This window comes from Ctenocephalides felis, unplaced genomic scaffold, assembly GCF_003426905.1.
Source record: "Ctenocephalides felis isolate EL2017-DRISC unplaced genomic scaffold, ASM342690v1 CF-g0.4_SCAFFOLD_01886, whole genome shotgun sequence".
In the NCBI taxonomy this organism is placed as follows: domain Eukaryota; kingdom Metazoa; phylum Arthropoda; class Insecta; order Siphonaptera; family Pulicidae; genus Ctenocephalides; species Ctenocephalides felis.
Genome location: NW_020538040.1, coordinates 42150898 through 42284171, shown reverse-complemented (window position 1 = coordinate 42284171; position 133274 = coordinate 42150898). Strand labels below are relative to the sequence as shown.

The 133274-nt window shown below is 28.9% G+C and overlaps 1 protein-coding gene and 1 long non-coding RNA gene across 2 annotated transcripts; one reads left to right on the top strand and one right to left on the bottom strand.

Moving 5' to 3' along the window:
* Positions 1-9341: 9341 nt before the first annotated feature.
* LOC113374987 lies at positions 9342-14157 on the top strand. The gene is made up of 4 exons (XM_026614941.1): positions 9342-9413; positions 11019-11131; positions 11207-12733; positions 14091-14157. Exons 1-4 carry the CDS (start codon positions 9342-9344, stop codon positions 14155-14157), a joined length of 1779 nt encoding a protein of 592 aa, XP_026470726.1.
* Positions 14158-67828: 53671 nt separating this feature from the next.
* On the bottom strand, positions 67829-125855 carry LOC113378095. Its single transcript, XR_003367139.1, has 3 exons — positions 125789-125855; positions 110806-110855; positions 67829-67877 (listed from the first exon to the last, which is right to left on the bottom strand). It is a non-coding gene; the product is annotated as an uncharacterized LOC113378095 (long non-coding RNA).
* Between the last annotated feature and the right edge of the window lie 7419 nt (positions 125856-133274).

Genomic DNA, 133274 nt, shown 5'->3' with positions numbered 1-133274 from the left:
ATTTTACCCCGCTCATAGATCCAGGTGACAAATTTTGAAAAAAGAAAAAACGAAACGCATTTCTACAATGATGAGCTGGGAGTTTTACTGAACATAGTCAGAGAGTTGTTTGTTTGATATGTGTTATTGTTATGATATAATTAGTTTGGTTCTCACAATATAATTGGTCAAAGTCAAATTGGACCTTTGTGTCCCGCCCTACCCGAAATGTATGCATCCATATACATTTGTGTATGGGTGCATGTATACATGTATTCGCATATGTGCATATTGAATATATAAACAAAATACCGAAAGAGAAATGGAAGAAAAATTTCGAACTAACAAAATCAGAAGATGAATTTATATGTGCATATATTAAACGTTTACAACAGTTTTGAAAACACAAAAAGATATACGTATATATATACACACACACATTATATATATATATATATATATATATATATATATATATATATATAAGCATTATGCCCAACTTATGTTTTGTTTAGCAAATAACACAAAAAGTTCTTCTTGAAGTCTGGAATTCTTCACAAAGGTTGTTGTGCTAAAGTGTCCTTTAGACCTTCAACTTTTTTAATATGCAAATGCATTTCTACGCACTCTTTATATATATATATATATATATATATATATATATATATATATAATATGCTGCTTAATATTCTTATTTCTAATTACGATATACAGTAACAACTTGACAACTTCAATTTATTATAATTAAACAATCACAGGTGAAATAGCAAAATGCAATCTTTTGTTCAAGGACTGTAAGGACACTCACTTCTGTCTAGAGACATTCGCAAAATTTAAGAAACTTTAACCGTACTTTTCTAAACTACGGACCTCAAATATATTACAAAATTATTTTATTCTAATTTTATTACACAAAAATTAATCAAAGCAATTGAATCGAATTGTAGTTAGTATACATCCAGTAAATTTAATATTTAAATTAATTTATCATTTCATGTGGTGGCATTGTTTTATTATATGCCTCCCTTATAAATTAACAATACAAACGCTATGCAAATACAACAGCGGAACAAAGAATTTAATTAAATAATACATTCCTAGAATTATCATAAATTTATCAATAATACCGAATACCAGTAATGACAGTCGATGTAGAAAAAAATAATTCCATATCAATCATTTACAAATCGAAGCGTTGATATATTTTTTCTGCTTTTATGATTTATGTAAAATTGAAAATAAATACTATAATCATCAATATTATTAATTTTATTAATATTTATTTCAATTATTTATTTATTGTGAATCGACTAGTACGAACCTGCCTGAGCATAATAAACTTTCGCGCGACATTTGAAAGCATTTTGCGCAATCTTATTATGTAAAATTCAGTATGTCGTTGAGTGTATATATATTAACAAGTTAGTCGGTATTTGTGTGTAAATTTTAATGTCAAACGTGCAGAAAAACCGGTATATCATATTACACATCTTGAATTGTCTTCAAAACCTATTGTGAATAAATTTTTAGAGTAGTTTTATCGTAAAAAAATTACTACGATACGCTATACAGGTTATATATATTAGGGTGGTCCTTAATATGGACATTTTCAAATTTCCTTGCTCCCAAGGGCTCAAATGGTTCAAAATTGATAAAAAACAATTCTCTGAAAGTTTTAGCTCTTAATATTGTCTTTTAGATAGATCGCAATTCAATCAAAGTTTGTATGGAAATAGCATGAAAACAGTTTCAAAAAATTTTGCAGGGGCGTCGGATTTTCAATAAAAAATGACAAAAACTTTCACTTTTAATCCATTTGTCGCTAAGTTATACCTAAAAAAAAATTTTTTTAACTTTCAAATTTTTTCTATGCCCTTTTCATTAGAAGTTTGATAGAATTGCGCACTATCTAAAAATTAATATTAAGAGCTAAAAATTTCAGAGAATTGTTTTTTATTAATTTGGAATTATTTGAGCCCTTGGGAGCAAGAAAATTCAAAAATGTCCATATTAAGGACCACCTTAATATATATACATATATATAATACATACATACATACATACTTAAATATAGGCTTGCAACCTTTGGATAAAAGAAGAGCAAATGGCACTAATTGAAAGGAAAGTATATTTAAAAGAAATAATCATAGCATTCTAGATCCTTCCCCCACAAAGTAATGACTAACAACGGTTTCCTTGAAGATAAGAGGCAAAAGATAAGCGGAAGTTTTAGTCGATATTACCATTTACCAATTTATACCCAAGCGGTATTAACTCCGTCATACCCAGACAAAAGACCTAGTCTGGCATGCGTAAACGCATTTACTTCGCTTACAGAATATAATATATATATATATATATATAATAATATAAATATATATTTTTTAATATTTCATTAGTTTTTAAACTTTTTCTGTCTAATATTATAATACCAAAACCTTTTTTGTCGTCCCCGCTTCATATTTTTATAGTCATTACTTACTTACATACTTTTTAATACAAGGACTAATTTTGATCACAAGTTAGGTTATTATCCAAATGCTATTAGAAATATTTGTATATATACATAATTATTAAATAACGTATCATCATTAATTTTTGACCACATAATCTTTTTCAGTAAAGCATCTTCAGGTTTAGCTAATATATTATATTCTATGTCGACAAAAAAATGAAAACCAAATCGAAAAGTTTATCACATGATTAAAAAAGTTAAATTATAATAATTTAGGTATAATTTATTTATATTATATTATAAATCAGAAAAAAAGTTTATATCTAATTTGGAATGCACAAATATTTTTTTGATAATTAAAATTAATTTTTGAAAAATGTTTTCACTGATTGATTTAATTGAAGTAATCAAGGCTCTCATCAAAGAGTTACCTAAACAAGCCATATTTATGAACATTTTGAGTACAAATCCATCCCAGTAGCTTATAAGATGCTATTATTTTGATTGCTATTTAATTAGTAATGAAAAAATTAAAAAAAAAGTTTTCAAAAAAATTACCGGTCCCAAAATTAACAAATCCCCACGTATAGTAAGAAAATCCCCAAGTATAGTAAGAAAGTAACTATTAATTTATTCACTTAATGCATGGGTTGAATATGTTGGTATTCGTGTGATTGTTCAATTACAATTATTGATATTACATAACATATTAGGTAACACATTAGTACTAGGAAGTTAAAAATTTTCATTCTTTCCTGCATGCGATGCATAATGCAATATGTGCAATGCATAATAGTAATGCACATGCCGAGCCTATCAATTCTCACATAGTGGGTATATGAATTATTTAAATCTAAAATATTTTTATAATAATATACTACAACCTTAATTATTTATAAAATTATTTAAGAAAAATAATTGTAAAACAGGAAAATTTATACCACAAGCACTAAGAAATTAGCCTATGTTCCAGTCACAAACAGATATACATATTATAATCACCAACAAATATATATATATATATATATATATATATATATATATATATTCACTTCATATAAATGTAGTTAGTACAAAAATCTAAATCCAAGTTCTCACTTACCAACTAAACCGACCAGCAAACAAAATCCTAGAGCAAACCTCCTCATTGTAAAATATTTTTTTCTAAATTTGTTAACACTACCAAAAATTTCTTATTAAGAGGACAATATTTTTTCTTCGAATTTGTTACTTTTGTATGTGCTAAGCGTATAAAGCTTGCACAGAGAATGAGCAAAAACTGAATTTCTCTTGATTTGTCAGTTTGTGAAAGGTTATACAGCCTCAAGTCCCCCACTAATAAGAGTGATATATATGAATACAGGTATTGATAGAGCCAAACATTCTTATAAATATGCATACCCACGTACAATACTGAATATATATATATATATATATATATATATATATATACAAATATATTTGTATGTATGAATGTATAAACCATGAGCAAAGTTTTTCCAGATATAATACCCTATTTTTCCTTTTGTTTTTCTAATTCTAATGCAAATAAAACGAATTATTTTTCAAGTATTTTTATAATTTATTTCTCAAAAAATTCCAAAGCATATTTCTTTTATTGTTTTGTGGCTCGGCTTTAAGTTCACTTGTGAAATAAACCACCAGACTTGTATAATATTACAAGTAATGTAATACTGATATTCCAATTTTTAATAAACAATAAAAAGTTATTTATTATACAAAGTTATCTGAAACATTTAAAACAATAAGAGATCAAGTTGGGCTTTGCCCGCAGAGCTTGAGACGACTATAGTTTTTCAATATATCTTATAATATTTTTATCTTGAAATAATATTTTTACTCTTGAAAATAAAATGTAATAATTTATATTCTAAAATATCAAAAATAAAGTTTAATAATATATTTTACAAATATTTAACACGTTAATTGCCACGATTAGTAAAATATTCACAACGACCATGATAACTTTATTAGGTAATTTAGTTAAAAATGTATCAAAGAAAAAAAATGTCACGCGTATATGATTGACAAAAACCAATTCAACAATTTCATGTTTGATAAAGTCGATCTTTAACCATACTTTCAAAAGCATTGAAACTGATGATGAATGTAATAAAACATATCTTAATTTCTTCGAACTTCGAATATTCTTAAAGGCACTATAAATATAGGTATTACAAACATTTATACAAATAAATTTAATGTGAGTATTTCTAAGCCAATTATAATTTCTCATTCTTATATATATTTTACTAAATAGAACTGAAACCAATACAAATGGTATAGATTAAATTTTTTTAGTTATGATAATATATATGAGAAAAGTATATAATAATAGTGATAGAAGCTGCTCTTTAACTATACTGTCATAGAAAAATTAATAAAATTTAACCAACTAGTATTAATTGGAATAAAGACGTCTTAGAAAGTGGCTGTCATCATGAGAAGACTAAATTTTTCTTCCAGATTAAATTTTTGCGAATCGATGACGAGTAAATTCCAAATAAAATTTTATTGCTTTTTTGAGACTGAGTACAAAAGACATCTACCTTACATTTCTACGTCTTTGCAAAGACAATAATTAGATACCTCGGTTTGAATTTTTGAGTCGAACAGCAGAAATCATTTTGGTTATTTGAAATTTCAAAATAAGATGATTACAAGCCAATTGCAGATGTTTATTTGTTATATATTTAATAGTTTTTTAAGATGCCTCAATTTACACAAAATTAATGTCTGAAAGTATACATGAACACTAGGTACTGGATTCATCATTAAGACATCAGCTAAGCCAATACCTTCAAACTCGCACTATAAGGAAACATTTATTCAGCAATAATATACATTTCAATAATCATAATAAAATATTTTATAAATTATGTATATATGAACACATATCACTTTTTAATATTACTAAATAATTTTATACGCTATAAACGTTTCGAAACCTTGTGTCTCATCATCAGGACATCAGGGTAAAAAATAACAAATAATATTGAAACATTTTAAAACCAATTAATTCAAAAGTATGTTCAACTATATTATATGTACGCGTAAAATTTTGTGGTAAAAATCTGTTGTAATTGCTTTGTTGCCATATATAATTAAACTTTGGCTTTTATAATGTGAAAATTAATATTCACAAAGATATTTATATAATTAAAATAAAAAATATATTTTATGTTTTTTATAAATATAAAAGATATGGAATTTAATCGAAGGAAAATATGAGAATAATCCATATGTGATTCGAAATATAATATTAAACTTTTGTCAGTATGGGGTTCTGGTATAGAATCGAAACATCTTTAAAAGAAACATTATGCATTACAGAGTCAATTAATAAATAAATAAATAAATATATATATATATATATATATATATATATATATAGATATACAAATATATCTATTATCTAAAACCACAAAAAATAACTCAAAAATATAAGACAAAATTTCAGGATAAAAGGACTATAAATAATTTTGAATACTAACATCGACATAGTTGTACTTGTCAATCACATATTAATTGTATTTCTGACAATATAATTATTATATTCAATAAAAGCCATTTGACAACTTTTTTGTTCTGTTTTATGAGCGCAAATATTCAATATGTTTAAATTTAAAAAATATATATAAAATGTTTTAGCTTCATTAGTGACCCAACGTTTAATAAAATTATAAATGAAAGCTCCTCTATACACAAAATTTAATTTTTGTCTATCACTAATTCTACAAATTAGTGAGAGAAAAATGAGTTATATATAGCATGAAATATGAATGGGTCATGTAAAAAGCAAATAAAAAAGTTGACAAAGCTAATAGACCTCATTAAATTTGGTAAAATTATACATGAATATTAATAGATACATTGCTAAACGTTTATCAAAATGTCAATCAATTTCTCCTGTTTTTACTAGATACAAGGTCGTCATATATATTTGGAAATTTTAAAAATGATTTCTATATATAGTCTATATAGTAAAATATACATCCATAAGTATCAGTGCATATATATATATATATATATATATATAGATATATATATATAATCACATACTTATGGATACAAATGAGTATATATGCATGAATACAAGATTGTATATGAATGTCTCAGCCGGTGTCTCATTGGCAAACGTTGAAAGGTGAAAGTTTTAAATTAAAAACTAGTATCGGATTGGGTGTGTTGTATATATATACATACATTTATTAATTATGTAAACACGACCACACTACACTCTTTATTTTTGCACAAAATTTATTGAAGACCTTGATTTGACTCATTATCCGTGTAAAATTATCAAAAATATGAACACATTAAGTTGCGGGTTTTATATATTTTTTTCAATTACTTTAATTTATTTATTAATTATTATTTTTTTTACTGAAAACTATGATATTAACGAAAGTTATTTATTGTATACTTAAAATGCAAAATGAATAATTGTTATCAAAGCTACAAATTGTTATAAAATTTGGAGCTAAAAAGCAGCTGAACACGTTTATAGCATGATAAATTGATAGTTTAATTTTTTCCACCATCAATTTCATATCCTAGGAACGTACTGATGCATTTTTATACTTAGATTTTCTTCCTGGCTTATTTCATATTAGAACATCCTTATTTCGGCACCGTTTGAATTGTATGTTTGGACACCAAGCTCAGTCTCAGAACATTCATGATTAGTAAAATATTGCCCAGATCAATCTTGTTAATTGATCAATTTTTTTAAGTTTTTAAAACAATGTGTTAATTTTGTTTGTTTTTCATGGTTTGGAAAATTATTCGTTGTTTTTTTGTTTAGACTGCAAATAAATATTTCAAGAATACGGTTCAACGTCAAACAAAAATAAAAAAAAGTTCAAGTTTCAAGGTAGTCCTTCTTGTCATTGTTGTTATTACAAAAGGTTGTTACAACAAAAGTACTAGTTGGCGTAAATAGAGCTTAAACTAGCTGTAAGTGGAAATGTGTCTTAAGGAAATTAAGGCATCGTGCCTTAAGGCAAATTGCTTGCAAAATGTTTACGTAAGCATGGGGGTAGGGGGTAAGAGCTTTGCTTACTTTTGCTGACAAGGGGGATGGGGGGGTAAATAATTGTAATAAATCTGCTTACGTAATACTTGAACGATCCCTTTCTCAAAAATCTAATCTTTTCGAAGTAAATTTTTTTCAAAAATGTTAATCGTTTTTAAAAAACTAATAATTTTTGGTACGGGAAGTTTCAACAATTTGCCTTAAGGCAGGATGCCTTAATTGCCTTAAGACAGAATTCCACTTACAGCTAGTTAAATTATTTAAATCGGTTGATCGGTGTTCTCGAAATCGTCGAGAATTTGTATCCGAACACACACGCACACACACACACACACACACACATACATACATCCATTTTTCTAAGGTCTGCCAAAATATTCAGAAACCTTTGAAACGTCGAGAAATGCAAAAATTTTCATTTTCGATTTTTTTGCGATTACTTAACTTACCCTACGGGAAGTTAATAAAAATGAATATACTTTAATGATTTGATGCAATATCGAGTTTTTAGTTTAATTGTGCATATTTTAATAAAAGCAAACCTAACCTAAAAGGTAAGAATGCCTTAAATTGCATGTGATGCCTTATTTATAAATGCAGAATTGATAGACGATATCCTTTATCACATTAGATAAAACTTACATCAATTGTAAATTATTATAGTGATTGAATCAATTTCTAAAATTGCACAAAAAGAAATTAGTTATACGGGATTTTAATATAAAGCAAGACGTAGGGGTACTATAGACAAATGGCACAGACAAATGGCACTATAGATAAGGATCTAGAAAATGCAAAATTGCAGAATACTAACTATCAACTCCAAATAGGATTACAAAAAATCTATTGGATTTGGTTTATTAAACAGCAATATTCTGATACTTTCTATAAACGATTTAACGTGAAATATCTTTTTACGACACATAATACGAGATCATAATTACCTGAATATAGGATAGGATAGCATAGGAACAAATTCAACGGTTTTTTCCTTAAGTTGCCAGTAAACAATCTGTTCACTACATATACATATATATATATATATATATATATATATAATGATAAATATTTGTATAAATACACAGTTACGAGTTATATTCATAGTACTACGTACTTGTGCCATAAATAATTAATATAAACTACCAATACTTCAGCAATTTAATTGCCGAGCAATTACTTGCAGTTGTAATTTCAACAGTGTAGAAAACGTATTCGTATTTATGTGCTCTATATATATTAAACATATACTGAATTGAAGTTTATCTTCTTTTAAAGCGAGTGCACCTATTACTGACCATCAATTTAATTAAGGCTTTATTAATGTATAGATCAATTTGTGTTTTTTCCCAAATCAGAATGGTGAATGGTGAATTCGTGTAGTGATATGAAAAATTAAACAATATACTATGTGATATATGTAAAATATTTATTTTTGACGATTAGGAATTCAAGAAGATTGAAAAAAAAAAAAAGATTTGGAAAATTAAATGAGGTTAATTACCCTACGATTGACATTGTGTTACTACGTTTTACTATTTGCATTATCTGCAAGTCTGCTGCATAAAATTATAAATTAATTCAGATAAATGGAATGGTGTATAAAATTGAATGATCATAAGAATATGCGATGAGCTTATAAAATGTGAAGAAGCAAGCTAAACATCGCTATTTATTTAATAGCAGTACCAATGTACATGTTTTCATAGTAATTAAAAAGCATTAATAAAAAAGATTATGCATATAAATCAAAGGCAAACTTGTTCGGATTAAAAAGAACAGCATTACCGAGCTGCAAGTGAAATGATCAAATTAATTATTTTCTTATCATTGATCTGTCCTTCATACGAAATGGACCAATCGGCTCATGTGTGTTTAGCATTGAGTCGTTTGTTCTGGAAGATCACCTTACCTTATTTCAAGGTAAGGCATTTAGTCGAATCCAGTTTTATATTTTAAAACATATGTTTTATTTCATATGGATCCGTGCAACGGATATGCACCGGAAGTAATATTAAATGTAACTGATTGTGACTTTAGGCAACAAGTTTCTACTAGATGGTAGGAGAAATGCGGACAAAATGGTATATATGGACTAAATGACTCAGTGACTTTATTAAAAAATTGGCTAGTTTTATTAACGTTCCCGCGACTGCATAGCATGAAGAAGCCCATAAAAACAATCCTGTCAGGTGTTGAGCGTCATTGCCACAGTCTTGACGCAGTAATTAGTTCAAACCTGTAACGTACCCGCAAAAGTTTGATTTGAGGGTAGTTTTTTCAGGTTTTCTGGAAACTTATTTTTGGTTATTTATTACTATTTCTATTAAATGAATTACGATGTATGATTCAATTCCTTCATGTGCCATGTCCCAAAGAGGACCAAACAATTTATTTGTGTTCTACTTAATTTGTGTAATTATTTGTGTCTTCTTAGAAACTTGTATCTACGATTGTCCTTACCTTACTGTCCGTACTATATGGACAAATGGTTTTATTCGCAATTATAAATGTGTTATTTAAAATAATCACTTGTTTTTGTCTTGTTTTTTAGTTTGACATGAAGATGTTGATACATTGACAGCTTGACAAACAACATTTTCAACATAATTCAACTTTGGCTGCGTGCCTGGCAAAGACAACTCGTTAGCAAACCTATAAGAATTGATACAAATACCCATGAACATGGGATAGTCAACCTCTATTTACTTGGTTTGCTATCGTGACAAATTTCTTCCTTAAAAACAGTGGATTTTATCTGACATCACATTAAATAATAAATAGTTAAAACTGTTTCGCAATTCGTAATGTTGAATCCAGAAAGAGTTGGCATCTTGTTTATTAACATTTGTTTCCTAATCCCAAGTTATTTCAATGCACACAATGTTGTGCAATTTTTAAAATCATCCTTGCAGCCATTCGAAATATTAAAATCAGTGATCTGTAGGTCTTTTTTCACACATATGCGCCTTTTTACATATTATGGCACCACTTATATATACCTATTTTAAAGCTCGTGTTTTATGAACCCATTCCACTAAAAACTTTTTCAATTTATTAAATTTTTTTACCTTTTGCTTTTTTCTGCACACCTCGCAAATTATATATTTCTTTAATTTTTTCTCTATTGTTCAAATTGTGAAGTAAGGTAGAAACATGCAAGTAATAAAGTCGGCAACTAATTGAGTTTGATTTTCTATTTGTGATTTTTTTTTATCGAAATCTTTCACTATCTCAATTTTTACCAATGAACAAAAATACAAATCGTGTTACGACGTTATAAACGATATTACAAATCCGAGACGTATTACGCGAGAAATCGTATCAAGCAAAATCGTTTTAAACGGGTTTTATTTCATACATTAGAAAATAAATCAAATAAAGAAAAATTTAAAATGCGATTTTTATAAATGTACAAGCAAAACCATTCAACGATTAAAAGCAAAACTATTATCAATTAGTTAAAATCAATATACATTTTTATTATCAAAATTAATTGTATAATTAAAAATTGTATGTATATTTTAGAATAAGAAGGCAATTATCGTATCAGCAAAAACAAATGATAGGAAATATGAAGATTACTTCGAATGCTTGTTGGAACAACAGTCCATGGCAATTGTGTACAATGACTATAACGAGTAAATAAATAAAATTATGTACATATTATATATAATATTCTATAATTCAAATTTAATTTTAATCTAAAATTTCAGAAATAATATTCAGCGTAAGGTGAATAGAAATGAAATGGAAATGGCCAATTATGGATATGTTTACGCGTCTGACAGCAAACATATGTTGATGAGAGGATTAGAAATACTTCAAAGGAATCATTCAAATGCTAAAATAGTCATTATATTAAGTCAAAGTTCAGCCACCGACTTAACTGATTTGATGAAAATAATATGGGAGAAGTATAACATGCTTAATGTTGTGGCATTATTATTGAATATATTTTTGTCTACTAGCAAATCTATCAGTGCTCTAGAACAACGCATAAACAAACATTATTCTACTCATAGGTTAGATGCTATATTATATAATCCATTCATAGAAAACGATGATGAAAAAGGTCGCTTTTATATATTTTCGGGAAGCAAAGATAATGATTTAGAATCAGTGTCCAAAAAGATATTGAGGATGCACAGAGAGAGAACTTTTAATGCCTATCAACATCCTCTGCGCGTTGGCATGTTCAATTTATTTGGTTTAGCACAGTCTGTAGAAGACAAAAACGGTAGTATCTACCGATACAATTTGCCTGATGGAGAAATGATTAATGCTGTAACAAAAGCTATAAACTTCAAACCGATTTTTATCAATCCTCCAAATAATAGCATGTACGGAGGTGTCACACAAAATGGTACATTTACAGGCGTTTTAGGTCTTCTAGAATATGGCAAAGTTGATGTCACATTCAACGTGAGGGTTTTGAAACAATATGGCCAAGAACATGCAACATTCTTACCAGCTATTGGCGACACGAAACTCTCATTTGTTGTACCAGTTGTAGAAAATACAAGTAAACCTACTTTTTTCGGAATTTTAGATAATACTGTAATGATTAGTACCTGTATAATATATGGCATAATATTATGGATGGACTATTATCTTAACAAAATCTTATCAAAAGTTAAATCTCGGACAATCTCTAGTGATATAGGATATAAAGGCATTACCTTATTTGGAATCATGCTTTTAGTGTCGCAGAAGAAACCAAAGATTGCCTACAGAAGATTTCTGGTTGGATCGCTTGCCATCTTTTCAACAATTATTGCTTTTGTATATCAAGGAAACATGGTAAAAATTTTGACGGTGAGTCATGAATCTAATAAATTTGATACATTGCAAAGGTTGGTCGACAGTGGATTGAAAATTTTGGTGCCGATTGGTTTGCGTAATTTTTTGCCAAACGAAAATAGTACTGACGTGGATCCTATTTACTATCGTCTCTCTCAAAGGCGCACATTGATAGACAATTATGAAGTTAGTTATAAACAAGTAGCATACAAACGTGATTCAGCCCTATTTTCTCTAGGAATATTTAATGAAAATTATCGATATGCTTTATACTCTAATAAAACAGGTAACAGTTTAATACACGTAGTAGACGAAGCACCTACTAGAACCATCTTGGCCTACATGGTTTTGAAAGAAAGTCCTTTCAGAGATAGAATTAACAAAGTAGTATTAAGATTATTTGAAGGTGGTTTTAGCCAGAAATTTTTACATGATAATTGGTATAAGTTGAGTCTAAAAATTGGCAGAATACACCAAGTGGAAAATACATTTTTTTCGATGGATGAACTAGCACCGATATTTATGCTATTCATATTCAGTTGTTCGATATGTACGGCTGTGTTTTTAGCAGAAATATTTATAGCTAATTTTTACGCAACTAGGAAGAAACGGTTAAAGCACAAAAATTCAATTAGGAACGTAATTAAAAAAATATGTCCTAATAAAGTTATAGTATATATTAAACATTTATTACAAATCGTAAAGTGTGAAAAAAACTAGTTTTCCAAAATTTAGCATAAACATTTAAAGCAATTGAAGGTTGTGCTTATGATACAATAGTGCATAATACGAAAATGACCCAGTTATATGGGATACATTTTCACATAATTTGCTTAAAAATAATAATAATAAAATAAAAATTATTATAATTTAAAATAGACTAAAAAATAAAGAAGCTTTTGTATGCTTTTGTGCGCTTATAAAATCTATGTGTATATAGTTTATAAAATAATTATCAGTAATATCAGTATATAAAATAACATTCAAATCTCAAAGTTGTGATGCAAACAATGAGTTGATCTCTTTAAGTAGATATACTATTTTCAATTTAAAGTCAATTTGGATCAATATATTTCAAACAAACAAAGGGATTTAAACAAACAACAAAACATTATTATTTCAGTAATTTCTGAAAAAGTTCGAAGTTTATTCTGTCAGCTACAAGTGAAAATACTGGTATATTAGCTTAGGAAAAAAGGCTGTGATAGATAGATGATAAAATAAATCAGAAATGAAAAAAAGCCTTAGAAGTTACAAGATTAATGAAACGAATTAGTAGTTGAAGTCCAACAATTTGTGATTGATTTTTGGAAGATACAATTTTCATGCAGCACAATATATTTTATTGAGTATGTGTTTCAGTTATTGATTTTACGATCAATTTATAAACTCAATGTTAAAGATTCTTAACAAACGGAGGTATCGAATATGGTAAAAATTTGTAAGCATGAAGTTGCAAAATTGCTTAAATATATGAATTCACCAGAACATTTACAAATCTCCCACAAAAATTCTTCCTGAAATATGAAAATCAATCAATGAAACTGAAAAAAAAAAATATTATAGCGAGCTCGGGTGGGAGATTTATAAAGCTTAATTTTGCTATAGAAAAAATTATATGTAAAGAATTTACTACATTTCAATCTCTATTTTTGAAATCTATGCTTAGTAATAATGAAGTTTATAAATTAATATTTAATAAATATTAAATAATAATATAGTCTATTTTTTAATTTAATGTGTTTATTTTTTCATTAAAAATTTTACGTCATCCATTACCAAAACTTTAATTTCCAGTCCATCTGAAGTAACCAAGAAGGAGGAGAGTTCAAGTTTGTCTTCCATAACAAAATATTCTAATTGAATATATATTCAGTCAGGCATCTTTCTTTATAATACAACTTGGATCTATTTTAGACTCATTTTGTGAAAATATAATGATATAAATAAAATATCTTTGAGAACACTGAACAAATTAGGCTAGTTCAGTGATTAATTTAGCATTACAAATTAGAAGCTTTGCACTTTATTTATTTTGTTAAGTATTACAAAATATTTTGTTCAAAGTTACTATATCTTGTGTAAGAAATTACTGAATTTTGCAAGACAATGAAAAAAATAAGAAGCTAGTATTTCATTTCAAATGTTGGTACCCTTTTACTGGGAGACTTAATTTTCAAAAATAAATTTCAAGATGTGAACATTTTAGCAACACACAAACTTTTGGTTAATATCGTTAATAATTATTAACAGCTCTTAGAAAAGCATATATTTTTTATGTTGGACCCTGTATGACTATAAAATGTTTTGTAATTGTTCACCTGAAAATATCAATTAGTATTAATTCAACCGTGAATATTGATTTGTAACGGTAATTGAATTTCACTGTAATTCGACACTTTTCACTTTTTCTGGTAGGAGATGAACCACGAAACGCACGGCGCATACAAAGTGTTGTTTTCCTTATAATAAGCGGTAGAAGAGGTCTGTAATCAGATCAAGTAATTTCGCGGTGTTGAAACTCTATGGGAAGTTCTTGCATTCAATTAATTTTTAACAATAGAAAACACCGATATTGTATATACAATTAAATATTCATGTAGGTAATACATGAATATATACATTCTTGTTTGTGTAAAAAATAACATTTTATATTTTTTATGTTATTAAAATACTATAGGTTGGCCAAAAAACCAATATATATCAAAACTGTAAAAGGCAAATAGTCGTTTAGCCTGAACTTATTCTCTAAAAAATTTTGTATACATTTTTTCAATTGAGCATTATAGTTTCAGGTAAAGGAATACAGTAAAAAAATTTAAATCTTCAATTTGGTTGTTAGATTGATAACAAATGTTTTTAGAACATAAAAAAATGAATCAAACTATGTCTTTCACCAATTGTTTATCCTGGTGGATGCTGAAGATAGAAGTCAATTTGTTTCTCAAGTTAGCAAACTTGAGGTCAATCATGATGAAAAAAAAATTAGAGAATTTTGAACAAGTAATGGACAACTGTAGTCATCACGACACAGAACAAAAATTGGATGGTAAGCACTTGTCGAAATCGCATCAGACGATAGTTCTGAAGAATTAAAGTCACTAGCTATATTAGCTAATTTGTTGAAGTACAAAACCTAATTTTCTTGAGTGAATTTGAACGATGACCTTAAAACTCAAATTGGATCCGCAGGTAGTGCGCATGTGCACATATTAACATCAGATCACCACGAAAAAGGCAGAAGTCAAAAAAATCCACGAAAAATCTTCCAAAAAATGTTATTCATTGGAAACTTCAGCTAAACTGTGACAGAAATCTGAAGAAAAAATAATGGAAAAATTAGGCCAGATTAAAATAATGTTCAGGGGAAAAACAGTTGATTTCTGGAAGAAAAAATCTTATACATGCACAATTATCTGAATTAAATAATTTATTTGAAATTAAAAAAAATAGACGAAAATGAGGGTAGGTGAAGCAGATAAAGTGGACCACATTTTCAGAAAGTATGTTCTACAAACCACCATTGAAATGGAATAAAATGTGTTTTCAAAAACTTATGGGAATAAAAGTGCCTTTTGCACAACGCCATTGGAGCTTAAGTAAAAAGCCTAAAACATTTAGAACAACAAGAATGAATTAAGGGTCAACATGCATGAGTATAGAGAACATAGAAAGAATATTATATTAATTATATTTTTACAAAATTTCATTTAACACAAATAAAATTCATCACTAATAATTATAATAGGTATTCGGTTTATGATATAGCGAGTGACAACTTCTACGTGAAAAACACCTGACTAACACATACGCTTCAGGCGAAATATATCTCAATAGATACTACTTTGTAAGACATACATTTTAAAATTGGTTTCCAATACATCATTGGATTGCATTTACATAAAGTGTAAGTGCCATATAATATGTTTCTGAGGAATAAGAATCATTCAGGTAAAATTTCTCGCAAAGAGAAAACTATTATCATTCAAGAAGATAACATTCATTCAATTAAAAATAAATAAATTAGACAATAAATAACAACTAGAATTTGAATTAAAGCTTTTTCCACAAAATCTATACAAATATTATTTTTGAAATGACTAGGTATATTGAAATTAGTTCTCGTAGTTAAAAAAAACATGCTGATTTTTTATATACATTTTTTATCTAATATTTTATTCTATTTATTCATTATTTTCGATATTGTCATCAAAATCAATATGAAAAGCATATTATACCTTTGTAAGTATTTGTAGCAAAAAAATAGTTAAATATAAAATATTTTAATTAGAATGTCAATTAAAAAAATAAGACAGAACATTTTTAGTAATATTGTTATTCAATATATATATATATATATATATATATATATATATATATATAATTGACTATATTAATTAACATAAAAATATTAACATAAAAAAATAAATGAATATAATTAACATACACATAAGAAAAAATATAATTTTATGTACAATTACATATTTATATACTACATTTAAATTTTCGGGTAGTATTGTCCACTTACAAAATATGCGTTTGTTCAGAGCATCGAACAATAATATGTATAAACTATATAGTACAAATCTATATAAAAAAATTATTTGATAGAAGGAGGAATCGTTAAAAAATTGTTATTATTCAACAATCCCCACAGGACGCACATTGTTATATCTCTATATGCTTACTAAAGCAAAAACTTAGATTCATCATATAAACTATGCTCGCTTTTTTTGGTTATATAGTTGATTTTAGAAGACAAAATCAATATATTAGTCCCTCAGATATTCAATAATATGCTTTTCGAACGCAGATAAATTAAATAGTAATTAATGAAAATCCGTTGATATTGCCATCATCATTACGTTCCAATGATGAGATGACGTTAAACATCAAACGTGATATAGTTGTGTGTTGTGTGCTGATTTGCTGATGCCCAAGGTGTATTTACAATTTACTCGCAAGATTTGCATATAATGGAATAGAAGTTGCGATTCTGAATCTGAACTCAGCGGCATTTCCTTGGATTAAGTGAAACTTTGTGCATGCATGATACAATGGATTTGTCTTCGTTTACTAGGAAGAAGCTAACATTGTTACAGATGCCGCGATTTATCTCGCCATTTCAGACAGAATATATTGTACTTGTACCAATGAAATTATTTGCTTTAAATACCTTTTTGATGTCTTAATCTCTATTAGCTACTTTGAGTTGAGGTTTGTATCTTTCACATTATCCTAATTAGATATTGATTAGGATAATGAAACCAAGACAGTTAAATAACTTGGATGTGAGTAGCATCCATAGCCTTTTACCTTGCATTTAATAATCAATTTTGTAAATAAAAAATGATAATATCATAAATTTAAACTAAATATCATACTAACTAAACTTAAATATCATATAATAAACTTGCAGTATTACAATAGAGCGAATGTATGCACCTATTTAGACAAAATTTTTACAAATACTGGTCAATAGTATTAATTGAGATAAGTTTTTGAAAACGAAAAAAATGAAATTATATTTATATTTTCATGTTATAAGACACTATGGCATACACTTCTAAATCATTTTTTAAGTAGACAGTCTACCATTATTTTAGCATTTATTGTAAAAAATGTACTCTTTGATTTGTAGTACGAATATGAAAAATTAGGTATATTTTTAATATTTAAACACGTGTTGCCAATATACAAAACTTTTCAGATTTTGGAATAGCCATATCCAGGCGGTTCGAAAATACAGCAACAAGCGTGAGAAAAAATAAAAAAATATTGAATAATAAAATATTAATAACGCGTTTAATAAATCTAGTTGTTCAAACATGAATATGTTGAAAAAATTACAATTAAACCAATTTTATAGACCCAAATGCATATGTAAAATAAGCACATAGAATTATTGAAATTTTTATATCAGATTTATTTTATAGCATATATAAAATCTAGGTTACATTGCATTATATAGGTAATGGTTTTTTGAATGGCCAATTATTGCTCTGCAAAATTGTGCAATAATTTTCATTGCTGCAGCAAAACTATTTAAAATTAAATTCAAAAGTATTATGATAATTGAAAATATTAAAAAAAATATTAACACTTAAATTTATAAAATATGATATTATAGTTTTTATTGAATTTCTCAAAAAATAATTAATAAATATCTAATAAATTTGAAAATATTATCTTTACATTATTATTAAAACTTTAAATTTAAAAAAGTTTTCTTATTATTTTAATTAATTAAGGGACCGAAAATGAACGTTATGGCAAGGATATGTTATGTAGCAGTTTTCATACAAAATCGCACTAAATACTGGTGTTTTAGATAAAAAACCTAACCTAATGTCCAAAAACGATGTTATGATAACTGGATCTTTGTGATAGGGTTTGATAACATTTGAGTAAAGTTGCATTTTATGTGTAAAACTCCTGATCGTACAGGAAATACTTGGCATTTTGACAGTATTTAGTACGATTTTGTATGAAAACTGCCACGTAACAGAAAATAGTCTTGCCATAACATTGCTCCACAAATTTCACAAATAAGTACCTCCAATAATTTAAAATAAATATAAAAAAAATAAAAAAATAAAAAATAGAAAACTAAAAAAACATCTTCAAAAAATTCAATTTATAAATGATATGGGCCAGTGGTGGCGATATCGGTTAGTTAGAACGTGGGCTAGCACCAACTAGTCCCGGGTTCGCTGGTTCGATTCCCGCTACCGCCAAGTCTGACTTCAGGCAACTTCGATGTCAAATTTCCACTTGAGGTTATAGATCTCAAATATAGCCTCCAGTGAAAATCGCCTTTCGTGGGTATAGTTGCATATATAATAAAAATGTCAGCAAGTACTTCGAGTATAGATAATTAGTCATAATTGGACTGACAACTACTGGGTTGCCATCCATTCAAGATTCATATAATAAAAAAGTCAAAACAATTACTGAATGTCCTCTGTGTGACAGATTGTAATTGAAATAAAAACAATAAAAAAATGATATAACAATTTTTAGAAAAAATAGTTAATACTATTGATGTAGTCAAATTGCTCTTAGTTAGTATAAAGTGATCATTACGTTTTCGCCTAGCCCATCTCTAATCCGACAACATTTCTCATTGTGTTCGTCGTCTAACAAAGCACATGGTGTTACAAGAATTTATGCATTAAATAAATATCTTGGGATTCCTCGCGCGCACGTAAGACAAAACAGCGACGTCCTAGACATAGATATAATGTTCTTGTGTACGAACAAGCGCCCACGAGCCACGAGCCACGACATGTGTACTACCTCAACACGAAAAACCATATGGATGCGACCGAGACAAACATTGTTTACTTTCGTTCTTATGATCACACACAAACAATTTACAACTGGCAAATAGTTGTAAATCTAATTCACAAAAATCACCATTCATGCTATTAATATTAAACGTGCTCTGGTATGCTTCAACCATAATGCAACCATACATCGAAAATTTAGTTGAGCACGACTAGGGTTTAACTCAGTAAATGCAACGGAAATGCGTTACGCCACAAATACTGATCCGTCATTGGCCATCAATGTGGTGTTTCGAAAGCAGTTGTTATGATTGGTCGAGATTCTCTTGTTATTTGATATCTATGATTCTGTAACTGCGACTATTAGAATTACGAAACGTCAAATGTCAAACAACAAATAGTTGTAAATCTTATTCACAAAAATCACCATTCATGATATTATTATTAAACGTGCTCTTGTATGACTCTAATAGTACTATACATCGAAAACTTATAATTAGTTAAGCACGGCTAGGGGGTAGCTCAGTGAAAATGCAACGGTAATGCGTTACGCCACAAATACTGATCCGTCATTGGCCATCAATGTGGTCATTCGAATCGAGTTGTTATTATTGGCGAGATTCTCTTGTTATGTGATATCAATGATTCTATACCTGCGATTATGTGAATTACGAAACGTCAAATATCAAACAACAAATGTTTGAGGTTATGACGTCAAAATTTAGATTTTTTTTTAAATTTTATTTTCAATAGCAATCAAAATACAGGACAATTCTAGGAACTATTTGGCTTATGTCATACACTCGGACACATATACACACACTTTCAAATACACATACATATAAATTAATCTGATAAATATTATTATTGATAGTTAGAAATTGAAAATCACAACTATAACACATCTCACTCGTAAGTAATTTTAACAAATAAACAAAAAACATCTAATAATGTCGTGCTGTTACAGAAACGTAAGTTTGTATTTTATTATTCATAATCAAACATATTTTTATTAGATATCAGATAAAATATCTGATAATTTGATGTGCATATTACTGCATATGTCTAATGATTATTTTTAGCCGCCAAATGACCTTTTTAACTTCCCGTAGGGCAAGTTATAGTAATCGCAAAAAAATCGAAAATGAAAATTTTTATATATCTTTACGTTTCAAAACCTTCTGAACATTTTGGCATATCTTAGAAAAAATGGATGTATGTGTGTGTGTGTGTGTGTGTGTGTGTATGTGTGTGTGTGTGTGCGTGTAACTATGTATGTTCGGATACAAATTTTCGTCGACGATTTTGGGAACACGGATCAACCGATTTGAATAATTCAAAAAACATTCGATTCGTATTGATAAGGAGACGTGCTGATTAGTTTTTGGTGAAGGCAGGTCTAGCCGTTCCGAAGATACGTGGCAAAAAGTGCCGAAAACGGTACCTCAGTTTTTAAAAGAACGGAGCGTCCGATTTGCATAATTCAAAAAACATTTTACTTATATTGACAAGATGAAGAATTGATCAAATTTTCATGAAGGCAGGTCTAGCGGTTTCGGAGATCTAATGAAAAAAGTAAAAAAAATGCCATCTGGCGTTTAAAAATGATCATTAGACATATGCATATCAAATTATCGAGATTTTAACAATAAGTATAAAATTTTTTTACATTTGTATGGGTTTCTATGCTTTGAAAAAAAGTTCAGAATTTTCAAAATATGTCAAAATGAAGAAAACATTTTTCTTTTCAAAAAAATTTTGTTTTCAAAAAAAAAAAAATTTTTTTTTAAAAATAATTTTTGGTCAAATTTATAGTTTCTTAAAAATCTAATTTTTTCGAAGTGAAATTTTTTCAAAAATGTTAATTGTTTTTAAAAAAATAATAATTTTTGGTACGGGAAGTTCCCGCAATTTGCCTTAAGGCACGATGCCTTAATTGCATTAAGACAGAATTCCACTTACAGCTATTTTTACTTTATATTCTTCACCTCGTCAATACAAATAAAATGATTTTTGAATTATTCAAATCGAACGCTCAGTTATCTCATTAACTGAATTACCATTTTTGGCACTTTTTGCCCCGTATATTTGAAACGACAGGACCTGCCATTGCCAAAAGCAAGCCTCCCTGTCAATACGAATCGAATGCTTTCTGAATTATTCATATCGGTTGACCCATGTTTACGAAATCGTCGACATCAATTTGTATCCAAACACACATACATAGATCAATTTTTCTAATGCATGCCGACATGCTTAGAAACCTTTAAAACGTAAAAATAAATAAAAAAAAATATTTTCGATTTTTAGCAATTGCTATATGTTACCCTACGAGTGGTTAAAAATACATCTCTTGAATTTGACAAAAAATATTACTTCTTGCTGTTTTATTAAATGCACTAGATATAAGGTTGTCAAATATCTTCCGCCTTTTTGTATGATAAACCAAGAGCAAAAAAGCGGAAGGGAGATATTTGACAACCTAATATTTGACGGAAAACCTATAATGTATTAGGAAAAACATGCTTGTTCTAATTTATGTTTGCTATTAGAAACACAACACAAATAATAAATTCATAGCATTATATATACCTATAAATTAAGGTGACCATACGTCCTGGTTTGTCTGGGACAGTCTCAGATTTCCACCTTGTGTCCCGGGTTTTTCTAAAAGCAATATTTGTCCCGAATTTAGATCTTTTGTTCCGGATTGTCCTGGGTTTTCGAAAAGTACAGAACAGAAATTTCTAAGAAAATTGAACAGAATTTCATACAAAGTTGAGGAGCGAAAAAACATACAGATCCAAAAATAAAAGATATAAAATAATAAAAGAATAATGAAGTTCTTACTAATATTCAGTATTTCTGATTTAAAAAATAATTTAATTGGATTTTTATTATATTTGTTATTTCATAATCATATTTAACCTAGTCCCGATTTGACGTTAAAAACTATGGTCACCTTACTGTAAATTATATATGTGTATATTTGTTGAGCACTAAAAGCATGTGAATCGTTCAATAACAATAGAATTATTTGTTACTAAATGTATCAGCTCAAAACTGAATGAAATTCGTTCCATTGTATTTTAAATTCCGGCGATGGTACGGAACCCTATCATGTATACCCATAAAATCGTTAACGAGGTTGTAAAACGCTCAAAAATTTAGAAATAGAGCTGCAAGCCGAAGAGGAGCAATTACCAGTAAGTGGGGCATGAGAATCGGATGTCACAAATAATTGCGTCGGAGTTGATGTCTTCGAACCATATGTTCAATTGTGTTAGGAGCTTGTTAATGTGGATAGTGGATGTCCTCAGTTTGACAAAAGTGCCATATGCGACGACTAGGAAAACATGTGTTTGAATATCCTATAGAAGGATTCACAAAGAATGGGAAGATCGAGAATAAATTTTTTTGCATATCTTTACGTTTCAAATATTTCTGAACATTTTGCATACCTTAGAAAATACGGATATATATGCATATGAATATGTATGTAAGTGTGTGTGTGTATGTTTTTCTTGTATAGCAAAGGAAATGCTTTTATGCATCCCAGACTGGTCTCTTGTCTGGGTATGTCGGACTCAATACCGCCCTGGTATAATACCTACTAAAACCTCCGCTTTGCCTTTGCCTCTGGTCCCCACGGAAACCCCCATTAGGCATTACTTTGCGGGGGGAGGATCTAGAATGTTATAATTCTTAATTTGATTTCATACTCATCATTTAAATGGGCGAAGTCCCATCGACCCTTTCTCTTTCCCTATGTGTGTGTTAGTGTGTGTTCGGATACAAATTTTGATCGACGATTTTATGAATACGGATCAACCGATTTGAATAATTCAAGAAACATTCAATTTTTACTGACGAGGAAATGTGCTGATTTTTTTTCAGCAAAGGCAGGTAGAGCCGTTTCAAAGATATGGGGCAAAAAGTGCCCAAAATGGCAATCCAGTTTTTGAGATAACGGAGCGTCGAGTTTGAATGATTCAAAACATTTTATTTGTATTGACGAGGTGAAAAACGGATAAAAATTTTTAGAAGGCAGGTCTAGCAGCTTCCGAAATTCAATAAAAAAGTAAAAAAATACCAACTGTCGGTCAAAAATGATTATTAATATATGCACATCAAATTCAGATATTTTATAAAAATTTTAATAATAAAATCAAATTTTGTTTACATTAAAGTTTTTTCGTTAGACTCGGACGCGTCGCATACGCGCTTCGATATTTCGTCCGTACCAAACATTTTCGTAGCAAAAATTATTTTTTTAAATAAGGTTCAATTTTTTTATAAAACTTTGAAAAAAAATGTTTTTTTAAGAATTTTGAACACATCAATTTTTCTGAGGTATGTCAACATGTTCAGAAATCGTGAAATCGGTAAGTTAAAATCCCTTTGATTAGAAAATTAAAGAATAAGCAATTATATTAACTAATGAATGGTTAAAAAACTTTGTCTTTACTGTGTCTGTAAGTATATAGATTACGATTTCCCACATATTTCCATACTAATTATAGGTCTTCTTCTTAAGAAAATTTGATCTGTTAAATAAATATAAATCATGTTAAACAATAGAAGATAATTGACGTGTTGATCATAAATATACATATGTAAAACATATATATTTTTGAGTATATGTTCACACCGCAAAGAATCTGATTTTTAAATTTGCAGATAATTTTGATTTTTAAGTCGGCGACTAAACCTATTCGCTTTTTACCAATTTAAAATACAGTAGAACTCCAATTATCCGAATTAATGGGGACCGGGACCCATTCGGATAATCAAATATTCGGATAATCGGAGTTTTTTTTAAAAATTGCCATTGGAGAGAAAAAAAGTTACGTTTTGACATTGCACTATTTTTTTATTGAATTAAATGAAAGAAACATGACATTTTCACATGTTTTAAATATAAATAAAATGTTCTTAAACGAGTTAAAAAAAAAAAATGTACAAGTTTAGAAATAAAAATCATTGTTTTGTAAACATCTCCGTCAAATCAAAACAAACAATGTGCCTACACTGGCTTTGCTGGTGAAAGAATAATAGCGCACTTAGACTTTTTTTGGACAATTTTTTTTCTGAAAGTGATTCGGATAATCGGCGGTTCGGATGGTCGGAGTTCGGATAGTCGGAGTTCGGATAATTGGAGTTCTACTGTATATATATATATATATATATATATATATATATATACTTTGTTCAATACAAATTATTTAAATAAACCAGAACTTAAACAATATAAAATAACGCATAATTTTGACCGCAAATGATTAAGTTTTATTATGCAAACAGTTGCTGCTTTTAATTTATATTGATACCTCTATGTTCGTTAAACCTGTAAAATTAGTTTTTCTATGAATGAATTTATATTTAAATTACCAATTTGTCATCAAAACACCGCAGTAATTCGTTGAATAAATAATATTTTGTACCGCAATATAATGAATTTTTGGTATTACTGCTTACAGAGTAATTTATTTAAAATATGTGCATCAGTCTATATAATATTAGTATAAAGTATTGTTATTTTTAGTATTATTCAAAATAGAAATATAATCAAATTTCAATTAAAATTATGATCAACTGAATTGTTTGAAAATTTCAATGAATTTATAATTAAGTGATATGTAAAACTTCAATTAATGTGAAAATCCTGTCAATATTATTTGTTTACTGATTAAAATTAGACTTTAGCTGCTATATATTCAATCAATAAAATATTATAAAGTATAAATAAATTTTAATTTATAAGATTAATTTGATATAGTACTTGATAATATAAATGATTTTAAATAAATTAAATTTCTAAAGTTTATTTTTTTTTTCGTAACGACAAGAAACGGCAACCTTAAGAAGCAACTTATTTCTCATAAAGTTGAAAATAATATTTTTTTAAAAAATTTAATATCGATCTGCAAATTCGTGATTTAAAAACATTCACTATTTAAATATTACAAAATAAATTAAAATTGATAAGTTATTCATAAAAATACGAACCATTCCCACGATGATTGAGTAATGAACTAGTATCTCTATACAAGGAGCTTATTCATTCACAAATGGCCTTTCCAGAAATGTGCGTCCAAAAATTCGTTATCTACAGAAGTTTCGAAATTATTTATGAATGCATAGGGACTTATAAGGAATTCCGTAGTTAGTAATCGTTTCGTATTTATTATCAAGTTACAAAATTTCCAATGTCATCGTTTCTGATACGCAGAATTCATTCATTAGTACGTGGGTAGTGACTTTCTACACCTGAATCGCATAACTTCCGCAACGAAAGAACTTCGGGACAAAATACTAAATAAGACCATAAGCGGATTTACGGCGCACGATTGATATAGAAATGTGGAATTGAAACTTTAAATTGCAACTATATTATAAAGAAAAACCAATACAAGATATTAAATTACACATACACACAGTTATATCGAATCAATGGCTTTTTTGCAGAGTTTACCAAAGTTGAAACGGAAAACTTGAGAACCAAAATCAATTTTATAAATATTTTTGAAGAGAAAAGATAGATGAAATATGACCCATTACTATTGAATAAATTATGCATTTGTGCTGTTCAACACTTGAACACAATTTCGTTGCTCTGTATTTTTGCAGTTATATTTTTTTACTTTATAGAATATACAAAATGGTATTATTTCGGGTCATTTTATACCTAGATGGCCACTAAATTGCGTGTGAGATGTGAAATGGACCGTCCCTTTCGATGCAAATCTTTGTATTTGTAAAAAAGCAAGCAAATTTTTGCATGTGTTAATAAATCTAACAATAAGAGCAGTTTAGGAATGTCGGGTATGGCAAGTTCTCCCATACACCTCCGCTCGAATGTAAGTCACTCCACAGTTACCAAACTCTAATATATATTATAGTGGTCCTTAATATGGATGTTTTTGAATTTTTTTGCTCCCAGGAGCTCAAATGCTTTCAAATTAATAAAAAACAATTCTCTGAAAGTTTTAGCTCTTAACATTAGCTTTAAGATAGTCCGCACTCCAACCAAAGTTTGTATGGAAGTAATATGGGTAAAATTTTCATTCGTTTTATATTTAGCGACAAGTGAATTAAAATTTTGAGAATAACATTGTATTTCCTTATTTTAATCACAAATCAAGAAATTATAACAAAAAATTGATATATTTTATATAATAAGTATTTACTTAGGAAGAACAACCAAGGCACATCTCAGCTACTTTTCGGCTAGATACTACATTTTTCTTGTGTATTATATTCTAATATTATCTAGGCCCATAATTTGAGCTAAATTCAAATTTCAAGTGAATTGACATTTTTACCAGATGACAGTTCAAATGCTTTCGATGTCAAACAATGATAAGTGTTTTTTTTTGTAATATTTGTCATTTATTTCTACAATATTACTATAGTTTTATTGTTCATTAAATCTTAAAAATTTTCTTTGACAAACTGTAAAAAGAATTATCAAAATCCGAATAACCGATTAGGAGAAGTATCAAATCATACACCCGCACAAAAGAATTTATATATATATATATATATATATATATATATATATTATATGTTGGCTAAGTATGAATTGCCCAATGATTGCATTCGGTTGAACTTGAGATGGTGTATGGTGTATCATTCATAATTCATTATAAGAAAAACGATTATCGAGAATCGTACGCAGATCTCTAAGAAATTTTATCTGAAGCGAGTGCACTTTTAATTCCTCCATGAACGAATACTCATGTATTATTTATTTTTGCTCTCGCATTCAATGATAATATGAACGTAACATGATTTACGAAGTTTTTATCCATGCTCAGTATCAACGAAAACGTTAAGGATAAAAACAAAACAATTTCCTTTAATCGCTGAAGCTAATTCTAAATTGATTGACTGGCTTCTGATCTTTCTATATAGTATTTTCATAGATAAGTAATTTTCAAGTGCAATTGTAATATCATTTACTACTGGTAATTTATGGACCGGTAAGAAAAATATTTGTATCTAAATTAAAATAAAAAAAGAGTGCGCGAAAGGTTCACACGGGATTGAAGTAAAACTTTTTTGCTATTGTACGAGATTGCATTTAAGTTAAAAATAAATACATCATATAACAATTTTGAATAATGTTCATCAGTAATATGGTAACACTCGTGGTGCACACATTTTTTAATGTCAATCATTATACATATTCATATAATAATAAATTATAAATTTATAATAGCATTAATGCAATTAAAGTCGTACTTCAAATAGGTCATAATTGATTTGTCATTAAAATTAGCATCTAGGATTTTTATTAGACCTTTGTAGTCTAGGACTAGGACCTTTATTAAAGAAATAAAGTAGTTGCTGATTAATAAATTCTATAATATTCGTTCACACAGTGGACAGCTGTAATATAATAGTCTTGAATAATTTCATTAAGACTAGCAATGAATAAACTGCATAGATGTCCATTATAAAGTATATACTTTACTCGTATATAAATGATACACAGCTACACAAACAATTGTTTTGTATTGCTTGATCTCTTGTTCTGTTTAGAGTAATAAATCTAAATATCAATTTATTCTTCATTATTTATAAAAATATGCAACTTTGTAATACTTAATAGCCATCATAAACGAAAAACATGTAGACTTCCTCCAAACTTCCAAAAGTGTCTGAGATATAATTCTGGAAAAGATATATCTTCGGCATGTTAGAATAAAGCTGTACTGTTTTAATATTTTTAATATCTATGAAAATGCAGAGAATTATGTTAAACAATGCCTAAATAAATATTGTTTTCACAATTTTACATGTCATGTAATTGTGTTTGAAGTACTTCATGTAATTAAAATTAACATACAATCATTGATTTCTTGTTTTTTTTTAGTTTTTCGTTGGCGATACAGTTTCATTCTTTGAGCAGTTGTAGTGTCTGTCTTGCATATAAAAATAATTTCCATTTTAATAACCTCAAAAATATATAGTAACCACAAATAATACAAATTACTTCAATAAACTTAAGTTTCTTACATGACACAGATTTTTCATTTGCTTTATTATTTGCACTATAACTATTTATAGAGAACGGGATAAAATATTCTTCCGATCCAGACATTTTTTACTAACTCAAGATTTGTACTAATATTTAAAATGTTATGACATAAAACACCGAAAAATGAACAATATGCTTCACGCTTGCGGTGACGTACGCACGTATAAAGTCACGCACACAAAGAAGCCTCTCAGAAATACAACGACCAATCAGAATCGATCCGTAAAGAAATGATATCATCGAGAGCAAATGACGAATCATTGGCACTCAACCTTGCCGTAACGCACTTCCGTTGCATTTGTACGGATTTATACCCTAGTCGCGCCTAAAGAAGTTTTACTTTAATAACTATTCTTATTAACTAATAAATATGATCCTCAGCTATGACAAATTAGATGGTAATATATTTGTAATTATTATTGTAAAAGCACATATAAAATAAAATTTTAATTATTAATTTAATTAAAAAGTTAAGAGTCATTTTCAACAATCCTATTAGATAAATTCTAATGATAAATTCATCAAATATGGATGGATTAATCATTGGGTTACCATCTAAAAAAACGAAGTAAAGGGAAGTTTCAGCCCAATAGCTCCTAGGATTTAAAGTTCTGATTACTCTTAAGATATGAGAAAAAAACTTACCAGAAAGTAAAAAACTTGAAATTATGTTAAAGAAATACTGGCGTCATGTGCACCGGGCCTAATTCAATGAAAAACAATCCATAAATAATAATAAATTTTGTTGTTTTTTCTATAATTTCAATGAAACCATTATTATTCTCTTGAACATATCAAGAAATCCGTCTCATTCGCAAAATATTCTCAGCTATGGAAAGAATGCGCGACCGCCATCTACGACAACGAGAAAATGCTTTAATAATAATCCTATGTCAATTGATTGTCTTGCGGTCAATATTTTATCTCGAGTCGTACTTTTATTATTTTATTGGCCGGAATGCAATAATAAGATTGCGATATATATATACTTTTTCTGGGCAGATAAAATATTATGGACTCTTTATTTATAATTATTAAACTTCATAACAAGACTGAAATGTGTGATTGACATGTGAAATGCAAAGAGTAAATTCCATTTCTTAATGTTTTGAGAAGATTTATAATATAATGAATAATAAAGCACTTCGATATTGTTTTCTATGATCGTGGGTTGTATAAAATTTTTCCCGAAGGTTATTTGAGAAACATTGACTTCGGACGCAAGTAGATAAATTCGCAATAAAAGCTATCAATTATTTTGCTCAGATTAAATTATTTAAACAAATGATAATTTTAATGGTATTATTTATAAGCAAATTCGGTTCATAAGCATGAAAAGCTACTCATTTGTTAGAACGCAGTAAAAGATGTTTTGAATCAATTTTATATGAATTGTTTAAAATTTCGTATAGTTTTTATAGATTAGATTTCAATAGAAACAGTTTAATGAAAAATATTTATACATATGAGGCAGAGCGAGGCTTGAAGTTCCGCGGGCAAAAAAGTCTACTACTGATATTTAATAAAATAAATAAAGTAACAATTTTTTAACAACAATATTTAAAAGTTGAGGGTAAATATGTATAACCAGCCACCACCTTAATTAGTACGACGTCGCTTTCATGACCATGTTTGAAAATCTATAACAAAAGTATTATATTGCATTTTGGTTGTGAGCACTGTTGTTTAGTTTAAGAGACCTTAATATAATTGAAAAGTATACGTTATTTAATTGTATTGTAAGATGTATTGTTAATTCTAAGTTAAAATGAACAGTTTTCTTTATATAATTTATAGAAGAGCTTACACGTAAGTAGGGTAATAATGACCAACTGAACATTTATAGTGGCAAAGGTGTAAAGAATGCAAAATAGTAAATAAAAAAGTAAATTAACTTGAAAAAAGCAATTTTACAATAGATTTATTGACAATAGTTGTTTCCAAATGTAAATAACCAATTCTGCTCAAAAATACTTCTGAACAGCAAAAAAATATTTCTATAATGATGAATTAGCTGGACATAAGTAAGATAGTTCTTTGTTTGATATATATTATTTGTTGACTAATTGTTGTAATATGGGTTTGGTTCTCACAATATAATTGCTCCAAGTCAAATTGGAGCTTTGTGCCTCGCCCGATCCTACATTGAAAATTTTAAACTAAAATTTTAATAATTTTAAATTTATAATAATTTAAATTATTTATTAGGTTTTCTTAAAACTGTTAAAAAATTAATTTCCCTCTTGGATGTAATCGATATAGTGTTCTGGTAGGTAGGTAATTTTTTTATTAGTGTAATTCGTTAATGTTATTCAATTCAATTGTATGTTTTAAAAACAAATACAAAATTTTCTAAATGACAGAATACAAATATCGGAATTCCTACAGAATATATTTTCTTAAATTTTGAATATACAAAAAAATTCGAATTATTCATGGCTTGATACGATTACATTATTTGCGATTATTTCGAAAGCAAATGTCAAACTCTAAAACTTTACAGGTCGCAGTAAAAATGCATAGTAAAAATTTTTACTACTCACCAGCATTTTTATGACCCGCAATTTTCATGTCTATTACGTTCGACCAAATTGAATGAAAAATCTATTTTATAGCAAGTGAAAAATAATATTGTTTTTATTATTAAATAAAAAAATTTCTTAATGTCGTTAGCTGCAGTTTCTAATAAATAAATATTAAATCATACGGATTGCGAATGATTATAAAATAAAGATATTTGAGAGCAATATCATGAAAACGTTTGCAAAATAATTTTGAAATCTCATCAAAAACTAAATTGAATTCAATATTAATATTACTTATACATATTTGAACTTTGTTAAATGCTTTATGTGCCCAAGCAGATAGCCAAGCACTTTTATTAATCAGCATTGTTTATAATAATAAAAACTATTTGTAATATTTTTTAAAATAGTTCACTAACAATGGTAATGCATTTAAATGCATTTGATAACAAAAACTAAAAAGTTTTAAAATAATTATAACATGAAATACCAACACATAAAAAGTATTCATAATTAGTTATAACAAATTTAATCTCATTAGCTAAATCAATAACTGATAGTCATTTCATAAATAGGATTGTGATAAAATTTTGATTTACATTTAACAAATGGCTGAAATATTTCATTGATATATTTTATAGGTAGATTTGTTTTAAAATCCATCACCATTTCGTTCACAAATGTTTTGATGAAAATATCCAAACATTGCTAAAAAAACAATCAGTGTTTAAAGTGAGTGAAAATGTAAATCAGTGAGTAATGTATTTCAGCAAACAAACTCAATTAACTTGTGTCAAAATATTATATTAAAATTAAATATACACATAGATTAACTGCCATTGATGTTGTTTTCCTGAAAAGTAGATATGTTGCAATAACAAAATAATTGTAATTGAGATGTGTTTTCTACTCACACATGCCTCGTTAAATTATTTTCTATTGTTTATGTTTTTCAACTTCACAAAATACCCAAATGTATAAAATATTATGCCAAATTAATTTAATTAACTATAAATTTAAAATTGAAATCCACAAGCTTACTTTTATACTACAACTGTAAATATATTTTAAATAATAATCCAATATGTTATAATTTTTTTTTAATAATTCTGATTTTAAAAAATTTATTAAATAATTATAATATACAGTTTTGTAATAAATTAGTACAAAAAGATTGCAAACTTTGATATATTTGAAACGATTAGAAATCAAACTTACATACCCTAAATGTTCATTAACGAAATTATAGTAGATATCTAAATTTTCAACAATATTATTATAAATTTCTGATCAAGTTTAAAATAAAACTAGTGGGGTGTATGGAATCGTGCCTTAAAGTAAATTGCTGGAACTTCCCGTACCGTAACGAAATGTTCGAGGAATACTGAATGTTTTCAAATAGATTATTATAAATATTGTAACATTATCTAATATTTATAAGAATTATATAAACTAAATTGCAAAGTTAAAATTATTTGTTTAAAGTATATTAGAACTTTAGTCAGAATTAAAAATAAAATCTGAATTATTTTCGATATACAAAAAAAAAATGTAAAAAAAAATGATACAATTTTTTTCCCAAAATCAATTATTTTGTTAAAACAAACTGAAAGTTTTTTGAATCATTTAAATTGGACGCTTAGTTCTCTCAAAAACTGCAATTTTTTGCACATTTAGCTCTGTATCTTCGAAATGGCTGGGCCTGCCATTGCCAAAAACTAATAATCACTTCTCCCAATCATTACTAATTGAATGTTTTTTAGATCATTCAAATCGGATGCTCCGTTCTTTCAAAAACTCGATTTCCATTTTCTACACTCTTTGCTTCGTATCTCCGTAACGGCTGAACCTGCCTTTGCCAAAAACTTATCAGCACATCTCCCTATCAATAGGAATCGAATGTTTTTTTTAACCATTCAAATCGGTTGATCCGTGCGCCCGAAAACGTTGACGAAAAATTTTATCCATACATACATACACACACATATATCCATTTTTTCTGAGGTGTGCTAAAATGTTCAGAAACCTTCAAAACGTCGTAAAATGTAAAAATTTTCAATTTCGATTTTCGGCCCATTACAATAACTTACCCTACGGGAAGTTAACAGCATTTATTTTAGTGATGATGGGTTATTATTATTAATTTAATATTATTATTTAATGTAATATAAGAGACGTCTAAAACTAATTAATTGCAATTATCTAAGTAGGTAATGTTGTTACATATAATTAATACATTGAGAGTACCATAATTAATCGCTTTAAAGAGCCTCTTAAATTTTTATTTCTACTTCTGGATCTAGAATGGTACAAAATAGCATATTCGATGAAGTCGATAAAATATATTTATTTCGATTAGATCTATTATAATTGAATTTTCTTTCTAAGTGTATTAATGCAATCAATTGACTTTGACGTTTTCAATTGAAAAGGCGTTTAATAGTTGGCTTTTCACATAAGTATGCACTTGAAATATATATATACCAGATGACCCGGCAAACGTTGTTTTCCGCACAAAAAATTCTAGAGAAGTTATAGTATAAAAATAACTAACTAATTGTTAATGTGGAAGTATCTGGTATATAAGTAAAAGGGGCAGCTAACACAAATTATATGGATGATTGGTTTACCCACTGCAATAACATTACACATATAAATTTTCTTGAGGCATATTGATAGCCATAGCAAGTAATGGGCCTAGTCTGACACTAATTTCATTTAAATTGAATTGGCATATTTGAAATTTTTTTTTAATTCATTAATATTCGAAATTTTATTAATACTCAACAACAAAGAATACAAAGTTCCGAAAACGTCGACAGTAAATAAAGAAATGTTTTTTTTAATCTTTTTTGTTTTTTATCACTTTTTGGATTATTTGTTCGATGCTCTACAAAATACTTACAAATCCAAGTTTATACTATCTAATATATATTTATATATATTAGATACACAATTTAAGAACTTTCCATCTCTATTGTAATTTTTCGATATAATTGCATTTTTGCACATAGATTAATAAATAATTATATATGAACATTTTATACCTGCCAAATTTCTTTCAAATTAAATACGAAATATACAATTATTTAATTGTCAAAATAATCAAGCCAATATTCAAGTGTTGTGTAATTGTCATTGAAATGGACCGTAACATCTGAGGAAAGAAATCATGCTTTCTAATAATCATTAGCTTTCGTTTTGCTTTATCAAATTTGATTTAATATTACATAGCAATTTTATTATCACTATTCATGGTCGTTAAATTCTTTGTCGGCACTTTCATTCAGCTGTTTGTTTGCTAAACGTTTAACCGTTCTATAGATTTGTTAATTTCACTGTCATAATATCAATCTTATTAAGATTACAATATTTTAAAATGTAAATTAACTAATAATTAACACGATTTCAATATGTGATATCAAATCAAAACGTATTTTCATAACTAATACTTTATTAAAAAGAGAAATTATAGGCATTTGAATAGATTTTGTTAATAAAATCTTTAGTTTCATCTTTATTACTTATAATATGGATCTATAGAATCAAAGGCCAAGAAAAATGATATTTAAAATTGGACAATTTCTAATTCAGTTAAAGTTGAATTATATTGAAAACTAGTTGGTATTTGTATTTTGCCTTGAGGCAAGTTACATGAACTTCCCGATACGTGTAAATAATCGATTTAATCAATAAAAAATAAATTCATTTATGAGTGATTAAAAGTATTCCGAGTGCATTTATTACACATATTTGAAAACCAACGAACACGTTAACTCGGAGTATACTCTAAAAACAAATTTTCACAATAATTTTCATAATTGAACCAGTTTTCGTAGGACTTTAATGGTTTAGTATGTTTATTAAGACCAAGTAATGTATCGTTATACCAAGTAATGTATCGTTATACCAAGTAAATCGTCTAGTTTTAATTTTAACCAATGTCAAAAAAATTACTCATTTTCTCAAACTTTGATAAATTTTTAATATTAAACTACTTGTCGTAAGGCTGAAATATTTCAGTAAGTTCTATAAGACCATGATATATATCGCCAAAAAAAGTTCCATAAAAATCTGCTTAAATTTTTTTTTAACCGTTAATTACAAGAAATCGGCTCGGTAGATTTTCACCTAAAACTAATCAGTATCATTCCTAACTAATATCTTTCAAACAGTTTTTGATTTTTTAAAATCGATTCAGTAGTATGAGCTTAAATGTGGGCGAAAAGTTTACACTTTTTTCAAATTACAAAGAAACGGTTTGGCAGATTGTCTCACAAAACTGACAAACTATAGTCCACATTGAGATACATGAAATGGAGTTTACATTTCTGAAATCGGTTCAGGCGTTTTTGAGAAAACGTCGATCAAAAGTCGAATTTGGACAAATGCCCAAAAAATGATACTATTTTTTGCAAACTTTGAAGAGTTTTTAAAATTAAACGACTTGTTGTAAGGCCGTAATATTTCAGTATGATCTATCTGTTAACACACATACAAACTTTTTCCAAATCTGGTCTCATTCGATTCAGAATGGCTTGAAACGTCGAGAAAATATAAAATTAGCGAGTAGGATTTTTTTGATGAAAACAGAAACTTCGGGAAGTAAATCAGATCTAAGAACAAACATTTGATTTGATTTGATGTTTAAGAACAGGTCCAATTATTGGAGAAATCGAAATAGGCAATAAAATGGTGACAAACTTCTCTCAATCCGCCAACACAAAAGTGCGTGTGTGCTTTACAACAAACTGCAGATGCACATTATGTAAAATACTCGTTTTTATGCGATAATTCCATATAAGTAAGTGTCAAATGTATCCATATCGCGACATAAACTTACACAGATTTGCATTTGAAATCGTTATTTATTAAGAAACTGACATAATTGGCATGAATCGTGATAGAAAAGATGGTACAAAATTACACCAAAGTATGATAGCTCTACACAAATATGTATAAGGTCATACTTACATCATATTTATAATTTCTTAAAAGAGAAGTATAGTTTTCGCGAGAATTTTATATTTTCTCGATGTTTCAAGTCACGGATAATTTGATGTGTATATGTTTAATGATCATTTTTCATCGCCAAATGGCATTTAAAAAAAAAAAACTAGATCTCCGAAACCGTTTGATATTTAATCAATTTTTCATCTTGTCATTACAAGTAAAATGTTATTTAAATTATTAAAATCGGAAACTGAGTTACCGTTTTTGGCACTTTTTGCCCCGTCTTCTTATTTATAGGAATCGAATGTTTTTTGAATTATTAAAATCGGTGGAACCGTGTTCACGAAATCGTCGACGAAAATGTATACCCGAACACACACTCATATCCATTTTTTCTAAGGTATGCCAAAATGTTCAGAAACCTCTGAAACGTAAAGATATATAAAAATTTGCATTTTCAATTTTTTGCGATTACTATAACTTACCCTAAGAGAAGTTAATAAATAATAATAAATAATGTTTTGCATTAAAACCAATGCGAATATGTAGTATATTAAAATCGTTTTACCCACTAAAATGAGCCCAGACAGATTTTATTAAATTTTTCTCGAACTAGTGCGGCGCATGGCATCGTGCCTTAAGGCAAGTTGTTGGAACTTCCCGTACCAAAAATTATTTTTTTTAAAAAGATTAACATTTTTGAAAAAAATTTACTCTGAAAAAAATAGATTTTTGAGAAACTATAAATTTTTGACAAAAACTTACTTTTAATGAAAAAAAAGACTTTTTGAAGAAAAATTTATTTTCAAATATTTTGGAAATTCTGAACTTTTTTTCAAAGCAATCGTACTGCTTTAACTGATAGAGACGAATCGAAGACTAAAGCGCGTAAGCGCCGCGTCACCGTCTAACGGATAAACATTGGTACGGAACCCATAGGAATGTAAACAAAATTTATATTTATTGTTAAAATTCCTATAAAACATCTGATAATTTGATGTGCATATGTCTGATGATCATTTTTGACCGCCAAATGGCAGTTTTTTTTATTTTTTTACTAGATCTCCGAAACCGCTAGACCTACCTTTATGAAAATTTGATCAGTTCTTCATCTTGTTAATACAAGTAGAATGATCATTGAATTATTCAAATCAGACGCTCCATTCTCTTAAAAACTGAGTTACCGTTTTTGGCACTTTTTGCCCCATATCTTCCGAACGGCTAGACCTGATTTTGCCAAAAACTAATCATCACGTCTTCTTATCAATACGAATCGAATGTTTTTTTAAATTATTCAAATCGCTTCATCCGTGTTCCCGAAATCGTCGACGAAAATTTGTATCCGAACACACACATACACGCACACATACACACACACATACACACACACATACATCAATTTTGTCTAAGGTATGCCAAAATGTTCAGAAGGTTTTGAAACGTAAAGATATATAAAAAATTTCATTTTCGATTTTTTTGCGATTATTATAACTTTCCCTACGGGAAGTGGTTACAATTTTGTGTATATATTGAAAATTAATTAAACCCTACACGTGATTACTAACAAATCACAAGAACATTAATTAGGTACGATAAAAATTATTAACAAACATCACCTATCACGATTTTCTATAGCCCATGTATAAATTTATTTACATGGCACAGTGTAATGTATCTGCCGCGTCACGCTGGAGGCTGAAGTCTGGCTAAACATGGCTAGACATATAGTTATTATAGACATTCTATTTATTTGATTCAACGTATCATGTAGTACATAGTAGGCTATATACCTTCAACCCTATACATCACCGAATACGATACATCATAAAAGGGTTGGTATGAGATCCACAGTGGGTTAAACGACAAAGCCATTTTTCAGCGCAAAAAATAAAATATATATTCTACATGTATTGTCGGTAATATAGATCAATAAAATGGTCGAAACTAGGTGGTATTGGTATTTTGCCTTGAGGCAAATTACATGAACTTTCCGATATGTTTAAAAAATCGACTTAATCAATAAAAAATAAATTAATTTATGAGTGATTAAAAGTATTTCGAGTGGATTTATTACACATATTTGAAAACCAACGAACACGTTAAATCGGAGTATTTTCTTAAAGCAAATTTTTGAAAATCTATAATTTTTATAATTGAACCAGTTACCGTAGGACTTTAATGGCTTAGTATATTCAGTAAGACCAAGTACTCTATCTTATACCAAGTGAATCGTCTAATTTTAGTTTTAACAAATGTCAAAAAAACTACTCATTTTCTCAAACTTCGATGAATTTTTAAAATTAAACTACTTGTCGTAAGGTCGTAATATTTCAGTAAGTTCTATAAGACCATGATATATATATACCCGAAGAAAGTTCCATAAAAATCGACTTAAATTTTTTTTCAACAATTAATTACAAAAAAACGGTTCGGTAGATTTTCACCTAAAACTAATCAGTATCATTCCCAACTAATATCTTTCGAACAGTTTTTGATTTTTTAAAATTGATTCGGTAGCATGAGCTTAAATATGGATAATTCTCATCGAGATAAATCAAATGGCTTTTAAATTTCTGAAATCGGTTCAGACGTTTTTGAGCAAACATCTATGTATCTAAAGGTCTGGTCAGGTCAATTTTGACAAATGCCAAAAAACAATACTAATTTTTGCAAACTTTCACGAATTTTTAAATTTAAACGAGTTATTTTTTCAGTATTTCAGTATGATCAATAAGACTATGGTACCTACCGTCAAAAAACAAATAAAAAACATCGAAAAATATTTTTTTCAACATTTTATTACAAGAAAACGGCCCGGCCGATCGTCGCACAAAACTGACAAACAATAGTCCTCAGCGAGATACATCGAATGGCTTTTAAGTTTTGGATATCGGTCCAGCCGTTTTTGAGAAAACGTCGATTTACAGCAAAAAATCTGTTCACATATGCACACACACCCATACTTTTTCCAAATTTGGTCTCATTCGATTCAGAATGGCTTGAAGCGTCGAGAAAACAAAATTAGCGAATCGAATTTTTTGATAAAAACATAAACTTCTCCTTCGGGAAGTTAATAAGTTTAGTTATCTACTTTGATTAGAACAATTTTAAATACTGGTGTATGGCAAAATTTCATTTACAGGTGTATAAACAAATACTATAACTATAAAAGAATTTTTTAATCTTTTTTAATTGTAATCGCAAATAATCGAAAATAAATGCATATATTTACGATTCAAGCCCCCTGAACATTTTGGTATACCTTAAAAAAATGATGTATGATGTATGTATATTTGAATTGAATTTTTCAATTTTACAATCTGAATTATTCAAAAGATATTCGATTCCTATTGATTGAGACGTGCTGATTAGTTTTTGCCAAAAGTAGGTCCAACCGTTTCGGAGATATGGAGCAAAGAGTGCAAAAACAGCAGTTTGAGTATGAGTATGAGTATACTCAAAAGTTTAACAAAATATTGGAAAAAATGAACATAACTTATATAAAAACTCTCTTCACGTTATTGTAACTAAAAATAAGACCGACTTTAATGCATACGATGATAATTTTTCTAAAATTTGATAATGTTAATTCAATACTTATTTTAAATGAGTTAAAGTGAATGAAACTGTGTAAAAATAATTTAGTTTTTTGTCTGGATCATAAGGATTCTGATTTGGGACCTATCAGAAAAAAATATAGATGAAATAAATATTTTATTCGCCTTTGACAAATAATTGTAATTTTTCAATATCAAGAAATAAGTAAATATTTAATTAAGCAAATATTCCAAACAAATATCACTCAAGAAAAGAATCATTTTATAAGAAATATAGTTTATAGTTAATTAAACAGAAATTTTGTGGGAGAGAAGTGAATATCAGGATTACTTTTATTAATTTTAATTTGGTTTTAATGTATGTATGCAAACTAATCAATGAGTAAAGAAAATTTTGAAGAAAAAATATTTATTTTAAATAGATAAAAACAATTTTAAGTGAGTTAAGAATTTTTTCAAATACATAAGTATGGCAAAAAACATTTATTTGTAGGAGAAAAATTATTTTCACTTTCACTTTGGGGTCAGAGTTACTTTATTATAAATATAAAAATATCCATAATTCAATATATAATATGATTCAATATGATTCAACCCATTTTACATTCTTTATAACCATAAAAGTTTTATGTAAGGTATTCGTTTCCTAATTTTTCCATTTAAAATAATTTAAATGTTAATTAACACAAATGTTTATGATTTAAATTCATTCCATATGAATCTTATTCCGTTTGAATGAGAACAATAATAGTGCAAGTGCAATTATGATTATATAATTCTCAAATTATAAACTTTAAATAAAAAACTCATTTTTAGTCATTACAATTACAATCAAGTTTGAACAATTGACCACTTTATTAACACAGAGCAGAAAAAAATTATACAAACATAAAGGTAATTAACTTCCCGCAGGGTATCCATGTTTTCGGACGCACAGATCAACCGAATTGAATGGTTAAAAAAACATTCGATTCCTATTGATAGGAAGATGTACTGATTAGTTTTTGGCAAAGGCAGGTCCAGCCGTTTCGGAGATACGGAGCAATGAGTGCAGAAAATACAAATCGAGTTTTTGAGAGATCGGGGCATCCGATTTGAATGATCCAAAAAACATTCAATTCGTAATGACGGGGTGAAGTGGTGATTAGTTTCTGGCCAAGGCAGGTCCAGCGGTTTTGAAGATAAAGAGCTAAATGTGCAAAAAAAAGCAGTTTTTGAGAGAACTAAACGTCCGATTTGAATGATTCAAAGAACTTTCTGCTTGTTTTAACAAAATAATTGCTTTTGGAAAAAAGTCTGTTTCAAAAATTTTTTTTGTTTTGTATATCGAAAAAAATTCAGATTTTAATTGTAATTCTAATTTAAGTTCTAATATACTTTAACCAAATATTTTAAATTTTGCTATTCAGTTTATATAATTCGTATAAATATTAGACAATGTTACAGTATTTATAATAATCTATTTGAAAACATTTAATATTCCTCGAATATTTCGTTACGGTACGGGAAGTTCCAGCAATTTGCCTTAAGGCATGACGCCATACATACCACTAGTTTAATAATTTGTTTTATTATAATTGAATGTTCTTTATTGATTATTTGGAATACAAAATAGAATAAATATATTATTCATAAGCGACACATTTTATAAATTATCTTTGTTTGTTTGTTTAGTTACAATAGACTTATTATTTATCACGAACAGTTAAATGTTACTCATCTTATATAATCTATGATGTCATTATAATCCACTTAGAAAATCATCGATGTTGACCCATCTTATCAGTTTTCTTACAATTAAATCATGATATTTTTTTATCGGACCAGTTAAAATAATAAATACGTTCTCTTTGTCCGATGACACATTTTTAAGTGCGATACGCTTATCTTTATTAACTGGAATTCTAAGTTGATATTAAGTCAATTGGTTACTTCCTGTATTTGGGTTGAAATTTTTGCTAACAAACAAAATATTATGCATATAAATGAATAAAGAAGCCGATATTTAAAAAAATATTCGGATATCAATTTTATAATTTAACAATCGTGCAATAATAATTTATTCTATGTATTTTTACACTATCTTCAATAATATTTTCAACGTTCAGCTACAATAATAATTTTAGAATGTTCAGAAAAAAATATTATCTATGGCAAAATGCAAACACTTACGACATACAAGACTGATTTATCGAAAATATTTTATTTTTCGGTGAATTAATGTGTTTTATGAATCCAAGTACTTGATAGAGTAGCGTTAGAATGAAGCAGCTGTTTTTTTTATTAAGTTCTCCGAAAATAATTTAATTTTTCAGAAATCTTCTCGTACACATATTCTTAAATAGTCAAACTTTAAAAATTTGAAAAAAAGAAAAAAACATTTTTTTGAATGTTTACACTGAAATCACCCTCAAAGTAAATTAGTAGTAAGTTAAATATTAAATCTAACATTAATATAATATTTCTTATAAATTGTCCCATATTTTTATAATAAGGGGAAATTTAAATTTGTGCATGAACTTATCGCCATGTAAAATTTCATTAAGGGGGTATTCTAGCGTAGAGCGATGAATTTTAGGTCATTTTTAAAGTGTCGTAAAAGAAAGCAATGAATGTTTTTACTATCCATTTTTTAATCACTTGTTTATTAATATATTAAAATACAAAACAAAAATTAAAAAATAAAAAAGTGAAAATTGTAAAAACTGGCAGCTGATGAATTGGGTAGTCTCAAAAAATTGGCACTTCAGTCTTGACATGATTTCAGCCCTCCTAGCCATCGGAAATGCAAAAAATAAAAAGATTATTAATCTACAATGATGTCGTAACCGCCCGAACTAGCGATGAGTAAAAAAAATTTTTTTTTACAAATTGGCGACTGTTTGAAGAAAGGTGTTTTTTTCCTGTTTTTTTGAGTTTCTCGAATTTTTTAAAAATAGTAAATATTGGAATTTGGGGATAATCCTAGTTCGGGCTATAGATAGGTCTATAAACAAGACTCTCTGAACATTTCAAGTAAATGGGTCGATTAAAACTCGAGAAATCGTGTCAACAGTATTGAAAAAGTCTGTTCTGAGAAAAACGCATTTAAAATTTTGCGTGAAGCCCAACCAGTATGGAGACTGAGTCAGTAAAATGCCTATATCTCCGAAAATAATTAAAATTTTCAAAAACCTTCTCGTATCCATATTCTTAGATAGTTAAACTTTGAAAATATGAAATAAAAAAAACGATTTTTTTGAATTTCTACTCTAGAATACCTCCTTAAATTATTGTAAATTATTGTAAATTTATGAGATATTACGCATCTGCTATACGAAAATACTAGGAAGATTACGTATATCATGTACGTAGTCCTTGATATTATTTAATCATTTAAATTAATGGTAACATTTTTTACACAACAGAGACGTTCTGTATACTATTGCACTCCTTTAGATGAAACAGATATTAACAATCTATTTTGACAATTATTTATTAATTTCTGGTAAAATGCCCTAATCCATGAACATGAGGTAGAAAGATTTTTGCGTAAACTGTTTCGATTTTTTTTTTACTAATTCCAAAGATACTTGGCCGACCATCTCGCAAACCTAATCGTGGATCCTCCTTATAGAGTTTTCAAATGACTTAAATTTGTGAAATCGGTTTAGGCGTTTTTGAGAAAACGTTGACGTAATTCAAATTTTAATCACAAAAGAGACTTTTGACATAATTTCAACAGTTTATTACAAAGAAACGTCTCAGCTGGCCTTTACAAAAACTTAATCAGCATGATTCCTAACTAATATCTGCCAAACAGTTTTTAAATTTTTAAAATGGATTCAGGATTGCGGGCTAAATCGTCGACTAAAATTTTATCACTTTTCTGCTAATAACAAAAAAAAATTCGGTCGACATTTGCGCAAAAATGAGCATAGCTAGTACTTATTGAGATATATCGAATGCTTTTTTTTAAATCAGTCCATAGAAAAATTGCAACATCGGTCTCTGAATGGTAACACATTAAATATAGTTAAATTTTTACCTCTATGCAAAACTATTATAAATATGAGGTTCAATTGCATTACTATAGTTAGTAGAAACATGAAAAGCAGTATGTCTTAAATATATGTAGTATTAGAATTTTAAAAGCAAATTATTAGAGACCATTTCAGGAATACTTTCTATAAAGTTGCGCTATAATCATAAAATATATTATTATAATAATTAATAATAATAATTATTTATTTAATCAGCAAATCATATGCATATGTAAGTTGTGATCAATAATATTTTTATATTTTTAAATTATATTAAAGTAAAATTTCTATGTTGCTGATATCATTTTTGATTGCTAAAATCAATCAAATTATAAATGGTATATACATTAAAATAAAATGTACATCGATTAAAAGGTTATATCAATTTTTAAATTATTGTAGTAATTTAATTAGTAAGTAGCTGTCATCTCAGCTCGTTATAGAACCTGAAAATAATATCAAATATGTATAAAATCAATAATAATAATCAAAAATAATAAGACACCGTATTTATTTTTCATACCATGTACAAAATATGTGAATATAATTATGAATAGAATTTTATAAGATTTATTTTATTACACATATCGAGTATACAAACATTAAAAATACATTAAAGTCGATTTTTAAAATGATTCAATCACAATTTTCTTCTTCAGCTTCAATCCTTTTCTTTGAAATATAAGAACAAAAGTCATCATAAAGTTTCTTCGTTGTTTCTTCATCCCAAAGGTCAAACATGTGTGGAAGATATAAAACAATCTTAAAAACACCGTGTTCTGCATTTGTTTGTGGAATTTTTGATTCATCCTTTAAAACCATCAAAGCTCTAATAATTCCAGTACGAAATCCTTCTTGTTTTTCAGGCGAAATGAATAATACCAAGCCAAATGGTTCTAAATGCTTTTTAAGCGTTTTAATATTAAAAAAAGGCGATGTATAAGAAGGCAATAGTTCTAGAACACTTAGCTTTGTATTACATTTTATTACTTCAATACCTGTAACTTCGTATTCTACATGGTACATGACACGATCACAATTTACTTGTTGCATAACTTCAAAACAATTCGTCAAAGAGTCAAAAACAATAATCACTGTACTGTCCTTTGATGGCTGTACAAATAGAACGTTTTCATCGAATTCTTCAAGTAAAGAATAATTTTGTAACCACTGAAACAGGAACTCCTCATGCCTTGCATCAAATTTTTTGAACTTAAGGGTTAATGTGAATCCGTATTCTTTTTCCTCGTTCATTTTAATTACGTATTAAATAAAAAATATCTTTTAACACTGTTTATATCACCAAAACTTATGATAAATTACTTTGCAGTCACTTAATTGAAAACTCGATCACACGAATCAGCAAGTCATCAGTAGACAAACAAATACATTAATTTATGTAAAGTTTATATAATGTCAATTTAATTCAGTAATAACTGGATTAATTTAATATTTAATTTTATTTATATTCAATCTTCCGCCCTCATTTAACAACGGTATTGACCAGATTAATGAATCACGCACGTTCAGAAGTAGGATTTCAATATCTTGAGATGAATTAGTTATTCCCCCTTCGCTCGGGTGATTCCCAGTCACATCGTTCGGTACTTCGGCACTCCTGTTGATTTCGGACGTTGGCGATGTCACACGAATGCCGAGGTTTATAACCGATTCACAACTTTTAAGTGATCAGCATCATAGATAATTCTTGTAGCATACGCTCATAGATTAAGATTGCACTTCAAAATTAGGTGTAAGTGGCATTTTGCCTTTTGTAAGTTGCATCAACTTTTCGATATGTGCAGTAATAATAATAGTACTAATAAATAGTAGTCTGCCCCAAGGCAGGTCCATGATATGAGAGCACCACAAAAATCAATGACTCTGTTCCCCTTCCTTGTTTATTATTCCCATTTCCGTTTCATTAATCACTTTTTATTCATTTTTAACTTTCCTCATGGTAAGTTATAGTAATCACAAAAAAATCGAAAATGAATTTTTTTATAAATCTTTACGTTTCAAAGGTTTTTGAATATTTTGTCATACCTTAGAAAAAATGGATGTATGTGTGTGTGTATGTGTGTGCGTGCGGATGCAAATTTTCGTCGACGATTTTGGGAACACTGATCAACCGCTTTGAATACTTCAAAAAACATTCGATACGTATTGATAAGGAGACGTGCTGATTAGTTTTTGACGAAGGCAGGTCTAGCCGTTCCGAAGATACGGGGCAAAAAGTGCCAAAAACGATAACTCAGTTTTTAAGAGAACGGAGCGTCCAATTTAAATAATTCAAAAAAAATTTAATTGTATTAACAAGATGAAGAACTAATAGAATTTTTGGGAAGGCTGAGGTCCAGGAGTTATGGACTCTCAATAAAAATAAGTTTAAAAAAATGCTATTTGGCGATCAAAAATGTTTATTGGACATATGTACAGTAAATCATCAGATATTTTATAGAGATTTTAATAATGTGTACACATTTTGTGTAATTTTTTTGGGTTTCGTACCAAGATTTTTAATTACGGTACCGAAAGCTTCAATTTGCCTTAAAGCACGATGCCATGCACTCCACTAGTTATGAATTTTCTTTTCCAAACTTTTGCTTCCATGCTTTTTGGTCTCGTGCTTCAGTGCATTCAGTTCCCTGTAATTTTTCTTCTCGCGTGAGTCATTTATATAGATTTAGCATATAATTATTTCGAAAATAAATTTTTTGCTTTTACTAAAAACTAATCAATGCGGCACACTTATAATTTATTCAATAAGATTGATATGTCCTAAAATCGCAGCCTATTATTCTCAATTTTATTGAACTAAATATTTTAGGATGTGTTTTTATTGCATGACTCAATCTCCATGTTCAATATCATTAAAGAGGCAAGAAAAAATATGTTTTTTAACATTTAATTATGAAGAAACGTCTACACCGATCATTGTCAAAAACTGACTTGCATGAGTCCCAAATGATATCTTTAGAACGGTTTTTTTGCTGTACAGAATTCGTTCAGCATTTTTTTGTGAAAACGTGACCAATTTTTCGTACTAATCCTAAGAAAACGGCTTGGCCGATCGTCTTCGCGAACCTAATCAAGGCTCGTGTTTATCGAGCTGCATCAAATGATTTTTAAATTTTTGTGTGAAGCCGTTTTTGGGATAACGGCGACAAAAAATCGAAAAATACTTTTTACAAAATGGGTCTCAAACGTTTCAGAGTGACTTGAGAAAACTAACCTGAAATAGAAATTATAAATAGGATTGCAAATAGGATTTTCTGGCATTCCCAATTCAGGATGATGAAAAGACGGCAAAGTAGCATATGAGAAAGAATCCTTATGCCTTGGAAAAGAAAACTTTTTTATTTATTATTATTTTATTTTTTTAAAATGAAAATAGTTCATTTTTTTATTTTTTTGACATAACATTTTTTAACTATGTACAAAAATCTTTTTATAGAATTCATAGATACATAAAGTCATTTAATTCTAACTCCGTATATTATTATTTTTTTATTTACTTTTCATGTAAACATATATTAAGGTTTCCGTCCAATTTATAAGCTCTTAACCTTCGTCAATCAAATACTAATAAGTTGCAGTATATAAAAATCTATTTGAAAATATTTAATGTTCCTCGAAAATTTCATTACGGTATGAAAAGTTCCAGCAATTTATCTCAAGGCGCGATGAAGTGCACAATTAGAAGTAATAATTAATATTATTATTACAAAACAAAGGATATTATAACGATATAACATTGCAAGCATCATGTAAATAACTCTTCAAGAAAAAAATCATCATGGAAGATTGTTATTGTTATGTCTAATCAATAGAATGATACTCAAGCATGGCTTTTCTTTTTACTTTACACCATAACAAAAAAGCTTATCATTTACAAAGCTATTTATATAAATAAAATGTAAATAATAGTCTGCAAAAGATAACATGTTCTCTATATTATTGAAAAGCTTCTATGTTATAAACATGTGTGGCTTCAATTACACAAAAATATTTGTTCAATAAAATACAGACTTATTTTCGCGAAATCCAAACATGGATACATTGATAAATATAAAATATCATATCACATGCGTCGTTCAAAACTTTTGGATATATTATATGTTTTATCTTTTATTATGTCTACGTTAATTTTAATTACATCTACTAACATTTGATACTGTCTTTTCATATGAAACCTATCTGGCTTATAAGATTTTTTTTTGGTAATGCAGAATAAAAATTATTTGATTGATTTTAAACCAATCTCTCATATCTCGTCTAAAAATATGTATATAACCTGACAAAAATCGTTTTTATGACACTTTGCTTCCAACAGATCAACGAAAAAATTATCGATATAGACAAAAAGTGATGTTTTTTAAATTTATTTTTCAGTGCTTGTGATATATTAAAAAATGTTATGATAAAAATTATTGCCGAGAAGTAACGATTTGATTTAACAAAGAATTATAAACCAATTGTTGAAATTCAATTCATTTTCAAAGATATCCGTTGAAAATGATTTGATTTGTATGACGTTTAATCAAATTATCAATGTGTTTTATTGATTATCAAAGCTTTCGTCAATTAATGTTTAGATTTTTGTACTATAAATGTTCGCGTAGAACTGATATATGAAATAAAATTTTATGTATTATGGAAATACATTCCCACAGAAATTACTAAATTCTCAAACTTTGTTTTTAACTAGACATTATTTGTTAAACGAACCGATTATTAATTGAAACAGATAACAATCTCATAAACAATATAATTTTTAAATATTATGCGATTTAAATTTTCTCACGAGCTTTCTGTGAATTTTATAACTTTTTCATATATCTTCTTACTATTTTTTATACAATAAATTTTGCAGTGGCAAGGCCGTAATGGCAATATCGAATTTCGAAAAAAGTAAAGGTAATTTGTGTAAAAGGACAATAATATGTTATGGGAAATGTGTATATTAAACTAATATACTTATAATCAATTTACAAAACGCTTATATTGGTAAAAGCATAAAAAATAGGTAAAATGTGGTAACTAGTATTTATATAATAATTGTCAATGTAGTAGGCATGTAGTAGGAAATTATCATTAATGTTATACGGGGTTACATTAAAAACGGTAACTGGGAGTATTTTCTAAAAGCAAATTTTCAAAAACCTACAATTTTTATAATTGAACCAGTTTCCGTAGGACTTTAATGGTTTAGTATATTTATTAAGACTAACAATAAGTACTTTATCGTAATACCAAGTAAATCGCCTAATTTTAATTTTAACAATCGTCAAAAAAGCTACTCATTTTCTCAAACTTTCACGAATTTCGCCTATATGTAGCTAAAGCAGCACGATTGCTTTGAAAAAAGTTCAAAATTTCTAAAATATATGGAAATATAAAAAAAAATCCAAAAGTCATTTTTTTTTAAAAAAATATAAATTTCTCAAAAATCTTTTTTTGTTAAAAGTTAACAAAAAAATAATCGTTTTTAAAAAATGTAATTTTTGGTACAGAAAGTTCCAATAATTTTTCTCAAGGCCATAGATATTACTTACTTTGCGTGGCTACGTTCCAAAATTATACAATGCAAATTGAGAGGACGCAAGGTTAATCATGTGTTTCTTTACCGAAATATGTAACCGAAGATATCGAAGCGCGTAAGCGCCCCGTCGCAGTCTAACGAACAAACAATGTTACGAAACTAATAAAAATGTAAACAAAATTTATACTTATTGTTAAAATCTCTATAAAATATCTGATAATTTGATGTGCATATGTCTTATGAACATTTTGACCGCCAAATGGCATTTTTTTCACTTTTTTTACTCGATCTCCGAAACCGCTAGACCTACCTTCGCAAAACCAGTTCTTCATTTTGTCAATAAGAGTAAAATGTTTTTTGAATGATTAAAACCACACGCTCCGTTTTCTTAAAAACTGAGTTACCGATTTTGGCACTTTTTGCCTAAAAACTAATCAGCACGTTTTCTTGTATCAATAGAAATCGAATGCTTTTTGAATTATTCAAATCTGTTGAATCGTGTTTCCGAAATCTTCGATGAAAAGTATCCGAACACACACACGTACACATACATCCATTTTTTCTGATTGTAAGGTATGCCAAAATATTCAAAAAGCTCTGAAACGTAAAGATATATAAAAAAAATTATTATCGATTTTTTGCAAATACTATAACTTACCCCACGGGCAGGTCCATGGTGTGAGAGCCACCACAAAATAAATGATTTCCTCACCCTTCGTCGTCTATCATTCCCATTACCACTATTTATTTTCACTTTCATTTTTATTGATTTGTATGTATTTTCCTTTCCAAACTTCTGCATCCATGCTTCCTGATCCTGCGCTTCGGCTTTTGAATTCCTGTATTTTCTCTTCTCGTGTAAGTCGTCAAAAAGTAAGTATGTGAAATTAATATTTTTGAACTATAGTTAAGTACAAATTTATGTAACTATCACCTGATATTAGGTTAGAACTTTTAAAAGACAGTAGTTGCAAGGTTAGAAACTCCTCTATGCAAATTTAAATTCAATAATTAAGAATACTGTTTTTGCCATAGAGTCCGCTGCCTTTATCAGACATCGGAAGTACTATTCCACTTAAGCCATACCACATGTTGATAATATTTTTCCTTAAGCGGAAGCTGTCGCTTCCGATGGCTTTGAAATATGAATCACATGCATTTACATTTCTCGTCCGCCGAATATGCAGGTATCCGAATATTCACACGCCGAGCAGAAATTTGTGAAATGATAATGACGCGAAAATGTAAAACTGTTACAAAATAAATGACATAAAAATTGTTAAAAACTAGTGGTGCATGGCATCGCCCTTCAAGGCAATTTGCTGTAGGTTTTCGTACCGTAATTTATAAAAAAAATTTAGCAGCTAAACAATTTTTTCGAAAATTTTGATTAAAAAGAGTAGTTTTTCAAAAATTTGATCATTTTTTACATTTTTTTTAAAAATTGATTTTTTAACATTTTTTTAAAAAATATATTGCTTTTTTAACATTTTTCAAAAATTCTCCACTTCTTTGAAAAGTTTGAAATTTTTTGAATTTACGCAATCAATAAGGGTTAGACATTATAAATCTTGGTATCGAACCTTTGGTTCTCTCAAAAAATGAATTGCTATTTCTTGCACTTTTTGCCCCGTACTTTCGATACGGCTGGACATACCGTTTGCCAAAAAATAAATAAGCATCAATAGGAATCAAATTTATTATGAATCATTCAAATCGGTTCATCCGTGTTCTCGGAATCGTGAACAAAAAATTGTATCCGAATTTACATGCATACTACACACATACCTACACAAACACACACGCATATATACTAATTTTTTCTAATTTTAAGGTACGCCAAAATGTTCAGAAACCTTTGAAACATAACAAGATGCAAAAATGTTCATTTTCGATATTTTTGCGATTACTATAATTTACCCTATGGGAAGTTGAACAATATTTTTACATATAATTTTGGCCTATTGTGGTGACTTCTATAATGAAGTGGATTTATAGACGGCAACCTGAACTCTATGTGATGAATTTTATTATTACAATTTCTGTAATATTCATGATTTTTTATTGATGTCGGAGGTGGGCTGTTTCCATTTGAAAACATATTGCTATCTATATTTTTAAGTAAAAACCGATGTTACTACTGCGTGACATCAGGCTGTCCAACGCGAGTATCGATCCAGTCCCCTGATTCAAAACTCACTAGATGCTTTAACCACTAGACCACGGGAAAGCCCATATTAACAATATAATATAATAAATAATTTAAGAATTACCACGTTATTTATGAATAAAAACATTCTAATTAGGTTAATTTGCGTACACCAAGTTTAATTGCATATTAATTAATAATTCATTTATTAACTAGAACACTTGTGAATATGTATAATATTTATTTGTGTATGCGTATTATGATATATATGCTTTTTTAATTCTATTCGAACCATTAATTAATATGCTAATAATTAATGTTAATTATATATTTGAACTTTTTGTTGAAACGAATGTTTTTTACAATTTCCACGTGCGCTTTTAATTACAATCTGATAATAACAAAGTTAACATTATTTATAAAAATTAATACTAAATTTATCACTTCTAATTAATATTTTAGCAAAAAACATCATAACATAATTTTTTATTTGTATTATTAATTAATAAAACTGATGGCCTATATTCAACCAAAGGTAATCTTTAAATACTCTTTCCAAAACAAATGCACTTCTTCAAACATTCGATTTGTTGCACATTTTACAGATTTTTATTTAAAAAACAAACAAGTTAACGTTTTGACTTACTACGTTGTTTTATTGATGATTTCTACATTCACAAGAAATACATTTCTAATAATAAAAAGAGTAGAGAGAAGCGCATTTGATAAAAATAATTTATATTAATACTAATAACTCAATACAATGCAAAAAAACTTGTTTTAGTAAAGAAGCTTCTTAGTCCAAAATGTTAATCTTTACGTATATAAATATTTTTCGGTTCATCACCCCCCGGTGGGCGATTGTAATATCTAGTGGGGCGATAAAAGGCCCCTAACTGAATTTTTTACATGTATACACTGCTTTAAGTAGCGTTTTATTTGCTCTTACTGGTGAAATTTGGTAAAATTTTCTAATTTATTTTTTTTAATCTAGAATGTGAGGTCACATCAACTAATATAGCACACTATAACTATATTATTAAAATTAAAAAATAGTATTCTTTAGAGATTATAGGTATAAAAAAGTTAGTAGTCGGGCGCTTTAAAAATTTTGATTTTCGAAGGGGGTGTTGGAAGAAATAAGTTTGAGATACGCTAATCTATATGAATGAATTTCTAATGCTCATATGATTGAAGTACTAAAAATGACAACGCTGGACATAGATTATTTTATAAATTGTACGTTATAAAACATATTTAATAGATATTTTTAAGTATTTTGCAAGTACGTCTTAAAAAAAATATCGGTATCATAGAGCCTTGCCAAAAAGGCAGTCGACTATCTAAACGTACAAATTTTAATAATTTTCAAATATGACAAAGTTTAATATGGCTAATAATAGATAATAATAATAATATACAATAGTGAATAATTCTAGATGTTTCAATGGAAAGTTTTTTAGTTATATTTGTAGCCAAAGTTCCTGACGTAGAGTAAAATATAATCAAGTTCACTTGCAAAAGTTTTGGAATATGTCGACCAACTCCGATAAACACGTGTTAATATTAATAATTTTCACAAAATCTATTTAAAATTAAACTTATTTAATTTGAACTTAGTAAATTTAATAGTAAAAAACACTTTTTTAACTTCCCGTAGGGTAAGTTATTGTAATGGGCCGAAAATCGGAATTGAAAATTTTTACATTTCTCGACGTTTTGAAGGTTTCTGAACGTTTTGGCATACCTCAGAAAAAATGGATGTGTGTGTGTGTGTGTGTGTGTGTGTGTGTGTGTGTGTGTATGTATGTGTGGATACAAATTTCCAGTCACGTTTTAGGGCGCACGGATCAACCGATTTGAATGGTTCAAAAAACATTAGATTCCTATTGATTGGGAAAAGAGCTGATTAGTTTTTGGCAAAGGCAGGTCCAGCCGTTTCGGAGATACGGAGCAATGAGTGCAGAAAATAGAAATCGAATTTTTGAGCGAACGGAGTATCCGATTTGAATGATCTAAAAAACATTCAATTAATAATGATTAGGAGAAGTGTTTATTAGTTTTTGGCAAAGGCAGGCCCAGCCATTTCGAAGATACGGAGCTAAATATGTAAAAAATGGCAGTTTTTGAGAGAACTAAGCGTCCGATTTAAATGATTCAAAGAACTTTCTGCTTGTCTTAACAAAATAATTGTTTTTTTTTTTTTTTTTTTTTTTTTTTAGTATTTTGTATATCGAAAATATTTCAGATTCTATTTTTAATTCTGACTATAGTTCTAATATACTTTAGAAATAATTTCAACTCTGCAATTCGGTTTATATAATTCTTATAAATATTACACAATGTTACAATATTTATAATAATCTATTTGAAAACATTCAGTATTCCTCGAACATTTCGTTACGGTGCGGGAAGTTCCAGCAATTTGCCATAAGGCACGATGCCATAATTGCCTCAAGACAGAATTCCACTTACAGCTAGTTTTAGATAGGATTTAACTGGGAATTTTGCTGAACATAGTTCGATAGTTGTTTGTTTCATACGTATTGTAAATGTATGGTAGTGTATTTGGTTTTAGACATTATAATTACTTAAAGTCAAACCTACCCTACTTTGAAAAATATTTTTATTATTTTTATGATCAAAATTATCAAAACAATATTAATGACATACAAATATTATTTAGGTGTCAATAATGAATTATAATTTTCAAATAGAAATAAGCTCTTCAAAAATCACTTTTCAGTAAATGTTTGACAACCACTGGTGTCAAATGATTCGGAAAGAAACGGAAATTCCATCTTTTTCGGTGAATATATTTTTCGATTTCGCATTTTTTTGATTCGACGCACATATTATTCGTATCTTCCCCATTTCTTGCGCTTTGATTTTTATGAATATATTTCGATATATAATATCCCTGCACGTAAAATATTATAATAGGATTAAATAAATATTTTTGATAAAATATTTTAAATTAAACATTATATTTGTTGAATATATATGAAAATTGCAATTTAGTATATCTATCAAAACAAATCAAATTATATCAAACATTGACTGTTGTATTATAATTATTTCATACTACCTCTTTCTCATAATGGCACTTTTGTTATATGAGAACTTTATTATGAAAATAACATGTTTTTCTAAAAGACAAAATATCATCTTATCAAGATATATGCGTGTTCAACCGAGATTGACGAACTTACTCGTCATGGAGGTGTTGCAAAATTTTGTGTATTGACGAGTATATTCGTCATGCGTATAAAACAGTGATCATTTGCTATTTAAATTGCAATTAGAAAAAACATTCTGAAATGTCGAGATGTTTTGAGGCTAGAACTGTATGAACCGAAATGTGGAAACAATACACTTAAAAAGAATTAAGATTTACGAATTTAAGTAATCTTCATTATTAACGTTAATATTGGAAATAATTTACTTCTTTACATTTACATGTAGAAATCATTTGAATTTATTCTGTTTTTATTTGAATATGTGTCTAAAATATGCTTGTGTTAATAAATAAGTAAAATCTAATATCAAAATTTGTCAATGTTGTAAAATAAACCCATATTTTAATTTCGCGTTAAGTAGGTTATAGTAATCGCAAAAAATAAAAATTTTATGTATCTTTACGTTTTAAAGGTTTCTGAACATTTTGGCATACATTAGAAAAAATGTTTGTAAATACAAAAGAAAACAATATTTTGAGAACACGGATCAACCGATTAGAATGATTCAAAAAAATTCGATTCCCATTGATAGGGAGACGTGTTGATTAGTTATTGGCAGAAACAGATCCATCCGTTTCGAAGATACAGGGCAAAAAGTGCCAAAAATGGTAATTCAGTTTTTGAGAGAATGCAACGTCGGATTTCAATAATTCAACAAAGCATTTTTTGTATTGACAAAAAGAAATACTCGTTAAATTTTTAGGAAGCCAGGTCTAGCATTTTCGGAGACCACGTGAAAAAAGTAAAAAAAATCCCATTTGGCGGTGCAAAATGATTATTAGTCATATGCATACTAAATTATCAGATATTTCAGAAGGTCAAATTTTTCTAAAAATTTGAAAATTCCCAAAAATCTATTTTTTTTTTCAAAGTTTTCAAAAAATTTTAAAGCTTTTTTAAAAAAAAATAGTTTTCGGTACGAGAAGTTTGAGCAATTTGCCTTAAGATATCCGATATCTTACCAGAGCAACTTATTCTGTGATTGACGAATATACTCGTCATGAGCTTGATTCGAATGACATAAAACTGTGCGCATTGTTCAGTGAAAGTGCCACATTTTACTCATTACAATATAAATCTTCAAAAGTGTATCATAAAATGTAAGAATAAATTAAAAAAATTTTTTGATCATAAAATGTAAGAATAAATTAAAAAAATTTTTTGATCAAACCAGAAAATAAACTCCTAATTAGTGCATGTTAAATGAAGATGTCAAAAAATGTTACATACATAATATGTAAAGCTTTGAAATTATTTCTACATAATTTGAATATTATGCTGGAGGTATGGGCGGAGGGAGTGACAAAATTGACTTACATATGAAACCTTCGGTCTCAATTTTAGAAATAAAATACTTTGCAATATGTAAATATCAGGATATTGCATTACATAAAAAATTTCTCAACTCGTCAGACGATATCACAACAGTTGGACAATGAGTGACTCTCCGATGTAAGGTTTAGGGGCAATCAACTCAATTCCCAAGTTTATTAAATGTAGGCGTCATAATATTGACTATTGCTATGTTCTGGAGCTTAGCTTTCTTGCGACACTTTATAAATACAAAAACACACATTATATATATATATATATATATATATATATATATATATGTGATTTCTGTGTATGGTATTTAACTTCAAAATATGTGTCTCTATAAAAACGCTTGTCAATGTTTAATTAACAGTGTCCAATAACAGTTGAGAGTTTTATGGCACGTGGCTAATAAAATTATGCAACCAATATAGTTATTGTTTATGATTAGAACAAATTGCTAAACTTTTAATAGAGAAAAATTAGCAGGTATTATTTAAAATTTTGCATTAGTTTTTTGCGTTTCTGTACACCAATCAGAACTTAAGGAGGAAGCCTGTTTTAGAGGCTCAAAAAAACAAAATTAGCCAAGAATATATCCCTTAAATTTCGGCAACAAGTTAAAATTATTTTCGGTGTTACAAAAGAAATAGTGAGCAAGCGTCAATCATGTATAGGAGCAGAACAAAAACTTCGACGCGCGTTTTCTCGGTCTTTAATTTTTTCGATTCTTCATAATTGATGGAAAAGATACCAAAAAATTGAACGTCCTATCAAATCGAAACAAAATTGATAAATTGATTATATTCAGGATTAAATTCTTTTCTAGTTACAAGAACCTAAAGACCCTTAAAAAAGTTATAATTAACCCACTTTTTAAACAATGTAAAGTGAATTTTTTTTATCAAAAAACACGAATTTATTTAAGTTGCAAAAAATTGGTGAATTTATCACTTTTTTCAGGATTTTTTTAGGTTCAACTAAAATCTATTGAAATTATAGATAGTTTTGTTTTTTGTTTTGTTTCGGATGAAAATTGTGACACCCATCTTTCCCGCCAAATTACACCTGCACGCTTGTGGCGCATCGGCAAAATGCTTGTACCCGGCATATTATGACATATATTTCAATGAAAAAAATTGACAATAATGTTGAAATATATAGCAATAAAACCTGAAAGTTTCGTTTTAATTCAACATTTATTTCCTTTCCTAAAAGTTCTTTAAAATGAGCAACTTTTTGAAGCCTCTAAGGCAGGCTCCCCCTGTAAGAGTCCTATAAGGCTCTAAAGCAGGCTCCCCCTTTAAGAGTCCTATGAGCTGTTATGCTGATACTTCTAAATAAGATGGCTTATGAGAAAACAACTAAATGCTTGGCTTACTTTCATTTCATATATTTATTATTACAATTGCTCTAATTTTGACATTTTTTTCAATTTCGCGCTGCACTGCTGGCGAAAGATTATTTTTATATGGAACATACTATTATCTATATGTTCAAGTGAAAACCGACGTCACTGTTGCTTGATTATAGGATATCAGAACGAATGTTCAGAAACCTCTAAAACGTGAAGATATGCAATTTTTTTCATTTTCGATTACAATTTCTCACTCTACGGGTAATTAAAAATCGATAATAACCATATATTTAAAATAAAACAATATCGTAAGTACATTTTTGATTGAATGTTTGTATTCTTTAATATCTTACACGACGGCACTGTAAATTTACATTGAAAACTCCCACATGTGGAGATAAATAAGTATGTGCGAGTTCCTTAAACTGCACATTTTATGAACAAACGAGATATGCAAATTCTTGAGTCATGTTTTAATGAACGCATATTTCTCTTAATACTCTTGAATTGCAAATGCTCATCAGCAAAGAGTTTTTGCACAGTGACATAATTGTCTGTTTGATCGTAACTCCCGCAATAATTCTATGAATGTAAATATTAAAGTATTTTAACATTATTTGTAATGGTATGGCAATGGAACAAATGAAATTATTAAGTGCTATATTTACAAAAAAACACATTAGTGTGGAGTAAAAAAATTTACAAGTTGTAAGTAGCATTTTGCCTTAAGGCAAGTTGCATGATTAATAACAATTGAGATTCAACTGTTTAGGTTTCACTAAAACTAGTAAAATTTCGCTCTCACTAAAAAATAATCAATACGATTTCCAATTGATGCATTTTAGGATACTTATAATATTAATTAATTTAATTTATTAATCAAACTTCATTTCATTAATTTCGTTTTCTATAAATGTATTTTATGTAAGTGTGGATGTCAACTGCAACCAGTAGCTACCTACAAAATACCACGAAACGTACGGCATAGATTCCAATTAGAATCGCTCTAAATCGAAAATTGTTATAATTCAATAGCTAATCGTAGATCTATAATATTAGTATGTTATATACTACGAAATTTATCTTTCTACTTTGTAAGTTTAATCAGAATCATCAATTGTTTTTTTAATTACGAAAGAAACGGCTCGGCCGATGTTCGACAATTAGGAAAAATCGAAAAAATTCAAAAACAAATTGTTCCGCTCCTATACATGACGCTTGCTCACTATTTCTTTTGTATCTCCGAAAATAATTTTAATTTGTTTCTGAAATTTGAGGGATATATTCTTGGCTAGTTTTGAAAGTCACTTTTCCAAAAAAAAAATCGATTTTTTCAAGCCTCTAAAGCAGGCTTTTCTGATTGGTGTATGGAAACGCAAAAAACTAATGCAAAATTTTAAATATTGCCTGCTAATTTTTCTCTATCTTGAGTGTAGCAATTTATTCTAATCATAAACAATAACTATATTGGTTGCATAATTTTATTAGCCACGTGCCATAAAACTCTCAACTTACACTTAGCTTTTTCCAATCAATATCTTTCGAACAGTTTTTAAATTTCTCAAGTCAATTAAAAATTGTGTTCTAAACGTTGGTTTGAAAAAAGTTAACATATTCATTGAGTAGATTTAACCATGTTGTTTTATACAGTTTTGAGAATTAACTTGCTTGTTAAAATCGTCTTTGTAAAACTTAATGATCTGTCTGTCTAATACAAAGGAGTTAGTGTTCTTAAACATAGGCATGTGGAACATTAACTCCATAGTCCTGCCCACAAACTTCTTCCAAATAATTAATAGAATTTCCAAAAATAATAATTAATAATATTTTCAAATATTTATTTGCTTCTTATGTAACAAACTCTACAGAACAAACACATTCGCGATAGAGATTAACCCAACAACTAGCTGCTAAATTTTGATGTATAAAAAAAGTTATCATTTTCAACAAAAGCAATTTATTAATATGTTAATAAGTAAAATCCACATATTTATATTCAGATATAATTTGAACATAATAAAAAGCAACATAAACTATTTCCTTTTTGCGATCTTTAATGCTCTATATATATATATATATATATATATATATATATATATATATATATATATATATTACAGATAAAACTAATAGCAACAAATTGTTATGTTTGTGTAAAACGTCATTTTAAATTCAAAATTGTAAAATTAGCCGTATTTTCTAACAGGAATGCACCGATTTCAAAATTTAAAAGAGATTTGATTAAACTTTTTATGAACTCGCATTTTTTAGTCAAGCGTTACTATCGACCTACTTTGTCTGAATAATTTAAAGATAAATAAAAAAAAATCGTCAAAGTTCCGCCAAAAATCCTGCACTAATTTAAAAATTCTAGAATGGTGATTGGATTATGGTAGAAATTGTCCAGGCAGTTTCTTCATAATTAATTGTTGAATTTTTTTCAACTGCTTTGATAAAGCTTTACATGATAGTAAAGTTCTTGGATTTAACGAACATCATAAATTATTATAGTAATATAAAAAGTTCTTTCATTATGAATATTGATTAAAGTTTGGAATAATCAACATTATTTTCGGAAGGAAAGAAAAAGGAGTTAAAATGATATAGTTACAATTTGATTGTGTGCTGTATCTGAATTCCTATTAATTGGTAATAATTAATGCCACTTGCACATAGTGTGATAGTTACAGGAATTCATAAAAAACTTCATTATATACCTTTCCGTGATTAAAATTATACAGTTTCGAGGATAAATGTGTGAATATAATAGTATGTAGTCACAATAAAATAAAAACACCAAATACTATAAAATAAAATAATCAAATTCTGGAAATAAATCAGGGCAAAACATAAGAAACCAATAAAAAAACCAACAAACATTTTATAATCAAAAATTATTCAATTTTTTGGTAGAAAACTACGTGTGAAAAAAAGATAAACTGAAGTCTACGATAGGCTTCATGTGTCATACCGCGCAAAATTGAAAATATTATTGTAGAAAATCAGTCAATTAAGAGAAAAAACAGACGTAGAGAAATTTTTTAGAACAAAAATGACAATTCAATTACATCACATTATAGTATTACGAGGCAACTTATACTTGACGTCCTAGAGTAGACCGCAATCTACCACTATAGTTGGCAATCAACGAGTTTAATTCTGATAGCTATCGAAAATTGTATTTAAAGTAATATAAGAAATATGTTCTGACAACATATCTCTTGAATATATATTGGAAACTTTCCCCAATATAGCAACAATCACAATCATTGCAATCAAACTTGTCACCGAGTGAACAACTCTAAGTTTAGGAGTTTCGGATTGCAGAACAAATTTATATATATATATATATATATATATATATAAATAATAATATATATATATATATATATATATATATATATATAAAATTTATATATATATAAGGTTGTCAAATATCTCCCTTCCGCCTTTTTGTATTATAAACCAAGAGCAAAAAAGCGGAAGGGAGATATTTGATATATATATATATATATATATATATATATATATATATATCCATATATATAATATTTATATAAATACTAAGGTCGTCGTATTCGAGCCGGTGCTATACGAAATGTCATTGTTCTGGCGACATCCTGAAGGGGAACACACTCGCTTATCCCCTTATCCCCCATGGTTCTCTAGAAATGAATCATTCGTTCCGAGACCGAGCCAACGAACGGGGTCGCTCAATTTAAAGTTCGCCATTCACGACTTAATTGGACACTTAATTGAAAACTCTGAAACTCGACGAAGACCGCCGACATTTATACACAGAATCCCGCAGACTAATCTAGTAAAATACTTTATCGATATATTTTATAATAAGTTTCCCAATAAATAAATGACTTATTACATCTGCTTCACGATTGAAGATATTTCCTCTAGTCGCTTAGCAACTGGAAGCAAAGGAATATATGACTGGACTGTTGAAGTAATTCAATTTAAATATAGAACGGAATTTATTTAAAATATAATCGAATTGAAAATTCATTTATTAAAAATAAACAGAGAGCTGACAATGTATAAGGCAAAATATTTTTCAAAGAAAGCAATTTTCATATCCACTGAAAATTGTATGAGTATGTATATATAGTGTATATGAAAGCTAAAATTTTTCTGGGCACTGCGATTACGATGTCACTGAGAATATTACATTCCTTAGGAGAATAAAAAAACACCACTGAATTTGAGCATAAAACTATCCAGCAGTTTAAAAAAATGATCAATTTGCAGCAAAAATTGATCAGAGGAGACTGGTTACGATTGCGCCACTTTCTTAGATCAGCAATAATTTTGTTAATTTAAAAGTTAGCTGGGATAACTAAAAATTAAATGGTAGGTAATCTGAATATTTGTCTGTCTGGAAATACTGAAATGCTGTCCTTAAATACATTCGATTAGTCATAAAATCGAATCATACAAGAAAAAGACGAGTAGCGCAACAGTCCACATCCTAAGAATGGTTGTGACAGGCATAAAAATAGGTTAAAAAATAATAGGTATAAACATCAAAATGGTTTATAACGACTTTCTTTTTCGTATTATGTCTTTGTTAGTTAAATTAGATTTTTCTTTATCTGTTTAAATTTCACGCAAAACGAACAAGAAATACATATCACAACATATACATGCCACATAACACAAAACTAATTGATGGTAATCAACTATCAATATTCAACTTGCAGAAAAATAACAAACAAAGTAATCTATCTGTATAAAAGTAACAGTTATTATTAAAAGAAATCGAACAAAAAACTTAATTTTGGTTCTTTGAAGGCAAATTTATTTGAACAAACATACTTGATCTTTCTCCCTTTGAACCCTATCTCAAAATCAGTATAGCTTAGCTGTTATGACGACTGTCACTACCGAACCCTGGCGCAACCGTATCCAGCCTCCCCTATTTGACAAGTGCACGACAAATTGTTAGTTTTGTTTGAAGAAAATTGTTACTATATGTGTCAACATTCTATGCTAAATTGTAAAGTGAAATATTTTCTATCGTTTTTGTTATCCTCGTTTGCAATTTATATTTGAAATTTTGAAAAAAAATCAAAGTATTCATGAATGGGGAAACGAAATTCAGATTCCAAAACCTGTTACTAATAATAATTTACTGAAAAATTAAATGATAAAAATGTAATAATATTATAGTAACTATAATTACAAAAAACGATTCCTGTATTATTTAAAAAATATGAAGTAGCTTTGAATTGAAAACATAAAGCATATATTTTTTAATAAAAGCGTCGTAGTCGATTTAATGAGACTTCGAAAATAGATTTCATTAATGTCTCCGTAAAAATAATACGAATAATAGCTCTTGCTAATTTGTATTCTATAAATAAAACTATAACTTATTAAATGTGATTCCTATTAACTATTTTAATATTTATTTTTCGTTCGATGTATTGGGTATTTTAATATGATAATTAAAAGGGCTTGACAAAGGGCTTATCTAACTTTCCGTAGGGTAAGTTATTGTAATCGTTCAAAAATCGAAATTAAAAATTTTTACATTTCTTGACGTGTTTTAAATTTTTGAACATTTTGGCATACCTTAAAAAAATGGATTTGTATGTGTTTGTATGTATGTATGGATACAATTTTTCGTCCGTTTTCGGGCGCACGGATCAACCGATTACATCAACAGAAAAACATTCGATTCTGATTGATAGGGAGATGTGCTGATTAGTTTTTGGCAAAGGCAGGTCCAGCCGTTACGGAGATACGGAGCAGAGAGTGCAGATAATAGAAATCGAGTTTTTTAGAGAACGGAGCATCCGATTTGAATGATGCAAAAAACTTTCTGCTTGTTTTTTTACAAAATAATTACTTTTGAAAAAAAAATCTAAATTTTTTTTTCTAATTCTTTTTTTCTCAAAAATATTTTTTTTTCTGTATATCGAAAATTATTGAGATTTTAATTTGAATTCTGGCTAAAGTTCTAAAGTTCACTTATATACTTAAATAATTTTAACTTTGTAATTCAGTTTATATAACTCTTACAAATATTAGACAATAATAATCTATATGAAAACATTTAATATTTCTCGAACATTTTGTTACAGTACTGGAAGATCCAGCAATTTGCTTTAAGGCTCGATGTCATACAAAAGTGATTTTTTAGCACGGTTTTTCCATATAAGAACGAATTTTTCGAGTACGGTTATTTATGGCACCCATCTTCCATGTAAAACGCGGGATAAGTGTATAAACATAATATAGCCAAATGCTCATATCAAACAATTTTTGTTAGCAATATAGACCATATTTCAAACACATCCCCCAAGGGTGTGGGAATAAATCCTCTTTGGCCGTATTGTTGTTACTAGATACTCAAACTAACCGCTAATGGGTTCAATATCGTGCCTGGTTAATTATTCTATAGCACACCGCAGGCAGCCGAACAAAATGTTTCAAGCCAGGAACATAACATCGCCATTAGACAGTAGCCGCGGCCTTGTTCTATAGCTTTTGTTAGAAAAACAATGCGCTACGCGGAACGGCGAACCCGACGAACGACGCTGGGCTTGCCGAACTACATTCTGGAGAATTTTTCCGCATCTACCGAACCGAAGGCGTGGGCATAGGTAATGGAATCAAGCAAAATGTAAGGCATTCGACAGTGAATGTTGTTGAGGTAGAATAATATTAGCACTTTTTCTGGATCTTTTTGGCACTACCTTATTCCAAATAACATTTTTGAAGTAAAACTTCTTTAGGCGCGACTAGGGTGTAAATGCGTACAAATGCAACGGAAGTGCGTTACGGCAGATAAGATAAGATAAGAGGCGAGTGTCAATGATACGTCATTCGCTCATCCTATACAGGTCGATTGTGATTAGTCGTCGCGTATGTGAATAGAGATCTGTCGTTGTATGCGTACCGGTATCAACGTTGTATGCGTATCGATATCAACAAGAAAATCGGCATTAATAAATGAACATTTTAAAGTTACATCGTAGTACAAATCTTGATTTATTGAAAAATGCTTGAATCAGAAGAATATTTCACTCTGATCCTTAGAAATTATTTCTATATTATTCGTAGTTTCTATAAATCTTTGAAGTTATTAAAATGGAAAATATTTTTTAGGCAAGACAGATTACAGTTGTTCAAAGAATGAGATTATATAGCAAAAAAGTAAAAAAAAATACAAGCAGTCAATTAATGCATGTTAATTTTAATTACATGAAGTTCTTCAAACACAATTACATGATGAGTGAAGTTGCGAAAATAATATTTGTTTAGGCGTTGTTTAACATAATCCACTGTGTGAACGAACATTATAGAAGTTATTAATCAGCAATTACTTCATTTCTCTAATGAAGCTTCATTTATAAATCCTAATTACAATGACAAACCAAACATGTCATATTTGAAGTATGACTATAATTACATTATAGTTATTATTATTTTTTATGATATTATAAATATATAATTTATAATTTATCATTATATAAATGTGTATAATGGTTGACACTAATAAATGTGTGCATCACGAGTGTTACCATATTACTAATAAACATTATTCAAAATTGTTATATGATGTATTTATTTTTACTTAAATGCCATCTTGTATAGTAGAAAATAAGCTTTACCTACTTCAATCGCGTGTGAACCTTACGCGCACTCTTTTTTCTATCTTCTTCATTTTTTACTACCATCTCATTGTTTAAGGGAGTTTTCTAGTGTAGAAAGTTTTAGGTTATTTTTAAATCGTCGCAAAAATCAATAAATTTTTAGACTATCATCTTTTTTATAATTTCTTGATAAACGTTACAAGAGTACAGAAACAATTTAAACAAAAAATTGTTAATAATTTAAAAAATCAGAAGTGGTTGAAGTGAAGGGTCTCAAAAGGTAATCCAAAATAGAAAAAAAGATTAATTATCCAGAATGATGTTGCTATGGCGTATACCAATTTTTTTTGTATTTTATTTTATTTTCAATAGCAATCAGAATACAGTATCAATTTCTTACCATTTTTTTCTCAATTTTTTTTTTTAAATAGTGAAAATTAATTATTTGGAAATTAATAAAAAATTTGAAACAAAACATTTTTTTCCCAAACAAATCTTTTCGTCAACACAGGCAAAAAGTTTTTTGAACCATTCGAATCGGATGCTTAGTTCTCTCAAAAACTGCAATTTTTTGCATATTTAGCTTTGTATCTCAGAAACGCCATCACTTCTACCCATCATTACGAATTGTATGTTTATTGGATCCTTCAAAACGAATGCTCCGTTCTCTCAGAAGCTCGATTTCTATTTTCTGCCTTCTCTTCTCTGTATCTCCGAAACTGCAGGACCTGCCTTTGCCAAAAACTAATCAGCACATGTCCCTATCAATAAGAATCGAATATTTTTTGAACCATTCAAAGCGGTTGATCCGTGCGTTTCCGATTTCAAACAGGACTTGTTAAGTTCTGATCACTGGCAAAAATCTGTCTGTACATGTAAAAATACCATGCATATGACTCAGATGTTCTAGTATTTTGCTGTTTTTACTTATCTACTCATCAGCCATATAGTACCAATGTGTTCAAAATTTGTGTTGACTTGTCTAATAACTAACGAGTTAGAACAGTTACATTGAGATTTCGTAAATCCCTTTGTCATGTAACACGCAAATCATTTCGGTCCGTTAATTTCGTGATAATCGCAACTGACACGTATCGGCTTCTAGCTCGCAGCTGTAGCGTGCAGCTGATTAGTTGTTGAAAGTTTCGCCAGTTGGCAGTTTTCGCCATTAAACGGTTCAAGACTTATTTTATAATTTTCGTTTCGCTACGATGAAATGACAAGCATAAGGTAACTAAGTATAAATGAATGCTTTTAAAACTTCGCTAACTTTGATGTATTAGCCAAACAATTTTGTTGACGTTGAATTAGTGCTGAATGAAACTATTTTGACATGTAAAGTGTAACAGGAAAGTGTAAATATAAATTCATTATGGCAATTTAATAATGTTTCTTAATTTCATAAAATTGTTTTGAATAATAACGAAAAACTGTTTACTTGTACTTTTGTGTATACATTTATTTGAATAAAATAATGTGCGAGAAGAATTTTAACTATAGTCAACTTCAACATTTACTGGCAAATTTTGAGATGTCCGTGAAACAAAAATGGGTATAAGTAATAATCTACTACTGAAGCTCCTTACAAAATGAGATTTTAATAATACTAATCATTTGAACCTACTGAAATCTCGAATCCGGCATAAGCAATACAATTTTGGGGATTCTCATCATCCTTAAAGAATATATTCGAACACAAAAAAGTCCACATGAAGGAATCGTCTTCGACAATTTTTCATTCTCACTGTTCTCTGTATATTTTTACAAATCAACTTATCTTTCATGTCGAATTACTCTTATAAAACAAAAAATGAATATAAAGTGATTGATTTTTTAAACCTGCAATTTTTTCGATACCACAGATGAGCACAGCTTTTTAATCTACTCCCAGTAGAAGTACACAGTACCATCATTAAATTTTTGAAAGCTCAAAGCTTCTACAATAATTCTGAATTTGCCAATTTTGGTATCACATAATAATTTGCTAAAAAATTCCTATAAATAATATCTAATATAACTTTTCTTTTGATAGTTCCAATTACTTTTCCTTTTTCCATTTCTTTTAATTATTGATTCCATTTTTTTTACATTTTCTTATAAACTTTTTATCACTAAAATTGTTTTCATACTTTACTCTGTTCTTATTTATAATTCTTAATACTGCCCTTATTTATTATTTTTCAGATTTGAAATTCAAAAATATTACGCAACGGATATTTAAAGAATTTTTCTAACGTCAGAAGATTTCAAGACATCTTATTTATTTTGACTACTGAATATTCTATTATAATACAAACAGATTATCTAATTATCATGAAAAAATTTCTTTAAGCTAGTATTGCATTAAATAATGTTACTGTATCATTGTAATGAGTAATACTAATTCTGTAACCAAAAAATATATGAATTATGAAATATATGAAATACTATAGCTGAAAAGCCAGCTTTTTAGAGGAATCTCAAAGTTCTCGCTTTGCATTTTTTTCTGTGTTCTAGAATTAGACTACTCACAGATATATTGAGGAAGGACGAAGAAAATAATAAATCTTTTTAGTCAAAAACTATTTTTTTACTTTTTTGTCTTGAAATGTTAGCAATTACACAATCGTCGTCAGCTCACATCATTATAATGAATATAAACTCAGTAATTACAACCGAGTCTAATGTTACGACTAATTTATTAATGCACTTATTACAAGCAAAATACAAATATTGTTAAAAAGTACATTACCAAACTATGAAAAAGAATTACAAGTTTTGGAATAAATGAAAGGATGAATGACGAATGCATATGATGTGTGCATATTCTACGAGCTGCTTTTTGACGGGGTTTAAATGCCCTAGAAAATTTTGATATATGTTCCATAATATATATATATATATATATATATATATATATATATAATGCCTATTATCAAATTTTTACCTTATGGCACAGAAGTCTCGGTCGGAGTAACTTGCATATTGTAGTAGCCCTGTGAATAAAAGATATTTTTAAAATGTTTTTCTCTCACAACAAAAATTAGTTTACGTTACTTAATATAATAACCAATAAAATTGTTGTAACAGTAAAAAAAATATTATTATAGTTGTGTATTTTTCACTTTAGTAAGACACTAATAAAAAGCTCTTCACACTAATAATGGGGTACTTTTATTGTAGTACTAAAATGTAGGTAAATACAATTTAAATATTTAGTGATCTCAAAATTGTGCCAAGATGCGACACTGGTTTCGTTACAATGTAATTTGTTTTATTAACAAACGTACAAAAAAGCGAAACACAAACACGCATATTCAATCTAAACCTGAATTGCATCATTGAATTTTTGCTTTACAAAAGGTCGTTAATACAGATAAGCTGACACCTAATTTGGATCACATTCACGATCGATATATAAATCAGTATCATTAGTTGCATGCTTTATCTCTCTAATATATTATATATATGGCCGAGTTGCATTTGAAATAAATATTCAACGACTAGCCAACCAAAGACATTTAGCAAGATTCTTATCTGTTACATTGCGACTTAACGCTCGTATGTGTACATAACCGGCCTCAGCAATTCGATTCTTTGGAATAGCAATGTGGATATAGACAAACATTTAAAGGATGGAACAAATAATTCTTCAGGTGAACGTTGAAGCACTATTTTCTAAACTTAAGCTTCCAAGAAATAACCACAAATGCATGTCGATTAAATATTTAGTAATCGTTACGTGTCCTTCTGTATTTGACGGTTTACCTGGCCATTTTTATCTGTTTGTGTTCCTATCTGAAACATTCATTTTACCTTTTGATATGACCATTCGATTATATTGGCTCAAACCAATAAGTTTATTTTTCATCATATTCCAACAGCAATCAGAACCTTACATCCTATAAGTGTTGGTCTTAAACTTCTCCTTAGGTCGTACTTTTAGATAATAACCCAACGGTTGATCAATCCATATTTGATTACTTTATTATTAAAATTTATCTAATAGGATTGACTTATCATTCAATTTGATGCAGTAATGCCCGGAAAAGGCTAATTTTAATTGGAAACATGTTTAGGAACTTTATTCAAGTTGGTGACTTATCATTCAATTGGTATTGCTATTGCTCGATGTCGCAGGATTGTTTGTGACGAAGATCGATCTATTGTTCTTGTATTTGCGGAATCTTACGTGATTGACAATTTTTTTAGATTTAATTATGTCCATCTGATATTGCTAAATCGGGTCCCAAATTACACACCCATACTCTAATATTGGTTTAACTAAAGTATCAAATAGTACGCACAGGGTAGCATTGTTTTGAAAATCTCCACCGTTTCTAAGCAGACTACCGAGTATCCTATTTGCCTTTGCCACAATATTGTCCAAGTGAGTGTCTCTGAATAATCATCCTAGATAATATATTTCATAAACAATAATTAGTGTAAGGTTTAGCTTATAAAAACCAATGTTGTATTTCCGATTGCTCTTATTGCTCAACAAATGATTTTTAATATTAGAAACCAGTTAAGACGCTTCTAAACTTTTACTTACAGATGTAATAAAATTCCAAGTTATGGGATAAAATTGTCAGAAACTTTTTTTTGTTAATTTTAAGTTTTTATTTCATTTTTATTAACTAATTAGTTATAAAAACCGGTAAAAATTTAACAAAAAAATTCCAATTCCAAAAAGCAAATCCAAATGAATATAACATCACATCACATTGAATATAAGAAAAAGCAAATCAAGAAGCTGTATTGACTTTAATAGATAGTAAATCAGACCTATCTTTCGAGAACAAAGTGCTCATTTACAAAACCATTATTATTCCAATTTGGACCTACGGTATAGAACTGTGGGGTTGCGCATGCAAATCGAACGTTAAAATTAATTCAAACATGCCAAAACAAAATTTCAAGAATCCTAACTAATGCACCATGGTATATATCCAACTATTGCCTCCACAAAGACCTGAACATTCCAACCGTTGCAGAATACATAAAACCAAGAAACATATTTCACATCGACAAATTAGAATTTCACACAAATCCAATCATCAAATCACTGCCTAGTCCAATAAGAAGACTAAAAAGAAATGGCCCAATATGACCTTCCTCATCTATCAACTTAGAAGCAATTCCCACTGGACAGAGTAGTTAATGCCCAGTTCCAGCCACAGTTTATGTTATAGGATTATTATTTCAATGTTTTGTAATTTTATAAGTTAATACCGATTATTATTTACATTTGTATTTTTTTATCTAGGTTTAATTTTTTATTTTATATAAACCTCAACAATCTTGTATTATAAAACTTAAATAAAGTTTAAAGTTAATTGACAAAAAAGAATCCTAATAGTTTTTGCATGACCCAGCAAAATGAATATGGCCATGTATAGTATGTATGCATTTTTGCTTACATGTATGCTCTTAGGTTTTGTTTTTGAATTTCTGCGAAACTGCCTTCCAAAATTACTTCTCTGGTAGGACCCATCAGGTCTAATTTTATGTGCCCAAATAAATTATTCTTATATTATGCAGCCACGCTCTATTTATCCTCTCCAGCATCTGTGGCACGATGTAACATGTAGACGAATTATGGTACATTACAGCCATTGAAGCTGTCCTTTCACCTCTAAATCTTAGGTCGTAAAATATAATCTTGCAGTATAAACTATCTTGCAGAAAAATACTATCTCCAACTTTTTTATCGTTATCATGGTAATTCGTTATGTGGATATGCCTAATCTTCCTAAATTGAGTCTAAGTCCTTCATTTTTTGTACAGTAGAGTGCATCTGTATACTGATCAAACAAATTGTCAATATAATCATTTTTGAGCTGCTTAAATGAGTTCAGCATAGAAAGATAATGAATAAAAGATTTCGCCTCCAATAATTGTCACCAATGTGAGTTGGCACAACCCTGTTCATCTTTTCGCAGATTATACGGAAATGCTCACCAAATTGCAAGCACATATCAATCCATACAACAAGATATCATAAGAATAGCTTAAATTAGTAACTGGTCTTTTTCTTCTTATCATGACCAAATTATCAGTTTTCATATCATTTTATGGTGATCCAAAACTAAAGCTGCCGAGGATATCTAATTTTTAGTTCTTACGACCTTATTCACAAATATGATAATAAAGAATTAGTTTTGTATACAGGGTGTCCCAAAACTCAACGCTAAGCCGAAATGGGAAGTCAGAATTAATTGCAACTATTAGGCAAAAAATGGAAGTACAAATTGTTCAAAGCGGTATGAAAATTATGAGCTTTTAGGCATAATCTAAAGCTTTGGTCAAGCTGTGCCCATAATTCACTTATTGTGCTTAAATATTAATATTTTGTCTTTTTGGCACTTTAGAAAGATAACCGTAAATATCATTTCTAGGAACAGTCAAAAATAATGACACAAGTTTAATAAGTGTTCTAGACATAAACTTTGTTAAACTATAAATTTAACATTTTTAAAATTCGTCGACTTTTGAAGAGCTTTTTTTAAGTATATTGACAAGTTCCATCAAACAGATTTACGCATTTAATCAGGATTGTAAAATGGTAAAATACCTAATTGTATCATATTAAAAAAAATCGAACAAAAAAAAAACAGAAACAACACGTTTTAGGCTATTTGAACTAATATAGTGACATATTGATTATTTGAAATTAAAAATATAAAATTAACATATCTGATATTTTCACACCTCAGACAACGTCATACTCAAATATTTTTTTGAATTACTTCTTAGTTAAGGCTAAGATATCAACTTTTATGTAGATTTCGTGCTTTGAATATAAAAAGCTTGAATATAAAATATTTTGTTTTTTTGCAAATAGATGTATTAATGCTCAAACATAAAATTGATCTAATAGTTTTTTTAATAAGTTCAAAATTAAAAATTTCTCGAAAGTACATAAGATAAATCACTTACTGCATTGTAGGTAAGCACCGGTAATAATTCATCGTTGTAGAGTTCTATGTTACAACACATTCTATTGTAAAATATTTCGATGGATTTCTATCTCATATTTGTAAATTATGAGGCATCATGATTTATTAAACAATTTATGCGGAGCACATTTTTAAATTTTCGCTACGGAGAGAATTATGGGAACGCGCACGTTGAGAGAATAGCTTGTGTACACGATGTAATTTATAAAAATCAGCGGTTCTCAAGATCTAATTACGTTATAGAAAAGAATACTTCGTTTTATTGCTAATTAAACAGTAATTCATACTTTAGTGGCACTAATTTAACGGAAAAACAAATTAGTACAAAGATAGCAATAATATCTTATTCTTACAGTAGCACGTACCGTTAATTTTTTATTATTGTATAGTAATATTTGAAAATTATAAATTATATAAACAGATAATAAGAAGAATATAAATATTATATATATATATATATATATATACATGTACATATACATCGCATATATGTATGTGTGTGCAAAGGCAAAAAATAAAGTTTTATTAAATAAACCATAAGTGTAAGCATCCATAAAGATGAAAATTCAAATTATTTACCGAAATACATGTTTTAATACACTTTCAATAGAAGTAAACTTACTGTAGTAAGAGCTATGTAGTCTTTTTATATTTCTTCCCAAATTTTCTTTTTTTATGGTTTGCAATTTTCATCAGAAAATAAATGTACAACAAAAAATAACAGTATATCAGAATGTCGAGCCTGTTATAATTATTTTTTCATTTGTAATTAATCAAATCGTTTTCAAATTATTATTTTTATAAAAAGTGCTAATAAGTTTTGTTCATTTTACACTGATGATGAGAAAAATCAAGTTCTCTAAACGTATCTTAGTGGTTAGTATTATTAAACTGAATCAAATCTTATAATATGTTCGATACGTTCAAAAATTTAGTTAAACTTTTAAATATATAGGTATATGTTTATTGTTTTAAATTAATATAAGTTTATATAAGTGGAATGTTTTTTGCCAACTCCTTGAATAAAATTAACAATATAACTAGTTGAAAGTGGCATTTAACCTTAAGGTAAGTTTCCTAAACTTTCCAAAATATGTAAGAATCGACTTAATCAATCGAATTTAAAATTTAGATGTTTAGATAAAATTTTCAACTGTTCATTTCAAAAATGAAGCTATCGCTTGTAATTAAATCTAAACATTGCGATTTCGAATAGAATATTCTCAAACATATTTAAATTAGCTGTAATTATATTAATTATATTGCACACACACGTGCTTGTAATCTTGTATGTCCTTAAATTGTAGCTTATTATTTTAAATTTTAATGAATTAATATTTGACTCATCACATCACAAAAGCAAATCAAATTTTGACAATAATATTTTCTCATACTTTGATAAATTTGTAATATTAAGCTATTTGTCGTAGGGCCGTAACATTTCATTATGTTTTATAAGATCATAATATTATTCATTGCCAAAAAATGTTCATAAAAATTGTCAAAAAATTTTTTTTCAACAATTAATTTCAAGAAAACGGCTTGGTAGATTTTTACTTAAAACTAATCAGTATCATTCCCAACAAATATCTTTCGAAAAGTTTTTGATTTTTTTAAATCGATTCTGAATTGAGAGTGGACGAAAAAATTTTCACTTTTCTGCTATTTACAAAGAAATAGCTCAGCCGATCGTCGCACAAAACTGATAAAAGAAAATCCTCGAGATCGAGATATATCGAACTGCTTATAAATTTTTGAAATCGGTCCAGCCATTTTTGAGAAAACGCCGATTTATAGCAAAAAATCTGTTCACATAAACACACACATACTTTTCCAAATTTGGTCTCATTTGATTCAGAATGGCTGAAAAGTCGAGACACACACATAGGGGGAAGTCTCGTAACGCCGGACCGCACCTAATTCCGGACACTCTAACACGTACTATTTAAGCGAGTATAAATCTTTTTATATCAAAATACAAGTGAAAGGGGCGCGGGGGGCACACAGGTGCAGGATCACGCGCCAAGATCGTAAATTAGTAGAATATTATTAGTTATTTTAAACAATTAGGTATTTTCAACAAGTAGGTACCACCAAATGAACGAACATGCCTGTCCCTTAGCACCGGACACTAAGTCGTCCCTTAGCGCCGGACAGTAAACATATTGATATTTTTTGTGAGAATTGACTTAATTTATTCTGATTATTTAATTTTGTTTTATATGAGTGCTAACGGTCACTACATACGTCCATTTTTCGTATTTCCTGGTTAGAGAATGAAAATCTTATGATGAATGCTCTAGCTTAGAGCATCGGTGTGGCCCAGTGAAAAAGGTGGATAAATAGTGTTTTTTTTGCAATATCTAAGAATATTCGTCAAAGACACATGTGCAGACACTCCAGAGTGTGGAGATGGCTGCATATGGGTTCAATGCTGGTTATTTTGAAATGTCCGGTACTAGGTGCCACTAAGTAAAATCATATTTCTTGTTACCAAGGTTTGATTGATAGTATAAATTATTTTTTAGCAAAAGGTTTGTTAATTTATTTTGATTTCCAACTTTGTTATTTAACATAAGTCACAATTTAATAAACATTTCGTAAAATATTTTTTGATTTATTTATAAATAACCTTAGGTGTCCGGCATTCGGGGACTTCCCTCTATATTATTTTTTTCTAAGGTATGCTAAAATGTCCAAAAACCTTTGATACATAAAAGTTTTCATTTTCGATTTTTTTCCAATTACTATAACTTACCGTACGGGAAGTTAAAAATATGCAAAAAAACAAAATGGATTTTTCAAAAATTGTAGACCATAATACCCCCATTTCTGTTAAAGCGTCAATTGCAATTAGTTATCTATATTCCCAAGTACGATATTCATAATGATACGACTTCTCAAGTAATGAATTATAATACCACGATTCATACCATATCTGGCAATACTAAAACCCATCGTAATTGTGTTATGTTCTTGCACCAGACTAGAATTATTTTAATGATGATTCAGTTTATTATTATTTCAATAATCGCTCGCATTCGTAATAGTCAAGAGCAAGAGCAAACCACTAAAGCAGAGTTGAGTCTGTTCATGTGTATTTTATACGAATTTACATGAACTTCGCAAGTAAAATGGAAATGGACAACATAGTATGTATGCGAAATAAGCGACTCTTGTTGCGGTCCATTCGATGTGCTCAAACAAAATGCAGAATGCAAGTGTCTGTGACTCGGTCATGGAACTCGCTTTAGTTTCCGAACTACTACTTCATATTAATACACTCGTATGATACTTGTATGGAGGAGGATTAGGGAACGCTTTAAGCTGATTTAATACACGATATACAATTTTATAGTTTCAAACTATAAACGAGTATACGGAAGATAAGTAAGTATTGTGAAGTGGAAAAAGTTTTATGGGGGATTAATTGTTTAAGTAGGATTATCTCTGGTATTTTATTTACGCATTTACGATGAAGAAAATAGCTCTTCGTGGTGTGATAGTTAATAACGTGGTCTGCACAAAGTAGTCCTGAGTTCGATCATACTTTCGGTCAACTCGATATCAAATATAATAACAATTTTTTTATTTATGAATATAATTGAGATCTATGACCTTATAGAAATCGTCTTTCGTGAGCATTGCTGCAACAAATTAGATAAACTAGTACTTTTCATTTATATACTTTTTTTTTATTTATATATATATATATATATATATTATTTTCATATTTCAGTCAGACAGAGCTATGAGAGATTATAAAAAACGGTTTTCATATTTTATATATACATTTCATTTGACTATAATATCAATTTCATTAATATAGTAGTATAATAGTAATAGTAGTTCTGATCGCTTCCCAAAATAGCAATGAACTAGTTGGTTTGGTATTTTGCCTTAAGGCAAGTTACATGAACTTCCCTATAAGATTAAATAATCGACTTAATCAATAAAAAATAAATTAATTTATGAGCCATTCAAAGTATTCCGAGTGGATTTATTGCACATAATTGAAAACAAACAAACACGTTAACTCGGAGTATTTTCTTAAAGCAAATTTTCAAAAATTAATAATTTTTATAATTGAACCAGTTTTCTTAGGACTTTAATGGTTTATTATGTTCATTAAGACCAAGTACCCTATCGTTATACTTAGTAATTCGTCAAATTTTAATTTTAACAAACGTCAAAAAAACTACTCATTTTCTTAAAATTTGGTTAGTTTTTTAAATTAAACTACTTGTCGTAAGGGCGTAATATTTCAATAAGTTGTATAAGACCGTGATATATATCGCCAAAAAAAGTTCCATAAAAATCGGCTTAAATTTTTTTTCAACAGTTGATTACAAGAAAACGGTTCGGTAGATTTTCACCTAAAACTAATCAGTATCATTCCCAGTTTTTGATTGTTTGAAATCGGTTCGATAGTTTGAAGTTAAATGTGGACGAAAAGTTCAACACTTTTTTTCAAATTACAAAGAAACGGTTTGGCAGATCGTCTCACATAGAGATACATCAAATGACTTTTAAATTCCTGAAATCGGTTCAGGCGTTTTTGAGAAAACGTCGATCAAAGATATAATTTTGACAAATGCCAAATGAACAATACTAATTTTTGCAAACTTTGATGAATTTTTAAAGCTAAACGAGTTGTCGTAGGGCTGTAATATTTTAGTATGATCTAGAAGACTATGGTATCCACCGTCAAAAAAATAATAATAAAAATCGTTGAAATTTTTTTTCAAACCTTATTACAAGAAAACGGCCCATTAAATATCTGAAAATGATATAAACTACGAGTATGCTTATTTGAAACAAAACGTTAGGAATGGGAAAATTGTCGAATGCAAAATAGCAAAAAAGTGTTAAAATGGTATCTCACATTAATAATTTAAAACCTTTATTTTCAATTTTACGAAAATTAGCAAAATTATGTTAAACTTTTCAATTGCCTGGCACAAGTGCTTATTTTACTAACAATAAATTAAGTATGAAGAAAATTGATCAGAAATTGATCAGAGGCTTAAAAGAGAAAAAACGTATAGATAGAAAAATATGCCATATAATTTATAATCAAATAATGAAGACCTACTAAGAGCTAGTAATTCTAATTTGAAAATTATGATTTATTTGAAAAAAAAATTGAGAGTCAACATTAGAATTAGAATTAAGTTTAAAATAAGCTGGGCGTAACTGTTTAGACTTGAAGAATTTTAAAATTTAATTCTAAAAAAATGTAGAGGACAAAATGGGTAGAAAACAGTTATGTGAGACAACAATAAAACTGTGCTGAATTTATTTTCCTAAAAGAGTGTGCAGCGCGAAGCTGTAAATGAATAAAACGATTGAGACAAAACAAGAATGCAGTCGACTGACTGAATTAAAAACGGGGACACAGGACACGGAAAATAGAAGAAGTTTGAGATGTGAATAAAACACCAGCTTTGTAAAATAGAGAAGACAAAGAAGGAAATTGACGCTTTTGCACCATGAACCTGCCTTCGGGCATATCATTTAATGAATTCTATAATTATTGCCTTTAGCAAAGTGATCCAGATACTTCAACTATAATAAGCGTAACCGCTGTTGTAGCAGTGGCGGATCCAGGGGGGGGGTCACGGGGGTCATGACCCCCCCCTGAGCCTGTTGTAGGACTTAGATAAAACACTAATTTAACAACAAAATTACTCCATAATGATTTCATTCACCAAACACATTATATAACTTAAATATTTAACTGATTGTAGACGAATGGCGGAGTCAAAATCCCTAAAATTTAAGGATTTTCCAATCGTATTGCGAATAGCTGTTTTATTACAGTTTAGGAAAAAAAAATCATTCAAAATTCAAAAAATTAAACTGACTGTGAGTGGCCCTTACGCATGAACTTTCTGTAATATTAACATCTGTAAATGTTAATCAATATATAAACTAGCTGTAAGTGTAATTCTGTCTTAAGGCAATTAGGGCATCGTGCCTTAAGGCAAATTGCTGGAACTTCCCGTACCAAAAATTATTATTTTTTTAAAAACAAATAACATTTTTGAAAAAATTTTACTTCGAAAAAAAATAGATTTTTGAGAAACTATAAAATTGACAAAATATTACTTTTTTTTTTTAAAAAAAATTTTTTTTGAAAACAAAAAATTTTTTTAAAAAAAAAATGTTTTCTTTATTTTGACATATTTTGGAAATTTTGAACTTTTTTTCAAAGCAATCGCACTGCTTGAACTGCATAGAGACGAAATGTCAAAGCACGCAAGTGCCGCGCCGCCGTCTAACGCATAAGCATTGGTACGGAGCCCATAGGAATGTAAAAAAAATGTATACTTATTGTTAAAATCTCTATAAAATATCTGATAATTTGATGTGCATATGTCTAATGATCATTTTTAACCGCCCAATGGCATTTTTTTTTACTTTTTTCATTAGATCTCCGAAACCGCTAGACCTGCCTCCATGAAAATTTGATCAATTCTATATCTTGTCAATACAAGTAAAATGTTTTTTGAATTATTCAAATCGGACGCTCCGTTCTCTTAAAAACGGAGGTACCGTTTTTGGCACTTTTTGCCCCGTATCTTCGGAACGGCTAGACCTGCCTTCGCCAAAAAGTAATCAGCACGTCTCCTTATCAATACGAATCGAATGTTTTTTGAATTATTCAAATCGGTTGATCCGTGTTCCCGAAATCGTCGACGAAAATTTGTATCCGCACATACATACACACACGTACATACATACACACACACACACATACATCCATTTTTTCTAAGGTATGCCAAAATGTTCAGAAACCTCTGAAACGTGAAGATATATGAAAATTTTCATTTTCGATTTTTTTGCGATTACTATAACTTGCCCTACGGGAAGTTAACTAGTGGTGTTTGGCATCGTGCCTTAAGGCAAATTGCTGGAACTTCCCGTACCGTAACGAAATGTTCGAGGAATATTAAATGTTTTCAAATAGATTATTATAAATATTTTAACAGGGTCTAATATTTATAAGAACTATATAAACTGAATTGCAAAGTTAAAACTATTTATTTATAGTATATAAGTTTTAAACTTTAGTCAGAATTAAAATTAAAATCTAAATTATTTTCTATATACAAAAAAAAATTTTAAACAATTTTTTTTGAAAAGCAATTATTTTGTCAAAACAAGCAGAAAGTTTTTTGAATCATTCAAACCGGTCGCTCAGTTCTCTCTAAAACTGCCATTTTTTGCATATTTGGCTCAGTATCTTCGAAATTGCCGGACCTGCCTTTGCCAAAAACTAATCACCTCATCTCACAATCATTACAAACTCAATGTTATTTAGATTTGTGTTTTCTGCACTCTTTACTCCGTATCTCCGTAACTGCTGGACCTGTCTTTGCCAAAAACTAATCAGCACATCTCCCTAACAATAAGAATCGAATGTTTTTTTAACCATTCAAATCGGTTAAACCATACCCCCGAAAACGTGGACGAAAGAATGCGGACATACAAAACACACTCACACATCCATTTTTTCTGAAGTATGGCAAAGTGTTCAGAAACCTTCAAAACGTTAGATTTTCGGCCTATTACTATAACTACCCTATGGGAAGTTAATAATGACTGATTTAGAGAAGTATTCCTAATCGCTGTAAACCATTTTGAAGTGAGAAACTATTGCAAATTGTTTTTATTTTCAAATATAGTAATTATTTTTTTTGAAAAATGGTTTGAATATTACACATTGATGGAAAACAAACACATACAAAATACGAAGCCGAATACAAACACACGGTGAATTTTTTAAAAACGCGGCCAAATAATCCAAACTTTAATTATCATAAGTAAACCACTTGTCGCAGGCCTTAATATAGTTTAGTACGTTCATTTAGAGCAGAAACTCTATCGCCATGCAAAGTTTTGCTTAAATCGCCAAAAAATAGCAATCTATTATGAAAAAGAAACGACTTGACCGATCTTCGCCAGAAACCATTTATTTCCAAATGATATCAATCGAATAGTTTAAGCAAAAACGATTAAAAATGTTTGACAATAACATGGACGATAATTTCTGCACTTTTCTGTCAATAGTAAAGAAACGGATCGACCAATCGTCTCAAAAAACTAATCAACGCAAGCGCTTATTCAGTTCCATTTTATAGTTTTTAAATTTTAACATCGGTTCAGACGAGAAAACGTCGAGGAAAGATCAAATTTTGACACACGTCAAAGACGCAGATTATTTTTATAAAAATACACATAAATAGGGTTAGGCGGGTCTAATTTAACTTTGAGCAATTATATTGTGAAAACTAAACGAAAAACATAACAACCAATCAGACATATCAAACAAAAAATCGTCTGACTATGTTTTAGTACAACTTACAGCTAATTCATCACATAAATGTGTTTTTTTGCTGTTTTTAAAAAAATTGTCACTTGGTCTTTTCTTACCCCATAGGCGGGGTAAAATCGGCGAGAGGACAAACAATCCAATTTACTATTTTTAATTTTAAAGGGATTTAACGAAATAATAGCTACATTATTCAACCAATGAAAAATATGAATTTTATAGATACATTTTTTACAGAGATAACTCTGTATATAACCTTGATTCGATATTTTGTCCAAAATATTCTCCAGCAGAGTTGGAATAAAGATTTATTTAATTTATCTCTTGTAAAAATGCTTTTTTAACGTCGTAAGAATCAGGGTGATGGCTGGTTGTACATTTTTCCCTCTACTTTCAAATATTGTTGTTAAGAAATTCTTAACTTTACTTGTTTTTGAGATATCGGTAGTGGACCTTTTTACCCGCGAATCTTTACGCTCCGCTCTTTCTATATATATATATATATATATATATATATATATATTAAATTTGTTACATACTCATTGAGGACTTTAAAAACTTTTCAATTATGACCCCCCCCCTGACGCCGAAGCTGGATCCGCCACTGTGTTGTAGCATATTATGATGTAGTTATGCCAATCAACAAAATAGTTATCTTCAAACATCAATCTCCAAAGGATTATTGACTAGCTTTCAATAACCGCAGTTTATGTTTACGCCAGATATTCGGATTTGCTAATTTTATGTTTTAACGAAATCCTGAATAATTAGAAACCAAAATTGAAAGTTTGAGTGTGTGTGTATATGAACCAAAGACCTTGTGTCGATGTTTTTCTAAAACCGATTCAAAAAATTTAATAGCCATTTGATCCAGAATTGAATACAAGTATGTGTGTGTATGTGTATAACCCAATGAGGATACTGATTACTGATTTCTCGCGACAATTGGTTGTAATGTTACTTAAAATTAACAAAAAAGGTGCAATAATTTATCGTTTTGATGATTTTGATTAAACTTTGAATAAATATAAATGTTCAGCTTGCTCATAGGTAGTTGGTTGAAACTACTGGACCTGATCAGAGGTCTTGAATATATTTTAGATATATCCAGATAGCAATATGATTCCAGGTAAAAATAGATAGTCCTGATCCGGCACTGCTGTATCAATAAACATTTGCCCTATTACAAAAAATGTAATAAAGAAATGAGAGAGAATGTAATATATAGAGATGAGACAACTGTTCGGGTTGCCATCTGTAGAACCGACTAACGTCTAAAAAAACTAATTTTCTCAAACTTTGATAAATGCTGTAATATTTCAGTAAGTTCTATAAGACCATGATATATATCGTCAAAAAAATTCCATAAAAATTGGCTTAATTTTTTTTTCAACAGTTGATTACATGAAAACGGCTCGGTAGATTTTCACCTAAAACTAATCAGTATCATTCCCAACTAATATCACTTTTACACTTTTTTTCAAATTGCAAAGAAATGGCTCGGTAGATCGTCCTCATTGAGATACATCAATAGATGGTAATTAAATTTCCGAAATCGGTTCAGGCGTTTTTAAGAAAACGTCGATCAAAAGTCTAATTTTGACAAATGCCAAAAAAACGATACTACTTTTTGCAAGCTTTGACAAATTTTTAATGTTAAACTTAGCATGAATATAAAGGTGGGGTTTGCTCATAGGTAAGTGGCTAAAGCTTCGAGCAGTCTGGAAATATAGATAGCAATATGTTTCCAGCTAAAAATAGTCCTGATCCGGCATTGCTGCATCAATAAATATTCGCCCTATTACTGAAGTTGTAATAATAAAATTTATCAAAGAGATGAGACAACTTAGGGTTGCCATCTGTAGAACCGACTAATATTAATTAAAATAAGCACAACAGCTTTCAATAGGCAGTTGCGATTTCTGTTAAAATAACACAAAAAAAAATTATAAAGATCATGGTCTTAATGAACATTCTTCAATATTATGAGCCCACAAATAATTGTTTAAATATTAAAATTTATGAACCTTTTCGATACTGTGTCGCCTATAAGTGCTTTTCGCTCGCCTATACACGAAAAAGTTTGTCGAATTTCGCTTCAATATATTACTCTGAGTTATATTATTAAAAAATTTAATTTGTTATTGCAATTGATAATAATTAGAAAATCTTAAAGTATTTTGCGCAATATATTTTACTTGGGCGACTTGCGACTTGTACTGCAGTGTCACTCCTGCGGAAAATACTCTCGTAGCAAAATGGTTTATGTTAGTAATATGTTGGACAACGTCAATATGTTAATATTGTATCGTCACAATTGAATGAATGAGCTTTTATTGTGTAAGTTATGTATTTACACATATAGGAAAGTCATGCAACTTGCCTTAATGCAAACTGGTTTTATCTGTATCAATGTTATCACATCTTTTTCACCCGGTCTTGATTCCATCATTCACAGGTATAGTCAGTAGTGACAAACACTCCATGAAGAGTATTTTAATAATTGTGACATGTGTTCATATCAGGATGATATAACTTTTGTTTATAAAATTTTATCTGAAATCTCATATGTGGAAGCTGTGCACATACGCTTCTGTTGATTGTTTATTTAGCCGAGAGAGCTGGAGCTGGAGCGCTTGCATTTGCTTATTTGTTTTAGGATTCCCCTACGAACGAGTACGAGTAGAATAGTGCGAACATTGTCCTGTACTGGAAGGCCATATACACTCACTCCGTAGAGTACATAAAGTGCTCTATTTTCAACTGAGAATGTGACACACGCTTTCTGTACGATTTAATATCTTTTTACAAGAACGATTAAACATCGCCTGTTCAAATACAAAGAGCTTGCTTAAAACTGAATTATTAACGCAAAACACTATGCCATTTCACTGGTTCTATAATGTAAATTAATACAATGATACTAAAATATTTTTATTGAATATTAATCCATATTAGCTCATGCGTTTTCAGTAAAAATGATTGAAAAAAGTGGATTAGGTTAAGGTGGGGCACAAAGTTCCAATTTGACTTAGGGCAATTATATAACAAATACAAACAAACGATCTTCATGATCAAAATTTGCAAAAATTAGTATCGTTTTTTTGGCATTTGTCAAAATTAGACGTTTGATCGACGTTTTCTCAAAACCGCCTGAACCGATTTCAGAAATTTAAAAATTGTATAACGATCTGCCGAGCCATTTCATGTCATGATATAAAAAAATAAGTAAAATTTTACGATTTACAAAAGTAATAATGTTAAATTCTATACCAAAATTATGAAATAATACCGAAATTATTTAATTTTTCGAAGGATTTTCAGAATTAACAAAATGTAAACTTACACATTGCGGAGCATAGAAAAAAATATTTAAAAGAAACTCTTTTGCAAACATTATTATACTCATTATCTATAGCCTTCAATACAGTTCATTAGCATCGATATTTTATTAACTTTTCGTAGGGTAAGTTATTGTAATGGGCCGAAAATCGAAATTGAAAATTTTTACATTTCTCGACGTTTTGAAGGTTTCTGATCATTTTGGCATACCTCAGAAAAAATGGATGTGCGTGTGTTTGTATGTATGTATGAATACAAATTCTCGTCCACGTTTTCGGGCGCACGGATCAACCGATTTGAATGATTCAAAAAACATTCGATTCCTATTGGTAGGAAAATGTGCTGATTAGTTTTTGGCAAAGGCAGGTCCAGCCGTTTCGGAAATACGGATCTTAAAGTGCAGAAAATAGAAATCGAGTTTTTGAGAGAATGGAGCATCCATTTCCATTTTGATTCAAATGATCTAAAAACATTCAATTTGTAATGACGGGGAGAAGTGGTGATTAGATTTTGGCAAAGGCAGGTCGAGCCATTTTGGACATACCAAGCTAAATGTGCGAAAAATAGCAGTTTTTGAAAGAACTAAGCATCTGATTTGAATGATTTAAAATACTATCTGCTTGTTTTGACAAAATAATTGCTTTTGGGAAAAAAAATTATTTCAATTTTTTTTTTAATTTGTTTTTCGTATGTCGAAAATAATTCAGATTTTAATTTTAATTATGGCTAAAGTTCTAAAGCATCACTTATATACTTTAAATAATTAATTTTACTTTGTAATTCTGTTCATATAACTTTTATAAATATTAGACAGTGTTACAGTATTTATAATAATCTATTTCAAAACATTTAATATTTCTCGAACATTTCGTTACGGTACGGGAAGTACCAGCAATTTGCCTTAAGGCAAGATGCCATACACAACTAGTTTTTGATATATTTTGCACCGCGAACCTATTAGATGCAATTTTGTATAAAATCACAGTACTTTTATTATATTTGGTGAAGAAATTGGCCTCTTTGATATACAACAATAGTAACTGAATTCTGAAAATAATCTTGCAAAAAAATTCTTACATTCTTCTTAATTTTTCGTTAGACAAGATTTCCTCGCACTCTATAATTTTTTTTACTGTATTAAGTATCTCGCACAAAAATAATCGTTGAATCTCCAATTTTACACATTGTATGTTGATCATCTGTATTTCATATAACTAATAAGTAGAATAGGATTTATGTAAAAAAAAAGAGAAAGAAGAAATTGTAGAATTGTAGTAGTAGATAACAATTAAGTCATGTTGTAGGTCTTAATGGTATCTTTATCATATTTGAACAGATAACCAAGATTAATCTAACTGTTAAGATAAATCAGATTCACAATTTCTGTTTTAGGGCCAAAAAAAAGTGAAGCACTATTGTATTTCTTTCTGGATATATGTGATTAGATATGAAAATCCAAAATACCCGATATAAGGTTGTGCATTTAACAAATATTTATGATTCTTCTTTTACCAATTGCTCTTTGATTTTAGGAATTCTTTTAAAACAGTGGCTGGTATGTATTCCAGAATGAAAACTAGTGCATACCTATTTTGAGGTATGTGAATGTTCTATTCGTGGCTTTCTTTATTTCGTCTGTGTGAGTGATCACATTGACGCTGCAGAGCAATCTTCTGACTTCAGTATTTTTAATTAAACCCATTGGCAGAAAATATTGCTTTCCAGGAGCCAATATAAAATAGAAGAAATGTAGAAATAACTTGAACACTTCTAAAGTTTAGTTGAAATATATTATATTTTTTCTCTCAGTCTATAAAACATCTGCAAAAACTGTAGTCCTTCTAAGCTAATAAAGTTATAATTGGAAATAAATTAGCATAACATGTAATTTCAGACATCATGTAATTCAATTCAAATGACAAATGAGTTTAATGTTTGATTTAACTGAAATGACATGATCTATATTTTCAAATGAAAATGGACATCGCTACTGCACGATGTCAGTCTTTAGAATAATACGACTAATTTACAATCAGGCAAATTGATATTTCTCAGTATGTCTATTCGGACGAAAAATAAAATTGATGATTTGAGGGAGCATAATAATACTTCTAATAATTTGAGCTAGAACCTATATTAAAAACAAACTCTAAAGTAGAAACTAGAAAAACATATGTATATGATTTGGATAATTTTTTATATCATGTCTTCATGATCTACATAATGACATTGTCAAAAAAAGTATTTATGGATAAAAATATAAGTGATATAAAAGTTTGACTAGAGACTAGACTTTTAGAGTTTTCAACAAAAGCGTATTTGTCATTGCAAATCTATTTCATTTTTATTCTGCCATAAATAAATAGATATACTACATAAAATCCTAAGTTTGTAAATGAAATGAACTGCTCTAAATTCATGAACTCCATTTAGAACGTCGAAGAGGCTTTACAAAAGTTGTCTCACATTTGTTTGATGACTATTCAGCAAGTTTTTCAAATGATTTATTCAATTACGATATTGCCATTGGATTGGGTCTATTATAAAAGAAATTGAACTAGATAATTGTAGTTGGGCATTTGTGTTTTCATGAACATAGTAATTTTGATGTTTTATTACATATTATAATGTTATACCATATCCTCAATACCGCAGATAAAACTTAACGAGTTTTTTTTAATATTAAGATAAAAAAATATTATTTCACTTATTCATATAATAAAATAAATAATAGGACTGCCCTAAAGCTGATCGGTGTGGTGAGTTAAACTCCAACTATTTTCACTTACAATGAGAAACACATTTTTTTCTATAATATATTTTCAAGTGAAAATGAACATCGCTACTGCACGATGTCAGGTTGTCGAGCGCAGAGTTCCGTCTACTCATGATCCCGTCTACTTAAACCTTATTAAAAACAGTATATGAAGAAATTATCGTCCACAATTAGCTGCCGAACTGCATTATTTATGTACATTTTAACAAATCATATGATCTTTCTTCAAAATATTTTCCAAGAAAATATTATTATTCCACTAGCTTAAAATGTTTATCGGTTAAAATACAGTCATATTTAAAATATCAAATCAAACAATATTTGTAGAAATGATTTCTGTTTGCAAAGGATCTTCCAATCGATATTCAATCTTATCTAGTTTTACTTTTACAGCAAAATAGATAGTTATTTTTGAATTTAAATATGATACATTATCATATTTGAACAGATAAGCAAGATCTAACTGTGAAGATAAATCAGAATCACAATTTCTGTGTTATAACAAAAACAGTTTTATAACAGTTGTGAATTTTTCTTTATTGACAGTATATTTGCAAAGCTTTGTATATACGATATTTTTATTTGCAAAGTTTGGCATTAAAAGTAATCTTAGACAGCCGAATCCATGTGGTCAAAAAAGAACCGGTTTGAAAATCAATGCATCGGACATGTAAAAACTGCAACTATTGATTGTAGTTGCATTGCTCTAATTCACCATATAATGATAACCGCTTAAATAAATAATTATAGTGAGTGTAATAAAAGTATAAAAATATTACATATCAAGATTTAGATTAGGAGATTTACAGCTGTAGATTGCAAGGAAGAAATTTATTTTTTAACATTGTTTATGCATTGTATGTACTCATAAGTAAAGCTTTACTAAGCAAAGAGAAAAACTATTTGAACCTGCCTTTTGCAAAAATCGATGCTTATTTCACATTCCTGAAAAAGGAAGAATATTTTTTGAATTGTCTTAATTAGTGAACGAGTTCCTGTAAAACATTCATTTTTATCTAAAAATACATGCATACAGTTTTTTTTTATAGACGCCAAAATGATCAAGAAGTTTTGAAATGTAAAAATTAGGTTTCCTACAAGTAGTATATCAAGCAAAATTCCGAATATTGATTATTCGGAATACTCGATGTTGATCAAAAACAAAAATTGAAATTTTCTAGCTTGTCAAATTCCATGAATTGTCATGATGCGATATATTATTAATTCTCAAGAAAAAAGATAAATTTTTAATTGTATATAGACCAACACTCGAGTGTAATTATTGATTGATTCCTATTAAAAACAACAAACATGCATTATAACAATAACAAAGTTTGATTAATATTCAGAAAAGCGTTTTTGACATTTATAACCACAAAAACCGTTCAACTTCAATTTTTTATATATACAATCAAAAAAATATTTCTTATCATATTTTATTTAATAATAAGAGACCAGTAGCTTTTTATCTCATAAAACACTAACTGTATTTTGGATTTTTTTGTTTAACTTTGAAAAAAAAATTGGATTTAAAAATTTTTGAAATTATTTTTTTATATTTGAAATATTGTAGAAATTTTGAACTTTTTTCCGTAACAACCGCGTTGCTTTAGCTGCAAAGCGCAATAGCGTCGCGTCGCAATCTAATGGACAAACAATGTTACGGAATTAATAGAAATGTAAAAAAAATTACTTATTAATGAAATATCTGATAATTTAATATGCATATGTCATTTTTGACCTCCAAATGGGTTTTTTTATTTTTTTTTTACTCGATCTTCGAAAGCGCTAGACCTGCGGTTCCAAAAATTTGATCTGTTCTTCATGTTGTCAATACAAGTAAAATGTTTCTTGAATTATTAAAATCGGATGCTCCGTTCTCTTAAGTCTCTTTCTTCGCTGAGTTACCGTTTTCGGCGCTGTTTGTCTCGTATCTTCAAAACATCTGGACTTGCTTTGTCCAAAAACTAATTAGTTTTCACATGAAAAGGAACCGAATGTTTTTTGAATAATTAAAATCGGTTAAACCGTGTTCCCGAAATCGTCGGCAAAAATTTGTATCCAAACACACACACACACATCCATTTCTTCTAAGGTATACAAAAATGTTCAGAAACCTCTGAAACGTAAAGATAAATTAAAAAAATATATTTTCGATTTACTTGCGATTACTATAACTTACCCTACGGTGAGTTAATAAAGAATGACAATTCTAGCAGTTGCTCATATTGTCTCATATGAGAAAAATTCAGTAAATTTGATGTCGAGGAAGACCAGTCGGTGATAGTACCTATACCGGCGCCAGAAAATGCACTTAATTCCGGTAGTAAGCCCACAATGCACGTAATTGTTTGTCTTCCTCGTGTACGCTCATTGATTTTTCTTCTGGTAACACATACGTGCATATGTCACGCTAGAGTAAATAATCTTGTTGAAATTTATCTGTCCGGTCTTTGTTTATTAAGGCAGATGTGCATAGTATAGTGCAACGATTTTCAAACATTATGCACTAAATTATAGAGATACTATCTACGCCGTTCTATTTTGAATATGCTTTATAATTATGTCTTTATTGACAAAACAAGTAGTACAATAGTATTTCAACAAAAAAAGATATTTAATAGTAAACAAAGTTTTTACACGCGTTATTAAAAAAGAAAAACCTAGATATGTTTGAGATTTTTTTAGTTATAAGTAAGGTTGGAGTTCCAGTGTAACTCTATTATATATTTAACACAAAAACTTAATATAAACAACAACTATATTAAACTATAAAAAAAATTAACAATATCAATATAGTTAAATGTTAAACCTTTATAAAAGTTTGCACTTAATAGTTCTTCTTCTGAATAAACTCACAATAATGGTAGAAAAGTAAGAAACGGTAAAATATTGAGCAGTCAAATTTGTAATAATATAACCGCCAAGGGAGCGTCCATTAATCACGTGAGCGAGTTTTTAAGGATTTTTGAACCCCCCCCCCCTCCTTCTTGGTGATACATGGTGATATTCAAAATTACCCCGTTCCCCATCAAACATTATGTGTATTTTTAGTTACGTAAGAAAACTAATTTTTTTAATTTTTTTTTTGTAAATGTGTGATTTTTTTCTTAAAAAAAAATCAATTAAAAAATAAATACAGGTGATATCTTACTATATCCTTCCCTCCCCCACATCATATTTCGAGATTTTGTGTCAAAACCCCCTCTCCCTGATTACCTCGCGTGATTAATAGACGCCCCCCAAAACGCCCTAAATATTAGCACTAAATATAAACTAGTGGTGCATGGCATCGTGTCTTAAGACAAATTGCTGGAACTTCCCGTACCACAATTAAATGTTCGAACAAAAAAGTTAATTATCAATCAATTTTGATCAATGATTAAAACAATTGTTTTCAATGTTTTCGAAGAGATAATTAAAATTTAATTACTATATATTTATTCGTTCATATGATATATAGTAATGAGCTCACTCAAAACACTTGAAAATGTTTACATTAAGAAGGAATGCTCAATAAATCCATCTCAGGATCATCAAGAATTTTCATTTTCGATTTTTTGCAAATACTATAACTTACCCTACGAGAAGTTAATAAAATTTTCAATTCATAAAAAAGTTTGTTTTGTAACCAGTGTTGTTTTCTAACCAGAGAGATCTATTAATTAATATCTCTTCAATATATAAAATTTATTCCTTATGTAATAAAGAATTATTAGTTAATAAACTTCTTCTGCTTGTCGATTCAATAACTACTCATTCTAAATTAGTGAATGTAAGCCCTTAGTACCAATATTTACTGTAAAGATATACATTAATTTAGATATTTACATCCAATTTAAATTACTAACTTATTTATTGCTTATTGCTTAAATAGTTCTCAATAAATTATAAGTTTAATTTTTCACACATCAATCATTAATTTGTAGTTCATAATGATAAAATCGCTAATAAATAGCTAGTAATAATGATAAAAAATCTGTGCAAGAAAGGAAAATCAAGGAGAATCATATTCTGGAAGGAGCTGAGGAAAAAACTACATTACTTTACGAATATCGTAATAGTAAATAAAATAATATTGAATTTAATAAAAGCTTTACAAATGGGGTTGTACTCAATGTTTTCACAATAGATATCATCGAATTCATACGTTATTGATTTTTGACAATTTTTCTACATTTTTATTATTATTATTATTAATTTTTTATTTGAATAGCGATCAGAACTTATGGGTTCTATGAGCTGTTGTGATGAATATCTTACAAACTACGTTTATTTCATTATAGATGGCAACCCAAACAGTTGTCTCATCTCTATGTGCTGAATTTTTATTATTACAATTATTGTAATAGATGCATTTAATTGGTGGAGCAATGCCTTATTAGGGCTGTTTTCACTTGGAAACATATTGCTATCTAAATTTCCAAGTGAAAATCGCTGTCACAGCTGCCTGACAACAGGCTGCTCGAAGTGGGTATCGAACCCGAGCCCCAATTTTTTTACATGATTCAAATTCTATTACTATCACTCTTATAAAACCGTTTGTTTTAATTACAGTACATTAGTTGCAATTTGAAAACCGCTGGTATGATTCTATAAAACTATTGTCCCATATATAATAGTCGTTTGGTTTGCTGCGTTCTTGAACTGCATCGGCGAGCGCGTTGACTTTTGTTGATATTGACGCGGATATGAACCATCATACTATTATCAGTGCAAGTCATATAAAATGATATTCGCTGATTGATATATGGTATGCCTGACATGCAATGCAACAGTCAAATATTAGGAGCGGCGATAATTATCTCGATGCATTTTTATTAATGGATTCCATTGTTCTCGAGTGATATCTTTGCTAAAAATTCCTACGTATTAACATATTAGACACATTAGAACATTAGATACCATCGTAAATTTGGTAGTTCTCAAATGATCCATGATGTTTAACAACATGCTATATTACATGACAAACATTAGTTTGATAACTAATAGTATTTATATCACAACATTTATTTTGCTTGCTGGTTTAGCTCTAAGCCCTCAGATTACGCTTCTTTGAAAAGTGTTGATTCTTCAAGAACTTACCATCCATATCTATGGTAGATACATGCAAAATGCTTTACCTTTTTGATGCCATTACCAAGGTATAATTAAATTTTGTTTGACTTGGCTACATTTGTTATAGATTAGACATTTAGCATAACAACCAAAAGTTATAGCAAGGCCATGTTACGTTCCAACTTCCATACATTTTGCTACTGAATTATACATAATACAGACACAATGTCATGTGTTTGCTGTGCATTCAGGCGCTTTACACACAAACTGCAGCGTCACTCGTATAATTCGTATGTTATAAATCTGAGTCAGAAAGACCCTGTTATCTAACATCGTTTTTTTACCTTTGTGTGGTTTCTAGGTTATGTTTTCTATCTGACAATCTGAGAAAATCGCCTGGCTGCACAGCAACTGTTTGTCAATATTTACAACAAATTTGTATGGAAAGTTCTTCACAACATAGTCTTGCCATAACATTGGTCTGTTAAGCGGCAGAATCGGTCCCTAAATCAACACCTCTTAATAAATATCAATTCCAAACAATTTTACTACTATTCCAATAAATTGTAGAACTTCGAAAGGGTAAGGCGGGCCTCAGAGGTCCAATTTGACTGTCCAAATGATCTACATCATAGCACATAACACCTATCAAATATATAACCATCTGAATATATCCAGTAAAATTCCCAGTAAATTCCTAATTATAGAAATATGTTTTTTTACTATTTTTCTAGAATTTCTCATCTGTCCCTTTTTACCCCATAGGCGGTGTAAAATGGGACAGCCAGGGGGCAAACAGATCCAATGTTGAATTTGAATCTTAAGAGGATTAGACGAATTAGTAGCTACTTTATTCAACCAATGCAAAATATAAATTTTTAAGGTACATTTTTTACAAAGAAATCACTGTATATAACCTTGATTTGATATTTTGTTAGAAATATTCATCAGCAGAGTTGTTATTCCAACTATTTATTTATTTTTAGATTTTTTATAAAATGAATGTTACTTACTAAAATAAATTTACTTTTTATATACTATTTTTTATTGTTCACCCCTTTGCTAAAGTAAAGGTTCAATTGCTGTTTTTACTCCACCCGCAAGCTTCTACAAAAGTTACATAAAAAACTGTTAAATTTATTCTAAAAATAACCATAAATCTTATGAAACGATTAAATAATTAAGGTATATGCTTCAAAATTATTTGCTCATAAAATAATTTGCACCAAAAAAATAACAACAAAGGAAAATACTTTTGTTACGGATTTTCAAACATTGCCATTTATCTCCTGATATTGATTTACTAAGAATTCGGATGATGGCAGGTCACACATCTTTTGCTCTCTATTTTTAACTATTGTTGTTTATTTGTTTATTATTTATAGATTGTGCAGAAAAAACTTATAGACTGTTGAGCAAAAACCGCTCTGTAGCAGTATCGTGTTATAGGAGGGCTGCCGCAGTTTCTTATCCGTGTAGAAAGGAAACCGCGTTTCTAAAGAACCGCGTTATAGGTGAGTTAAGAAAAATCATCACAGCTGCTTATAAGACTCTTAAGTTTTCATCACTGTTAATATACGTTTATAAAAAAAAAACGAAGAAGTATTTATGTTTCGATGATCTGTTGACGGTATATACATATCAATACAAGTATTATCGAGAACTGGTTAAGCAAATACTATACCATATATGTTTTAAATGTTTTTCACAAAAAATTACTTTCCGAAACTATCTAAAAAAGTGCTGCGTAGTTCATCTACTATATATCAATCACCGTTGCCATTTTTACGGTTGCTTTTTCATCTCCTGGCACAGAATCAATCCGCAACTTCCTCATTTGCAGCTAAACCATTAACCTTTTCTAGCAATTTATAAAAGAATCTAGCCACCAGGGACAAGAGAGGGATGCTGGTCAAAAGTAGTATGTGAAGGATCCTTTTCTGTCGCCACTGACTTGATTCCTATGTAATTTGTCGGAGAAGGTTAAGGCGTTTTTCAAGCAAACTGCAAATACCTGATCATAAATCAATGTTGACAGATTTAAACCCGAATTCTGAATAATGATTGATGAGAACTAGTAGAAAAGAATTTAGGTAGTAGTATTTGGTATGAAAGTCCATATAAATAAAAAGTTAATTGTCTCTGATAATAAAAATTATAATTGAAATAAAAATGCAAACTAAAATTTCAAAAACAGAAATGAATAATATTTTCGCCATGTGCCACAATTGAAATAACTAATCAAATTAAATTTTAATTTTGAATTCAAAGAAGAATACTTTATTACGATTTTGCCTGGAAAATTAGAATTATTATTCAAATTAAATTTTAATTTTGAATCCTTTGTTACGAGTTGTTTCTATTATTCCACACATTTCATCTATAAAATTTACCATTCTGAAAATTTAAAATGTTTGATTTTTGAAACTGAACATTTTCAGTCAAACGTTTTAATATAAAAAAAAATTATATATTGTTCTAAGAATCAACGGTTTTGAAATGTTCAATTATGCAAATATGTTTGGTTATCAATTTTTAATTGATTGTATTTTATGTGAAATTCTCAACGTTTTGATCTTCTGAAATTTTGATTTTTGACTTTAGGGATCTAGAATTCTTTTAATAAATTCTTCTATTGTTATTTTGTTAAAATAATTTAGATGATACAAATAAACACAAATATTTAAGAAAATAAAAAAATCTAGGAAACAAAACAATTATTTCATCAATAATTTTTCAAAGAATTCATGATGAAAAAACAAGAAAAAGACTTTCAGGTGGCCTCGTGGTTAGAGTATTGTCTGATATGTCAGCCTGATGTCAAGTAGTAGTAACATCGATTTTTATTTAAAAATAGAGATAGCGGTTTTGAAATGTTCAGTTTTGCAATCAATGTGTTTAGTAATCAATTTTTAATTGATTATATAAAATATCCCAATTTTGATCTTCGAAAATTTTATTTTGGACTTTAGGGATTAGGAGTTCTTTTAATATAGACTTTTCATTGCTATTTTGTTAAAATAATTTAAATGCTACAAGTATAGACAAGTATATTTAGAAAAATCAAGAAGTCTTGGAAACAAAACGATTATTTAATAATTAATGTATTAATTATCATGATGAAAAACCTAGAAAAAGACTTTCACGTGGTCTCGTGGTTAGAGCATTGTCTGATGTCAAGTAGTAGTAACATCGATTTTTATTTAAAAATATAGATAGCAATATGTTTCTAACTAAAATAAGCCCTTTCCCAGATTTGCTACGTCAAATTAAAAATCATCACTATTAGAGAAATTTCAATAAATAAATTCGTCAATTAAAGACAAGTAAATCATTGGGTTGCGATCTAAAAAGTCACATAGTTAAGAAAAATCATCACAATTACTTATAGGATTTTTAAGTTTTTATCCTTGTTCATATAAAAAATGAAGAAATATTTATATTTCGTGAACCTTAGTGAGATTAATATGACTTAGAGTTTTCCCTGGAATATTTTACAAGTTATAGAAAATTCGATTTTTGGAATTTATAAATCATTATATGAATTTTTTGATAAAACTTTTTTTTTATTTCGACCACTTTAATTACTAATGTCCTCTAAAGTTTTTAAATAAATAATATTTAATATCCAGGAATATAAATATTCTGAATAATGTTTTAGTGAAATGGTTGACAAAATAGACTAGAGCAGAGAGTATTCTAGAAATTGATCCTATATCTTACCAATCATACTTTTGACTGAACAGAAAGACGTTTTATATTGGCAGTTTCTAATTACATCATCCCACACTTGATTAACGCAAACCGTATTTCAAATAACCTTTGTCCTATCTTGGAGTCACAATATGAATATTATTTCTCTTCGCAAAGTACAGTAATTTTCTTACACGATATATGATAAAAATTAATTGAAATTCTTGCGCAATACAAGTGCGTCGGATTTAATACGTTGTGATATGGGTGCGGTTTGGCATTTTGTAATATCACGTAAATCTGTCATATTTTTGCGTTTAAATCTATCATGTCATTTAAACTGTATAGTTATTGAATATGGAGAGAAAATACAGCGTTAAATTGAAATGCTGAGTACCTTCTTTTTAGCATTGTTCGAGATGATAATATTATAAGTCTCGGATACTATTGAAAGTTTTGTAAGAATTACTTCTTCCATTTGCCTATTCAGTTGATCATAATATATTTGCTTATCTTCACGTTTTAAAGGTTTTTGAGCATTTTGGCATACTTCAGAGTAAATGGATGTTTGCGTGTGTGTATGTGCGGATACAATTTTTAATCGACGATTTTGAGAGGACGGATCAACCGATTTGAATGATTCAAAAGACATTTCATTACTGTTGACAGAAGGACGTGCTAATTAGTTTTTGACAAAAGCAGGTCGAGTCGTTTAGAAGGCACGGAGCAAAAAGTGCAAAAATTGGCAATTCAGTTTCTAGGAGAACGTAGCATTCGATTTGAATAATAAATCAAAGAAAATTTTACGTCTTCGTCCACGGAACGATTGTAACAGGCATAAAAATAGGGTAAAAAACAATAGCTATGAACACCAAAATGGTTTATAACGACTTTTAATGTCAGAAATATAACACAACAAAACTTAATCAACACAAACTTAAAAAACGAAACAAAATACACAACGCAACACAAAGCTTGTGAATAACACTATATAAAAACATTTTTTTTAAAAGAAAGTTTTCCGCTTTCCTTCTTATAAATTTCTTCTATAAAATCTATCAAAAATGATATCTACTAATTAACTATTACTAAGTAACTACTAAGTAACTATGTATCAATATACTATCTAGTCATAATCATCATTAAATGGTGACAGATGTGATAGTGACTATCACCTGTGAATTTTACGAAAAACCATAAACCGCACGTTCCTTGGCACTTGATCTAGTTTACGCCACCCTTACTTTCAGGATATATGCTTCCACAAACCAGGCAGAATCTGCCTTTTCTTATATTGCCTTTTTTGTATTTTGTCTCAGTTTAGTTGGATTTCTATTTACATGTCCAGCTTTTCAATCAAAAAAGACACAAAAACATGTCACAACCGTACCCACAAAGTTTGTTACAACCATTTCCAACGCACACTTTTGGAGACAAATCATCGTTATGATCGAGCTAAGTTATCTACGCAAAAACTAATTACTGGTAATTAATTAATAATGTTCAAAAACTAAATTCGTCAAATAGAGACAAGTCAGCCGTTGGGTTGCAATCTAAAAAGCCACGTAGTTAAAAAAAGTCATTACAACTGCTTATAGAATTCTTGAGTTTAAAAATATCAAAAGTAATATATCTGTGTGAATGTAACTGTTATTAATATAAAAATTAAACAAAAAAAGTTACTTTGACTTCAAAATCAATGGGGTCTACGATAATGTAGATCGCTCACTCAATGCAATAATGGAAACTTGTTCGAACAAACATACTTCAACTTCCTTTGTTACTATCGTAACCTGGTACAACCATACCCAGTCTCCCCTATTTGTTCTTCGGAAAAGTTAAGAAAATATTAATTTTAAAAGTTTTAATGCAAGCGTTAGTTAATTAACTACAGTTTTGAATGTTGAACCAGCAATGTTGACAATGTACTATCTATCTCATATTTTATAAGATGTAGCATTAATATACTAGTGTGTTATTATTATTACCTGATGTCTTATTTGAAAAGGGTGTTGGATTATAATCTCTCAGGATTACACAATTTCCTGATTCATGTCAAGCGCATTCATGTCAACTCACCCTCGAGATCTCGGAGAGCTCTTCTACTTTGGCGCGATAAAGTTATTTATTTTGCAAATTTCCTGTACAACTTATATTATATGCGACTCCTGAGATTAGTATCGAGCGATTATGCCGTAGCTCTCTCATAGGTGGTCAAAATCTATATACTTATCAAATAATTTTTCGCTTCTTCTAATTATAAGTTAAGTATTAAAATATTTGGGTTTTATGTACCTAATGAAAATGTTTCTTTTGTGAATTATAGCATTAGGAGTGTGTTTGGTGGAACTAGTGATGCATGGCACGCTTAAGCCAAATTGTTGGTACTTCCGGAGCCAAAAAATATTTTTTTAAAAAAAAAGCTTCAGAAAATTAGATCTAAAAATTTTGTATTTTTTGAAGAAACATTTTTGAATAATTTGAGTTTGTTTTCGCGACAAAATCCGGTTTACTAATTTTATGTTATCTCGACGTTTCAAGTGATTCTGAATTAAGTGAGACTAAATTTGGAAAATGTATGTGTGTGTATGAATGTGAGCCTTTTTTCGACCTATCATCGACGTTTTCTCAAAAACGGCCAAACCGATTTAAAAAATTTAAAATCTATTAGCAAAGATCGACGCAAAGATCGACCGAGTCGTTTATTCAAAATTAGCAAAAAAGTGTGAGATATTTTGTTCACGCTTTATCTCACCATACTGAATCGGTTTCGAAAATTCAAAAATCGTACAAAAGATATTGGTATGTAATCGTGCTGATTAGATTTTGATAAAGATAGGCCGAATTTAGATCCTTTCGAAATTAACCGTTAAAAAATATTTTTCATCGATGTTTTTGAAACTTTTTTTGATGATAGATATCATGACCTTATAGACCATACTAGGTACCTGGTCTTAATAAATAAACTAAACAATTATAATCCTACGGAAACGAATTCAATTTTCTTTTAGAAAATATTTAGAGTTGTATTAGACACGTGTTCGCTTTTCAATAACGTGTAATAAATTCACTTAAAATGAATACTTATAAATCATTCATAAATTTATTTATTTATTATTGTTCACGTCGATTATTTACACATATCGGAAAGTTAATGTAATTTCCCTTAAGGCAAAATACCAATTACAACTAGTCAATTTTGGATTTTTTTTTGTATTGAAAATTTGTACTTATTACTAAAATCTCTATATAATATTTGTTAAGTTGATGTTTATATGCCTAATAATCATTTTTGACCGCCAAATAGCATTTTTTTTTTCAACCTTTTCTCATATATCTTCGAAACCGCTGGACCTGCCTCTCCAAAAATTCAATCTGTTATTCATTTTACCAATACATATAAGATGTATTTTAAATCATTTGAATGCTCTCAAAAACTAAATTGCCATTTTTTGCACTTTTTGCTCCGTATCTTCAAAGCGGCTGGCCCTACCTTTTCCAAAAACTAATCAGCTCGTCTTCTTATCAATTGGATTCAAATGTTTTTTGCGTGATTCAAATCGGTTGATCCGTGTTCTCGAAATCGTCGACAAAAATGTATCCGCACATACATATATACTCACACACATGCATTCATTTTTTTAAGGTATGCCAAAATGCTCAGAAGCCTCTATAAAACGTAAAGTTATATAAAAATTTTCATTTTCGATTTTCTGCGATTACCATAACTTACCCTACAAGAAGTTAATTATGTGTGATCTATAAAAAATGTTTTCAATTACATAATTAACTTCCCGTAGGGCAAGTTATAGTAATGGCAAAAAAAATCGAAAATGAAAATTTTTATATATCTTTACGTTTGAAAGGTTTCTGAATATTTTGGCATACCTTAGAAAAATTGAAGGATGTGTGTGTATGTGTGTATGTATGTGTGTGCGTGTGTGTATGTGTGTGCAGATACAAATTTTCGTCGACCATTTCGGGAACACCGATCAACCGATTTGAATAATTAAAAAAACATTCGATTCGTATTGATAAGGAGACGTGCTGATTAGTTTTTGGTAAAGGCAGGTCCAGCCGTTCCGAAGATACGGGGCAAAAAGTGCCAAAAACGGTAACTCAGTTTTTAAAAGAACGGAGCGTCCGATTTTAATAATTCAAAAAACATTTTACTTGTATTGACAAGATGAAGAACTGATCGAATAATTTCATAAAGGCAGGTCTAGCGGTTTCGGAGATCTAATGAAAAAAGTAAAAAAAAAATGTCATTTGGCGGTCAAAAATGATCATTAGACATATGCACATCAAATTGTCAGATATTTTATAGAGATTTTAACAATAAGTATAAATTTTGTTTGCATTCCTCTAGATTCCGTACCAATGTTTATTCGTTAGACGGCGACGCAGCGCTTACGCGCTTTGACATTTTGTCTCTATGCTGTTAAGCAGTACGATTGCTTTGAAAACAAGTTCAGAATTTCAAAAATATGTCAAAATAAAAAAAACATTTCTTTTTCAAAAAAAAAAAAAATTTTTTCAAAAAAAGTAATTTTTTGTCAAATTCCTAGTTTCTCAAAAATCCAATTTTTTCGAAGTAAAATTTTTTCAAAAATGTTAATCGTTTTTAAAAAAATAATAATATTTGGTACGGAAAGCAATTTGCCTTAAGGCTAGATGCCATGCGCCATCAATTATATAATTTTATGAAAGATTGCGGACCCCGTCTTCTGGTTTTCTCGGCCACTGCTGTCCTCGCACAATGTCGTGAATGCATTAGTACTATACCTCCTTGATTTGCATAAAATGCATGCGGTTTTGAAGCGACGATATTTTTATACCATAATCGGTCAACACGTTTAGTTACCTAGCGGAAGCTTGCGTTTTATAGCAAGTTCGCTGACCTAAGGAAATTGTCTTCTTTAATAGCCATGACGAGAAAATTTAAACATTTAATCAAATGATAAGTATCGCTCTCGATTAATCAGGCCTTTAAAGTAACCTAGACTCTAAAATATTTGATATTTTAATAGATATGAGTAAGTACTATGTATTGTAGTATTATAATTACATTAAAATAAAGAAAAAAATGAATAAAAGTTACTATGGTAAGGTAGAAGTAACACAGGTTACTTTCACGAATAATCACCATCAATTACAGCCCTACGTTTAATTTATACCAATATATTTACTGAATATCCGTACGGACAGTTGTAAATCTTTTATGTATAATAAAAAAAATGTAACACTATTATACAACTTTCATAATTTTATTATAATAAACTTCTAAATTTTCTCCTTTTTAATTTCCTATTGCTTAATTCATTCACAAGTGACTAATTCCAAAGTTTATATCTGTATTGGTTTCAAAAAATGTATATTATAAAAGAAAAAAATCTAATTTGATACACCGAACAAAAGTATTGGAAAATTTCATAATTATTAGTTTATTACATAGAACAAAATTTTTAACATTTTTGATCTTTACGTTTTTTTTTTAAATTATTAATATAATACAGAAATCATTAGAATTTTGAAAAAAAATGTTTTCTTTATTTTGACATATTTTGGAAATTCTGAACTTTTTTTCAAAGCAATCGTACTGCTTAACAGCATAGAGACAAAATGTCATAGCGCGTAAGCGCTGCGTCGCCGTCTAACGAATAAACATTGGTTAAAATCAATGTTTAAAAATTATTACCATAGTAATAACAATCATGAATAAGTATTTACTTTTTACTAAAATTATCCAAACCCAAGCCTATAAGTTATAAATGATGATTTCAACTTATTTGTTTATTTTTTAAGTGTGTATTATAAAATTTCTCAAATGCTACTAATATCATTCCATTTCCATACAGTTTCAATTCAAATTTTAGTTGATTTAGCTAGCAATAATATATTTTAGTATAACTGGTGCAAAATAGAAGTTATGCTTTTCAATATTATAGAAAATTATTCTAGAGGCATCCTTTCATGTTATATAGAAGAAGAGTGATTTGTGAAGCAATACAAAAGACTTCGGAACTTGTCTAACAAATAATAGAGTTTTGTAAAATATTTTATTTCTTGGTTTATAACTCATCGTAAGTATTTACTTATGGTAAACATAAAATAATTTTAAACATTTTATAAAGGGTCTACATATGGTGAAACTATAGCTTCTACTAGTAGCGCCGAAAAATAAAAAAATACTAAAACACCAATTTGTTAGCCATGCCAGACTATATCCTGATCGACCCGTAGCGGCTAATAAATTTTTTCTATGTAATTCTGTATCAACCAAAGTCTATCTCTATTGCTATTTTACTTCTCTTTTTTGGTTTTTATCTATCGCAATAAAAACAAATGTCGAAATGTATAATACCATAGGGCAGAAAAATATCACTTATAATGTATTATAGTATTCACTTATAATGTATCATACCCTATATAATGTAATAAAATATATTTGAATCTTGAATTTTGAATCTTGAAAAAATCAAGGCGGTGTTGATTTTGCTATGTATTTCTAACGCTAGGTATCATCTCAAAAATTGTTTTATAATATAATTAGTAGCGTTAAAAGATATTATCAAATATTATCAATAAACAAGCGGTAAATTTCATCATCAGCAATTTTTGTTTTCAATGCATATTATTCCTTGTTTTCATTGCATTACGTCTCGAAACAATTATAATAAAACTTGCCAATTGACAATTAATGAGCATTTTAAAAAAAAAATTATTACACCAGAAAATTGTTCAGGGCATTTGTATGACTACAGAATAGTTTTTCACTCAACAAAATTTCTAATTCTTACTACTTTCTGATTCTATTAAATTATTTATTTCTTTTAATATAATTATACATAAAAACTAAAATGAAATAGAGAGCGTGAAAGCTCAGCATCTAAAGTAAAGTAAACTATATAATCGATTGAAAAATAATAATATTTGTGTGGGAAAAGGATAAAGGATATAAATATTACAAAATAGAAAAATTAATATAAGTTACAATTTGGTACATTTAATATTATTTCAGATACGTTATAAAATTCATCATCTTTCAAATTCGGTTTCATTTATATGCCGCTGCATTTTAAAGCAACTTTTTTAATGATTACATTTTTTGCGTCATAGGGTATAACGGGGCTTAAAAGTCCATGGGTACAAAGGTCCATCACCAATATCTCAAAAACCAGTAAAGTGTGCATATTTTAACAACTATATTTGCAAGTAGAGGGAGAAAGATGTATAACCAGACATCATCTTGATGCTTACAATGTTGCTATAAAAAAGGCAATGTTTAAAAATGAAAAACAAAAGTATTATCTTTTGTTGTTAATTTTTTTTTTATGTGAGCACTATTGCTTAACTTATGAAACCTTAATATAATTTAAAGTATATATTATTTAATTGTTTTGTAGGATATATTGTTATTTTAAGCTAGATTTAACACTGAACCTTTCCCTGGCAAAGATAAACAAAAATTTAAAAAATTAAGTTAAAAATACAATTTTGCAAGAGATGAATGAAATAAATAATTGTTGCAATTTAGCTTTTTTAATGATTACATTTTTTGCGTCATAGAGTATAACGGGGCTTAAAGGTCCACGGGTACAAAGGTTCACTACCGATATCTCAAAAACCAGTAAATTATGAATTTTTTAACAACAATATTTGCAAGTAGAGGGTAAAAGATGTATAACCAGCCATCATCTTGATTCTTACAACATTGCTATAAAATAAGCAATGTTTAAAAATGGATAACAAAAGTATTATCTTTTGTTGTTAGATTTTTTTTCAGATGTGAGCACTGTTGCTTAGTTTATGAGACCTTAATATAATTTTTAAGTATACATCATTTAATTGTTTTGTAGGATGTATTGTTATTTTAAGTTAGATTCAACAGTTTTTTATATAACCTCTATAAAAGCTTATACCTGGGCGGGATAAAAGACAAACTGAACTTTTTCGTGGCAAAAAAAAAAAAATTAAAAGTTATTTTTTGCATTGGTTGAATTCTACAGTGATGATTTAGCTGAGGAGTTTTACTGAACATAGTCAGATAGTTGTCCGTTTGATATGTGTTGTAATTGATTTGATTTTCACAATATAATTGCTCAAAGTCAAATTGGATTTTTGTGTCCCGCTTTACTCTATTCAGTTTTCAATAATTACTCTTTGAAATCGGTATCTGCACTGAAATGTACTTATACAGATTTATTTATTTACTTTTAAATACACGAGGTATGTGCATAAATGTTGCAATAGTTTCAAGGGCAAATACTATTCGCAATGTCCCTCCGGAGTAAAAGATCTTAAATAATGTATCGTATTGTAGCAATTTTACGACTCAACATGAAAATGTGACGGTCTCTTCAACTTCTTTATGGGTTTACGCTGCGGCATTATATAACGTATAACTCTTCGAATAACGTATAACTTCTTTATATTACAGGTGATATAACGCCCTGTGAATTCTCACGTCGCAAATTATACAAATACAACTGAAAATAAAAATGAGAAAAGAAAACGAAACAAAACAAGAGACTCGAAAGAAATGAAAGAATGAGGGAATAATTATGCAAATAAATTGTTAGCATTGATACGATCTGTGTTGGCAGTGTAAGTAATAAGTAAAGTTGTGTGGAACTGCGTTCGTGTGCGTATGATGTTGTCGACTTTAGCTGACTCTTTTATTTTTCGTTTGCCATTAACGTAATTTGTAATAAGATTCTTATCTTTTGCACATGTACAAACGTTAAGGCAGTGGTGGATTTTGTACAATTGCAGAAAAAAATACGATAGGATGAGTACCTTCGTCCTCACCATGTTTAGTTCTAACCTCGCTGATTTCACGAGCGCAGCAGTCTATAAAGTTCCAATACTGAAAAGTTATTTGTTTAGTCCTGCAAGCCGTCATATCTTATGGACTATCCAGTGATTGCGCATTAAAATATAATTAATTTAATTTCAATAGATTTGTAGTATATTTCTGAATAAATTTTATTAACTTTCTGTGGGACAAGTTATAGTAATTGTCCAAAAATTAAAATCAAATTTTTTGCATATCTTTACGTTTCAGAGGTTTTTGAACATTTTGGCACACAATAAAAAAAAGGCATTGTGTGTTTTGTGCGAATACAATATTTGGTCCGCGATTCTAAATATTAAAAAACATTCAATTCCTACTAATGGGCAGACGTTTTAAATAGTTTTTGGAAAATGCAGGTCCGGCCGTTTCGGAGATACGAAGCAAAGAATGCAGAAATCAAAAATATGAAATAAATTTTGCAAGTTCCAGCAATTTGCCTCAAGTAAGGTGACCATACGTCCCGGATTGGCCGGGACAGTCCCGGATTTCCACCTCGTGTCCCGGGTTATTTTAAAAGCATGATTTGTACCGGAGTTAGATTTTTTGTTTCGGATTGTCCCGCTTTTTCAAAAATTAACAGATGAATTAACAAAAATTATGAAAACAAACGAACAAGTGCTAATTTCTTCAAAATATTTATGCTCAAAAGCGCGAAAAACATATAGATCCATATAAAATATAATATTATAGATGGAAAAGTATGACATATAATCGAATAATAAAGTTCGTACTAAAAGTACGCAATTATAAAAAAAGATTTATATAAAAAACTGTTATTATATACCCCCCGACCCAGATTGGCATAACTAAAAATTGCCGTCCCGGTTTTGACTTAGAAAAATATGGTCACCTTACCTTAAGGCACGATGCTATGCACTACTAATTTTATTTACAACAATCAGAATAAAACATCTTATAAGCTATTTACTTCAATTTATTCACTCACTCACATACACTCACACTTATGAAGACACTCATGAAATTTTTGTACTTAATTTTTTTATGTGCATAGTTGTTACTCCAATGAGTAATTCATGAATTAAGCTCAGTTATCCAAAGATGTAGAAAAGTTAAATACCTTCAATACCACTTTTCACGTGCCTTTACGAGCTCATCAAAGATTTATAAAAATTGTCAAAACATTTTCAATAACTAATTACGAAGAAACTGCTTGGCCAATCTTTACTAAAAACAAATCTGCGTGATCCTCACCTAATACCTTCTAAACAAATTTCAAATTTTCAATATCGATACAAGATTTTTGGTGAAAACATGGCCAAAAATTACGGAACAGTTTGAAAGTCTCTCAAAATTAAGTGAGTTTTCTCAAATTGCTCAAATTTTCAAATTTGACCCAAATTAGCGAATTTTCAAATTGTGCACCATTTTTGAAAAAACGTGGACAAAATGTTAATTTCTGGCTCACATAAAAACAGAGTCACACATACTTTTCCAATTTCAAGATGTTACCAGTCAAGAAAACAAAATTAGCAAATCGGATTTTCAGATGAAAGCAAACACCTCTCTTTACAGGACCGTTAACAACAATATTAAAATACAATTGCAGGTTTTAAAGGCAATTATTTTAAAAAATTGCAATAGTGTAATTATATATCAGGTCAATGAATTGTTCTTCTACTGGCCCTGCAATTTACAGAACTGCCAATATAAATTAATCGTATGAATTGAACACAATAAATTATACACAGCATAAACATGTAAAAAATTCCAAGGTGATATCAGATGTTGAAACGTATAAGAGATGTCACAAATTTTATTTTATTTTTTTAGGATTCCAATATGTCATCCAAAGGAAGTGCATACAATCCGCACATAAGACGTATAATTAATTTTATTTAAACATAAAACAAAAATAGAAATAATTATAAGGCCCTAGTTGCCTTAATTCTGTCTCCGTCTTTTCTCTTTCTTAACAATTACTACACTTTAGAAAAATAACTGATGTGATCTTTAATTAATGATTAAGTGATGAACAACAATTGACATTTAATATTAAATTTATTAATTATATTATTTCAATATTTTATTATTACGCAACCTTTATAAAAGTTCTGAAAACATTATTACACATGTAAATGAGTTACATCGAGATTTCAAGAAAACCAACTTTGTTTCAGTTTTATTGTTAGATTTACTAGCAGCAAGAAAATATATAAAGTGCTGGCAGACAATTGTACAATTTTACTCTCTGTAGTTTCTCAACCGTCATTACATTACATTAAGAATAGCTATTACTTTTTTAAGAAGATAATGCCATTTAAATTACGGCAATAACAAAAGGATAACAACGGAAATGACCGATTATTATAATTTGTTTAAAATATTACTAAAAATTGAAATTATAATATACAGGTGTAGAAAAATGGATAAGATAATTGAACAATTGTCAATACTTTGAGTATATAAAAACATCATATAATAAAGTTCTTGGCTTGTTTTTAAGTACCCATTAAATATCTCTGTGTAAAGTATAACAAATTTGTTTTCTGTGTGCAGTTATTATTATTGCCGACAATATTTTTTATTTTTACTAAACTATATAGTAATACAGAGGCCTAGATAAACTAGTTGGTATTCGTATTTTTCCTAGGGGCAAGTTACATATACTTCCCGATATGTGTAAATAATCGACTCAATCAATAAAAAATAATGTAAGTTATGAGTGATTAAAAGTATTCCGAGTGGATTTATTACACATATTTGAAAATGAAAACGAACGAACACGGTTAACTCGGAGTATTTTGTAAAAGCAAATTTTCAAAAATCAACAATTTTTATAACTGAACCAGTTTCCGTAGGGGTTCAATAGTTTAGTATGTTCATTAAGACCAAGTACTCTATTGTTATGCCAAGTAAATCGTGTAATTTTAATTTTAGTCAACGTCAAAAAAACTACTCATTTTCTCAAACTTTGATGAATTTTCAGAATTAAACTACTTGTTGTAAGGCCATAAATTTTCAGTAAGTTCTATAAGACCATGATATATATTGCCAAAAAAAGTTCCATAAAAATCGGCTTAAATTTTTTTTTCAACTGTTAATTACAAGAAAACAGCTCGGTAGATTTTCACCTAAAACTCATCAGTATCATTCCCAACTAATATCTCTCGAACTGTTTTTGATTTTTTAAAATCGATTCGGTAGTATTAGCTTAAATGTGGACGAAAAGTTCAACACTTTTTTCCAAATTACAAAAAAACGGCTCGGCTGATCGTCGCACAAAACTGAGAAAAGATAGTCCTCATCGAGATACATCAAATGGCTTTTAAATTTCTGAAATCGGTTCAGTCGTTTCTGAGCAAATGTCGATGAAAGGTCTAATTTTGACAAACGCCAAAAAAAACGAAACTAATTTTTGCAAACTTTGACGATTTTTTAAAATTAAACGACTTGTCGTAGGGCCGTAATATTTTAGTATAATCTAGAAGACTATGGTATCTACCGTCAAACACTTTATTACAAGAAAACGGCCCGGCCAATCTTTACCAAAAACTAATCAGCGCGATTCCCAACCAATATCTTTCGAACAGTTTTTGAATTTTCAAAATCGATTCAGAATTGCGGGCTAAAACGTGAACGAAAATTTTTTTACTCATCTGCGATTTACAAAGCTTGGCTGATCGTCGTGTAAAATTGATAAACGCTAGTCCTCGTCAAGATACATCGAATGGCTTGAAATTTTTGAAATCGGTCTAGCCGTTTTTGAGAAATCGTCGATTTACGGCAAAAAATCTGTTCAAATACACATATACACACATGACACACACACACATACATACTTTTTCCAAATTTGGTCTCATTCGATTCAAAACGGCCTGAAACGTCGAGAAAACATAAAATTAGCAAATCGGATTTTTTTATGAAAACATAAACTTTTCCTTTGGGAAGTTAATAATTATTTAAAAGTTTAAAATATTGTAAAATGGTCCAATAATACTGCCGTTTAAGTTTCTGTTTTTGTAAATAATTATTAGAAATAATAATCGAGAAATTTTGTTTCTATAGCTGTATATATATATATATATATATATATATATATGAATTTTAAATTAAATTTACTTAATCATTTCATTAATTAAATTACATGCAAGGATCTAGTTTTCGTCGTAGTCAGTGTCGAAAGTGTTGCTCGCTTTACCCACTCGTCTGACTAAATTGATTCGAGCGTTCCGCCAAGCACGAAATTCCAGTAATAGTGAATAAAGACGCTTATGATTTTCATTAATTAAATTAATTGCAGATGCATACTAATGGATTTTCATTGCTGCACGTGCAACGCTTGATAGGCGGCTATAATTTGATTATACCTCTAATTACGTTTATTATTAAAAGAAACTAAAAATCAATTTTTACGCCCAAGCGGAATGTGCATGTTCTCATTTCATCTTCTTAATTACTAATGGTACAGTTAAATTCATTAAAATTAATAAGTACCTACTAGTTATAGATATAAATTCTTCATTGCAAATAATCCAGTAAACATGTCACGTTTGTTTGATAAATCTAACAAAATATCATAAATACCAACCTGAAGTACATGTCTTATACAATTGATTGCAGTCTTCAACTCAAATGCTGATTAGTTCTTGGCTAACAATAAGATCGGCTGAACCGTTTCCTCATAATTAAATGTTAAACCATTTTTTTGACGTTTATAATAAGTCTAACATATTGATACACAGCATGATTAAATCGAACGTCTTAAAATATTAAGGTCCACGAAAAATAGTTTTGTTATGAAAATTCATCAGTCTTTGAGGACATACTAGCGCATGTTTTGCACTATAATTAATATAATTAACTTCCCCCAGGGTAAGTTATAGTAATCGCAAAAAATTGAAAATGAAAAATTTTATATGTCTTTACGTTTAAAAGGTTTCTGAACATTTTGGCATACATTAGAAAAAATAAATGTGTGTGTGCGTGTGTGTGAGTGTGCTGATACAAATTTTTGTCGACGATTTCGCGAACACGGATCAACCGATTTGAATAATTAAAAAAAACATTGATAGGGAGATGTGTTGATTAGTTTTTGGAAAAGGCAGGTGTTTCGATGAAATGAATCAAAAAGAACCAAAAATGGCAATTCAGTTTTTGGGAAAACGGAGCGTCTAATTTGAATGATTCAAAAAACATTTTATTTGTATTAAATTAAAAAATTGATTAAATTTTTGGGAACGCAGGTCTAGCGATTTCCCAGACAAAGTAAAAGAAAATGCTATTTTGCGAACAAATACGCGCGTCGATATTTTGTCTCTACATAGCCACCGCAGCGCAATTCCTTTGAAAAAAGGTCAAAATTTTCAAAATATTTTAAAATTCAAAAAGTTTCAATATTCTCAAAAATGTTTTTTAAAGTTTTTAAAATTTTTTAAAGCTTTCATGAAAATTTTAATTTTTGGTAAGGAAAGTACCAGCAATTTGCCTTAAGGCACGATGCCATCCACCACTGGCTTCCATAATGAATTATATTAGCTATAGAGAAGTACATAAAAATTTTATTTACTACATTTTCCACGTATCATGAATAAATCGGTCATCAGTAAAGGACCTTCACATACCAAAAGCATGAATAAATTCCTCAATTGATCAGTAAAAGAGTTGGGCTGGCACTTGACTGGATTTTATATGTGCCACGCGAGGGCAGTTCATTGCGGACACGCAACCTTTTTATCTAAACAGCATATAAGGCCGTTTTTCTACACTTCGCGATTACAAATTTATAAACTCATTTGTAAATTATGTCTTTCTGGTTGCCGTTATATTGATTGCAAGCCAGTTGCATTTGTTCTTTCTCATATCAGAACAAAACCGTCTCTACGCACGCGACCAGTGTATGTAGGTACATCATCTACTGTTGTAATCAAACTCAACATGAATTGCTTAGTGATAGTACTGCTGATAAATATCAAATTCTAAGATATATTGATTATATAATGTTTATAAATAAATATACATATATATATATATATATATATATTTATATTTATATTAAATACAGACAGTAACTTTGGCTCGAATGCGTCGGATAGTCACATTTTTAAGATTCATCAACACTTCGCCAATGAACCCACAATTACTGGTTGTTGTGTTACAAGCTAGTGCCAATTATGTTCATTAAATTGTTATTATGAATGTATTCCATAATCCTTATTCTCGGATTTGTAAAACCCGACTTATTTTTATATATATAATAGAAGAAGATAATAAAATAAATAATAATGATAACCTTTTGTTACTTGTTGATACTAGTTAAATTAATTCTTTATTTTTTTAAATAAATATAAAGGTATGAGTTTTTTACTATCTTGAGGCAGTTTTACTTATTTTTTGAAAAAGATTTTTTCTGAAGAAGGTTTTCTTTTAGTTTCCAATTTTGATAATACTTTAAATGCTTTATATACTTCTTTAAAATCAAAAACTTCCCATAATAGAATTATTGACTCCGATTACAAAGTGAATTGTAATGATTGTGATAAATTCTATATTGGAGAGAGTTCACAATATTTATAGAAGAGAATGCTTCAAAATAATTATGATTCAAAAAATAAAAATCGATACAAAACAATGTTATCCGAACATATGCAGAATTTTAGACACACTTTGATTTAAATAATCCAATTATTTTAAATAAGATTATTTCTGAATAAAACAAAAAAGTGGCACAATCGTGCCCAGTCTCCTCTATAATTTTTTTTGTGAAAATTAAAAATCCTCTAAAATTTTTTTTTCTGATTTGATGTTTGTCGTCTCCACTTGAAAGGAGTAACATCATGCATAATAGGAAAACATTTTGGATAATCTTTATTTTTCTATATAATTTTGTATCATCGTGTTTTATTTTCAACCAAGCTGGTATAATTTCTAAATTACGTACCTGGAAAATCCAAACTGAGCTTCTATTTCTTCTGCTGATTTTCTAAAAATCTGAAATCAAAATAAACAAATACTGGTAAATATTTGATATTTTAATTTTATCAACGTAAAGATATGGCAAAGTATAATAAAAATATTCGTAGATACCAACTAGTACTACTTATATTTATTAATACGTTAAGTGAGATAATATGTATTTATTATCTTAGTTTGCTTTGATGCAACAAACCTTCTTAAAAATACTATAATATTTAAATTATTTTCTATCTTTTTATATTAAAGAATCTTTGAATAAAATAAGTTTGATTCAAATGCACAAAATACTTTTAAACACATACATCATATTAGTAAATTAATATAAAATACAAAGCCAATGCAGATAAAGTATATTTAAATAATTTTAGTATTAGATTCTTTATATATATTGTGACGATAATATTGAATATAGATAACACAAAAAGAAATCTGACAAAAGTGTGAAGTAAAAACTTTATATGAGTTTTCTTTGCAAACAGGAAAGTACTAGACACTTTTATATACTCAGGAAGAAATATTCGGTTCTGCAAATAAATATTTTAATGGACATATTTAATTAACATGTTTTGATTGATTTTTTGATTTTTTTATTTGTATTTTATCTGTAAGGCGTTAGCAAGAAATCGAATGCATTATTTTATTTGAACTGATAATTATTTACATTTGCAGAAGTTTCATACTGTTTTTCATATTGAAATATCTTATGGTAAGATAAATATTTAAGATAGATATGAACGTAAGCATTTTATATCGCATGTTTTTTATATAATATATATGTCATATTATATTATAATTAAAATAATTTATTAAATATTTTAATTGCCACAATGATTGATGAATCATAATTAATTTGTTTATTTTATTTATTTTATTATGTCGGTGTCTGAGTGAATATCATATCGCAGATATTTTCCATGTTTATAATAACTTTATGTTTATTTATTTTTGTTGTTAAATCTTAGCAGAATAGCTTATATAATTATTTGTAATTTTGATTGCTGTTTATTAATTAATATGCTTGACAAACTCTAACTATCTGTTTCATATTTTTTGCAAAACAAGCCCATTCCACATGTAAAATTAGTTAGAAGTAGTTGAAACCATATTATATTAGTACTCTCTATGGCGGAGCTTTCAAGTCGTATAAAATTCCTTTTGATGCTAAACACCAAAATTCGACTAAAATGCTTTTAAAAATCTCATGCATTTTCTTTATGGGCCACTTTTAGATTTTTTCATTTTTTCCTTAAAGGCAAATTACTTATGCAAATCCTATTAATTACTTTCACTTTGTTAGGGATAACTGATTTAGAGTGATAATTGGGAGCGCTAAAATTCCAGAGTAATTGCTATTCTAATCGATAAAGTGAAAACATCATATAAATCTCTGAAGTTGATAGTTCCAAATAAATGTTATTTGAGTATTTTCAACTGTAAATCAAAAATAATTTAAATAGAAGATTTAAATTATTTCAGTTCAAGTTTTATTGTAGTACTTAACTATTATTTACATTAAACATTTCTCTTGGCTTAATGATACTGGTAATTAATATTTCATTCTGTCTTGAAAATATATAAGTCCGAAGCAAACAGTTTGAATCTTTGATTTCTTTGCCATATTTTATAAAAATAAATTGCAAAGATAGAACTAGTTTATCATTGCATTTAATAAGAACGGTTTGTTAAAATTTTTGGCTTAAATGCATAATAACCCTCAATTTTTTTTTAATTTCTGGAAGGAGGAAATCTAATAACAGTTTGAATTTCTTGATTTCTTTTCCATATTTTATAGAAAAAATTGCAAAGATAGAGCTAGTTTATCATGGCATTTAATAAGAACTGTTTGTTAAAATTTTTGGCTTAAATGCATAATAACCCTCATTTTTTCTTAAAGTTCTGGAAGGAGGAAATCTAATAATCGTTTGAAAGATGTATCAGTTGAAGAGCGTGCTAAACAATTTTTGGTAAAGCTTGGCGTGACCATTTATTCCTAATAAATTGTTGAAAAAAATGACGATTATAATAAAACTATATATGATGACAATGACAAACGTATGGTCTTAACAAATATATTAAAATATTATAGGCCTACAAAAAGTGGTTTTATTACTAACATTCATCAATGTTTGAAATAATAGGCCATGTTAAATTTCAAACCTTATTGTCACTATTTTTAAAAATTTTAAACTAAATTTTTATTGATTTTGTTTATAATTTACATATAAAATAGCACTTTGCAATTTTTTGAAAGTTTGATACATGATGAAACTTAAGAGGCGTTATTTACATCTATTTTAGCAATATCAGTAGTATTTAGATACAATGAGTCAACATTCTGTGTAAGTGTACAAAATCATTGGTATAATCAATAATATATTCTATATAATAATATATTCAATATATTTCAACAGCTTCAGATCGATTTCACATATTACTACTAGTTATTGTTAATTATGCAAATAGAGATAAAGAATTTCGCAGAATATTTAATTGTTGTATGCGCTGGAAATTTGCTTTAAAAATTTAAATTTTTTCTGGAGAATTACATTACAAAATAGTTTTCAATCACCTAAACCTGTAACACATAACCCTAAATTTTCACCATCTCCCCACAAACCCCTATTTCGTAAGAATTATTATAGCGATTACATAATTTTTCAACCCGATTACTGTCAGAAGACGTTTTTGAATGATTGTGGATTAAGATTTTTTTCAGCCTATGAAAAAGCTCAGTTTGAATGAAGCACGGATGCAACCCTCAATTTTCACCTTCTTATCGTACCTCCTAATTTTATTATTCATTTTTTACCTGATCGGTAACTAATCAATTATCGTCTTTTTATGGACGTTTTTAATCGAATTTCGATTCAGATTTTTCACTTCTTTTGTATTTTTTGAAAACATTTTCTCTATTTTTTTGCTAGACAAACATTTAATTATATGATATATAGATATTGCTGAATTAGAAAGAGAATATAAATATAAAAACAAATACAAATATAAAGTAAAGCTGGGCTTAAAAATCCGCGGGTAAAAAGGTCCACTTTAATAACGCCCTAGTATTTTTCTCGAGAGGGCAACCCAGCGGTCAATAACTCTTTTTTACGTGTGAGCTCTACATATTATGTGGCAGGAATATTCACAAAATGCAATTTTCACTTGAGATGATATTTGAGATCTAATAAGTTCAGTGTAAATTTGGTATCAAGCTTCTTGATGTGGAGCTGGTTGAGGTTAATATCGAACCCAGAACTAGTTTGTGCTAACCCATGTCCTTAACTATTACACCACGATAGGCTCTTTATTAAAAATGAACAGATGACCAAAAAACCGAGTTTCACAATATCCTAAATACATAACCAATGTAAATACGATTAAGTCTATAACAAGAATTTTTTCTCTATTCGATAAATTCATAAACGATTACCTAATCGTTTCTCGTTCATATCTACATCGTTTCCGTATATCTAATGCATTATTTAGCATTTAACAAGTTTGTTCGTTTGAAAGTGATTCATTTCAATATAAATCTAAAGTCATGAGTCATGATTTGAGCATTCACAGCTGATTCACGTATTAACAGACGTATACACGTGCGGAATTTGCTTTGTGAGCGTTATTTTTAAATTTAAAAGCTTATAGAAAAACTAATCTGCTTCCATTATTGTTTATCTGAGACCTATTTATCAAAAGTACCGTAATGATGTCGCAATATATCAGCTGGACTTAATAATAGAATATATACAATAAGTTTACATGTGTTTCAAAATGAACAGTAAATGACCGAGTAGTATCGTAAGATAGTCTCTATACCATATAGCCGCCAGTGATACCGTGATCTCTATTACACCTGCAGTTTCCTAAACTTTTTACAATCGATTTAAGGTAATGTGAGGAAGTTAATACTATATATACATCATTATATTTAATTCTTATAGTATTTTTGTCAATCAAATATTTTTCAAATTTTGGTCAATCAAATTAAGTTTTTGAGAACTATTATTTATTAAGCACTATTTTATGTTTTCAGATCTTTATTAAGATAAGTTTGAAAGTTTAGTACCAAATCCAGCATTAATATAAAAATTTCATAAATCGACCCTTATTCGTACAATGATTGTCGAATCAGGTAAACTTACTAAATTATTATTGAGCGGGAAGGTCAGTTATGATTGAACCGCCAACAAGTACAGATTAAAACCGTGTAAGTTATAATTTAACCCTTTTGACTCGGATGTCGCAGCTTCGGCGGCAAAATTCATATAAATCTCGGAATTCGCGAGTGGAAAGTGTTAAAACAAAATCTATCAAATTAAAAAGCACCTATAAGTTTACAGTATGTAATAAATAATCCTAAACAATATTATGTAAATTTTCATTCCTCGATTATTTAATTACGGTACGGGAAGTTCCAGCAATTTGCCTTAAGGCACGATGCTATGCGCCCCACTAGTTTATTGATATATTCTACTACATATAAACAGTATTAATTCCGCATATGAATAATCATATATTTGTTTTACTAATGCACCAAGAATTTGATTGTAAATTTGTCATTCGGTATAGTGTCTTTTCATAAAATTGTAGATTTTATGTTCTTACAGTTTGCATTCTTATTACAAGCATTTAGATATAATTCTAGTCATGAAGTTTTTTCAAAATGATTAATCAATAATAATCTATAATATGTATATTTATAAGAAAAAAAAAAAACAAGGGACCAAATATTTGCAAGGATATTGCCACTAAATAAGTGATTTGGTTTTGGTTTATGTGCACGGTATACTAGAAAGACCAAGCCTGAGTGAGATATGAAAAGAAAATATAAATAAAAAAATCACATTACATCATTATTATATTATTGGAACAGTGTTAATACAACTTCAATAATTTTATTGTAACAAAATTCTAAATTTCTTCATATTTAATTTCCCATCGCTTAATTGTTTTATTGATAACTAATTCAATATTGTCTGTATTGGTTCAAAAAAAATAGTAAATACATTATAAAAAAAAGAAATCTATTATTTTTTGCTATATTTATTAATGTTATTAGTTTGATACAATTTTTAGAAAATTTCAAAATGTTCGATCTACACGACGATTTTTTCTAAATTTTTAAATTATTAGTATAATACACAAATCAATTGTATTTAAATCCTAATATCTTGAAAGTCGAAATCATATCTAGAAAAGGAGATTGTTTGAACAGTCGTAAGGAGAGAATGATACATCATCAGAAAAGGGAGGTGGAGGAGGAAGAGGTTGACGCCCTATACGTTGACAAACCAGAAGCTGATGATTGCAAGATCTATGAATTAATCGCCCCGCAAATCTTCACTACCGCCCAAAAGACGCAGGGCGAAGTTCGCCTCTGTTGCCTGCAGGAGCAGGAGACGCCGCCGACCACATGATATCATACTAAAGAAAAAAATATGATTAGGAATTCATTATGCAAAATATTCAATGTTATAATTATATTGAGTTATTATTGTAATTGACACTATTTGGCACTAATTGTTTGTGATACTTCACTGATTGTCAGATATAGATATAGAAATACTTGCGCAAAATCTGGTTTAATATTTTAATATAAACTAGTGGTGTATGGCATCGTACCTTAAGACAAACTGCTGGAACTTTCCGTACCAAAAATTATTTTTTTCAAAAAAAGCCTTATAATTTATTGTAAACTTCGAAAAAAAGTTCTTGAAAATTTTAAAATTTTTGAAAAAAATGATTTTGAAAAATTTGTTTTTTTATTTTGAAATTCTTTGAAGATTTTGAACTTTTTTTTCATAGCTATCGTGCTGTGTAGCTAGCGATTAGAGATGAAATATAGCGTAGCGTATCGTGAACACTAGTAGAGTAGTCACAGAAATGAAAACAAAATGCATACTTATTCTAATCTCTATAAAATATTTGAAAATTTGCATATGTCTAATGAATATTTTTGGCCCCCAAATGGCATTTTTTTCATTAATTTTTGCACCGCTAGCTTACCTGTCTTCTCAAATAGTTAACTATTTTTTAATTTTGTCAATACAAGTAAAATGTTTTTTAAATCATTGATATCGGACGCTCCGTTCTCTCAAAAACTGAGCTACCATTTTTGGCACTTTTTGCCCCGTATCTTTGAAAGAGCAAGCAAACCGCTTGGATGAGAGCGCCAAGTACACTGGTTAGTTAATATATAACACAACCAATCTACATGTATTTGTAAATTATTACGGTTACGGAATCATATTTATATTTAGTTCTGTATAAAATTTTGTAAAATATTGAGCATATATATATATATATATGGCATACCGTATTGATAAAAGAGCATTGCGCTTGATGCCGGGACGTCTAGTGTAACAACAACGATTGAACGCTGAGAAATACGTAAATTGGAATAAGCACGGAACCAGGCAACACCCGGCAGAAGAAATGTTTATTTTCCTTATATACTGTAAAGCACAAGCAGCATTGCGCGACGCGAGGTTGCAATGCCGACCACTAGCGACATCTGTCGTACCTTAAAATACTACTGAACCAATAACATCGAATTTAGTTGAAAAAAAACTTTTATGAAAGCTTGAATTGTATAACAAAATATTAAAATCGCACTAGGGATATTTAAATAAACAAAATTAGTCACATTTTCTCACTTTTCGATTTGTATAGTTTTGCAACAACTGTACATTTTTAAATGAAAAATTTGCGAATGATTTTTTCCGGAAAGACGGAAAAATCTCAAAATTGTATTATAAGTATTAGTAATATTGTACACAACGCATTTGTATGCTTTAATAGATGTTATATTTCAAAGTATGTATCCAAATATCAAATGTTTATAATATTATAAAAAAGGTCACTACTTAATCCTCTGTGGGCCCGCGTAACTTTCAGATCACATTTCTAATTTATCGATATTTTACAAAACTATTGGGGCGCAATTAAAAATTTGAGAAATGAAAATAATCAATAATTGTTTTGAATAATTTGAAATAGATTATTTATTATAAATACATATTATAACTTGTAAGTGCTTTTTAAATTGGGCGACGAGCGTATTCTACAAACAACTCATGTTGTTTTAATTTATTTTTAACTTTTTGGAAATTTAGAAATTTTTTAAAAAATATTCGATTTTTTCCGACAAATCGTCCACGAAAATTTGTATCGGCACACACACACACATCCATATTTTCTAAGGTATGACAAAATATTCAGAAACCTTTGAAACGTAATGATATATAAAAATTTTTATTTTCGATTTTTTTGCGATTACTATAACTTGTCCTACGGGAACATAATTATTAAGATTTGAAATATATTAATTAAACTGCAAAAGACTGCATTCATATTCGATATAATGTACTTCATAATAAAAACAATATAGGTGATTTGGTAACTATTTGACAGCTACAAAGTAAGAATGTACGAATTATATTATTTCATACTATTTTTTATAGTGGTATTATAGCACTAGTATAATATAAAAACAAGCATTAATACAGCGGTTTCCAACCTTTTTTTCCTTGCGCCCCCCTTTCGAAAGAAAAAAATATTGCGCCCCCCCCCTTATTTTTCTAACAATTTAATATAAATATACTTAATATAACTGAAATTATGCCAAATAATACACAGTATTATAAAAAATATGCATACAAACATAACTATAAATTATAAGAATTTTCTGTTTCACATAAGTAAGATCTCACAAATGGTAATAAAATTTCTAAAGCATTATTTGTCAAAGTAGGAAAATCGTTCTTTACTGGTAACCAAAACTTAACAATATATTTTCGTCCTGAAAAATCTGCTTCAATGTGCTATCACTAGATAAATCAATTATCATTTTCTGCTCTGCTGTTGAATGACCAAAATCACCATGTTTCTCAATGACAAATGGATTTCTAATCCATTCGTATTTGGACGTAATTAGATGTTTTAAGTAATGCGAAAATTGGTTTCGCAGACTAGTCATATGACTGATATAATAATAAGATCTTTACTTACTTCTATTTCATCAGTAACACAAGTAATTTTAAAAGTGGGGGAACATGTTAAAGTTATAAAGTTATTTGATACTAGCTATACACAGTTCTAATTTTTCATTAAACCCGTAATCTTGTCTTTCTGAACAAAAGCACGAATTTGAGATCCTTGCATTGATTTAATTAAATCGCTAAGTCTTTGAAAAATATCAACTGAATACGCAAATTTTGCGAGGAAGTTTGTGTCCTAAAACAAGATTGCTCCGTCTCTTTTGTTATCAGCAAGAAACATAGCAATTTCTTTTTTGAACTCAAACACTCTTAGAAGTACTTTAAGTATTTTGCTGATTTGTTTTTGACACTTACTCAGCATTTAAAAATAATGTTTTTGAAACAGCTTCGCGCCCCCCCTGGAAAGGTATGGCGCCCCCCCAGGGGAGCGCGCCCCACAGGTTGGAAATCACTGCATTAATATGACAAATTCGAACCATATTTGTTTTTCTTCAGAGTGATAAATTTTGAGAATGGAATACAACTTTAGCAAAAAAAAAATTTGACTATATTAGATGAAATGCCAAGTTATCTATCATAAATATTATCAAATTATAATTTACGTAATTTTTGATAAGTCTTGAACATTTAAGATTTTACAACTAAAATTTGTTTTGTATTTTTTACAATATAACGAATATTTGTTGCATGGCCAACTCTGACATATAATTCTACGAACGTCACTTCAGTTATAAAAACAATTAATTCTTCTTTTATCTAAGAGCCAAAGTTTTTGAAAAATTAAACAAAAGACGCAAGTTTTTTATATTCGCCAAAAATTTTTCTCTCGAAAATGTGTAGTGATCGATTTGAAAAAAATTAAGACCGATTTAATCAGGAATCAGGTAAGTTATATTTTGATAATATTTATGAATATAACTGAAAACTTGAAAATTTGGCATTTCATTTAATATAGACAAATACTATATTTTTGCAAAAGTCGTATGCATTTTCAAAATTTATGACTAGGAAGGAAAATAAATATGGTTGTATTTCGATATGTTTTAACGGTAAAACTTTGATTCATAATTATTACTGCTCGTTATAATACTCCACTGCTACGATTCCAAAATAAAAATAATATTCGTGCGTTTTTACTTTATAGCTGTCAGAATACTATAACGTAACCTTTATTTGAACTCAATTTGATATTGATATAATATTACTATGTTTTTATTATGGAAAATATTGTCTTTCAATAGGTCTCTTGCAATTTAATTAATATTTTTGAAATCTTGATAATTTATATTGAAATATTTGATCGGATTTAGCGCAAGTATTTTTATATCTATATCTGACAATGAGTGATCATAAGTATCATAAAAAACTAGTGCCAAATAGTGTCAATTACAAAAATAATTCAATACAATTATAACATAATTATTTTGCATATTGAATTCCTAATCATATTTTCTTCTTTAGGATGAGGCCATATGGTCGGAGAGATCTCGTGCGCCTGCAGGCAACAGAGGCGGACTTCGCCCTGCGTCTTTTGGGCGGCAGTGAAGTTTTGCAGGGCGATTAATGCATAGACCTAGGGTCATCCTCCTCCTCCTCCTCTTCAGAAGAATTATCATCCACTCCTTCCGACTGTTCAAACAGTCTCTTTTTCTAGATATGATGTCGATGTCGTTTAAGAAATTAATATTTAAATCAAAATGAATTCTGTATTGTGCTAATAAATTACTTAAACTCTATGCTTTTCTTTTCACTTATTCATTGATAAAATAATTGCAAATACTTATAATTGCATGCTATAAAATGTATAAATATTAATACAATTTTGTTCAAAAATTTCAAAATTTTCAAGATTTTTGTTTCAATGTTTTAACAAAAATTTAAAGTTTATTCCATAATTTGCGGTACGTAATGTTCAGCAATTTGCTTCAAGACACGATGCCATGCACTATTAGATTATTACATCTATATGCAAATTTTTACACCCGACCATTCTAATTTTTCCGGTGAAACAAGTCGATATTGAATCGTAAATTTTAAGAATCGCTGTTTAATTTCCTTGCAGACAATCAGACGGGTCTCTATTGTCCGTGGAAGTAGTAGTTTTACCGCCTTACGCCGAGCAATTTCCACGCTTCGGTGGCGACGAGCGGCCTTGTGGACTCGCCGATTAGATGTGCGATTATTCAGGCTAACTGTACTCTCTCACAGAGAATATAGTTGTACATCGCATAACCGCGCATAGTTAGAAGGAGATTATCATAATACTCGAAAACAACAAAAAAGAAAAAAAAAGAAAAGAAATGTCCAACTGGCAATTCATACGACTTTACGCTTGTTCCGTTTAAATACCGCAGAATAATAAATCCTCAGTAAATAAATTTATATTATAGCTGACAGAATTGAAGTTAATTCTATCGAACATGAGGACAAATAAGGTGACCATACGTCCCGGATTGGCCGGGACAGTCCCGGATTTCCACCTTGTATCCCGGGTTTTTCTTAAAGCAATATTTGTCCCGGATTTTATTTTTTGTCCAGGATGTCCCGGTTTTTCGAAAATTAATAGATAAAATACAGACGCTAATTTTTTAAAATTAATTATGATGAAAATTTAATAGAACATATAGATCGAAAAATATAAGATATAATATCATAGATAAAGAAGTATTGCATATAATAGTCGAAGTACAAAGCTTACTAAAAGTCCGCAATTAGGATAAAACAAAAATTCATTTAAAAAAAAACTTTTTTATTATATCCTTGAATAGCATTTATGTAAACGACAAACACCCGGATTAGCTTAACTAAAAATTGCCATCCCGGATTTGACTTTAAAAAATATGATCACCTTAAGACAATATAAGTTGAGTCTCTTTTATTGTATGTTTTGCATTTAACTTATTTTCTCTCAGATACACGTACTAAATCTACATGATCGTTGGTTTTATTTTGATCATAGTATATTAATACTTATACGGATACAGAATAAGACTCGACACAACATATTAAAAAGTTCTCAATTTGAGAGTTAAATCCAGGCTATTCATGCAAGTTTTTTACAGTTAGAGTCATAAAATATAGATAACTAGTGGGGTGCATGCCATCGTGCCTTAAGGCAAATTGCTGCAACTTCCCGTACCGTAATCAAAAATCTTGATACGGAACCCAAACAAATTTACACAAAATGTGTACACATTATGAAAATCTCTATAAAATATCAGATATTTTGATGTGCGTATGTTTTTTTGAATCGGTTGATCCGTGTTCTCGAAATCGTCGACGAAAATTTGTATTCGCACACACACACACGCAAATATTCAGAAACCTTTGAAACGTAAAGATATATAAAAATTTTCATTTTCGATTTTTTTGCGATTACAGTAACTTGCCCTACGGGAAGTTGAAAATATGTTTCCAAATTCTATGTGAGAAACTTCACAGACTTTGCTATATTATGATTACCGGCCAATTCCGCCGTAAAATAGACCAATGTTATGGAAAGGCTATATTACGCTGCGTTTTTCGTATAAAATGGTACTAAAACTGTCTAACTCTAAATGTTTTGCTATACTTTAAATAAAATATAATAATATATAACATCACTTCTTTTTCTTGTATTGAATGTTTCTTTTCCTTTCTCTTTTGTTTTTTTATGTATCAGTCAGGTGTTTTAGATACAACACCTAACCTAGATAACGCACAAATTTCAAAAAAGATTCTTATGCATCTTTCTTATGTGTCATAATACATGCAAGAAGTTAGGTTTTTACGTGTAAAACGCCTGATTGCATAGCAAATACATAGCATTTTGATAATTTTCAGTACCATATGAAACGAGCAGCGTAACATAGCCTTGCTATAACATTGCTCTATTTTACGGCAGAATTGATCAGCCAAAGTCGTCAGTATCAGAAATAGAGCTTTAAAAAATAAGAAAAGTACTTTAAAAAGGGCTTTTAAGTTCTGATTGGTGTTTTACACTAACAGAATTTCAGATTGGTGTTTTACACCATCTGCATATAAAAGAATAAGAATGATGATCTGTTGCGATTAAATATTTGCAGATTAGTTATAGAAACTGAGTTAGATCTATGAAAATTTTACTTTATAATTTTAAAATAGTTAACATACAGAGTTGGTGGTGACAGTGGTCATAAAAGCTAAATTATGCTGATTTTGAGATAGAGTCCCAAAAAGAGAAAAATGAAGTATGATTGGTCGAACAAGTTCACATTATTGCTTTTAGTCAGTGCCCTACATTAATATGATCTAGTGAAAGTAAGTTTTGATGTTTGAATTCTTCTATTAATAACTGTTAATTGTTTACAGGTGAATCACTTTTTGCTGTAAGTTAAATATTAGTAGTCGTAATCGAGCAATAAGTATTTGATTTAGATATGATTTAGATTATTTGTTCTCAAATGCATGCGTTGGGTACGGTTGTGACAAATTTTGTGGCTACGGTTGTGACATGAATTTCTTGTTCTTTTCGGGTGAAGATTATACAGGAAAAAGAATCCAAAATCCAAAAAAAAGATCCAACTTAACTAGGACAAAATACGAAAGCGAAAGAAAAATAAAAATTGAATAAAAAAAAGAATTCTTGGTAACATTGTTTAAAAAAAATATATTTTGTTATATATTGCTATATTTTATTCATAAGCTTTGTGACACGTCAGTGTAGTACAGCAAAACTTTAGCTTAGCCCAAGTAATAATTGCATTTTATCAAAACTATAGACTTCTCCTGTACATTTTACCTTCATGTAATCTGAATGAAGCGAATCAAACGTCATGCAAGAAATAAGAGCTTATACTGTAAAATCGTATATGTATCGGTTATCATACGGAATATGAGAAGACCCGTGCCTAACCCGTTCGCGATGATACAAACTACTTCTACTTTATTCCATCCAACTCGTAAATAGATGCCAACAACACATATAATCAGAAATAATGCAATTTACAATTATTTGCAGTTATATTGCAGATACTTCGATTGTTACTACAACACAATTTGAAACTTATATTACTAGATTTGATTTAAGAGATCAGATTGTGATTTTATCATGTTTATTGTTTATTAGTTTCATTTCATCAAACGTTAGAACTTCCCGTAGGTACCGCAATTTAAATTTTTTTAAAGCTTTAAGATTTTTGGAAACAATTAGTTTTTTGAGAATTTTGTAAAAGTTGGACTTTCTTAGTAAAATAAGAATTTATTTTATATTTTGAAATTTAAAAAAAAATGAATTTTATAAAACAAAACCCATGGAAATGCAAACAAAATATATACTTATTATTAAAATTTTTATAAAATATAGGATAATTTCATGTGCTAGACATGTTCATTTAACCGCCTTCAAAATGGCTCTTTTGACTTTTTTCATTGGATCTCCAAAACCACTGGATCCCGGCAAATCGGTTGTTTATTTCTTTCCTATCTATCTATTTATATTATTCATTACAGTAAAATGCTTATTGAATAATTCAAAACTGACGCTACATTGCTTCAAAAACTGAATTACCATTTTTGGCACTTTTTGCCCCACGTTTTCGAGACGGTTGGTTTGATAAAAACTAAGTACGTCTCAAACAACATCAATAGAAATCAAATTTTTTTTTGAATCATTTAAATCGGTTGATCCGTGCTCTCAAAATCGTAGATTAAAAATTGTATCCGCGCACACACTCACATGCATCCATTTTTTTAGAGTATGCCAAGATGTCGAAAAGATTAAGAAACTTTAAGATAATGTGTATTTTTAATCCTGATTTTTATGCCCAGTTTTTGCAGCACAAGAAAGTAACTACTAAAATTACTCTACTAAAAGTAAAATAAATATCAAAATATAAATTGCCATAGAACTATATTTATAACATATACCTCTTTATGATATTTCCTTTTTTTTAATTAAAAATTGCACTAAAACGTTTTAAAATCTACATTACATTTTTGTTACCTTGGTACTGCATCAAGGTAATTATAAAAAAATAATCATTGAATGCAAGCTAATTTTCTACTGCTTTGTTAATAGTTTTAATAATTATATAAAGCGCAAATTTGTGTTTTAAATTATATTTTTTTGTGTGATGCAGCTTATAACATACTTTGTTGTAATTTTATAATTATAAATATATAAACAATATTTTCTGGAAAGATCTTTTTTATGTGAACATTATTAATTGGTTAGTTTATAGATAGTTACAACTTATAACTTTGGTTAATTTTTTTGAATACGTTATTGATGAACCAATTGAAAGTAAAGTTTTAATAAATATGTTAAGTACATCAATTGAAATAATTTTCTGAATTTGGTGCTACAAATATATTCTCTACTTATCATAGATTTAATCTGAACATCGTCCCATTTCTATCGACGCAAATAAAGTTTAAAAAGACGAATGCTTCTGATAGATATTCTTGTTTATAAAATTGATCGAAAAAACAACTGTGAAAAACTCGATCTTGTACGCTTATTCTCGCTTTCACACGTTCTTATTAATAATGAAGTAAATGTACGAGCATTGTGCGGTCACTTTTCTATAATGTTTATAACATACCGTATTTTAAAATAACTCATCAGATAAAGGTATAAACGGTATGATAACAAATTTACTGCAACTAGAAAATGTTTCAGCGATAATTTCACTTGAGATTGTATGTAAGATCTATATCCTTAATTTGGTGTTATACTGCTTGATATCGACCTGGTGGCCGAAATTGTGATCGAACCTGGGACTAGTTTATGCTGGTCCACGTTCTTTACCAATAAACCACGACGGTTGTGTTATATGCAATTAATTGCAAAGTTCTAAAAGGAATTGAGTAGAACATCAATACGAATCGATTTTTTTTTTAATTATTCAAAATGGTTGATTCAATTATTTCAGAAAATTAGAGAACTATTTAATAAATAGCTGATATTTATATGTAATGCATTAGACTTACATGATTGTTTTCTCAATTTAAGAAATTCAAAAACTATTCACTAGAAATCAATTCTTGTTGATCTACTCGATTATTTCCAGGTATTAGATATCAGAAAGTCCAAGCAACAACTTGCCTTGCGCAAAAAGGCAATTACTTCTACTTATGTTTCCGTTTACACCTCTGGAAATGAATTAATATAAAATAATATACTCAAGACTTCATATAATAGCTCAAGCACATCAAGTTTAGGTAGTTCTGCGAAATGGTTTGACCGATTTTTACGGAATTTTGTACTCGCGTTCAGTATGACTGAGAATCAGACAATATCTCTTTTTCATATCCCTAAGTGGTAAGGGTTGGCCGACTTTAGGATTTTTTTTTATTTTTTCGACCAATTTCTATTATGCTATATATTTATTATTGGTAATGAAAAATTACATGCAGCCCTAAATTTTTACCCTCCTACCGCAATTTCGTAACAGCAATGTTAGTAATCAAATTATGTTTCACCCAGTTTTCAGTCAATGAATGTTTTTCATTGAATTTCTATTAATATTTTTTAAAACTTATGGAAAAGTTTATATTTAAGTTTAAAAAACTAAATTTTATAATTAAGGGTTGTCTACCCCTAACACTTTATTTTAAATTTTAGGATTAATTTTTTATTTTGTTTTTTTTGTAATGGAAAATTAAAACAAAATAAATAATAAAATATGGAGATGTTTTTAGATAAGATATGAACTGTTTTTAGAAGTCACTGGGTATGAAACCTATGGCAATGTGGTATTTTTTTCATAGTTTTTGAAATGGCTCTTGATTTGCTAAACATACCAGAACATAATTCAAACATGAATGTTCGGCATTTGCTTGATAATTAAATTTAAATAAATTAGTGAAAAACGCGACAATAATATATGAAAACCTTTAATCTCTAAATGTGCAATTCAATTTAAATGATATCAGTTTGAGATTAGGCTGGCACTTGCAATGACAATCAATATGCCCTATGAACATTTATATGTGGCATGCTTTGCAGTAGATAAATCTACCATATAATTTGTGCTAGCTGCCCCTTTCACTTATGGGTCGATTCCGCCGCACAACGGACCAATGATATGGCAAGACCATGTTATGCTCCAACTTCCATTCATTATGCTACTGAATTATACTGTATACTGTCAAAATGTCATTTATTTGCTCTGCATAAGGCGTTTTACACATAAACTGCAACTTGACTCGTATGTTATGAAACTGGGTCAGAAAGGCCCTGCTATTTAAAATCGTTTTTTTTTACATGTGTGCGGTTTTTAGGTTAGGTTTTCTATGTGACAACCTGAAAAAAACTCCTGACGGCACAGCAACCACATGGCTTTTGTCAATACTTAGAACGAATTTGTATGGAAAGTTCTTCATAATAAAGCCTTGGCATAACATTGGTCTGTTATGCGGTTTAATCGGTCTAATATATTCCACATAACATGAGAATTTCGAGAAACCCTATTAACCCAAAACATTTTTCTTATCAAAAAATGTATGGACGTATGTAGAAAAGGGCAAACAGATTGAGTGTCGATTTTTAGACATTAACCGCGTAATTATTAGCTTAGTAAAAAATAGGACAAAAACACGCTTCCATCAATTGTTGAATATACTTGCAAGTATATTTAACTCCTATATTCATGTTAAATTTGATATGCCTTAATTTGTCTAACGTTAACCGTCATAAATAATTTTAATTGGAATATGTGCTATCGTTCGGATTCGAAACGAAATGCAGTTTTCGCAGCGTGATTAGCGAATGTGTAAGCTGGCGTATATTTATGAGTTTATAACAGTTCCGAGGTGACTGCGTAATACTCTAACTGTTCTTCATTAGCAGAGGTACACGGGCTCAATGCAAAACTTCTAATTGTATTAATTATTGCACTTAATAAGCACAATACTGGCTATGAGTGCTGCTAGCTATTCTGAACGGATTATGACACACGACGTTCGTTTTACACAAATCATAAAGTCAAAATTCGAAACAATATTAGTTTGTTTCATTAGTATAAATTTAACCCTTTCCACTCGCTCATTTCATAATTAATATATATTTTACCGCCGGGGCGGCGGCATCCGAGTCGAAAAGGTTAAAACTGTAATAGTAAAAGATTCCTTTTTATAACCTGACTTTTGATAACCTGACATCATGCAGTTGCAATGTCTTGTTTTCACTTAAAAATATAGATCAAAAATATGTTTCTACTTCTAAATAGCCCATTGGAGCATTGCAGTGTAAAATGGCAATGAGAGATCTCTTACACAATTCTTCTGGAGTTTAACTCAGCTCACATACCTGCCATAAGGTACTGCCCATTTTCACTTTTTATATTAAATATTGACTTTCAGGATCAATAAATCAAGGATCAATTGATTTATTTGTTTTGTTCATTCATTTATGTATTTTTGTTTCAAAATTAAATGGTGTTTTAGGCACGCCCAAGAAAGATCCAGGACGTTTTGTGAAGAATGGACGAACCAATTTAGTGGAAGCTTCATGAAACTCTAGATTTGCAATTTTTTCTGATATTCTTCATTTTGATTTTTTTAATATTATATTCTGCTCGTTTGTTGGTGAAGACAAGTCCTGCCGATTTGATTTTTTTTTTGAAATTTCATTTTGTTGACTAGTGTGTGAGATAATATTAATGTAACAATTGATATTCATTTTAAGTTTGAAAAAGAGATAGAAAAATTTTACAAAAAAAAAATGATAATGACTACATGTTGATTATGCTTAATCTAATGGGTTTAAGTCTTCTGGTAATGTTGACGAAAGCAAGTCTTTGGAAAGATTCGGATAATTTTCCAATTTTGTCTTGTATTTGGATGCAAGTATAACCCAAGATATCTGATTTCTTCAGTTACTGTATATATATTGGAGTCTTGGTGGATCACCCAATGTAGAAAATTATTGGCCTCATCAAATATTTTTTAAGAATTCTATTCTGTGACCTTTGCCTATTTGAAATTATTAAAGCAAAAGTACTGAAAAGATGGAAAAACGTCCCAAAAAAAGTTAGGTTCAAAAAGAAACTTTAGGACCTAAAAATGAATGTTTCTACACATCAAAATGATTGATTTATTTCATTTAAAAAAAGTTAATTATTATGTATCACTTAAGTGATTATATTAAATAAAATTGAACCCATTGATAAGTAAGAAAAGTTCATACATGTAGTTAAAAGCTCTAGTGATATTTTATGTACAATTTTATACATGTTATCATTAGTACAGTCCCGAATTAAATGAACCTGCTATAAAAATTCTCAGGTTATACAAATTTTATAAACTACATTGCGATCTTACGAACGAACATATCTATGTTATAGACATGTTCGGAGTTTTGTACAACTTATTAAATTTTATAACTTGTTCTTGAAATTACTTGCGAATTAGAATTTTACAAGACTAATCTTCTGAATTCTTAACTTATATTTTCCAGATCCAGATACGTATGTATAAAAGCTAGAGAACTGCCCATAAAATTATTACCAGAATAATTAATGTATCTATTACCAAAGAATATTCAAGTTTTTTTTTTTTCAATTTAAAAACGAGTTTAAATTTGAACAGATTAAAACAAACACAAAATTCATCAAATTTAAATTCAAATTCGAAAACTATTTTTAAAATTTCAAATACTATATTAACATAATTAACAATATTAACAACCTAAACATGGTAGTCGTCATATCGCCGAGTAAGTCTATCATAAAACGATGAAAATAAATACTTTTTTTAAAAAACGTGGAATTTTGATTAGTAGTATAGTACAACATTTATTAAGTTTCAAATTTTAGGATAAATGAGTAAGGAAAAGTTGTATGCAGTTCTTATTGTAAGTGTGATAACAACCTCATGACATTAGTAAATTATTATTGTCGTATTTAGACAATATAAACAAGCAATCAATTAGATCAAATGAAACCATAATTCTTTGTTTCAAGAATAATCTGACATTGTATAAAAACTTTACTGATGAGCTACAATTTGTACCTGAACTTGCATAAATTACAATGTATGACATTTAATACCTCATTCGAGTTTTCGTTAGAGTTCTGAGGTTTATGCTTGGTTTTATATTATCTTGAACTTTACCAACTTTTGACACTTCATTCTAGAAGTTTTGTTTTTATTTGGACGCGAGTTTACATAAAAAACGTGTATTTGTGTTGGAAAACGACGCGTCGAAACGATACTTCGGCGCAGCGAGTTACAATATTATTATGCCTTCGGTTCCATTATCTGGGGCCATAAACAACACAGCGGTGCTTAAGGACACCTGCCGCTGTTTCGCAGGGCATTGCAAACTTTCCACCCAGAATAACGAAATGACCAACGTGATAATCAAATATTCTTGACGGAGAAAATTTGTAATTGAGGCAGACACGATTTGTTATCATCGTACTACTTTTAGGGTAACTAAATACCCGTCATTATTTGGCATTATTCGTATTTATGTTTTGTACTATTTTTTGAGCAAAAATTCATCAAGGTTTTGAAAAATATAATAGTCATAATTTGTGTCGCTTCTATGATGTTACGAGTCAAAAATTGAATTCCACAAATTTAAAAGCCATGGGTGGCAAGCATAGCTCACTTAGTAGTGCATTCGATTCACATGACAGGGTTATTTGATCGAATCCTGTCATTGACTTAAAATTTATGAAAAAAATATGTGCACTTAATTTGAAATTAAATAACATTGTATTTGTTAAATAGAATTTGAATTAAAATTTAAAAAAAGTAAGAATTACAGAATTCGAATATCTGCATTGTATTAGGAGAAAGAAGAAAAAATATAAGAATTTGCTGAGATTAAAAGTTGAGATAAAAAAATTTTCTAGTTGTGTAAAATATGTTACCATTAATTTAAACTATTAAATAACATCGAGTACAACGTACATGATATATGTAATTGTGCCAGTATTATTTTTATAACCGATGTTTAGTATTTCACAAAATACATTATTAAGTTTCTTGGAGAAGTAAAAAGCAAAAACTTTATTTTCGAAATAACCAGTTGAAGAGTTTTATCTAAATATCTAAATCTCAAATTCGGTTGATTAGGTCAATTATTACACCTATCCGGAACACCTTTTATTACACCTTTTTCGAAGTTGTGTCTTCCAACTAGTTAAAATTGTATTATACTAGTGGGGTGTATGGCATCGTGCCTTAAAGCAAATTGCTGGAACTTCCCGTACCGTAACGAAATGTTCGAGGAATTTTGAATGTTTTCAAATAGATTATTATAAATAAATATTGTAACATTATCTAATATTTATATGAATTATAAAACTGAATTGCAAAGTTGAAATTATTTGTTTGAAGTATATTAGAACTATAGTCAGAATTAGAAATAAAATCTGAATTATTTTCGATATACAAAAAAATTTTTTTGAAAAAAAAAAAGTTAAATCAAACAATTTTTTTCCAAAATCAATTATTTTTTTTTGACTAGCAGAAAGTTCTTTGAATCATTTAAATCGATTAGTTCTCTCAAAAACTGCCATTTTTTATACATTTAGCTCCGTATCTTTGAAATGGCTGGGCCTGCCTTTGCCAAAAACTCAAACACTTTTCCCATTTCCCATTATAACTAATTGAATGTTTTTCAGATCATACAAATCGGATGTTCCATTATCTCAAAAACTCGATTTCTATTTTCTGCACTCTTTGCTCTTTATCTCCGTAATTGCTGGACCTGCCTTTGCCAAAAACTAATCAGCACATCTCCCTATGAACAGAAATCGAACATTTTTTGAACCATTCAAATTGGTTGATCCGTGCGCCCGAAAACGTGACTGGAAATTTGTATCCATACTGACATACACACACACATCCATTTTTTCTGAGGTTTGCCAAAATGTTCAGAAACCTTCCAAACGTCGAGAAATGTAAAAATTTCAATTTCGATTTTTGGCCCATTACAATAACTTACCCTAATTCTTGCAACAACATACAAACTTCATATTGACACAAATGAATCTATCATCTGAAATTGACAAAGCGAATAAAATCGTTTGACTTGTAAATATATTGGAAAAATAATGTTTATTTATAGGTGTAATCTTAACGATTATACTCGTCATGGAAAAGTAGCAAAATTTTGTGCATTGATCAGTATACTCCTTATGGTATAAATCTTTGATCACTGGCTATTTAGATTGCAATTTTAAACAAAAAGTATATTCTCAAATTTAAGATGTTTAGAATAATTTAATCTACGGTGCTTTAAAATAAATAGTGTTTTACCTCAAAAACAATATTTAACCTCGAATCAGACAACCCAAAACTGTGTGCACAGTTCAATGAGTGTGCCCGGTGATGTGATTAAAATAATCGGCACTATAAAAATGAATATTATTACATAACAATGAAGTTTGAGAAACGATATCAAGAAAGTCTTTACAATATCGATTTGGCCAACAAACATCTAGTCTACGGTTACGGTAAGCCATGGTGCGTTTCAACTTTTTTTTCCAAGCGGCACTGAATATATTTTAATGGGTGTCAAACGAATTAGCTTACGGTTATCAAGGTTGTTGTCTGCTGTTACGTGTAATTGTAAAGAAAAAAACAACGAATTCTTTGAGAAAGTTGAGCAACTGTGCGTGTGTATAAACACATTTGTACGTGTGTATGCAATGTTTCTGTTGTTATGCAGTGCCCTATATCGTTAGTGATTACCTAGAAGGCACTACTGCTCGTGACCACATTATCATTTTGCGTTTAATTAACATCATATCAGATAAAAGTTTGTAGTGTAATTATATGCAAGTTTCTGTGTTTATGCAGTGCCCTATATCGTTAGTGATTACCTAGAAGGCACTACTGCTCGTGACACATTATCATTTTGCGTTTTAATTAACATCATATCAGATAAAAGTTATTTTATGAAAACGTTAGATTCGCTTCAAATTTCAAAAAGAAAACGTATTTGAACAAATTGGTATATCTACAACCCGATTCATTAAATATTTTAATTTATTTTATGAATATATAATGTCAGAACTTTTAATTGTTTTGTGAAAAGTGAATTTCTTTGCAAAACTTTTAAATAATAGCAAAAACTTTTTTTTAATGAACCGCATTCATAATATAAGAGTCCTCTGAGATTTTGCGATTATATTTCTTAACTAGAAGCCAAGCCAACGATTGGCCTTCCTCTATTTAATACATCTCATCACTAAAGTTTTTGATGACATTAATACCGATAACTTAATTCGACGCAGAAATGATGAAGAAGGGTTATAAATATTACAGCTTTATATTAGGTTGTCAAAGGTGGATTTCGAAATATGCCACCACAATGAGGCGAATCGTTCTCTATTTCACACTATTTAATATTTTATTATTAAATTTTTGATAATTGATGATCGCATTACTATGATATTTCATATGATGCAGAAATGGCAGGAAAGAGAAATGGCAAAAATTACAGCTTTATATCAGG

Excerpts from the sequence above, each read along its gene's own strand:
- LOC113374987 (XM_026614941.1), top strand. The coding sequence starts at position 9,342 with ATGGACCAATCGGCTCATGTGTGTTTAGCATTGAGTCGTTTGTTCTGG. Across the intron at positions 9,414-11,018 it reads TCACCTTACCTTATTTCAAG|AATAAGAAGGCAATTATCGT; the intron begins GTAAGGCATTTA and ends TGTATATTTTAG. Across the intron at positions 12,734-14,090 it reads AAATTTTTACATGATAATTG|TCCATCTGAAGTAACCAAGA; the intron begins GTATAAGTTGAG and ends TTTAATTTCCAG.